At 42.5% G+C, this 144,179-nt stretch overlaps 2 protein-coding genes across 7 annotated transcripts; both read right to left on the bottom strand.

Annotated features, from left to right (window-relative positions):
- Window positions 1–38,164: 38,164 nt before the first annotated feature.
- LOC135542362 (chromodomain-helicase-DNA-binding protein 6-like) lies at window positions 38,165–97,447 on the bottom strand. Of its 6 annotated transcripts, none has more exons than XM_064969281.1 (33): window positions 95,820–97,447; window positions 95,659–95,717; window positions 94,650–94,767; window positions 94,241–94,342; window positions 93,951–94,085; window positions 93,544–93,665; window positions 89,794–90,037; window positions 80,284–80,460; window positions 79,909–80,052; window positions 78,871–79,126; window positions 77,631–77,841; window positions 76,845–77,040; window positions 76,178–76,342; window positions 62,867–63,046; window positions 62,091–62,201; window positions 59,667–59,869; window positions 56,535–56,734; window positions 55,911–56,070; window positions 55,499–55,588; window positions 55,142–55,245; window positions 54,667–54,796; window positions 54,307–54,385; window positions 54,146–54,200; window positions 53,578–53,887; window positions 52,945–53,153; window positions 49,863–51,872; window positions 47,656–47,807; window positions 46,139–46,357; window positions 45,448–45,996; window positions 44,211–44,399; window positions 43,797–43,940; window positions 41,313–41,417; window positions 38,165–41,114 (listed from the first exon to the last, which is right to left on the bottom strand). In XM_064969281.1, exons 1-33 carry the CDS (start codon window positions 95,907–95,909, stop codon window positions 40,059–40,061), a joined length of 8,274 nt encoding a protein of 2,757 aa, XP_064825353.1. In that variant the 5' UTR covers window positions 95,910–97,447; the 3' UTR covers window positions 38,165–40,058. The 6 variants fall into 6 exon arrangements, with proteins under 6 accessions (XP_064825353.1, XP_064825355.1, XP_064825354.1 ...); XM_064969283.1 differs by having other exon boundaries at window positions 53,602–53,887; XM_064969282.1 differs by having other exon boundaries at window positions 94,256–94,342.
- An 8,895-nt stretch (window positions 97,448–106,342) lies between these two features.
- On the bottom strand, window positions 106,343–136,156 carry LOC135541643 (chromodomain-helicase-DNA-binding protein 6-like). The gene is made up of 6 exons (XM_064967957.1): window positions 135,893–136,156; window positions 134,716–134,765; window positions 118,612–119,141; window positions 108,967–109,126; window positions 106,755–106,904; window positions 106,343–106,501 (listed from the first exon to the last, which is right to left on the bottom strand). The coding sequence occupies exons 1-6, from the start codon at window positions 136,041–136,043 to the stop codon at window positions 106,343–106,345; spliced, it is 1,200 nt and encodes a 399-aa protein (XP_064824029.1). The 5' UTR covers window positions 136,044–136,156.
- Window positions 136,157–144,179: the final 8,023 nt, after the last annotated feature.

Genomic DNA, 144,179 nt, shown 5'->3' with positions numbered 1-144,179 from the left:
TTAGTGAGCATGTATCCTTTGTCAAGATAATCCATCCGCCTGACAGGTGTGGCATATCAAGAATCTGATTAAACAGCATGATCATTACACAGGTCCACCTTGTGCTGTGGACAATAAAAGGCCACTCTAAAATGTGCAGTTTTGTCACACAACACATAGAGGACCCACGTTTTGAGGGAGTGTGCAACTGGCATGCTGACTGCAGGAATATCCACCAGAGCTGTTGCCAAAGAATTGAATATTTGTTTCTCTACCAAAAGTCGCACCCAACGTCGTTTTAGATAATTTGTCAGTATGTCTAACCGGCTTCTGAGGGGGTGCTAAGGCATATTTATGTGAGCCAGCCCTTTTGTGAGGAAATGCTGATTGGCTGGGCCTGACTACGCAGTGGGTAGGCCTGGCTACCAAGTGGTTGGGCCTATGCCCTCCCAGGCCCACCCATGGCTGCACCCTTGTCCAGTCATGTGAAATCCACAGATTGGGCCTAATGAATTTATTTCAAATGACTTATTTCCTTATATGAACTGTAACTCTGTAAAATCTTTGAAATTGTTGCATCACCTTTTGTCCCTTCTGAGGTGTTTGCCAACACCTGATGGGCATGGCAGTGTAGATCCTGGATTTCCTGACATGCCGCCCCCAAGTGGTTAAGGTAGGAAAGAACGCCTCCACAATGACAAGACAGCCGACAGGGAGGAGGTGAGAACCATGGGAGTGTGGTGCCAGGAAAATAACCTCTCACCCAATGTCAACAAAACAAAGAAGCTGATCGTGGACTTCAGCAAATAGCAGAGGGCAACGGGACCGCAGTGGAGAAGTTCCTCGGCGAACACATCACTGACAAACTGAAATGGTCCACCCACACATACAGTGTTGTGAAGAAGGCACAACAGCGCCTCTTCACCTTCAGGAGACTGAATAAATTTGGCTTGGCATCTAAATCCCTCACAAACCTCTACAGAGGCACAATTGAGAGCATCCTGTCGGGCTGTATCACCACCTGGTATGGTTACTGCATTGCCCACAACCACAGGGCTCTCCAGAGGGTTGTCGTGTCTTTGGCATCATTAAAGTGAGGACTGTTATTTTATCAAATCAATTCTCTGTAATTATTATTACATGATTAAACACATCATGTAATTAATTAGGAAGTCGGGGCACCAAGGAAAATCTTCAGATTACAAAGTTATAATTTTCCTAGTCTTCTAATTAATGAATTATTCTTTACCTCATGTTAGACTCATTCCAAACGTAAATTGTTGCTTATCTGCACAAACCCAGCCTTTACTATGAATCATCCATACACCAATTGTCTTAATCATTTATTTACTAACTAACTAAATAATCACAGAAATGCATAAACAAACACAATAAGTAAATGATAGTGGTGGTTCCCTTGTGGGCTAAGCCGATTATATTAATTGAAATGCTAATCCTTTGCACATGAACTCTCACTCATTCGGGAATAATTGCAATCAATATATATTTATGCCCAGTGTGTCGTTGTGATCTCTGTTGGAATTGTCAGTCCTTCTGTTGGAGAGTTTGTCTGAGCTTCTCTCTCTCTGCTCCCTTTTGTGATTAGAATAGATACTTCAGAGTACCATTCAGAAAGGTTCTCATAGAAAAGATGATTCAGCGGTTGTCGGTCTTCGCATCCCAGGTTGACATATTTTCTAGCTGCAGACTAGTAATTAGTATCTAAGATGTGCTATTATTCTGTCGGGATTGATAGTCTCAGAGTTTAACGCAGGCTCTAATATCTAAAAGTTGTTTCCGTCTGAATGCCCACTTTTTGGAAGCAATCAACTCGATTTCGTCTCTACGTTATATCGGCATCTAACATGTCACCCTCCCTAGGAGAGGGAGTGACCTCAACAATGTATTGTTTAAATGCGAGGTTGCCTGTATCTTTAATTTAATGACCCTTGTTCCCTTCGGTCTCAAAGTAGACTTCTATCTGAAGCCATTGTGATTTTGCTATTCATTGTAAATGTTTCAAGGTCTATGTAGCCAAATTGTATCTATGATCATACGCTATCCTTGTTTTTTGTATGTTTTGTTTATATCTGAGTATTAACCAATGATATCAGGCCCCACCCGGCCATGATTACAGACACCTGTGTGTGTTCTTTGACACAATATAAACTAGTGAACTGCAGTGTTTGTCATTATACCCTGATGAAGACAGCTTGTCTGTTGAAACATTGGTTAATAAGTTATTAACTTACCAGCATTACGACCAGGAATACAACTTTCCCGATTAGGATCCTTTGTTCCCTTGGGCAATTGAACTTATTCCAGAGGCTGCTTCAAGACGCCATCGGTGGCAAAGAGATATTCACAGTGGACTTGTAGTCCAACTCAGGAGAAGTGCACATCATCCACCGAGTATATTCTCGCTAATGTTGAGTCTCTGGATAATAAAGTAGATGAGCTCAGGACGAGGATCTCCTTAGAGAGACATCAGGGACTGTAACATACTCTGTTTCACGGAATCATGGCTCTCTCCGAATATGTCTCCGTCCATACAGCCAGCTGGGTTCTCAGTACATCGCACAGACAGGAATAAAGACCTCCCCGGGAAGAAGAAAGGCGGTGGTGTATGTTTCATGATTAACTACTCATGGTGTGATAATGTACAGAAACTCAAGTCCTTTTGTTCACCCAACCTAGAATACCTCACAATTCAAAATTCAAAAGGCACTCACACATCTGCGCAATCTTTTTTGCAGGTGCATGGTAACAGTTGAACAAAATGAAGGAAAAAGGAAAACACACATGGCTCTTGGTAGTATCACTCATATTTAATAGGCTTACGTATAGGTCAACATAAGGTTGCTAAAAAAAATTTACTCACAAAATCTCTGACAAAGGTCATGAGAACAATAATTAAAATTACTAAAGATCAGTGAGCGGTTTCCTTTTTCCTAGAATATCTCACAATCAAATGCCGACCGTATTACCTCCCAAGATAATTTTCTTCGGTTATAGTCAAACTTGTGTATATTCCCCCTCAAGCCGATACCACGATGGCCCTCAAGGAACTACACTGGAATTTTGAGCAAACTAGAAACAACATATCCTGAGGCCACATTTATTGTAGCTGGGGGTTTTAACAAAGCAAATTTGTGACTCACAACCTGGATTTGGTCTTATGTAGCAAATATTATTTTTTTTTACATTGGTTAAAGTAGAGACTGAGAGCAACAAATTGGTATATCTTACACTGCATTTTTGAGGAACAATGGGAAAGTAATTATGCTTTGAAAGTTGTTTGTCATGTAAACTGACTTTTGAGAAAAGGGCCTTAGAATGTTTGGTACCTACTGTTGAGCTCTCCTTTGTCTACACCCATTCAGCATTGTTCACACCCTCTTAAGCCAGCCCCACCCAGCTCTTCAAGGATTCACATGTGAGGTCGTGTGCTAAACAGTGAGTAGTGTAGTAAGTGGTAATAGCCTACAATAAGGAAAAAATCCAGGGAAGTGTCTAGATAAAAATATTTTATAAATATTACTTGATGTTTACCCAGACACACTTGTCTAAATCGATGCGTCATGTGAAAGAAATGCTATAACCCCCAGCCAAATCCAGTGGTGGAAAAAGTACTAAATTGTCATACTTGAGTAAATATAAAGACACCTGAATAGAAAATGGCTGAAGTAAAAAGGCACCCAGTAATATATTTTTTTTAAATTATTGACAGATAGCCAGGTGGGACACTCCAACACTCACTACAGCACAGACATCATTTACAAACAAAGCATTTGTGTTTAACCTCTTGAAACTCAGCATCCCGGATCCGGGATTGTGACTAAGCCTCAGGCTCATTAGCATAACGCAACGTTAACGATTTCTGAAAATCGCAAATAAAATTAAAATAATGCGTTTGCTCTCAAGCTTAGCCTTTTCTTAACAACACTGTCATCTCAGATTTTCAAAATATGCTTTTGAACCATAGAAATTGACTAATTTGTGTAAGAGTATGCAAAGCTAGCATAGCATTTTGTGTAGCATGTAGCACGCAACATTTTCACAAAAGCCAGATAACCAAATAAATAAAATCATTTACCTTTGAAGAGCTTCTGATGTTTTCAATGAGGAGACTCCCAGCCACATACCAGATGCGCAGTGTTTCCTGAAAGCGTCTGTGTGTAGGAGAAATCGTTCCGTTTTCTACATTGCGCCTGGCTACCGAAACGAACCGAAAATGCAGTCACCTACAACGTGAAACTTTTTCCGGATTAACTACATAATATCGACCGAAACATGGCAAACGTTGTTTGGAATCAATCCTCAAGGTGTTTTTTCACATATCTCTTCATTGACATGCAGTTCGTGGAAGCTTGCTTTCTCTCTGTGCCCCATGGAAAAATACTGGCAGGTGACTTTTGCGCACCAATTTCGGCGCAGGACACCGGGCGGACACGTGGTAAATGTGGTCTCTTATGGTCAATCTTCCAATGATCTGCCTACAAATACGTCACAATGCTGCAGACACCTTGGGGAAACGACAGAAAGGGCAGACTCATTCCTCTTGCGTTCACAGCCATATAAGGAGATCATGAAAGACAGAGCCTCAAAAATCCTTGTCATTTCCTGGATGCCATGTCATCTTGGTTTTGCCTGAAGCTCACGTTAAAGGGCACGCACAGAGAAGATATTTGTATTTCTGGACACGTCAGAGTGTTTTCTTTCGAACAGTAGCAAGTATATGCATAGTCGAGCATCTTTTTGTGACAAAATATCTTGTTTAAAACGGGAACGTTTTTCTTCCAAAAATGAAATAGCGCCACCATAGGTGTAAGAGGTTAACCCAGCAGCAGGACCGCTACCTCCACCTTTTTGCAAGGAGGATCAAGATGAGCACTGCCAGAGTCCTGCAAAATGACCTCCAGCAGGCCACAAATGTGCATATGTCTGCTCAAACGGTCAGAAAGAGACTCCATGAGGGTGGTAATGAGGGCCCGACGTCCACAGGTGGGGGTTGGGCTAACAGCCCAACACCGTGCAGGACGTTTGAAAGCAGGTTCACACTGAGCACGTGACAGACGTGACAGAGTGTGGAGACGCCGTGGAGAACGTTCTGCTGCCTGCAACATCCTCCAGCATGACCGGTTTGGCGGTGGATCAGTCATGGTGTGGGGTGGCATTTCTTTGGGGGGCCGCACAGCCCTCCATGTGCTCGCCAGAGGTAGCCTGACTGCCATTAGGTACCAAGATGAGATCCTCAGACCCCTTGTGAGACCATATGCTGGTACGGTTGGCACTGGGTTCCTCCTAATGCAAGACAAATGCTAGACCTCATGTGGCTGGAGTGTGTCAGCAGTTCCTGCAATAGGAAGGCATTGATGGTATGGACTGGCCCGCCCGTTCCCCAGACCTGAATCCAATTGAGCACATCTGGGACATCGTGTCTCGCTCCATCCACCAACGCCACATTGCACCACAGACTGTCCAGGATTTGGCGAATGCTTTAGTCCAGGTCTGGGAGGAGATCCCTCAGGAGACCATCCGCCACCTCATCTTGAGCATGCCCAGGCGTTGTAGGGAGGTCACACAGGCACGTGGAGGCCACACACACTACTGAGCCTCATTTTGACTTGTTTTAAGGACATTACATCAAAGTTGGATCAGCCTGTAGTGTGGTTTTCCACTTTAATTTTGAGTGTGACTCCAAATCCAGACCTCCATGAGAGGTCCTTTTTATGGAATGGTATGCCTACCCACGTAAGAGACGCAAACTCGGTCTCAACCTTTAATTCTTTACTGAAGACTCATCTTGAGTGTAGTCTGGCCCAGGAATGGGAAGGTGAACAGAAAGGCTCTGGAGCAACGAACCGCCCTTGCTGTCTCTGCCTGTGACCGGTTCCCCTCTTTCCACTGGGATTCTCTGCCTCTCACCCTATTACAGGGGCTGAGTCACTGGCTTACTGGGGCTCTTTCATACCATCCCTAGGAGGGGTGCGTCACTTGAGTGGGTTGAGTCACTGATGTGATCTTTCTGTCTGGGTTGGCGCCCCCCCCCCCCTCTAGTGGTGTGGGGGCTGTGCTTTGGCAAAGTGGGTGGGGTTATATCCTTCCTGTTTGGCCCTGTCCGGGGGTGTCCTCGGATGGGGCCACAGTGTCTCCTGACCCCTCCTGTCTCAGCCTCCACTATTTATGCTGCAGTAGTTTATGTGTCGGGGGCTAGGGTCAGTTTGTTATATCTGGAGTACTTCTCCTGTCCTATTCGGTGTCCTGTGTGAATTTAAGTGTGCTCTCTCTAATTCTCTCTTTCTCTCTTTCTTTCTCTCTCTCAGAGGACCTGAGCCCTAGGACCATGCCTCAGGACTACCTGACATGATGACTCCTTGCTGTCCCCAGTCCACCTGGCCATGCTGCTGCTCCAGTTTCAACTGTTCTGCCTTATTATTATTGGACCATGCTGGTCACTTATAAGCATTTGAACATGTAAGCCATGTTCTGTTATAATCTCCACCCAGGACAACACGAAGAGGACTGGCCACCCCACATAGCCTGGTTCCGCTCTAGGTTTCTTCCTAGGTTTTGGCCTTTCTATGGAGTTTTTCCTAGCCACCGTGCTTCTACACCTGCATTGCTTGCTGTTTGGGGTTTTAGGCTGGGTTTCTGTACAGCACTTTGAGATATCAGCTGATGTACGAAGGGCTATATAAATACATTTGATTTGATTTTGATAAATTTAATTTCCATTGATAATTTTTGTGTGATTTTGTTGTCAGCACATACAACTATGTAAAAAAGTATTTAATAAGAATATTTCATTCATGTGGATGTGTTATTTTAGTGTTCCCTTTATTCTTTTGAGCAGTGTATATGGAGTAAAAAGGAAATTATTTTCTTTCGGAATGTAGTGAAGTAAAAGTTGCCAAAAATATATGGTTTAGGTTCTAATTTTTAGTAAATAACTCACGGACACTAGAGAAGCTTAACCATGTTTAATTATTCCCAAAGGGTCGATACAGCTGTAATTCAGACAAAAAAAACATTTCACACAAGCACTAATATTTAACCCTTTTCTCCTAGACGGAGTCTCCTCCTCCACAATTGAACAGTCAATGTACCTATATTGCTAGACAGAACCTTAATTATATATATTCTTCCTCACTTCATCTGACCTGACCTCTTCCCCAAAGTGCTTCCCCAAAGTGCTCACTCCTCCCCAACTGTAATGGTTATTGATATCAGACTGTGTCTCTTCTCATCACAGAGGATGGTTAACAATGACATATTCTGACATAATGCAAACATAAAACATTACCCTCTCTCCCTCAGTGACATTGTTAGTTTCTAAGATCTCCACCCGTCTCCCCTTATCAATGCCTGCCACATGTAATCGTTTACCTGCACTCAACACATTCCAAGCTTAGTTGCACACACTACATACCTTTCTCTTATAAACCTTAACTTCTAGTGTAGACCCTCTAAACCTTAGCATCTAAACCTTAGCAACCTTAGCATCATATTCTCAAAACCCAACAATAGTAATGAGCAGATACATTAATGTACTACTTAAGTATTTTTGTGGGGTATTTTTAATGAAGTGCTTTACTCCACTGCCCAAATGCCTTCACACCAGCACATTAGCATACTTCATATATTGGTACATACTCACTTATCAACTAGTATTCCATACATAAGTTGTTCTTGTTTTGGCCACTGCAGTTATCACAATTCAGATCCACACGTCTTTCCCCAACTCCGTAGTTGGTGAAGAAATGGTGCATGTAGTTGACTGCACTGTTGCCTTTGCTGGATGACGTACCTTCAATCAAGTAGTTGACTTGTGGTATTCCTTCACAGCAGACACCAAACAAGCCACACTTGCCTAGGAGTTAGAAAGTAGATGGGCCATGGCTACGAACAACAAAAGAACAGTAAGATAAATTACAATTAATTGTCTCACCCCTTTTTGGAGTGTATATATATATATATATATATATATATATATATATATATATATATATATATATATATATATATCCATTCATGTTCTTAATCAGTATAAAGGAGGAAATGTTGCTGACTTGCTGAGAAAAATCAAAGCTGTAATGCATCCTGATGTTTTTGCTTGTTGGTTCAATAGGGGCCCCCAGAGACAACTGCAGATGTTGACAGGTGGTCTCAGCAACCATATTCTGGTAGACAGACCGCTCACTCTGAACAAGCAGGAGATGCTGCTCTCGCTTCTTAAGCTTGGCTGACTTAACAGCTTCTGGAAAATACAGAAACAATGAGATCAGTAAAAGTAGTGCCAACCATGTTGGAGGTCAATTAAATAATCAAAATGTGTTTATTCTTGACATACCAAGTGTTGTCATCGATTCCTTGTAGAGATGCCACACATCGGATGGCAGCAGCTTTCCACCAAAGTGTTTGTGTCCTGGTTTGAGTCCTGGTAATACTATTGCATTATCCTCTGTGTAGTTGTTGATGAAGTTCACCACTCGCTGCAAGTTCTCATGCTTCAGGTGTAACCTGTGCTTGCTTGGGCCAGCTCTCTTTTTGATGGGAGGCATTAGACCATTCTCCTTGTATGACTGTTGGAGGAGAGACAGGCATGTTCTACTGATGCTGAAAGACAAATTCCAGATACAAATATTTCAGCATTATTATACAATAGATGTGAAATGGCATTCTGAGAACATCACTAGACACAGTTCATACACAATGTTAGCAAGCAAGCCAGCTTTAACTTGGGATCTTTTGTTTAGACATGTAGCTAGCTAGCTAGCCAGCTAAACAATTAACCATAATCCCAAACCATAGAGTACTAGCAATACAAACCGATTGTCATAGCTAGCTAAAGTTAAGCAAATAGGCTCAATGTTAGCTAGCAAGCCAGCAATTGAACTTCAGCTGACAACAAGCTTTAACTTGCAATGAAATTAACTTTGACAAAATGAGAAACATATAATATCAAACTGGAACGGAACTCCTACTGGTTTACATGGATGAAAGCTTCACGACAGACTGCAACCCCTTTCATTAAATAAGATGTTTTGTGTGTACAGCTTGCTTGGCCCATTTTTGTTGTGATGGTTCACACTGACCGTGTGCAATGCCATACGAAAAATCTTAAGCTTTAGCCCCCAAACAAACTCTGACCATTGTACTTGCTCCAACAGAGCTGGTTAGGTTGTTTTCATATTATCCAGAGCGTTGATGCTACGCTCCTAACTACGCTCCTGGCAACAATTACGCTTTTTTGCAGACATTCAACTTCTTGGTGACAGGGGGAGAGTATTGAGTAGCTTGGATGAATAAGGTGCCCAGAGTAAACTGCCTGCTACTCTGTCCCAGATGTTAATATATGCATAGCATTATTAGTATTTGATAGAAAACACTCTGATGTTTCTAAAACTGTTTGAATGATGTCTGCGAGTATAACAGAACGCATATGGCAGGCAAAAACCTGAGACAAATCCAACCAGGAAGTGGGAAATCTGAGGTTTGTAGTTTCATTTAGGTGATTGCCTATCCAATATGATGTGTCTATGGTGCTAGATTGCACTTCCCAAGGCTTCCAACAGATGTCAACATTCTTTAGAAAGTTGTTTGAGGCTTCTATTGTGGAAGGGGGTCGAATAAGAGCTGTTTCAACAAGTGGACTAGGCTGAGGCCAATCAGTTGTTTCCCTTGCGGTCACGCGAGGGCGCCATTCCTTATTTTTCCTCTGCAATGAATACGCTATTGTCCGGTTGGAATATTATTGAAGCTTTATTATAAAAAGACCCTAAGGATTGATTGTAAACATCGTTTGACAGGTTTCTACAAACTGTGATAGAACTCTTGACTTTTCGTCTGGATTTTGCGCTCGCGCATTGTGCCTTTGGAATACTGAACTAAACGTGCGAACAAAATGGAAGTATTTGTACATAAATATGGACATAATCAAACAAAACAAACATTTCTTGTGGAAGTGGGAGTCCTGGGAGTGCATTTCGACAAAGATCAGCAAAGGTAAGATACGATTTATACTGCTATGTATGACTTTTGTTGACTCCACAATTTGGCGGGTAACTATATGGCTTGCTTTTGTGGCTGAACGCTGTTCTCAGATTATTCAATATTGTGCTTTTGCTGTAAAGCATTTTTGAAATCTGACACAGTGGTTGCATTAAGAACAAGTTTATCTTTAATTCCATGTAAAACATGTATCTTTCATCAAAGTTTATGATGAGTATTTCTGTTATTTGATGTGGCTCTCTGCAATTTCTCCGGATGTTTTGGAGGCATTTCTGAAAATGGCGCCAATGTAAACTGAGGTTTTTAGATATAAATGTGAACTTGATCAAACAAAACATGCATGAATTGTGTAACATTGAGTCCTGGGAGTGTCATCTGATGAAGATCGTCAAAGGTTAGTGATTAATTTTATCTATATTTCTGCTTTTTGTGACACCTCTTTTTGGTTGGAAAATGGCTGAATGATTTCTGTGACTAGTTGCTGACCTAACATAATGATATGCTCTGCTTTCGCCAGAAAGCTTTTTTGAAATCGGACACTGTGGTTGGATTAACGAGAAGTGTATCTTTAAAATGGTGTAAAATACTTGTATGGTTGAGGAATTTTTATTATGAGATTTCTGTTGTTTTGAATTTGGCGCCCTGCGATTTCACTGGCTGTTGGTGAGGTGGGACGCTAGTGTCCCGAATGATCCCAGAGAGGTTAATGACACCGGCCATATTCAACCGGAGTTGAATAAAATCATCAACCGGAGTTTGTAAATTCATCAGATATTCTGCCCTCAGTACACTCAGAAGAGAGTGATTTGAAACAGTTGTTGTAGTGATGTTCTATTGAAATGGATACTTGCATAGTGGAGTCTTTTGTTAAGTATTAATACACAATAAACTGTTACTCCCCCTTCCGGGATGACTAAAAGGCCCTCCCGCACCCACCCTTCAGCAAATCAGATCGCTTTTCCATTCTGCTCCCCCCTTCCTATAGGCAGAAACTCAAACAGGGAAGAAGCCATGCTATGGTCTATTTAAAGCTGTTCTGACCAATCGGAATCCATGCTTCAAGATTGTTTTGATCACGCGGAATGGGAAATGTTCCGGGTTGCCTCTGATAATAACATTGATGTATATACAGACATAGTGACTGAGTTTGACAGGAAGTTTATAGTGGATGTTGTTCCCACTGTGACTATTAGAACCTACCCAAACCAGAAACTGTGGATAGATGGCAACCTTCACGCAAAACTGAAAGCGTGTCACAGAAGCAGACTGCTCCTAAGGACTGTGGGCTCTCGTTCTTATGTAAGATAGAGCCGGAGAAGAAGGCAGACGTTTCATGTGCCCCCAGCCGATTGTGTTTTTTCGTTTGTTTATTTACATTGTTTGTAACATATTTTTTAACTTATTTTGTACATAATGTTGCCGCTACCGTCTCTTATGCCTGAAAATAATTTCTAGACATCAGTACAAAAGATGTACTGTTCCTCAGGAACAGGCCCCAATCCCCATGATCTGCCTGAAGAGGAGGAGTTGAAAGAGGGGCCGAAGGGCGGGCAGCCATTGAGAATTTGTAGGCGATCGAATAAACCCCCAATTCTCTCCATTCTTATTGAAATTCTCAATTTATAGTGGATTTATGGTGACAGTGTTTCCTATCCTCAGTGCAGTGGGCAGCTGGGAGGTGGTTCTCTTATTCTCCATGGACTTTACAGTGTCCCAGAACTTTATTGAGTTTGTGTTGCAGGAAGCAAATTTCTGCTTGAAAAAGCTACCCTTGGCTTTTCTAACTGCCTGTGTATATTGGTTTCTAACTTCCCTCACGGGGGCTGTTCGATGCTAATCCAGAATGCCACAGGATGTTTTTGTGCTGGTTAAGGGCAGTCAGGTCTGGAGAGAACCCAGGGATATATCTGTTCCTGGTTCTAAATTTCGTGAATGGGGCATGCTTTTTTAAGATGGTGAGGAAGGCATTTTTAAAGAATAACCAGGCATCCTCTACTGATGGGATGAGGTCAAAATCCTTCCAGGATACCCAGGCCAGGTCGATTAGAAAGGCCTGTCCCAGTTTAGGTCACCTAGCAGCATGATCTCTGAAGATAGATGGGGGGCAATCAGTTCACATATGGTGTCCAGAGCACATCTGGCGGCAGTGGGTGGTCTATAGCAAGCGGCAACGGTGAGAGACTTGTTTTTAGAGAGGTGGATTTTTAAAAGTAGAAGTTAAAATTGTTTGGGTACAGACCCGGATAGTAGGACAGAACTTTGCATGTTATCTCTGCAGTAGATTGCAACACCGCCACCTTTGGCCGTTCTCTCTTGTCTGAAAATGTTGTAGTTAGGGATGGAGTTTCAGAGTTTTAGGTGGTCTTCCTAAGCCAGGATGCAGACACGGCTAGGACATCCAGGTTGGCAGGGTGTGCTAAAGCAGTGAATAAAACAAACTTAGGGAGGAGGCTTATAATGTTAACATGCATGAAACCAAGGCTTTTACGGTCACAAAAGTCATCAAAAGAGAGCACCTGGGAAATAGGAGTGGAGCTAGGCACTGCAGAGCCTGGATTAACCTCTAGAGAGAGAGTAAAAGGAGCAGGTTTCTGGGGGCGATAAAATAGATTCAAGGTATAATGTACAGACAAAGGTATGGTAGGGTGGGATTACAGTGGAGGTAAACCTAGGCATTGAGTGATGATGAGAGATATATTGTCTCTAGAAACATAATTGAAACCAGGTGATGTCATCGCATATGTGGGTGGTGGAACTGAAGGGCTGGATAAGGTATATTGAGCAGAGCTAGAGGCTCTAGAGTGAAATAAGCCAATAAATACTAACCAGAACAGCAATCGACAAGGCATATTAACATTAAGGAGAGGCATGCTTAGCCGAGTGATCATAAGGGTCCAGTGAGTAGTGAGGTTGGTTGGGGTCACGGCGATTCAGACAGGTAGCCGGGCCAGGGGTAGCAGGCTAGCTGAAGACAGAGGTCTGTTTTTAGCCACCTCGCTCATTTCCGTCGGTACATTAGTGGGGTTCCGTGTGGTAGAGGGCACCAATCCAATTGGCAAAATAGTTATAGTGGCCCAAAATTGTCTGATAGACCTATTCAGCTAGCAGCCGATATGCTCAAGAGAGCTAACGAATAATGGGCCGCAGTTAGCAGATGGGTGTTCAGGATACGTCGTGAAGCTGGGGCCAGTTGAATAACTCCCTCGGACAGATAACGTTGGTAGTCCAGTCGTGAAGGCCCGGTGCGGCTCTGCATTGGCAGTAAAACGGGTCCAGCTAGGTGATTGTAGTCCAGGAGTGGCTGATGGAACTCTTCAGCTGGCTATCTCTGGGATAATTGGTGTGTGCTCCGTGACGGACGTTAGCCAATAGTCACTCGGAATAGCAGCTAGCTAGCTGCAAGATCCAGGTGAAAATGTCCAGAGCTTGTGGACAATGTATCTGATGAGCAGTATAAAGCATTACAATCTGCTCCAAAGACTACCGTTGGGTGTGAGAGGGAATTTAAAAAATGTTTTATAAATAAATAAGATTAAATACTAGGGCAAGAATAATAGCATGGTCATGTTTAACCTCTAGCGTCGAGCAATCCCGTATCCGGGAGCGTAATCATAGCAACAAGCTCATTAGCATAACGCAATGTTAACTATTCATGAAAATCACAAATGAAATGAAAGAAATATATTCACTCACAAGCTTAGCCTTTTGTTAACAACACTGTCATCTCAGATGTTCAAAATATGCTTTTCAACCATCGCTACACAAGCATTTGTGTAAGAGGTATTGATAGCTAGCATAGCATTAGCCTAGCATTCAGCAGGCAACATTTTCACGAAAACAAGAAAAGCATTCAAATAAAATAATTTATCTTTGAAGAACTTCGGAGGTTTTCAATGAGGAGACTCTCAGATAGCAAATGTTCAGTTTTTCCAAGAAGATTATTTGTGTAGGAGAAATCACTCCGTTTTGTTCATCACGTTTGGCTAAGAAAAAAAAAACGAAAATTCAGTCATTACGACGCCAAACTTTTTTCCAAATTAACTCCATAATATCGACAGAAACATGGCAAACGTTCTTTAGAATCAATCCTCAAGGTGGTTTTCACATATCTATTCGATGATAAATAATTCGTGGCAGTTGCCTTTCTCCTCTGAACCAAATGGAAAAATGCACTCAGCTGGAGATTGCGCAATAATTTTGACGGAGGACACCAAGCGGACACCTGGTAAATGTAGTCTCTTATGGTCAATCTTCCAATGATATGCCTACAAATACGTCACAATGCTGCAGACACCTTGGGGAAACGACAGAAAGTGTAGGCTCATTCCTGGCGCATTCACAGCCATATAAGGAGACATTGGAACACAGAGCATTCAAAATCTGGGGCACTTCCTGTATGAAATTTCATCTTGGTTTCGCCTGTAGCATTAGTTCTGTGGCACTCACAGACAATATCTTTGCAGTTTTGGAAACGTCAGAGTGTTTCCTTTCCAAAGCTGTCAATTATATGCATAGTCGAGCATCTTTTCACGACAAAATATCTTGTTTAAAACGGGAACGTTTTTTTATCCAAAAATTTAAAGAGCGCCCCCTATATCGAAGAAGTTAAACAGAATAAGCATCGGGAATGGTTGGCTGGTTTAGGTCCTGAGAGGAACATTGAGGTCCTTGCAAGATCTAGGGCATTTATTGTGAGCATATATGATAAAAATAAGAGACCACAGGTACTTAACTTCTTGAAACTCCCCATCCCGGATCCGGGATCGTGACTAAAGCCTCAGGCTCATTAGCATAACGCAACGTTAACGATTTCTGAAAATCGCAAATAAAAATAAAATAATGTGTTTGCTCTCAAGCTTAGCCTTTTCTTAACAACACTGTCATCTCAGATTTTCAAAATATGCTTTTGAACCATAGAAATTGACTAATTTGTGTAAGAGTATACAAAGCTAGCATAGCATTTTGTGTAGCATGTAGCACGCAACATTTTCACAAAAGCCAGATAACCAAATAAATAAAATCATTAACTTTGAAGAGCTTCGGATGTTTTCAATGAGGAGACTCAGTTACATAGCAAATGTGCAGTTTTCAAAAAAATATTATTTGTGTAGGACAAATCGCTCCGTTTTGTTCACGTTTGGCTATGAAAAAACCCTGTATACAGTTATAGCCTGAAGCTCATTAGCATAATGTAACGTTAACGATTTCTGAAAATCGCAAATAAAATGAAAATAATGCATCTGCTCTCAAGCTTAGCCTTTTCTTAACAACACTGTCATCTCAGATTTTCAAAATATGCTTTTGAACCATAGAAATTGACTAATTTGTGTAAGAGTATGCAAAGCTAGCAATGCATTTTGAATAACATGTAGCACGCAACATTTTCACAAAAACCAGATAACCAAATAAATAAAATCATTTACCTTTGAAGAGCTTCTGATGTTTTCAATGAGGAGACTCTCAGTTACACACCAAATGCGCAGTGTTTCCTGAAAGCGTCTGTGTGTAGGAGAAATCGTTCCGTTTTCTACATTGCGCATGGCTACTGAAACGAACCGAAAATGCAGTCACCTACAACGTAAAACTTTTTCCGGATTAACTACATAATATCGACCGAAACATGGCAAACGTTGTTTGGAATCAGTCCTCAAGGTGTTTTTTCACATATCTCTTCATTGACATGCAGTTCGTGGAAGCTTGCTTTACTCTCTGTATTGTTTGGAAAAATACTGGCAGGTGACTTTTGCGCACCAATTTCGGCGCAGGACACCGGGCGGACACGTGGTAAATGTGGTCTCTTATGGTCAATCTTCCAATGATCTGCCTACAAATACGTCACAATGCTGCAGACACCTTGGGGAAACGACAGAAAGGGCAGACTCATTCCTCTTGCGTTCACAGCCATATAAGGAGATCATGACAAACAGAGCCTCAAAAATCCTTGTCATTTCCTGGATGCCATCTCATCTTGGTTTTGCCTGAAGCTCACGTTAAAGGGCACGCACAGAGAAGATCTTTGTATTTCTGGACACGTCAGAGTGTTTTCTTTCGAACAGTAGCAATTATATGCATAGTCGAGCATCTTTTTGTTACAAAATATCTTGTTTAAAACGGGAACGTTTTTCATCCAAAAATGAAATTGCGCCCCTAGAGTTCCAACAGGTTAAAGAGAGACAAGATAGACAAAAGCATAAAACATTCAGGGAGTCAGTAAAAAAAATGACTGTAAACATGGGCAAAAATGGTGGGTTCTGGGCCAGTGTGGGGGAAGTGGACAAGCAGATAGCTGATTAAAGTGACGTGGGAAAAACACACAAATACAAAAGTATATGGACTTCAAATAAGTGGGTACGGCCATTTCAGCAACACCCGTTACTGACAGGAGTATAAAATTGAGCACAGCCATGCAATCTCAACAGACAAACTTTGGCAGTAGAATGGACTTACTGAAGAGCTCATTGACTTTCAATGTGGCCAACTGTAAGTCAATGAGGTCAACTGTAAGCGCTGTTACTTCACAATAAGAGCTGTTATTGTGAAGTGGAAACGTCTAGGAGCCAAAATGGTTTAGCCGCAAAGTGGTAGGCCACACAAACTCACAGAATTGTGATCCTTGCTGAGGGCCCTGACCTTAATGATCTCATCCAAGCATGTCTGTTTGACTCCAAGTACCTTGCTGCTGCTGTGATAATCCTTCTCAGCATGTTTTTTGGCTGACCGTGGCATTGCGAAAACAACAAACAATACAAAAAGTAAGAATACTCTCAATGAAAGATTTGTAAACAGAGTCAATAGTACAGTCAACATTAAAATATCCCTGTTTTTTTTAGAAAGTATAGTCTTTGTTGATTATTTTTGTAGATCAGGTCTGTACATTTATACCACTGAAGCTCATTGTCTAAGAGGACACCCAGAGATTTGCATTCCTCTACAATCTCTATGCTCTGACCTCTGTTTTAAGCTAAAGTTGTACTGTTAGCTAGCTAACCAACATTGGGTTAAATGCGTAAGACACATTTCAGCTGAATGCATTCAGTTGTACAACTGACTAGGTATCCCCTTTCCCGCTAGCTGGCTGGTTCCCTAGCTAACGTTAAGTGTATGATATTATTCGTATACCAGAACCGTTTGCTTTGCTAGTTAGTTCTCCATATTAGCTAGCGAACATTGAACCTAATTGTTTAGCTCCCAGCATATCATGCAGGGTAGTAACGACATGATTGGCACTATGTTCATTGTTGTTTAACAACCTAACGTTAGCTAACGTTACGTGACGTGTGATATTACACATTGTTTACCTAGCTAGCTAGCTACATGTCTTAAGCTAAAGTGTACTGTTAGCTAGCTAGCTGGCTGGCTCCCTATCTGACTTTATTCGTATCCCAAAGCCGTTTGCTTTGCTAGTTAGAACCTAATGTAAGCCAGCAGTGCTGGTAAGGCTGTTTTCATGTTATCCAGATGTAAACAAATCTTTGGCCAGAACGTCACGTGTGCCCTATGAACACTCTGAGAGCAAAATGAGATGGGTGGGGCTAAAGCTTAAGAGGGTGTGAACGAATGGGTGTAGACAAAGAGCTCTTTACTGCAGTAGATACCAAAACATTCAAAGGACATTTTCTCAATAGTGAGTTTACAACTTTCAATGCAGAATTACTTTCCCATTGTTCCTCAAAAATGCAGTGAATGATATACCATTTTGTAACTCTATAATTTTGTAGTTGTCTCTACTTTTATCCAATGTTAAAAACACCATTTCAAATGTTGCTACATAAAACCGAATCCAGGTGGTGAGTCATAAATGTTGCTGAGGTAGGTGTTGTTTGCTTCCTGAAGTCTATGCACATCTCTTTGGTCTGGTGAGTATTGAGGACCAAGTGTGAATCATCACACAACTCTACATAGTAATTTAGGACCAGGCCATGGTGTTCCTCGTCATCATGCAACAGGCTGATCAAGGTATTGTCATCAGCGAACTTATCTAGGTGTCTGTCAGGGTGGGAACTTCACAGTCCCTGCTGTTTCATAAGGTGTATTTTTACCTGATTTTTAAATCGGATTCTACTGCTTGCATCAGTTACCTGTGGAATAGAGTTTCATGTAATCATGGCTCTATGTAGTACTGTGCCCCTCCCATAATCTGTTCTGGACATTTTTTTATTTCACCTTTATGTAACCAGGTAGGCTAGTTGAGAACAAGTTCTCATTTACAACTGCGACCTGGCCAAGATAAAGCATAGCAGTGTGAACAGACAACAACACAGAGTTACACATGGAGTAAACAATAAACAAGTCAATAACACAGTAGGAAAAAAAGAGTCTATATACATTGTGTGCAAAAGGCATGAGGAGGTAAGCGAATAATTACAATTTAGCAGATTAACACTGGAGTGATAAATGATCAGATGAACATGTGCAAGTAGAGATACTGGTATGCAAAAGAGCAGAAAAGTAAATAAATAAAAACAGTATGGGGATGAGGTAGGTAAATTGGGTGAGCTATTTACAGATCGACTATGTACACCTGCAGCATTCGGTTAGCTGCTCAGATAGCAGATGTTTAAAGTTGGTGAGGGAAATAAAAGTCTTCAGTTTTTGCAATTCATTCCAATCACAGGCAGCTGAGAACTGGAAGGAAAGGTGGCCAAATGAGGTGTTGGCTTTAGGGATGATCAGTGAGATACACCTGCTGGAGCGTGTGCTACGGGTGGGTGTTGCCATCGTGACCAGTGAACTGAGATAAGGCGGAGCTTTACCTAGCATGAACTTGTAGATGACCTGGAGCCAGTGGGTCTGGCGACGAATATGTAGCGAGGGCCAGCTGACTAGAGCATACAGGTCACAGTGGTGGGTGGTATAAGGTGCTTTAGTAACAAAACGGATGGCACTGTGATAAACTGCATCTAGTTTGCTGAGTAGAGTATCGGAAGCTATTTTGTAGATGATATTGCCGAAGTCGAGGATCGGTAGGATAGTCAGTTTTACTAGGGTACGTTTGGCGGCGTGAGTGAAGAAGGCTTTGTTGCGAAGTAGAAAGCCAACTCTAGATTTGATTTTGGATTGGAGATGTTTGATATAAGTCTGGAAGGAGAGTTTACAGTCTAGCCAGACACCTAGGTACTTATAGATGTCCACATATTCTAGGTCAGAACCATCCAGCGTGGTGATGCTAGTCGGGGGTGCAGGTGCAGGCAGTGAACGGTTGAAAAGCATGCATTTGGTTTTACTAGCGTTTAAGAGCAGTTAGAGGCCACGGAAGGAGTGTTGTATGGCATTGAAGCTCGTTTGGAGGTTAGATAGCACAGTGGGGACTGTGAAGAGACCTCTGGTGGCATGTCTTGTGGGGTATGCATGGGTGTCCGAGCTGTGTGCTAGTATCTTAAAACAGACAGCTTGGTACCTTCAGCTTGTCAACACCACTTACGAAAACAAGTAGCCGGAGGACAGCTAGTTTCCCTCCACCTCTGGGTACATTGACTTCAATACAAAACCTAGGAGGCTTGTGGTTTTTACCCCCTTCCACAGACTTAGACAGTAATTATGACAACTTCCAGAGGAAACAACAGACTATGAATACATTGACAAAACTCAAATGTTATGAAATAAACAAAAATTGGTTTCTCACAAGTGTAGCATACACTACATGACAAAAAGTTTGTGGACACCTGCTCGTTGAACATCTCATTCCAAAGTTATATGCATTAATATAGAGTTGGTTCCCAATTTTCTGCTAAAACAGTTCCTCCATTCTTCTGGGAAGGCTTTCCACTAGATCAGGGGTTCCCAAACTTTTTATAATCCTATACCCCTTCAAACATTCAACCTCCAGCTGCGTACCCCCTATAGCACCAGTGTCAGCGCACTCTCAAATGTTTTTTGCCGTTATTGTAAGCCTGCCTCACACACATATTTAACATAAAAATGAGTGCGAGTTTGTCACAACTTGGCTCGTGGGAAGTGACAAAAAGCTCTTATAGGACCAGGGCACAAATAATAATAATCACTGATTTTGCTCAATATTTAGCCATATTACATATAAAACCTTATTCGTTCATCAAAAATGGTGAATAACTCACCACAGCTTAAAACCTCTCTAGGGTAGGAGGCAGCATTCAGAATTTTGGATGAAAAGCATGCCCAAATTCAACGGCCTGCTACTCGGGCCCAGAAGATATGATATGCATATATTGGATAGAAAACACTCTAAAGTTTCCAAAACTGTTAAAATGGTGTCTGTGAGTATAACAGAACTCATTTAAGCATGCGAAAACCTGAGAAAAATCCATTCAGGTTGGAGTTATTTTTTTGGTTTTGTAGTTTCCTATTTAATGCCATTACAGTATCCATTGACTTAGGACTCCATTTGCAGTTCCTATGCCGTCAACTAGATATCAACAGTCTTTAGAAATCGTTTCAGGCTTATATTCTTATAAATGAGGGAGTAAGACCAGTCTGAATGAGTGGACCCTAATGTGTCGCAGAGCTTTTTCAGGCGCATGTGCATTTCTTGTTTACCTTTTATATTGACAACGTTATTGTCCAGTTGAAATATTATAGATCATTTAAGCTAAAAAAACAACCTGAGTATTGAATATAAACATCGTTGACATGTTTCTATGAACTTTACGGACACAATTTGGATTTGTTTGTTTGAGCCTGTGGATCACTGAAGAAAACGCGCTAACAAAACTGAGGTTTTTGGATATAAAGAGACTTCATCAAACAAAAGGAACATTTATTGAGTAAATTAATGTCTTCTGATTGCCACCATATGAAGATCATCAAAGGTAAGGGATTAATCTTCTCCATTTCTGAGTTTTGTAACGCTTCTGCTTGGCTGGTTACTGTTTCTAATAATTTGTCGACTGGGCTATGTTCTGGACTAGGTATGTTCTGGGCTAGGTATGCTTTCGCTGAAAAGCTTTTTATAAATATGACACTGTGGTTGGTTTAACAAGAAGTTAATCTTTAAACCTATGTAATATATATTTAGTTTTCAGAATTTTTATAATGAGCATTTCTGTAATTGAATTTGGCGCACTGCAACCTCACTGGATGTTGGCCAGATGGGACGCTAGCGTCCCACGTACCCTAGAGAGGTTAATGAGAAGGGTGTACTTGAAAGGATGCACATAAATCTGCAATGTTGTATTGGAGAGTCTCAGTCTAAAAATCACACACAGTCTGTGCCTGTATTTAGTTTTCATGCTAGTGAGGGCCAAGAATCCACTCTCACATAGGTATGTGGCTGCAAAGGGCTTCAGTTTCTCAACAGCGCAATTTGCCAAGGCTAGAAACTGAGCACAGCTCGATCCAGAAATCTGGCAGTGGCTTCTGATGAAATTAAAATTTCACAGAACCGCTTATTGAAATTTGGATGAGGCTCTCTTGTTCAGATATCCATAACGGTAAGTGGACTGGAGGCAGGGCATGAAAGGGGTAACAAATCCAGTTGTTTGTGTCGTCCGTTTCGGGAAAGTACCTGCGTAATTGCGCACCCAGCTCACACAGGTGCTTCGCTATAACACATTTGACTTTGTCCGTATGCTTGAGTTCCATTGCCCCCCCAAAAAATACAATGATGGAAAGACCTGTGTGTTGTCCTAGTTAATGCAGACAGAAAAGAGCTCCAACTCCTAAATCATAGGCTCAATTTTTTCCCGCACATTGAATATAGTTGCGGAGAGTCCCTGTAATCCTAGATTCAGATCATTCAGGCGAGAAAAAACATCACCCAGATAGGCCAGTCATGTGAGAAACTTGTCATCATGCAAGCAGTCAAACAAGTGATAATTATGGTGAGTAAAGAACTTTAAGCTTGTCTCTCGTTTAAAAAATACACATCAATACTTTGCCCCTTGATAACCAGCACACCTCTGTATGTTGTAAAAGCGTTACATGATTGCTGCCCATATCATTGCATAATACACAATAGTTCAGGGGCCTTGCTTTAACAAAGTTAACCATTTTCACTGTAGTGTCCAAAACCTCTTTCAAGCTGTCAGGCATTCCCTTGGCAGTAAGAGCCTCTCTGTGATTGCAACAGTGTACCCAAGTGGCGTCAGGAGCAACTGCTTGCACACACGTTACCAATCCACTATGTCTCGCTGTCATGTTTTTGTGCCATCAGTACAGATACCAACATATCTTGATCACCAAAGTCAATGTGATGTCACAAAGCTTTCCAGTACTTTAAAAATATCCTCTCATGTTGTCCTGGTTTCCAGATCTTCCTTATTTGACCCCCCCCCCTTGTAACACACTATTCACTGGCTTGTATGCAAAGCAGTAATTGTTTCAAAACATCTCCTGCCATGTCACTGATGCATCGTGAAACAGTGTTGTTTGATGAAGGCATTGTCTGTCTAGTTTTTTTGGGTCTTTTCCCCCAGCATTGTCCCAGCTATATCCGCAGCAGCAGGAAGAATTAAGTCCTCCACAATAGTATGGGGCTTGCCTGTCCTAGCCACTTGGTAGCTCACTATATAAGACAATTCTAGCCCCTTATTAATGGTATCTGTTACTTTTATACATGTCTTACTATTTAAAAGTTATTCTCGCTCAAAAAAACTGTGGTGGCTTATTTTTCAAATTGTAATGTTTAGTTTCTAAATGTCTGTGCAAGAGTGCAGGTTTCAAACGAGAGGGTAACGGCTAATGTGATTGGATGTTAATTATTTTACTAGGCTACCTGTATTTGACATTGTGTTGTTATTTCGCAGATCACTAGAGGGTTTCGTTTTATTTTTGGCAGTGAAACGAGGCTACTCAGGCAAGAAAAAAACCTCACCCAAATGTATAGCCCCGTTGGAAAATATAAAATGTACTGTTTGAAAATGTGAATCACATTTTTATTTGGCGTACACCTGACGGCATTGTGCATACCCCTGGGGTAGACTTTCCACTAGATGTTGGAGCATTGTTGCAGGGACTTGCTTCCATTCAGCCATGAGCATTAGTAAGGTTGGGCACTTATGTTGGGCGATTAGGATTGGCTCGCAGTCTGCATTTCCATTCATCTCAAAGGTGTTCAATAGGGTTGAGGTCAGGGCTCTGTGCAGGCTAAACAAGTTCTTCCACACCGATAGCGACAAACCATTTCTGTATGGACCTTGCTTTGTGCACTGTGGCATTGTTATGCTGAAAAGGGAAAGGGCTTTAGCAAACTGTTGCCACAAATTTGGAAGCACAGAATTGTCTAGAATGTCATTGTATGCTGTAGCGTACATTTTCCCCTTCACTGGAACGAAGGGGCCTAGCCGGACTATGGAAAAACAACCCCAGACCATTATTCCTCCTCCACCAAACTTTACAGTTACCACTATGCATTGGGGCAGGTAACGTTCTCCTGGCATCCACCAAACCCAAATTCTTCCATCGGACTACCAGATGGTTTAGCGTGATTCATCAGTCCAGAGAACGTGTTTCCACTGCTCCACAGTCCAACGGCAGTGAGCTTTACACTCCACCGACGCTTGGCATTGCGCATGGTGAACTTATGCTTGTGTGCTCTGCCATGGAAACCCAATTCATGAAGCTCCCAATGAACAGTTCTTGTGCTGATGTTTCCAAAGGCAGTTTGGAACTCGGCAGTGAGTGTTGCAACAAAGGACAGACAATTTTTACGTGCTACACGCTTCAGTGATCCCGTTCTGTGAGCTTGTGTGGCCTACCACTTCGCGGCTGAGTGGCTGTTGCTCCTAGGCGTTCCACTTCACAATAATAGCACTTACAGTTGGCAGCTCTAGCAGGGCAGAAATTTGACAAACTGAATTGTTGGAAAGGTGGCATCCTATGACGGTGCCACGTTGAAAGTCAATAAGCGTTTGAGTATGGACCATTCTACTGCCAATGTTTGTCTATGAAGATTGCATGGCTGTGCTCGATGTTATACACCTGTCAGCAATGGGTGTGGCTGAAATAGCCAAATCCACTCATTTGAAGGGTGTACACATTTTTTGTCATGTACTGGAGTGTAGGTTGTGAGTTCTACAAAACACATGTCCACTCCAACAATGAGAACGAACAGTAAACGCCAAATAATAATAATAATAATAATATATTGAATGCATTAATTAACATAAATTACAGTGCCTTGCGAAAGTATTCAAACTTTTTTAACAAATCAAAAACTGAAAAATTGGGCGTGCAAAATTATTCAGCCCCCTTAAGTTAATACTTTTTAGCGCCACCTTTTGCTGCGATTACAGCTGTAAGTCGCTTGGGGTATGTCTCTATCAAGAGACTGAATTTTTTTCCCATTCCTCCTTGCAAAATAGCTCGAGCTCAGTGAGGTTGGATGGAGAGCATTTGTGAACAGCAGTTTTCAGTTCTTTCCACAGATTCTCAATTGGATTCAGGTCTGGACTTTGACTTGGCCATTCTAACACCTGCATATGTTTATTTTTGAACCATTCCATTTTAGATTTTGCTTTATGTTTTGGATCATTGTCTTGTTGGAAGACAAATCTCCGTCCCAATCTCAGGTCTTTTGCAGACTCCATCAGGTTTTCTTCCAGAATGGTCCTGTTTTTGGCTCCATCCATCTTCCCATCAATTTTAACCATCTTCCCTGTCCCTGCTGAAGAAAAGCAGGCCCAAACCATGATGCTGCCACCACCATGTTTGACAGTGGGTATGGTGTGTTCAGGATGATGAGCTGTGTTGCTTTTACGCCAAACATAACGTTTTGCATTCTTGCCAAAAAGTTCAATTTTGGTTTCATCTGACCAGAGCACCTTCTTCCACATGTTTGGTGTGTCTCCCAGGTGGCTTGTGGCAAACTTTAAACAACACTTTTTATGGATATCTTTAAGAAATGGCTTTCTTCATTCCACTCTTCCATAAAGGCCTGATTTGTGCAATATACGACTGATTGTTGTACTAGAGTCTCCCACCTCAGCTGTAGATCTCTGCAGTTCATCCAGAGTGATCATGGGCCTCTTGGCTGCATCTCTGATCAGTCTTCTCCTTGTATGAGCTGAAAGTTTAGAGGGATGGCCAGGTCTTGGTAGATTTGCAATGGTCTGATACTCCTTCCATTTCAATATTATTGCTTGCACAGTGCTCCTTGGGATGTTTAAAGCTTGGGAAATCTTTTTGTATCCAAATCCGGCTTTAAACTTCTTCACAACAGTATCTCGGACCTTCCTTGTTCTTCATGATGCTCTCTGCGCTTTTAACGGACCTCTGAGACTATCACAGTGCAGGTGCATTTATACGGAGACTTGATTACACACAGGTGGATTGTATTTATCATCATTAGTCATTTAGGTCAACATTGGATCATTCAGAGATCCTCACTGAACTTCTGGAGAGAGTTTGCTGCACTGAAAGTAAAGGGGCTGAATAATTTTGCACGCCCAATTTTTCAGTTTTTCATTTGTTAAAAAAGTTTGAAATATCCAATAAATGTCGTTCCACTTCATGATTGTGTCCCACTTGTTGTTGATTCTTCACAAAAAAATACAGTTTTATATCTTTATGTTTGAAGCCTGAAATGTGGCAAAAGGTCACAAAGTTCAAGGGGGCCGAATACTTTCGCAAGGCACTGTACCATAACCAAACAAACATTGCAGATTAGAAATTCTGGGAATTAACGGTTAATGTAGGCTTCTACTGTATGAGGCGGACGTATGTTTGTTGTTGTTGAACGCTGTCAAACACCGAAACCTGAACTAAAGACCTCGGTTTAAAAGCTGCCAGTGTTTTTATATACTTTTATTTTGAATCCTGCGGCTGTTGGGCTAAATTGCTGTGAGCGCTGCTATCTGTCCTGGGATCCTGTCAGATTCCGTATCAAATCAAAATCAAATCAAATTTTATTTGTCACATACACATGGTTAGCAGATGTTAATGCGAGTGTAGCGAAATGCTTGTGCTTCCAGTTCCGACAATGCAGTAATAACCAACAAGTAATCTAACTAACAATTCCAAGACTAATATCTTATACACAGTGTAAGGGGATAAAGAATATGTACATAAAGATATGAATGAGTGATGGTGCAGAGCAGCATAGGCAAGATACAGTAGATGGTATCGAGTACAGTATATACATATGAGATGAGTATGTAAACAAAGTGGCATAGTTAGTGGCTAGTGATACATGTATTACATAAGGATGCAGTAGATGATAGAGTACAGTATATACGTTTATAGTGGCTAGTGATATATTTTACATCCTTTCCCATCAATTCCCATTATTGAAGTGGCTGGAGTTGAGTCAGTGTGTTGGCAGCAGCCACTCAATGTTAGTGGTTGCTGTTTAACAGTCTGATGGCCTTGAGAAGCTGTTTTTCAGTCTCTCGGTCCCAGCTTTGATGCACCTGTACTGACCTCGCCTTCTGGATGATAGCGGGGTGAACAGGCAGTGGCTCGGGTGGGTGTTGTCCTTGATGATCTTTATGGCCTTCCTGTAACATCGGGTGGTGTAGGTGTCCTGGAGGGCTGGTAGTTTGCCCCCGGTGATACGTTGTGCAGACCTCACTACCCTCTGGAGAGCCTTACGGTTGTGGGCGGAGCAGTTGCCGTACCAGGCGGTGATACAGCCCGCCAGGATGCTCTCGATTGTGCATCTGTAGAAGTTTGTGAGTGCTTTTGGTGACAAGCCTCCTGAGGTTCTGTCTGTCACGATTCTGTCTGTGTGAGTGGACCAATTCAGTTTGTCTGTGATGTGTATGCCGAGGAACTTAAAACTTACTACCCTCTCCACTACTGTTCCAACGATGTGGATAGGGGGTGTTCCCTCTGCTGTTTCCTGAAGTCCACAATCATCTCTTTAGTTTTGTTGACGTTGAGTGTGAGGTTATTGTCCTGACACCACACTCCGAGGGCCCTCACCTCCTCCCTGTAGGCCACCTCGTCATTGTTGGTAATCAAGCCTACCACTGTAATGTCGTTTGCAAACTTGATGATTGAGTTGCAGGCGTACATGGCCACGCAGTCATGGGTGAACAGGGAGTACAGGGCAGGGCAGAGAACGCACCCTTGTGGGGCCCCAGTGTTGAGGATCAGCGGGGTGGAGATGTTGTTTCCTACCCTCACCACCTGGGGGCGTTGTTAAAATGTCCAGGACCCAGTTGCACAGGGCGGGGTCAAGACCCAGGGTCTCGAGTTTAATGAAGAGTTGAGGGTACTATGGCGTTAAATGCTGAGCTGTAGTCGATGAACAGCATTCTCACATAGGCATTCCTCTTGTCCAGATGGGTTAGGGCAGTGTGCAGTGTGATTGCGTCGTCTGTGGACCTATTGGCGCGGTAAGCAAATTGGAGTGGGTCTAGGGTGTCAGGTAGGGTGGAGGTGATATAATTCCTGTCTAGTTTCGCAAAGCACTTCATGATGATGGAAGTGAGTGCATCGGGGCGATAGTCGTTTAGCTCAGTTACCTTAGCTTTCTTGGAAACAGGAACAATGGTGGCCCTCTTGAAGCATGTGGGAACAGCAGACTGGGATTGGGATTGATTGAATATGTCCGTAAACACACCAGCCAGCTGGTCTGCACATGCTCTGAGAACACAGCTAGGAATGCCGTCTGGGCCAGCAGCCTTGCGAGGGTTAACATGTTTAAATGTTTTACTCACATTGGCTGCGGTGAAGGAGAGTCCACAGGTTTTGGTAGCGGGCTGTGTGGGTGGCACTGTATTGTCCTCAAAGCGAGCAAATAAGTTGTTTTAGTTTGTCTGGGAGCAAGACATCGGGGGCTGCGACTGGGCTGGTTATCTTTTTGTAGTCCGTGATTGACTGTAGACACTGCCACATAGCTGACCAATCAGGCTGTTACCAACTCTTAGTAAACTTCTGGAAAAAATATTGTTTGACCAGATACAATGCTTACTCACAGTTTTTTTAAAAATACAGATTTCAGCATGCTTATAGTGAAAGACACTCAACAAGCACAGCACTTACACAAATGACTGATGATTGGCTGAGGGAAATTGATGATAAAATAATTGTGGGTGTTGTCTTGTTAGATTTCAGTGCAGCTTTCGACAATATCGATCATAGTCTGCTGCTGGAAAAACTTGCGTTATGACACCGCTGCTATAATGTGGATAAAGAGTTACTTGTCTAACAGAACACAGAGGGTGTTCTTTAATGGAAGCCTCTCAAATATAATTTCCCAGGGTAGCTGTTTAGGCCCCCTGCTTTTTTTCAATTTTTACTAACGACATGCCACTGACTTTGAGTAAAGCCAGAGTTTCTATGTATGCGGATGGCTCAACACTATTACACGTCAGCTACTACAGCGACACTCAACAAAAAGCTGCAGCTAGTTTCAGAGTGGGTGGCAAGGAATAAGTTAGCCCTAAATATTTATAAAACTAAAATAATTGTATTTGGAACAAAACACTAACTAAACCCTAAACCTCAACTAAATATTGTAATAAATAATGTGGAAATTGAGCAAGTTGAGATGATTAAACTGCTTGAAGTAACCCTAGATTGTAAACTTTCATGGTCAAAACATATTGATGCAGTAGTAGCTAAGATGGGGTCTGTCTATAATAAAGCGATACTCTGCCTTCTTAACAACACTATCAACGAGGCAGGTCCTTCAGGCCCTAGTTTTATCGCACCTTGACTACTGTTCAGTTGTGTGGTCAGTACGGCTGGCCCTTGGATGTACACAGAGAGCTAATATTAATAATATGCATTGTAATCTCTCCTGGCTGAAAGTGGAAGAGAGATCTACTTCATCACTACTTTTTTTATGAGAGTTATTGAAATGTTGAATGCACCCAGCCGTCTGTCTAAACTATTGGCACACAGCTCGGACCCTACAAGACATGCCACAAGAGGTCTCTTCACAGTCTCCAAGTCCAGAACAGACTACGGGAGGCACACAGTACTACATAGAGCCATGACTACATGGAACTGTATTCCATATCAAGTAACTGACGCAGGCAGTAAAATTAGATTTAAAATACAGAAGAAAAGAAAACCTAATGGAACAGCGGGGACTGTGAAGCAACAAACATTGGCAGAGATACATGCACGCACGCACGCACGCACGCACACACACAGTACTGTAGATATGTGGTAGTGGTGGAGTAGGGGCCTGAGGGCACACAGTGTGTTGTGAAATCTGTGAATGTAGTGTAATGTTTTTTTTATGTATAAACTGCCTTAATTTTGCTGGACCCCAGGAAGAGTAGTTGCTGCTTTGGATCCATAATAAATACATATACTGGTGATGTACTGTACCAGTAAAAAGTTTGGAAACACCTACTCATTCAAGGGTAAATATTTATTTTGACTATTTTCTACATTGTAGAATAATAATGAAATAACATATTGAATCACACAGTAACCAAAAACAAGTGTGAAACAAATCAAAATATATTTTTTAGATTCTTCCTAGTAGCCACTCTTTGCTTTTGACAGCTTTGCATACTCTTGGCATTACCTCAACCAGTTTCACCTGGAGTTCCCACATGTGCCGAGCACTTGTTGGCTGCTTTGCCTTCACTCGCAGTCCAACTCATCCCAAACCATCTCAGTTGGGTTGAGGCCAGGTCATCTGATGCAGCACTCCATCACCCTCGTCCTTGGTCAAATAGCCCTTACACCACCTGGAGGTGAGTTGGGTCATTGTCCTGTTGAAAGACAAATGATAGTCCCACTAATCACAAGCCAGATGGGATGGCGTACCGCTGCAGAATGCAAGTGTGTCTTGAATTCTAAATAAATCACTGTGTCACCAGTCTCACCAGCACGCAACCCCACGCCATCACATCTCCTCTTCCTGCTTCACGGTGGGAACCACACATGCGGAGATCATCCGCTTACCTACTCTGCGTCTGAAAAGGACATGGCGGTTGGAAGCAAAAATCTCAAATTTTGACTATAGGACGGACTTCCACAAAAATCTCAAATTTTGACTATAGGACGGACTTCCACCGGTCTAATGTCGATTGCTCGTGTTTCTTGGCCCAAGCAAATCTTCTTGTTATTGGTGTCCTTTAGTAGTGGTTTCTTTGCAGCATGAAGGCCTGATTCACGCAGTCTCCTCTGAACAGATGATGTTGAGATGTGTCTATTACTTGAACTCCATGAAGCATTTATTTGGGCTGCAATTTCTGAGACTGGTCACTCTAATGAACTTAGCCTCTTTAGCAGTGGTAACTCTGGGTCTTCCTGTGGTGATCCTCATGAGAGCCAGTTTCATCATAGTGCTTGATGGTTTTTGCGACTGCACTTGAAGAAACTTTCAAAGTTCTTGACATTTTCCACATTGACTGACCTTCATGTCTTTTACCAAATAGGGCTATCTTCTGTATACCGTTGGGCCAGGAACTGAAAGGTAGATCGAATCCCCGAGCTGACAAGGTAAAAATCTATCGTTCCGCCCCTGCACAAGGCAGTTAACCCACTGTTCCTAGGCTGTCATTGTAAATAAGAAATTGTTCTTAACCTCTCTGCGCATGGAACCCAGTAGCGGGATGATATTCGACAATTTACGGTGATCGCTACATAAATACATAACAGATTTAAAAAAGGATTTACTGCGAAATAATACAATGCGATTATCTGAGGATAGAGCCGTATAAAAAACAACTATTTCAACCAGCACAGGCGTAACAAAATCACAAACTGCAATAAAATAAATAATTTACCTTTGACGATCTTCCTCTGTTTGCAATCCCAATGCTTATTGTTACACAATTAATGTTTTTTTGTATGATAAAATCCATTTTTATAGCCTAACACAAAACATTTTGTGAACCGCTTGTGTAGTGAATTCCGTCTCATTCCATTTTCGACGACACATTTGAGGTAAATACACACACAAAATGTGACTTTTCCAGTCATGTTTGGTTTCATTGCAATCAACTGGTTTGTTTGTAACACAACCAAACCTGATGGGTCATTTCGCGGGACGTATTGACTGAAAGAAACTGATTTGAAGACAACAAGAAATGACATCATTGTGCACCAATGATTTGCCTGCTGTTTCGTTGCTTGACTGTATTTTAACCCAATGACCACTGATCGTCTTGAAATCTAGCTGGGTAGATTGCCAATAAGCTGAGGTAAATGGCAATATGCCATGTTTATGTGTTGGAAGACCATTCCATTGACGATTCATACCGGAAGGAGCAACGCACGTTGAGCACAGCATTGTTTTGGTAAAGCGCATATTCAGCTGTTTATATATCAATCAGTATGGCGACTAAGTCAGGAAAAGCTAAATCTAAGTCTAGATATACAGATGTACACACAATTTTAGAAGAAATTGATCGAGGACGATTCATTTAGCGATTACCAAATGGAGGAATATTTTTTGAATGGAGAGGACATCGTTTTGGACTGGTGAGTTCTTCTCATGCTAATGCCATTGTTTGAAATGAATAATATAAAATATTATTTGTGAAATGAAATAGCCTATTTGAGGCTGTTGAGGGGAGGGCAGGCCCACAACAATGGTCAAAGTGAAATGGAGACAGTAGATACAGCTGGTTTGTTGTAATATAATAAAGACAGTAGATCTAGCTGGTCTGTCATAATATAATAGAGACGGTATATCTAGATAAATTGTCATAATATAAATGAGACAGTAGATCTAGCCGGTCTATAATAATATATTCAACCTTATGTTCCCTGTACTCTATATATATCTGTTTATTATACCTGTTGATTACAGGGCTCATATGTGAAACTATTCTAACTGAACATTTTCTTTCACAGTGCCACTGACTCCAAATGGGAGCACCCAGTGCCAAGGTGTCCATCACCCACTGAAGCTGGTTCATCCAGCTCCTGCCACAAGTGGTGTTCATCTTCCCAAATGTATTTCTGCAGGCATGGATGTGCTATGGCACCTGGCATCAGCAGCATAATATTGGGTAGAGGACTGAGGGTCATCCAAATATTGAAAGTGTTATTTTGTACATGTGTATGTTTTTTTCATGTTTTTTCTCAATTTTTCTGGGGGGGGGGTGTTCGAATACCATTTTGGAATTTTGTATATAGTTATTCCATTCAAAATGTATAACGTCACCAATTTGGCCACTTGGGTACATTTGGGCTACTTGTGTGGGACACCTGGGTGACTTTATGATAAATGTCATGTAACACACTCATTTTGGAAGTTATCATTCTGAAACTTTGCACAAGTACTGTTGCCCTCTTATGTTTTTCACAGAAATTTTCCCCATCATCCTATCTGAATGTTTGTTTTATCTTGTTCATTTTAAAGATGATTCAACAATAAAAATAAAAAACATATGTTTTTTTCATTGTATTATCTAAACCCGATCTATTGTGTTATATTCTCCTACAGCCAATTCACATTTACACAAACTTCAGAGTGTTTTCTTTCAAATGGTACCAAGAATATGCATATCCTTGGTTCTGTGCCTGAGCTCCCGGCAGTTAGATTTGGGTATGTCTTCAGGCGGAAATTGAAAAAAGTAGGGAGGTAGCTGTAAGAGGTTTTAACTGACTTCCCTCGTTAAATAAAATATACCACCCCTAACTTGTCACACCACAACTGATTGGCTCAAATGCATTAAGGAAGGAAGGAAATTCCAAACTAACAAGGCATACTTAATTGAAATGCATTCCAGGTGACTACCTTATGAAGCTGGTAGAGAGAATACCAAGTGCGTAAAGCTGTCATCAAGGCAACGGGTGGCAACTTTGAAAAATCTAAACTATATTTTTGTTTCTTTAACACCATTTCTTTCATCATATTCCCAGTGGGTCAGAAGTTTACATACACTCAATTAGTATTTGGTAGCATTGCCTTTAAATTGTTTAACTTGGGTCACACGTGTTGGGAAGCCTTCCACAAGCTTCCCAAAATAAGTTGGGTGAATTTTGGCCCTTTCCTCCTGACAGAGCTGGTGTAACTGAGCCAGGTTTGTAGGCCTTCTTGCTCGCACACGCTTTTTCAGTTCAATTTCTTTAGGATTGAGATCAGGGCTTTGTGATGGCCACTCCAATACCTTGACTTTGTTGTCCTTAGGCCATTTTGCCACAACTTTGGAAATATGTGTTGTGTCTTTGGCTATGCTGGATTAAGTGATATGATTTTAGAGAATGTCATTTCTCTGTAATTAATATTACCTGATTAAGCTAATCATGTAACTGTATTTAACTAGGAAGTCGGGGCACCACAAAATAATATTTATAGAGCTGTTATCTTCCGAGTAAATCTTCCGAATAAACTCTTAAAGACCTAGTAATATCTTACATCAATATCAGTCAATATTAATCGTCCTTATTTCAGTCTCATCTGAAAGTTGTAAATTCTTGTATCTTCATGAACCTTGGCTAACAAGTTGAATCAGCAATACAAACTTTGGTTTAATTATTTATTTACTAAATACCTAAATAATCACACAGAATTACATATACACAGAATGCAAATTATGTCATACAGAAAACGTTCCTGTTGGACGGAGCCGACATGACGGCTGGTTCCACAAAGGAAAGGGGGTTGCGTTTGAGTGAAAGAGAGGGAAGACTGGGGAACAAAGGGAGAAGCTATGCTATCGTAAATATAGTATCTTATGCATTCTAAATTACAGCCCATTTGGAAAAGGAAAATGCAATATTTACGCTTCGGTAGGTTGATCGTAGATGCTGGCCGTGCTGCCCAACAGAGATCTTCCTGTCCTCGGAAGAATGTCTCTGGTAGTAAACTGAATACGTTGCAGTATCATCGTTGTGTGTTAGACTGGACCCGTCATCCGTCCTTTCCTAGCCCACGTTTAGAGCAGCCGCTGCTAACTCAACGGCTAGGAGGTATCACTTCTGTAGTGAATAAGAGTTCAAAGTTCATACCATTCGCAACCAAAGTTCACACTGGAGTTGGCTTACCTCTGTAGTTGACATGTTAGTACTTTTAAACGTGGGACCGTCGTCCTCAGAACAGGTTATTATCTGAATTCTTCTGACATCGGACCGTCGCTCTAATGTACCCGGAACAAAAAGTTATATTTTCGTAAAGGGATTATATAGTGGAGGGAAAGAAGGGTGTGTTTCAGAGTTTAGGGGCGGGCCACTGATTGAGCAGAGCTTTAACCTTATGAAAACCCAATTATTTCATTGGGAAGCTAAAATTACATTTAATCTTTTCACAAATAGTTTCATATTTAAACATTTAAATTGCACAACAATTCCATGTGAATCTGATAACTATAATGTGTAGACTTTCCAGGATACAGTTTGTCATCCTATCACTAATAAGAATGTCTCAGATGACAACCGAACTGACATCATATTCATTAAGTACCAACGCATATTTTCAACTGGTTGTATTACCGAAATATGGTTCCTTTCCCCCACCTTTTGATGTTCCCCGGCTCGCTATGTTTAACAAAGGCTTTTCAAGAGGCCTTCAGTAGAGTCAAGAGAGGAAAGGGAGAAAGGTCCTGTGTGGCTCAGTCGGTAGAGCATGGCGCTTGCAACGCCAAGCGTCGTGGGTTCGCTTCCCACTGGGGTCACCCATATGCAAAAGTAGTGGCCCCAGCCGACTTGTAAGTCGCTTTGGACAAAAGCGTCTGCTAAATGGGATATATTATTATTATTATTATTATGGGGGGTTGGTCATAAACCTTGCCCACAGGCCAACATCATGACATATGCTTGGGGTCATTGTCCATTTGGAAGACACATTTGCGACCAAGCTTTCACTTCCTGATTGATGTCACTTCAATATATCCACATAATTTTCCACCCTCATGATGCCATCTATTTTGTGAAGTGCACCAGTCCCTCCTGCAGCAAAGCACCCCCAAGCTTCATGGCTGGGATGGTGTTCTTCGGCTTGCAAGCATCCCCATTTATCCTCCAAACATAACGATGGTCAATATGGCCAAACAGTTCTATTTTTGTTTCATCAGACCAGAGGACATTTCTCCAAAAAGTATGATATTTGTCCCCATGTGCAGTTGCAAACCATAGTCTGGCTTTTTATGGCGGTTTTGGAGCAGTGGCTTCTTCCTTGTTGAGCGGCCTTTCAGGTTATGTCGATATAGGACTCGTTTTACTGTGGATATAGATCTTTTTGTACCGTTTCCTCCAGCATCTTCACAAGGTCCTTTGATGCTGTTCTGGGATAGATTTGCACTTTTCGCACCAAAGTACGTTCATCTCTAGGAGACAGAACGCGTCTCCTTCCTGAGCGATATGACGGCTGCGTGGTCCCATGGTGTTTATACTTACGTACTATTGTTTGTACAGATGAACCTTCAGGCATTTGGAAATTCCTCCCAAGGATGAACCAGATGTCTTGGCTGATTTCTTTTGATTTCCCATGATGTCAAGCAAAGAGGAACTGAGTTTGAAGGTAGGCCTGAAATACATCCACAGGTACACCTCCAATTGACTCAAATTATTTCAATTAGCCTATCAGAAGCTTCTAAAACCATGACATAATTTTCTGGAATTTTCCAAGCTGTTTAAAGGCACAGTCAATTTAGTGTATCTCGGCCCTCACAGCTAAAGTCCATGTGTAGAGCATAAGCTCGGAAGTTTAAGTTCTTCAGTCAGTTTCCGTTTGATTGCTAGCAATAGCATAAATTAGTTTAACAGTTATCTGACAAAAGTTATTGATTATGTGAGTTTCTGTGCCTCTGCCTCCCCACACACTGTTTTCACCACATCAATTACAGCTGGTAATATTGATCTCTGCTATAGTGTGGTTTCATAGCGTAGTGGGCCTAGCCATTCACCGTGGGAATGATTCCAGTGCATTGGTCAAGTGACTCCTTTTCCCGTGATCTAAGGGAATGTCTGGTTGAAATTCATCTTTCAGATTTGAATAACTATCATTTAGATTATTAAGGTTAACCACATAACGACTGAGATAAAGCTAATATTATATTTTTTGTATACATTTATTTGAGGATTTTGGAAATTCTCCTGCGACTCACATATTGCCGCGATCCCTAGCTCGAGAACAGGTTCGCTAATTTCTCCAGGTACAGACTGTCAGTTACGTGTCCTCGGAACAATGTTTTACCATTTCCTGTTCACTTGTAGCAGACAAAGGAAAAGTATCTCTGTCTGTCGTCCGTGAGAATTTTTTGTGAAGTGTCCGAGTGTTGGGTTACGGTTGCTAAGCTTTGATTGGACAATCACTGTTCAGGAGCGGAGATTAGCAAAGGGTAAATTAAGTAGTTTACTGTGATTGTTTTCAATTAAATGCAGTGCATTCGTAACCTAACCATTATGAAACTTCCATTTGATAAAATAAGCCATTACATTTTTTTATGAGCAAATTCAACACCGACCTCCATAGAAAAATTCCTCACGGCAATCTAATTTCGTGGACAGATTTTGGACTGAGTAAAACCTCTTGCATCACCTTTTCCTCTCTGGTTTAACTAGTAGCTAGCAGATGGTTGATCATATGGGCAATGCCTACTCCCGATCTTCTCGCTTAAACTAGCAGTATGTTGAGAAATTAATACCCCTTCACTTGATGAAAGTTGAAAGTAATCTTTTATTGTACAATAAAAGATCACATACCATGTTCTGAGTTAAGTGATTGGTCCACAAGGGAATATTGGAGCTAGTTCAACAATATTTTTTTTATCCACAACTCTGTTAATGTTGCTTACATCAGCCAGTACTTTTCTTTTGAAGCATGACGTTCCCACCCACGGTGCACTTTGTTCAATGTAGCTTTACAGTAAACCCATTTAGTGAACACTGGCTTTGACTGTATGAGCTGAAAACGAAGGTCCTAATCTGTCAATGGTCCTTATGCAAGCAGCTGTTGAACAGAAACTTGAAGCATGCATGCAGACACACACAGAGTGGTCTGCCATCTCTGCAACTTGGATTGTGGCAATTTTCAGGGCCTATATAACCAGCATGTCCAGGCATGCAATCACAACACACATGGCATGGCATTGGAAAGCCAGAGCCTGCATCTTTCCTCTGACATGCAAATACATAACAGAATTGATGAATAGGGCCTGGCGCCTAGTGTCTGACCTGACTGCAGAAATAGGTTATAATACAATTCAGTCCAAATTTCAAAGAAACAATTGACCCCATCCCAATGACCCACAATCTATGGCACATGTTAAGTGCATTATACCCTTTCAGGAAAAGTTATAACTTTTATGTATTTTAAACTATTCTTGCCACAGGTGATGGCAAAAAAGATACAACAAACATTCTAAAATGTGAAAAGGGCCAGCAAGCCTTAGAAGCGTGACTGTCGTCCCTCTGAACCATTTAACGTTACACACCAGGCATAAACATGAAAATGCTTAGACAAGACTTGTACAATAAATACATATGAGATACATGACTTGAAATCAATCTGAACGTTCCATAAATTACCAAAGACTAAATGAAAAGAAAACACAGTAAAATGATTTCATGAAATGAAGACTGAATAAATATTAATTGACCTTCAACTGTAGTCACATACTGCACCAATTAGTTATTTTTCAAGTTTTCACATACAAGCAAAGTAATAGAAAATTGGTGTGGGCTGGTGTTTTGAGATCTAATAATCTACTTTATATTACTCAGCCAATGGTAGTGGAATATTGGATCCAACATGCAGAATAGGTCTACAATTGGATGAGCATTGGTTTTAACATCACATCCACTTCAGTTGTATACATACCGTGCACCATTGATGTGTGTACGAAAACCGAAAGCCTGTTAAGTGAATATAAGCATGTGAAAAGCTTGTTGTTTGAGTGAAACAAGGGGACCCTCAGACATGACCAATCAGGAATTGCATGGCACCCTTCACATTGATTACATTAGATATGATTGGAATAGGTTCAGGGATGTTTCTGCACTAGTACTTCAGCCTAGATGTAATAAATTATGTAAATCAGTGGAAAAATATCAAACCAAATCTCAGAGGCACTGATGAGAAAACAGTAATAATTCATTGTTCTCCATTGTGCTTTGGAAGATTGTTTGAGTCACTTCATGGAGTAAGTGAATTGGACCATAAAGATAACTTTGAAGAAAATATTTAAATCACTGCAGTGACTGATACCAGCAAATGTCCAAATGCTGGTTTTGCACATTACCAAAGTATGTACGCATACAACTGAAGGGGCATTTAAAACAAACTAAACAACATTCTTTTGATATATAACTTCCAATATGGAGATGTAACAAAACATCTATATATATATATATATATATATATATATATATATATATATATATATAGAAAACACTAGCTAAATAAGGCATTTTACTTTTAATATAATCAACTAAGTTTAAAGAAAAATGTCATATTTGGTGAAAGTTTGGCAAAACAAATGAATTTTATAGTCACAAGTTGTGACAAGGCAACAATAACATGTCTTCCAACAAAGAAAGATGACGCTAGAGCAAGAGATAGAAATACAGCTCTAGAACAGAACGTCACCCATGGGACAGGTTGTGCAAGTGTGCGCATGCATGTACACATACACAAATAAAAGCTTAATAGACAGAATACAGGTAAACATTCACCAAAAGGACACTTTTCTAATATGATTTTTTTTTTTCACAAACAAAAAGAGAAGTCAAGTTGTTACACTTAGAAGCCAAGTCTAAAACATATACCCCAAAAAACAGACCCTGTTGTAAAATGGAGAATAAAATCAGCTTTTGCATCCATTTAGTGTAGTACATTATGTTAAATACAATAAACACTGGTACTGATTTTGCCATTTCCCCCCAATGTCAAGGGACATAATGGAGAAAACTAAAAATGTGGTGTGCATGTAAATAAAAGGAACAGCAACATACAGCTAAATAGATTGACATTTTTTTACATTCTGAGTATGACCTAGTCTACAGGAGTTTTAAATGCTTATAAGGGAAGAAAAGGAGACCACGAAGCCTTTAAAACAACGAGGCACTCTGCCACTGCTTTACATACAGTATCTGTGATCAAACAACTAACTTTTCCCTAACACTGGAAAGGCGGATGGGAATGGACATATTATATTTATATTTTTCACATCCCCCACCTCCCCTTTCTCTTAATGAAGTACCCTCTGTGTGCTTGTCCTTCACCAGTGAGGCACTGGCGCTCTCAACAGAGCCCTCTGTGACAGACTGTCTATGGTACCTCTTCACTGCTCCCACACTGACACAGATGATCACATCCCAAAGTGACTTTGTGAGATTACATATTTTAAAGCATTATCAAAACTCGGGATTAGTCTTTGCCTTTTTTTTTTTGAGTGGCTGTCGTACTGAATATATGTTCTCTCGATTGGTTATACTAGCATCATTGTTTCTCTAAATCTGTTATACGCAGTGTTGTTTGTCTATTTTCCCTTTAAAAATGTTTTACATAGCAGTAACAAGACAAACAAAATAGGGATGGACAAAAGCTGTCATATTCAGAACTTCTTAGCAGCAGTTATGCTACTAATACAACTTGGGACTGCAAGTTACCTAGCATGAATTGATATAACAAGTACTATATTCAACACATTTTAAAGGACCTTCAAATAAAATTGCTATTAGTTTTAGGCTTTCGGGACATTAAACAACTTTAATGGGATATTCACATTCCTTAATTAACACCATCAAGGAAACTGAGGGGACAGTAATCACTAAACGGCTACATCGTTCTTGGTTGTGATCATTAGGCACCAAATGGATAAAAAAACGGACTGAAAAAGGGTGGGACTACTTGATAAGAAACACATTTTCATTTTCCATTGAAACCGTTTGACAATGTTCTCCATTGCATGCCCTAATGAACACAACCCATAATCTTTATCCTCTTCAGTCAAACAGGCTCCCGGCTTTACCTTTTTGCAACCAGGACATACCAGGCTTCTAAATGATGTAGCAGACCGTCAAGGATGCTTGAATTGTTATAACCATGTAACAACATTGAGTAATTCCTCCCTTCTCAAGTGTGTGTTTGCATCTCTTTCATGAAGTTCTTGAATGGAGCATGTGTGGGCATATATAGTATAAGATAATCACAAATTTGCTACAGGGCAGATCCATAAAAATAAGTGGATAATAAAAGTATTTACATCCAAATGAAGGTACTTACACACCACAAACTTAAAACTGTTGCACAGTAAGAAAGCGGTGGGAGAATAAGTATTTTGTGAAGTCTACTCTGCCCCCCTTGACACGCTCTCCTCCTCAGGTAGTTTTTCCTCCTCCATCAAGCTAATCTCCATCGTTCCTCTCTCCTCTTCAACGCTCTTCTTGGGGTTTACCTCGGGAGGATCATGGGAGTCATGTCCCGTGCCCTCCTCCTGAATGCTGTCCTCCGTCTGCTCCCTGTCCTTAAGCCCAGCCTGGTCAGCCGTGCTCTCCCCAGTCTGGCCATCACTGTGTTTTTTCGGAGGCCCACTGTCCGTCTGTAAGTGGCTGTGGCTGCCTGCCTCCACCACCACCACCACAACCCCTTCCTCCCTTGTTCTTTTCTTCTTCATCTTTGGGCTGCTGGAGGAGTCTGCAGGCGGCATGCCTGGCAGCGCCATGACGCCCCCGTGCGGTAGGAACATGTGAGGGTACAGCAGTCCATGGGACATCCCCGGAATGAGGAAAGGGTTGAAGGCCTGGTGGCTGCCACTGCTGGTCGCTGTGGTGGTGGTGATGGCTGCAATGCTGTGGCTGCCCATCGCGCCTTGCTGCTTTTCCTCCCTCTTTCTCTCTGTGCCAGACTGAATGCCGGAGCCCTCGGCCCCTGTGCTCGAAGATGCCTGGCCGGGGCCTCGAGAGGGGCTACTGGCCGCTGAGGAGGAGGCCGCAGTGGTGGTAACTGCAGCCGTGGAGGAGGAGGTGGAAGCGGAGCAGGTGGGCGGCAAACCCATCAGCCCCTGAACGCTGAACATGTGGGGGGCACCATGTACGCCGTGGAGCATCATAGGCAGCATGCTCAGACCATTCTTTGCGTCTTCACCGGCGGACACAGCAAAGCCATGGGGGAATCCCATCAAGCCTGTGAGTGGGATGCCCTGGACATTGCGGAGGTCCTGGAGGCCGACCAGGTCCATGCTGCCGATCAGGCCGCCGTTCATACAGAGCGGGCCCATGGGAGACTCGGAGAGGAGGGGCTTGGGCATCTCGCTGCGGGGACGACGGCCCCGGCGGCGGGGCCCTTGGTCGCGGCACACAGGCTCAGTGAGGATGCGGGTGAACTTGCCCTCAGGAAGAAAACCCTGGAAAAACAAGGCATTAGCTTAAGGAAAATGCAGGGATGGTTTTGAAGGACATCTGTAATCTGTGAGGCAGTAGGTTCTGACAACTGCACTATTCAAGATGAGTAAATGTCTAATTAAAAATGGAAACATTCTAATGAAACTATTTGATGGGGCATTTATGTGGATATGAGAGAGTGAAAATGCCATGCTACTCACAGAGTGTTTCACTACATCTGCCCAGTCAGGTGCCACGCAGTACTCAGTATTTGCATCCAGCCATCGTGAAAGCTCCTTGATTGCTGGAGCCATAGCACCCCCAAGCTACAGCACAGAAGAATACAGCCCTCAATGAGTTCTTGTACACACACACATAGCATAAATATAAATTATGCATTTGTGTATAATTCAGGCAAACATTACATGTAATGCAAATTTTGTTAGGCTATGTCTTAAAGAAGTGTATTCAATCAACGTGAAGGAGCACAGTTGGGTGGGGAGAAGCATCTTCATTCACCTGTTAACCACGGGCAAAGAAATGCCAGTAGCTAGGTTTTAAAACATTTAGCGAAATAATTAAGCGAATATTGTAATTGTAAGTACAAATAAAAAGCACTTTGTCGTATAATAACTTTCCATTTACCCAATAAAAAAAATGTTTAATAATGCAGAAAGAATGTTGCTTCCAATGTAATTGTCTGCATCATTTCCAATACCCCATATTTTTGGGGTAAATATATATATCCATACACGCACGCACGCACGCACGTACGTACGTACGTGCGTGCGTGCGTGGATATATATATTTACCCCAAAAATATGGGGTATTGGAAATGATGCAGACAATTACATTGGAAGCAACATTCTTTCTGCAATATTAAACAATTACTGGGTATTGTTTAATATATGTATATATAAATATATGTATATGTATATATACACACATATATATACATACACATACCTATATAGACATACATACTTTTTTAAGAATATACCTTTATTATTATTCCCCGCAAACCCTACCGCCGATCCCCCAATTGAAGTAAACAAATAAACACTTCTGCTTCTACCTTCAATCCATACATCTTATACACATGCTACAGACACAGTCTACTTTACAATAGTTCTCTCTTGTTTGTTCTTAGTCCTTCCTCTATTTCTGATGTCCATCCAGTTTGATTTCTATTTGTAACTATGCTATTTCACAAAAGTTCCAAACCTATATATATTCTACAGATCCCGTATGGTTAACATTGTTTATCTTGTTATTAGTCCCACCCTTCAGCTCCATTCAACACCTCTCATCTGTCTCTCAACATCATCCATTTCGGATTTCTACTTGCCATATATTTTTCAACTGTGCTGTGATGCTTCACAAAATAATTGAACCTTCCTATTCTCATTGCTTCTACAGATTGTACATTTTTTTTTTTACTAAAATAATGATTAAATTATTTATTGATTGACTATGGCTTTTCAAATCACCCAGTATTGCTATCTGTAGTGTTAGTTCCATCCCATTTTTACCTCTGTCGATGCTTTTGTCACAAAAATGATTGGGTTAAACAGCAAATACCCACTCGGGCATGGTGTAGCCAACAACTCACAGACAGCGTACAGTAGGTGAGATTATTGATAAGAACAAGATTTATTTGTCAACTGGTATTCATGGTCAAATTGCTGCAAAGAAACCACTACTAAAATACACCAATAATAAGAAGAGACTTGCTTGGGCCAAGAAACACGAGCAATGTACATCGGTGGAAATGTTATTTGGTCTGATGAGTCCAAATTTGAGATTTTTGGTTCCAACCGCAGTGTCTTTCTGACGTAGAGTAGGTGAACTCCGCATGTGTGGTTCCCACCGTGAAGCATGGAGGAGGTGGTGTGATGTTGTGGGGGTGCTTTGCTGGTAACACCATCAGTGATTAGTTTAGAATTCAAGGCACAGTTAACCAGCATGGCTACCACAGCATTCTGCAGCAATACACCATCTCATCTAGTTTGCGCTTAGTGGGACTATCATTTGTTTTTCAACAGGACAATGTCCCTACACACCTCCAGGCTGTGTAAGGGCTATTTGACCAAGGAGGAGAGTGATGGAGTGCTGCATCAGATGACCTGTCATGCACAATCACCCGACCTCAACCCAATTGAGATGGATTGGGATGAGGTGGACCGCAGAGTGAAGGAAAAGCAGCCAAGTGCTCAGCATATGTGGGAACTCCTTCAAGACTGTTGGAAAAGCATTCCAAGTGAAGATGGTTGAGAGAAATACCAAAAGTGTGTAAAGGTGTCATCAATGCAAAGGGTGGCTACTTTGAAGAATCTCAAATATATTTTGATTTGTTTAACAGTTTTTTGGTTACTACATGATTCCATATGTGTTATTTCATAGTTTGGATGTCTTCACTATTATTCTACAATGTATAAAATAGTAAAAATAAAGAAAAAACCCATGAATGAGTAGGCGTGTCCAAACTTGACTGGTACTGTATCTATTTCACCGACCCCAAAAATTATCCACCAATCAATCATATTTTGCTTACAAAAAATATAAATGTTTCCCCACAATTTGCTGTTTCCATCAGGTACAGTACTCTCATAAAAATGGTGGGATGGAAACATGGTTAATGGCAGTGATGTTATGTGTGCTTGTGCATCAGTGTTCGGTGTGTGCGTTTGAGTCAAAATAGTTACCCTGCGGCCAGTGCTCCTGTGGACCACTGGCACCCTCTCCTCCCCTGTTAGGGAGTTGACATCCAACTTGGTGGGGTCTTTACAGCGATGCCGCCTCTGCTTGGGCCGCTCCACAAAGCTGTGCAGAATCGCTGAGCTAGGAGACTGAAACCCCAGATTTGGCAAGAAAAGCACACTACTCCAAATGATATTCACTTACTTTAAAACGTACTATAAAACCAAACTATAAAACCAGCTGGTGAGTTGAACCATTCGTAACAGAAACGTTCTCAAAGTTCTCACAAGTTTTTCAGAAATCCCAGTTTCATCCTGCTTATTCCCTTTTGAATCCAGGAATCATCCAACTGGGATTTCACTAAAGTAAAGGGAATTTGAAGAATGGATAAGATGAATGTGCATGGAGGATCAACTCACCGGTGCGAAAGTGGGCACCTCCATGCTACAGTTGGGATTCTGTCGCAGCCATTCCATCAAGCCATTGTTGGCAGCCTCTCTGTCGATGGCCACCACCTCTGACAGGGTGGGGGTGGAGGTTCCCGGGGGGCACTCAGGTGGGGAGGAGGTAGACGACACTGCAGAATGGCTGGTGACTTCTACCCTGCACTGTAGAGGAAAAAAACACAGGGAAACAAATAGATGTATTTGATTCCCAACTCAACACTAGTATGAAGTGCTTGTGATTAGTGTTGCACAGTAGAACGAAACTCGATACTAGAACGATACTAGAACATGAAAAACTGCTTGTTACTTTCAGTACTTCTGTCAAATGTGTCTCACGTCGTGTACTGATTGAGAGGACCAAGTCTGTCTATCATTGCAGCTGATACCGTACCTCATGCCTGCACCACTTACTCATTGCTAGAGCAGAGTGTCTAGGCAGCACCATGTTAGCTCTCCACTCAAGCTGCACAGAAGTTAACACACTTGAATCATTTTGAAACTAAAGATACCGGTAGCTTCCAGCTTTGTAGAATAACTTTCTATGCAAGTCACAGCTGAACTGACAACCATTCACAATCCTAATACTATGTGATATAAAAAATATAAAAACACAAAATATGCTGATTTCAAAACTTGTCAACAAAAACGTAATGAACTCACAACAATCTCTCACTCACGTCCAAAGATACTGTAGCAACCCTGACTTATAAGCTGTGCTTTTGTAGCACAGTCGATTTCCGCAGGGCTAACGGCAAGAAGGTTGAGGGTTCTTGCCGGATTCCCTGCCTGTTTCATTACATTGGTGTCAGAAGTGAAACTTCGAAACTCAAAAGATGCCCAACTATTGAACAGAGCAATCGCTGAGGTTATCTGTCTGGATTAAATGCCATTCTGTGACTATGACTAATATGCCTTTTCTGCCATGGTATCGTTTTGGTATCAAGTATTGTGATGGTATTGAGTTTCGTGATACTAAAACTGGTATCGTGACAACACTACTAGTGATACGCTATAGTACACCCTTTATTGCAAATTAATTGCCTCCAAGCACCAAACCACAAGAGTCAACTGTATTGTCCTCCCCCCTGAACTTGGTAGGGGGACAGGTCGACAGTAATTATCATAAAAACCAGGTGGTGCAGAAAACTAGTACCATTAAGCTGGCTCTTTTTCTGTTCACAAAACCAAAATAAGTTTTGACTTGACAAACCTGTTTTTCCTGCACATGCATTCCTCTGCTCTTGACAAACCCGATGTCAACCGCCTCCACGTTTCTCCGTCTGCCTCTCCTCCGGCGCATGATTGTGTCGTCACACCTCAGGTTGCCATTGACAATTTGGCCGGTGACGGGGTGGATGAGACCTGCCTGCAGGATCCCGGCCATGTCCTTCCCCACTGAACCCTGCATGGCGCTCATGGCGGGCAGTTTTCGGGCAATGGGGTGGACTTGGTGACTCATGTGGCCTACAGTGGCTGCCGCGTCGCCACCAATGCCCTGATCCCCGGTCTTGGAGAGGTCCATGGCCGCCTCCTGCCAGCCGTTGAGCAGCAGTGCCCCACCACTGTTCGACACAGTTACAGGCATATTCTCCCCTGTGTGGCACTGCTTACTGAGCACCTCTGCCTTGCATTCAAACGCACGCCTACCCCGCTTTAGTTCAGGCAAATAGGGTGGTGCCACCAGCCTCTCCTGCAAGAGAGGCAAGGATGTCAACCTCCAGCCTCCCTGGCTGCATTCCCCGTCATCTCTTGACTTGTACTGAACAGGATGGAAATGGAAGAGTGGAAAAATATTAATGAATACCGACAATAGACTGGCGAATATCCACAAAAACGTCACAAAAGAAGGATTTCAACACCGATGGTTATGAAGGGACAGAAGATGAACATGGGCTAGTCACCTTGGGAAGGCGGGTTACAGGAGGGGCTGGGATGTTGAAGTTAAGGCTCTGGGATGGCTGTACCCTGGCTGAAATGAAGCCAGCCCTCTGGTGCACAATGTTAGGCACACAGGTGTTTGCCAGTGAGCTAGGGGAGTCATACTGCTGGCTGGAGGAGGGCCACTTCCCCTTCAAGATGGCGTGACAGATGCTGTCCAGGCGGTTGATGATCACCCGATCCTGCAACGCAAAGGAGCACAAAAAGTACCACGCATCATTCCCCTGGATCCCAGTATATGGCTTAGCTGCAAAGTCAAAATTGGCTATATCGTGAAAATGTACACTACATTATCATAGGTATGTGGACACGTGCTTGTTGAACGTCTCATTCCAAAAACCTGGGCATTAACATGGAGGTGGTCCCCACTTTGCTGCTAGAACATCCTCCATTCTTCTGGGAAGGCTTTCTGGGAAGGCTCGTGGCTGAATGGAAGCATTAGTTAGGTCGGGAACTGATTTTGGGCGATTAGGCCTGGCTCAGTCGGCATTCCAATTCATCCCAAAGGTGTTCGATGGGGTTGAGGTCAGGGCTCTGTACAGGCCAGTCAAGTTATTCCACACCGATCTCGACAAACCATTTATGTATGGACCTTGGTTTGGGCACGGGGGCATTGTCATGCTGAAACAGGAAAGGGCCTTCCCTAAACTGTTGCCACAAAGCTGGATGCACAGAATTGTCTAGAATGTCATTGCATGCTGTAGCGTTAACACTTCCCTTCACTGGAACGAAGGGCCTAGCCCAAACCATGAATAACAGCCCCAGACCATGATTCTTCATCCACCAAACTTTACAGTTGGCACTATACATTTGGGCAGGTTGCGTTCTCCAGGCATCCCACAAACCTAGATTCGTCCATCAAACTGCCAGATGGTGAAGTAAGAGACATCACTCCAGAGAATGCTTTCCACTGCTCCAGCCGACGCATGGAATTGCGCTCGGCCATGGAAACCCATTTCATGAAGCACCCGACGAACAGTTCTTGTGCTGATGTTGCTTCTAGAGGCCGTTAGGAACTCGGTAGTGAGTGTTGCAACCCAGGACAGACCATTTTTACACGCTACGCGCTGCAGCACTCGGCGGTCCGGTTCTGTGAGCTTGTGTGGCTCTAGCAGGGAAGACATTTGACAAACTGACTTGTTGGAAAGGTGGCTTCCGATGACTGTGCCATTCTTCTGTAAAAGGCCATTCTACTGCCAATGTTTGTCAATGGAGATTGCATGGCTGTGTGCTCGATTTTATACACTTGTCAGCAACGGTGTGGCCGAAATAGCCAAATCTACGAATTTGAAGGGGTGTCAGCTTTTGGTCTTAATTAAACATAAGGTTATGGAAATATGTCTAAGGATTAGTTTGAAAATCTGATTTTGGGAGAGAAATTGTTATACCCTAATCAGATAGTGTCAACCAATTCCCCTGGGCTAACATGAAATGGAAACTTTTCAAGGCAGTTGGCAGGTCAACTCGCCATGTACCATACCTTTGGCCACTCGGAGAAGGAGTAGAGGGCTTTTTCCTGCAGCAGCTGGGCGATGGTGGGCTCCCGCGCGTCCTGCAGACTATCAGGCATCTCACACATGGACATGGGGACGGCAAACTGTGCCACCTCCACATAGCTGTCCACTACAGAGACTGTGGAGAGAGACAGTGACACAGTGCAGAACACAAAATCTCAACTACAGGGCATCTGGAGAAGGTGGTAGAAAGGTAATTTTCAATGCTACATGTTTGAAGCCTGCTAAAACCAAAAGCCACAGCAATTTTTTTCCATATTTTTTTTCTGTTATATGAGTCCATATTAACAGCTGTCTACTTGTAGGCTACCTAGAGTTTTTTCCATATACATACAGTACCCATCAAAAGTCTGGACACACCTACTCATTCAAAGGGTTCTCTTTATTTTTGCTATTTTCTACATTGCAGACATCAACTATGAAATAACACATATGGAATCATGTAGTAACCAAAAAAGTTAAACAAATAAAAATACATTTGAGATTCTTCAAAGCAGCCACCCTTTGCCTTGATGAATACTCTTGGCATTCTCTCAACCAGCTTCATGAGGTAGTCATCTGGAATGCATTTCAATTAACAGGTGTGCCTTGTTAAAAGTTAATTTGTGGAATTTCTTTCCTTCTTAATGTGTTTGAGCGTCATTTGTGTTGTGACAAGTTAGGGGTGGTATACAGAAGATAACCCTATTTGGTTAAAGACTAAGTCCATATTTTGGCAAGAACAGCTCAAATAACCAAAGAGAAACAGTCCATCATTACTTTAAGACATGAAGGTCAGTCAATGCGCAAAAATTTCAAGAATTTTAAAAGTTTCTTCAAGTGCAGTCCCAAAAACCAAAAAGCGCTATGATGAAACTGGCTCTCATGAAGACCACCACAGGACAGGATATGTTCATTAGAATAACAGCACCTCAGATTGCAGCCCAATTAGGCCTCCATGGTCGATTTGCTGCAAAGAAATCACTACTAAACAACACCAATAAAAAGAGACTTGCGGCCAAGATACACGAGCAAAGGACATTAGACAAGTGGAAATCGGTCCTTTGGTATGATGAGTCCAAATTTGATATTTTTTGTTCCAACCGCTGTGTCTTTGTGAAACGCACATGGGGTTCCCACCGTGAAGGTGTGATGGTGCTTTGCTGGTGAATGTCAGTGATTTGTTTAGAATTCAAGGCACACTTAACCAGCATGGCTACCACAGCATTCTGCAGTGGTACGCCATCCCATCTGGTTTGGGCTTAGTGGGTCTATCATTTGTTTTCAGGACAATGACCCGACACACCTCCGGGCTGTGTAAGGGCTATTTGACCAAGAAGGAGAGTGATGAACTGCTGCAGCAGATGACCTGGCCTCCACAATCACCCGACCTCAAACCAATTGAGATGGTTTGGGATGAGTTGGACCACAGAGTGAAGGAAAAGCAGCCAACAAGTACACAGCATATGTGGGAACTCCTTCAAGACTGTTGGAAAAGCATTCCAGGTGAAGCTGGTTGAGAGAATGCCAAGAGTGTGCAAAGCTGTCATCAAGGCGAAGGGTAGCTACTTTGAGGAATCTAAAATACATTTGATTTGTTTAACACTTTTTTGGTTACTACATGATTCCATGTGTTATTTCATAGTTTTGATGTCTTCAACACTATTCTACAATGTAGAAAATAGTTTTAAAAAATAAAGAAAACCCCTTGAATGAGAAGGTGTGTCCAAACCTTTGATTGGTACTGCAGACAGACACGACAGATTGGTATGACAGACAGACACGACAGATTGGTACGACAGACAGACACGACAGATTGGTACGACAGACAGACACGACAGATTGGTACGACAGACAGACACGACAGATTGGAACGACAGACAGACACGACAGACTGGTACGACAGACTGGTACGACAGACAGACAGACTGGTACGACAGACAGACAGACTGGTACGACAGACAGACAGACTGGTACGACAGACAGACAGACTGGTACGACAGACAGACAGACTGGTACGACAGACAGACAGACTGGTACGACAGACAGACAGACTGGTACGACAGACAGACAGACTGGTACGACAGACAGACTGGTACGACAGACAGACTGGTACGACAGACAGACAGACAGAACCTTATTTTTGTCCAGTTCATATCACTATTTTGGATGCATGTAAAACTACCTTCATTACCTGGAGTTTGGGGCCTCTCCTCCTTGATCTTGTCCTTTACCTCCAGCAGCACCTCTGTCTGCTCTAGTTTGGGCGTGAGGACAGTGCTGTTAGGCTCCAGTATGTCTGACTTGCTCTCAGAGCTCTCTGGGTCCAGAGGGAACTCAAGTTTGATCTGTGACACTCCAGCCACACGTGGGGACAGTGGTGGCTCAGGCTGGGGCCTGGGGACTGAGGAGGATGGGGGCAGAGTATATGTAGCGTCAACAGTGGGGAGTTTGTGTTCGATTAAAGTGTTCTCTGCTTCGGCAGGCCCCTCGAAGGCCGCTTCTGGATCTACGTCGTACTGCTCCAACGGCCCTGTGAATGGTCCTTCTAGTGCTTTGTCTTTACCGAAGTATTCCAGAGGACCATCCACTGGGTCCTTCTCCTGGGAATCCATGGGCGATATCTCCAAGGGTTCTTCAGCCTGTCCCTCTAGAAGCGTCTCCGCCACTTGCCCTAAGGGCGTGTTCCTTTCTAAAGTCTCTTCTCCTGGCCTCTCTAGAGCCACCTGACATGACTCCACTGGAGAGCCCATTCCCATCCCATAGCAGGGCTCCTCTTGGAGAGTGTCCTCGCATGGTATACATGAGGTTTCCAGGCCCTGCTCCAGCCCCACCAGACTAGGACAGTCCACAGACATCTCCTCTTTGTCAAACTCAAAGGACGCATCCCTCTCTGCCTCCCTCTCGTCGGGGCTGGGCGCGTGGGCGACAGTGTCAGAGTCACTCAACTTCTCCTCTGGCTGCTCGACATCACCCTGGTTGTGGTGGTGGGGGTGCAAGGTCATATGGGACAGCGACAGGTGCAGAGGGGGGGTGTACGAAGGAAGGGGGCTGGCGGAGAGGTTTGTGTGCTCTGCAGCAGGCTCCTCCTCGCTCACGTCAATGTTCTTGAACAGCATGAAACTGGAGGGCAGCGGCTCCCCTGGGTCGCTCCGGGATGAGGGTATACCTAGGCAGTCGTCAAGCACTCCCACTGCTCCGTCCTCCCTTCCCCCGTCTCCTGGCTGCTCCTCTGTGTCCAGGAACTCTGTATCAAGGGCTGGTGCCCCCAGGATGGGGTCGGCCTCGTTGAACATGCCCACGACATCTGCTGTGCCTGTGTGGTCAGTGCTCTCCCAGGGCACCTGTAGCTCCTGTTCCAGCTCCAGCAAGGGGGCCATAAGGCCATTCTCTTCCGAGGAGCCCACCAGCACGTCGCTGCGCAGCTTGCCTGAGATGATCGGGTCCATGTCGGCCGACTGCTCGCTGGTCAGCTCCCCCTGCACACCATACGAGTTGAGCATGCTCTGGCCGCCCTGCGCTGAGTTGAAGGGGAACCCGTTGAAGGCCTCCTTGGTAGACTTGCCATGGAGGGAATCTGAGGCCAGGCCCTCATGCTGCAGTGATGCCAGTTCCAATGACTCATCCAGAGGGGGGCAAACCAGGAAGCCCTCCCTTGGCCCAGACACCATACCTAGGCTGCCACCGAGGCCCGTGCCCACTATCTCTGGCAGGTGACTGTGGACGTTCGGGTGAGAATGGAAGTGGATCGAAGAGGAGGGGATGGCTTGGTGACCGTACTCCGGCGGCTGGGGAGAGTGGCATTGGCCGAGGCCTGTCTCATAGATGCAGCAGGGGTGGTGGTGGTGCGGTGAGGGGGCCATGCCTGCGTGGTGCACACTGGGTTGGTAGCCCTGGTGATTCTCCTTCTGGACGTAGTTGCGGTGGGCCTCCAGGAAAGATAGCTGCGGGTCGTTAAGGATGTAGTAGTCAGTGCGGCTGAGGCCGTGGCGGGCCGCTCCAATCAGGAGGTCGCGGTCGTGCTTGCCACACTCCCACCACACGGGCAGGTAGAGGCTGGGCCGACACAGCTGCAGCCGCGGGCCCAGCAGTGGGTGGCGCAGCACCTGCTCCCTGACCTTGCGCAGCAGCTCGATGCGGTATAGGGTACGTGCTGCTCGCTCCTCTGTGATGGGCTCCACAAACAGGTTGTGGTCCAGAGGCCCTGACAGACAGATGGACGGCTTACTTTCATATAAACAGTATAATTAAAATCACACCATTGCAATGTCACTACAGTATAAATAATACTAATCATGTCAAATCTACCACCATGCTTTTCAAAGCACAGCTAAAATAAGCTAAATAGTGAACTATCCCTTTAAGACACATTCCTTTGGCAGAGACGATTGTTAAAGGCCGAGTAAGTCGTTTCAGAAGGTTGCAGGACATAGCATAGCACTACAAATCCAATGACTTCATGCTAGATTTGGGACGAACAATTAGCGTGAAAATTGGTCCCTTTCAGCCCGAGTGGTGCAGTGGTCTAAGGCATTGCATCTCAGTGCTAGAGGGGTCACTACAGACCCTGGTTCAATTCCAGGCTGTATCACTACCGGCCATGATTGGGAGTCCCATAGGGCGGTGCACAATTAGCCCTGCGTCTTCCGGTTTGGGTTTGGCCAGGATAGGCAGTCATTGTAAAATAAATATTTGTTCTTAATTAACTGGCTTGCCTAGTTAAATAAAAGGTTTAAAAAAGTCAATTTCCAGGTTGCTTAATTCTTTGTGCAGTGTGAACCCAACTGAGACCAGGTACACTTGTCATTATCCCCACACCACTAGACTACTGCAACAACATAAACCCTCACATTGATGCCACAAAAGAGAGAATGTGTGTAGTTTCTGGATATTGATTAGCGATGGTCAAGGACGCACAGAAATTCCAAAGTGTGGAGTTTTTAGTTCAGATTATTTGTTTATAATATATGTGATCATACACTTGGGAGGCAGGCCCACCCACTGGGGAACCAGTCCCAGCCAACCAGAATTGAGATTTTACCCACAAAAGACCTTTATTACAAACAGAAATACTCCTCAGCACTTTACATGTTGCATTTATATTTTTGTTCAGTGTACATTATGGCATTCCCTAGGGTGACAAATTCTGGTAACTTTCCAAAAATTCTGAGGTTATCCAGAAATCCTGATTGGCGGATTCCTAATTTCCGGTTATTCCCTTCTTATTGCACTTTTAAGGGCAAGCTCTCTTGCTTTGCCTCCTGTTGCGTCGTTACCTTCGTCCTTCCTGGGGGGCAATCTGCAGGCGGTGCGGCACATGGACACAAAGCTACTGAAGTATCTCTCCAGGCTCTCGTCGGTCTTCCTCTCCAACCGGGCAAAGGAACGGAAAGGACTCCAGTCGAATGCTTTCTTCTCCGGGTCGTACACCACACCGAACGACGACACGGTGCGGTAGAAATCTGCTTGCTCACGCCGTGTCCACCTGCTCACAAAACCACAGGCCTACCATTAACCTTTGATCAGGGGGGCATGCACTGACATGTGACTGCAGTAGATGGAAGCCACAAGTCAGTTGTGGGTATCATACACAAAAGCAGTCTGGTTCCAGTAAATCATTTCCCCATTGAAGTCAAATATCTTAATCCAAATAATGTTACATTAGGTCTTTGACATGCACCATATTTTAGGGGCATAGACAATGAACCAGTCCAATTCCTCCTCTAGCCTCTTGAAGGATATGTTTTGTGAAAGGTAAATAGTGATAGTTCCACCTAGCTTATTGGAGAGCTAGCAGAAGACATCCTCGTATTGATATAACCATGCCTTACATATCGGTGAACATAGAGGGGGGGAAGGAGCTCGGAACCGAGCAGCTCATAACGTAGGGGATCAATGGCATCACCCACCTTTGCTCTGACATCATCACCCACCTTCTCTGCCACTCCAGGAAGAGAGGGTCAGGTTCGGCGGCGGCCACCGTGTAACGCCTAATCTCCTCCCCCAGCTGCCAGGACATCGTCCCCAGGCCTGCCCCCAGCCCTTCAGGTAGCAGGAAGTCGTGGCGCAGCGGCTCGCGCCGCATGAAGCGCTGGTAGGCCGTGATGAGGCGACGTAGCCTGGCCGTAAGGGCAGGGCCGACCGGCCACAGAGGGCGACCCTTTAGCTCCATGCCCTCCTGGCCAAAGGTCTCCTGGACCATCTCCACTGAGAGTGTGTCTGCAAAGTAACAGCATCAGATCTATGCTTGTTAATCATATGCTTTTTATGACAAATTCTTACAATTAGGTGAAAAATATATTTTTGACAAAATTACATTACCTTCCTCGTAGAATAACCCACAGGAACACTTGCAGAAAATGAACTAGTTGGAACTTGGAGTTGGCAAAACCACTATAATCTTATGCACTCACAGATTCTCCAGTTTGTAAGGTGTTTTATGCAAAAATGCAAGCTGAAAGGTAGATGAACACTCACCTTGACCAACACTGTCATGCTTGTCCATTGCATCATTACTGGAGCTGGTTTCATCCTTTTGGAGAAAAAATAGACAATACAACATCACAACTCACCCTTTTTAGATATTAAATAATTGAATCCTTCATTTTCATTTAGCCGAGTCACTCGAGAGTCCATACCTTATTATCAACCTTTTCCACTCCTCCCTCCTCCTGATTGCATTCAGGATCATCTTTCACATCATCACTTTTGCAAGCACTAAACATTAACAATCAAGATAAAGACCACAAATTTAAATCACTTTCTCCATCACCAGACTCAGCATGACCACTCAGGATTTATTAATATATTTAGGGGAACTAGATCTAGGTATTGCTGATACATTCAATTTTGGGGCTTAAAGCCATTGGTTGACATTCACAATTGTACACAGCACCTGAGATTTGGTACTGTGGATATTACTGTATGCTGTTTTTTTTTTGGTCACTCCTTTAAAATGAGACTTGTGCCCTACGGTAAGGCGGGGGGTGGTTTCTTGCCTGTCAGTGAGGTCAGCCACCACCTCTCCTCCATTCTGCTCGGCTGAGAGCGCCGTGACGTCAGGCATGCCCACCCGCTCTAAGAAGCATAGCTCTGAGTCGGCCCGCATGGCATTGTATCGCTCATACCCTGAGGACACACACCAGGAGCCAGGGTTACTGAGCGCAGATGGTGATGATGGAAGTGGCTTTAGACTAAAATGTATGATCAATTAATCAATGACCAATAACTGATATATGGTAGGCCATTAATTACCAATCCTGATCCAAGATTTACAGAGCGAGCTACAGGCGTAAAACCTGACTAGGCTAATCGACTGATAAGCAGGACTTGGGTTAGTTGATTCAGGTGTTTTAGTGCTGGAACCAAACTTGCACACCCTGAAATTCTCTAGGACCAAGGTTGATGTAAGATCCTTTGGAATTGATCAAATGAGGGCCTAGATAAGCAGGAGACCCCAGACTAAAGGATTACCGTGTTTGTGCACTCCTAAGAGGAGAGACTTATCCGCCTCTGCATCCCACCAGCCTGCTGGGATCTCGATGTAGTCAATATCAGGGAGTGCCACCTCCAGTTTACTACACAGATTACACACACACAAACAAATCAGCCATTTACTTTGGGCTGGTTTCCCGCACAATATTCTCCTACTTCTGGATTAAAAAGCATGCTCAATGGAGAATCTGCAATGAAAGTGCTTTTGAGTACAGGAATAGGCATCATCTGGGTTCAAGGGGTTCAAGGAACTAGCCCTTCATATATCAACAAGTTCATCAGTGTATATAGGAAGTGGCATGATTAATGGGTGCCCTCATGGAGCCCACTCTGTACCTGGCATGGATGCCCTCCAGGGACTGAGCAGCAGTTTCTCCCAGGACCTCCGCCTTGAGGTAGTACAGCATCCTCACCCTCAGAAGTACCCTTGGCACAACACAACACATGGACCACTCGTCGTTCTGTTATTGGACACAGCAACTGTTTTACCAGGTGCAAAGTTTGCACCAGTCTTTTCAGGAAGCTAAAACACAAAACTTTTAAAAAAGAGCAAATGCAAAGTAAATCTAGCATAAAACTCCCTGGCTTCAGCACTTCAAATCATCATTTCAAACTATCTAGATTTTGTACGTTTCTTTTCAAGCTCGACTTTGTAGATTTTAACAACCTTAGGAATCCTATTAGTCAGAGGAGAACATGACGAGGTTCACCAACAGCTGAAGGTGAATTGTGAGTAATGGGGACTCACTTGTTGCAGTGCTGCTTGAGGTGTTTCTTGTAGCTGTCGTCCTGTAGCACTACCTCTGGGTTGCAGTTGACAAGCCAGTCTGCATGCTTCATCTCGGGCACGCTCAGATGGTTCTTTAGCTTCTTACCCTTGCGTCCCCTGGGCACTGGGGCGGACAGGCCTGCTTGTGGAAAGATATTGTTTTAGCAATACCAAGCAATCATCGAACATCAAGCAATCATCAGTAGCACACCAGTCCACATTAAAGCACATATTTGGGGATCAGCGTTGGAGCTATGGCTACAGTTATTTGGAGTCATCAAAGCACTCAAATTAACAAAAGGTGAGGATTGCTTTTTTAAATTTTATTACTTCATTGTTAAGGGATAGATAGAGTCGATACAAGATGTAGTACGAGTAGTACAAGATGCTGAGCAAGGGTTTAAGCCCCTAGGGGCCATTCGGTCATGAATCTGCTTTATAGACCACAATGAGAAACTCTGGCACTACGAGTTGCTTTTTAGACCTTGATTATTAATTTGAGTGTTGTCAACATAACTAGCCATTTTGCCAGTCCTCTTTCCTCCACATGGCCATATGAGTGAATGGCAGCTTGTTTGGAGGGGATGTAAGTGAATCTCTCACCAGAATGGTTCTGCAGGTCTTGTTTATGGCCATCCTTGGCAGGTGTGATGAGGTCCCAGATAAAGCTCTTGATCTTGTCATCGCCCATGTAGTGACGCACACAGTAGACCAGCAGTGCCCGACAAAGCACCTCCATGTCATGCTCAGCCAGTTGCCACTTGAAGCGCCCGTGGGTTAGGATGTCCTTCCAGCGACCCCAGCTGTGTGGACACACGCAGAGAGATGGAGCGGGTGGCATGAGCACAGATACACCACAGAAAAGTGTCAAGATCACTGGGATACAATAAATAAATCTGTACTCTAATGTAGCCTACTGCAGTAGGCTCTCATCGAGTCCCCACCTCTCCTTGAATACCCCCAGCCAGTGCCACATACAGTTGCAGCCAAACATATTGGCACCCTTGCACTTTTCTTAAAGAATTCCATATTTCTTCTAAAAAAAAATTCAAAGAATTGCTTACAATTTTACTTTTGAAAATGAAGACAAATGGACAAAATTACTGGCACCCCGGAGCTAGTACCTGGCTGCAGAGCCTGCATTTCTGGCCCACTTTTAAGCAGCAAACTTCTCTAATTCATCAATGTTTGAGAGGTGCCCTCCACCAACTGCTGTTTTCAGCTCTTGCCATAGGTTATGGATGTGATTCAGATCTGGACTCTTTGCTAGTCACTCAAGAACAGTCCAGTACTTCTTCTTGAACCATTCAAGTGTGCTTCTGATGTGTGTTTAGTTTGTTTTGTCCTGCTAGAAGACCAACCTTCAACAGAGACCTAGTTTTTGGACACTGGGCTGAACATTGCACTCCAAAAAACATTTATAATCTGCAGATATCTCGAGGCCTTGTAGACTTTCAAGGCCCCCAGTACGAGAGGCAGCAAAGCAACCCCACAGCATTATCGAACTTCCCCATGTTTGATTGTAGGGAGGGTGTTAATTTCTTTGAAAGCTAAAATTTGGTTGTTGGTTATAGGAAGAACCCACAAATGAAGGAGAAGATATATCCTGATTGAACTTCTCAAAACCCACCTACACAAGCCTAAATCCTGGGAAAAAATGTATGTGGACCAATGAAACATAATTAGAGCTCTTTGGCAATACAGATCAGCTGTCGATGACCAAATGAAGCATTCAATGAAAATAACACCCTCCCTACAAACAAATATGGGGAAATTTGATAATGCTGGTGAGTGGTGAGGAGTTGACTCAAAAGAGAGAAAGACAATAGTTGAACAGTTTTGAACAAATTCATTTCTTAAAAAATGAAGCAAGAGGGCGGCAGCTATATTTCGTTGTATTTCTTATTTTACTTTCACTTCGCTAGCAAAAGCATCTAGTTTAGTCTACTCAAGCACCCGGCTCAAACATAGAGGGATGTTAGCTAGCTGGCTATCCAACACAGGAACTCTTCCAAGGTAAGCTTAGGGGCCTGCAGGTGTAACTGCTAAACTGCTTGCTGACTGTACTGCAAGATTGTAGTGGGTTTACTAACGCGTTAGTTCTAGTAGCTATGTAGACTATGATGTTAACTAATAATGGTGACAACTATGTAGGCTGTGTGTAGTGGTTAGCGGTTATGATATGAAGGTTTGGCTTGGAAAGCTATTTTTGCCTGGTCACAGACCGTTGGTGTGCACTGAAGTCCGCAAGTGAAGGGAAAAGGTGAGCGGAGAGCTCATAGACGCGAGAAGGAATTATAGCTACAACGATCAAAGTGATCATGCTGTTTGTATGACTGCTATGAAAGTTTGCGAGTGATCCGAGGTTTATTCATTCCACCGAATCTGTTTAAGAATGTTTCTTAAAACAGAAGCAAACGGAACAAAGCGGGGATAAACATACCTGAATTTATCCAATAGAAACTTGTTTGAACTAGCTGCAATCAGCTGTATGCAGGCAAGAGTGTGCAAGGCGTTATTGAATGTGTCACTTTCTGTCAACTTAATTTCACACATTTCGACATTTGCACCTATGTTCTAAACTTTCATTCATAGGCTAGGTTGTAGCAACCTCATAATGGGTATAAGGAAAATTTGAGTATCATGTAGTAGCCTAAACCTGTTGATGTTACATTGAGCTTGGTGAATGGAATATGAATGACAGTCATCCAATATGCTGTAATAGAAATAAGGCCATTCTCATTAAAAATAATAATCGTCTTCCCTCATCTAAAACGGCACCGACCACCAATGCTATGGACAAATCTGAAAACAGCAGTTGGTGGAGGGAACCCCTCAAACATTAAATCATTACAGCAGTTTGCTGCTGAAGAGTGGGCCAAATTGCAGCACAATCAGTGATGGCTACAATAAGTGTTTGTCTGTAAATATCTTGGGCAAAGGCTGTGTACTAGCTTCAGGGTGCCAATAATTTTTCCCAACTTAAGGTAAGATTAAATATAATTGTTTCTGCAATGTTTAAAATCCCCTAACAAGGTGTGGAGACCAAACAGGTTTTTTTCAACTTATTTTAGAAGAAATAGGAGATTCTTTAAAAAATGTCCAATGTAGCCATTTTGATCTCCATATCAAATCATTTCGGGGTAACAATTAAGTACTGAGCAGGGAGGGGAAAACTGAAAACGACCCGTTATTGGCAGTGGTTTGGAACCCTATTTTCTATGGGTCAAAACTCCATCCCACCAAAACAGGCTGAAATTCCAGGTGTTCTTTTCTAACAGCTCTTACAATAAAAGAGCTGGACAAAACAGATAAAACACAAAAAAAATCAAGTTTTGGACTGCACTGGGCCTTTAAAAATAAGTGCAGGGGTGCCAATATATTTAGGAAGGAACTGTATTTGATGTATTCCACAATTAGCACACCTGATTCAACAAATGAGGGGCTTGGTGATTAGTTGACCAATTGAATCAGTTGTGCTAGTCCCGGAATATGTCAAATAAATGGTACTGACTGGGGGTTACTCAACACTGGCCCACTAACTCCGCGGTAGCCAGTAAGAGTGCTGACTAAGGTACAATTTGAGGGTACTTAAGCCAGTGAGAGAGCACTTACATTTCACAATAATAATAATTATTATTATTATTAATAATAATAATAATAATTATTATTATTATTATTACAGTATGGCACAATGAAAGTGTGACTGGGGAATGTTAGATGTGATAAAATAACCCAAATATGAGCAGGTTCTTCTCGACGCGGAAGCATTCGGCGCGGAGGTAGCGTCTGTTCCTCTCGCTGAAGCGGCGGGTGCGACAGGGCCTCTCTTCTGAGTCGCTGTCCAGCTCAGAGAACTCCATCAGCTCGTCGTCTTCGAACGAGTTGTAGTGACGAGTCTGCTTCCTCACACGAGGTGTATCAATCACCAGGCTCTCCTGTGAGGGAGGGGGTGGTAGTTCATATTCAGGTTTTACTGCAGGTTTTATGGACACACAGTTCATCTAGCCATACAGACATTATATGAACCCATGCACAGCACAGTACACACACCCCAAACACATGCCATACTGTGTACGGATGCCAAACAAATCCATGCGCAGAAAAGTCAAGATGTAGGCCTATACATAAGTGTACACAAACTGCTATAACCACATAGTCAGGCCCCAAAAAACGTACATTACTAACATACAGTTGAAGTCGGAAGATTACATACACTTAGGTTGGAGTCATTAAAACTCGTTTTTCAACCACTCCATAAATTTCTTGTTAAAAAAACTATAGTTTTGGCAAGTTGGTTAAGACATCGGCTTTGTGGATGACAAGTCATTTTTCCAACAATTGTTTACAGACAGATTATTTCACTTATCATTCACTCTATCACAATTTCAGTGGGTCAGAATTTTACATACACTAAGCTAACTGTGCATTTATACAGCTTTGAATTTTCCGGAAAATTTTGTCATGGCTTTAGAAGCTTCTGATTGACTCAAATGATGTCAATTAGCCTATTGGAGGTGTACCTGTGGACGTGTTTCAAGGCCTACCTTCAAACTCAGTGCCTCCTTGCTTGACATCATGGGGAAATCAAAAGAAATCAGCCAAGACCTCATAAAAAAAATTGTAGACCTCCACAAGTCTGGTTCATCCTTGGGAGCAAATTCCAAACACCTGAAGGTACCAAGTTCATCTGTACAAACAATAGTGAGCACGTATAAACACCATGGGACCACACAGCCGTCATAACGCTCTGGAAGGAGACGTATTCTGTCTCCTAGAGATGAACATACTTTGGTGCAAAAAGTGCAAATCAATCCCAGAACAACAGCAAAGGACCTTGTGAAGATGCTGGAGGAAACAGGTACAAAAGTATCTATATCCACAGTAAAAACAATCCTATATTGACATAACCTGAAAGGCGGCTCAGCAAGGAAGAAGCAACTGTTCCAAACTAACATAAAAAAGCCAGACTATGGTTTGCAACTGCACATGGGGACAAAGATCGTACTTTTTGGAGAAATGTCCTCTGGTCTGATGAAACAAAAATAGAACTGTTTGGCCATAATGACCATCTGGAAGAAAATGGAAAAAGGAGGTAAAAGGGAGATGCTTGAAAGCCGAAGAATGGGGGTGGCAGCATCATATTGTGGGGGTGCTTTGCTGCAGGAGGGACTGGTGCACTTCACAAAATAGAAAATTATGTGGATATAATTGAAGCAACATCTCAAGACATCAGTCAGGAAGTTAAAACTTGGTCGCAAATGGGTCTTCCAAATGGACTATGACCCCAAGCATACTTCCAAAGTTGTGGTAAAATGGCTTAAGGACAACAAACTCAAGGTATGGAGCGACCATCACAAAGCCCTGACCTCAATCATATAGAACATTTTTGGGCAGAATTGAAAAAGCGGATGCGAGCAAGGCGGCCTACAAACCTGACTCAGTTACACCAGCTCTGTCAGGAGGAATGGGCCAACTTATTGTGGGAAGCTTGTGGAAGGATACCCAAAACATTTGACGCAAGTTAAACAATTTATAGGAAATGCTACCAAATACTAATTGAGTGTATCTAAACTTCTGACACACTGGGAATGTGATGAAAGAAAAAATAAATAATAATAATTCTCTATTATTATTCTGACATTTCACATTCTTATAATTAAGTGGTGATCCTAACTGACCTAAAACAGGGAATTTTTACTAGGATTAAATATCAGGAATTGTGAAAAACATTTTAAATGTATTTGGCTAAGGTGTACGTAAACTTCCGACGTCAACTGTACACACACACACCCCTCTCTGGGGCACAAAATACATACGCAGCACACTAACACACACACACACACAGCAAGCTGTAATACACACCACACAGAATTAATTAAACTGCAGCCTCTCCTCCTCCCTCGGCTTCGCATGCTGCTTTTTCCTCACTCATTAATGCAACACATCTCTTCGACAGAGTGACGAGTGCCAGATATTTAAACTGTTTCGCAAGGCCTCTTCCCCCTTCTTTTCTAGCCCGCATTCGAAGTTATCTGCAGGGACATGCGGGACCAGATATTTCTGGAGTCCCTCCAACACCATGGAACTGGTATCCCTGGTCAGGGATAACCGGTAGCCCCATAGAGCCCTTCCCTAGTTCCCCTCCCTTCCCCTTACCTTCTCTGCTTTGGAGTCAATCTCCAGCTCGGTTATTTTGGCCCATTTCTGCCAGAAGTTGGGATCGTCCAGGGAAATGTCAGTTCTGTTTCCAGAAGACACAAAGCTGGCCTGGAAATGACAAGGAAAACAAAAGCGTGCACACACATCAACCTGGCTGGATCTATGCGAGTAACATAGACAGATGTGCTGAGAAAGCTGTTAAGGCGTGAAATCAGACGTTGGTGACAGTTGTATCTCCCTTTCACCACCCACTCAGGGGAAACTGAAACTTGTGGTGACTGGCTAACATGTCATTCTTCCGTTAGTTACAGACTACCTGGATTGTGATAGTTTTAGGATTAAGGTTTAATCTATAAGGGAGGGGTAGAGTTTACCTTGGCAAAGGTAAAACCCTTGACACTCAAACTTAAATTTCCTCATTGTAGTTGAGCACAATGTAATCAAATCTCAAACCATGACCATCCAGCAAAGTAAAAGACTAAGGTTGAAGGGTAAGGTTTATAATTGCGTTACCCTTGTCAAATGTGGAGCTCTGTCAGGATGGTGATGGTCAAGATATGGGTCAGGGGTTAATGGTCTGAGGTATAAGGGTTTACCTTGGCGAAGATGGAGCCCTAGTCCTCTGTCTGGATGGTGATGTTCTGGGTATTAGTCAGGGGTTAGAGGTCAGAAGTATAAAGGTTGGGGTTGGGGTTGCCTACCGTCTTGATATTGACAGTCTGGATATTAGGGTCAGGGGTTAAGAGGTCAGGGATATAAGGATCAGTGTTAACCTTGGCGAAGGTGGAGCCCTTGCCCTCTGTCTCGATGGTGATAGTTTGGGTGCGGCGCTGCAAGATCTGGTCGATGTCCTCCTCGCAAAACTTGGAGCCCTCGTCCTCCTCATCCATCAGTGCGCCATACGCCCCCTTCCTCAGCAGGTCCTCCACCTCAATCTTGGTCATCTGCTGCGCCTTTAGGACACCATGGCCCCCCCCCCCCCCGTTAGTTGGCAGCCATAGCAACAGCTCTCAGCTTGACCCAATTACAGATCAGGTTTGGGGTCAATTCCATTTCAATTCAGTCATTTAACTGAGCTAAACTCAAATACTCCTTAATGCTTTTCAATTACAAAAAGTGGAATAGGAACTGGTACTTTCAGTTTAGTCCCTGAATAGAATACTTAATTTATTTCCTGAATTAGATGGTTAAAAGCTTTATAAAAAAAAGTGTGTAGGTGTACAAAACCAGGATAGTCCAAAGGGACATGTTTAGCATGACCATTGACAACTGTTTGTGTTGTACTGCTAAACCGGCAACAAAAGCATTGAGAGGGAGTGTGGATGGCCATAGAAATCTCAAAGATTTTCTGTGAAGGTGATACACAAGTGAGCTACACATTTTTATTTATAAATTATAATATAATCTCTATACACTTCTACATGAATGTGGATGCTACCATGATTACACATAATCCTGAATACATCGTGAATAATGATGAGTGAAAAAGTTAGGCCCACAAAAATCACCCCCCTGAAAAAAAAAAGTCTTATTGTAATAGTGAGAGGTTAACATGTCTTGGGGGTATGATATTTGTGCATCTAACTTTCTCACTCATCATTATTCACGATTCAGTCAGGATTATCCGTAATCATGTTAGCATCCACATGAATGTAGAAGTGTTTAGAAACATTGTAATTTTATTGACAATAAAAGTGACTCCAAAATTACAAATTATTTACCATTACTCTATATTGGGCACAAAATAACCTGAAACAAAACAAAAAGCTAACTTTCTACTACTTTAATACCAGTGGTTGAAAAAGTACCCAATTGTCATACTTGAGTAAAGGTAAAAAAATAACTTAATAGAAAAGCAAAAGTCGCCCAGAAAAATACTACTTGAGAAAAAGTTTTAAAGTATTTGGTTAAAAATATTAATAATTTCACATTCCTTATGTTAAACAAACCAGACAGCACGATTTTCTTGTTTTTTAAATTTACGGATAGCCAGGGGCACACTCCAACACTCAGACATAATTTACAAACTAAGCATTTGTGCCAGATAAGAGGCAGTAGGGATGACCACGGGATGTTTTCGATGTGTGTGAATTGGACCATTTTCCTGGCCCGCAAAGCATTCGAAATGTATCGAGTACTTTTGGGTGTCAGGGAAACATATGGAGTAAGAGTACACTAAATTTAGGAATGTAGTGAAATAAAAGTAGTCAAAAATATAAATAGTAAAGTACAGATACTAACTATTTCCACATTTTGTTCAGGGATGCAAACTGGTGAGGGCGCAAAAAAGTTGATACTGCACTGAAATATGCAAAAAATAAGCAAAAAATCTCTGTTAGGGGGAAATGCAGGTTAACTAATTAAACAACAAAAAATAGGATCTACAGTCGTGGCCAAACGTTTTGAGACTGACACAAATATTAATTTTCAGTCTGCTGCCTCAGTTTGTATGGTGGGATTTGCATATACTCCAGAATGTTATGAAGAGTGATCAGATGAATTGTAATTAATTGAAAAGTCCCTTTTTGCTATGTAAATGAACTGAATCCCCCCCAAAACATTGCCACTGCATTTCAGCCCTGCCACAAAAGAACCAGCTGACATGTCAGTGATTCTCTCGTTAACACAGGTGTGAGTGTTGACGAGGACAAGATCAGTCTGTCATGCTGATTGAGTTTGAATAACAGACTTGAAGCTTCAAAAGGAGGGTGGTGCTTGGAATCATTGTTCTTCCTCTGTAAATCATGGTTACCTGCAAGGAAACACATGCCGTCATCATTGCTATGCACAAAAAGGGCTTCACAGGCGAGGATATTGTTGCCAGTAAGATTGCACCTAAACCATTTATTGAATCATCAAGATCTTCAAGGAGAGCAGTTCAATTGTTGTGAAGAAGGCTTCAGGGCACCCAAGAAAGTCCAGCAAGCGTCAGAACCATCTCCTAAAGTTGATTCAGCCGTGGGATGGGGCACCACCAGTACAGAGCTTGCTCAGAAATGGCAGCAGGCAGATGTGAGTACATCTTCACACACAGTGAGGTGAAGAATTTTGGAGGATGCCCTGGTGTCAAGAGGGGCAGCAAAGAAGCCACTTCTCTCCAGGAAAAACATCAGGGACAGACTGATATTCTGCAAAAGGTACAGGGATCGGACTGCTGAGGAATGGGGTAAAGTCATTTTCTCTGATGAATCCCCCTTCCGATTGTTTGGGGCATCCGGAAAAAACTTGTCCAGAGAAGACAAGAAGACGCTACCATCAGTCCTGTGTCATGCCAACAGTAAAGCATCCTGAGACCATTCATGTGTGGGGTTGCTTCTCAGCCAAGGAAGTGGGCTAACTCACAATTTTACCTAAGCACACAGCCATGAATAAAGAATGGTACCAACACATCCTCTGAGAGCAACTTATCCTAACCATCCAGGAACAGTTTGGTGACGAACAATGCATTTTCCAGCGACTTGCCATAAGGCAAAAGTTATAACTAAGTGGCTTAGGGAACAAAACATCGATATTTTGTTCCATGGCCAGGAAACTCCCCAAATCTTAATCCCATTGAGAACTTGTGGTCAATCCTCAAGAGGCGGGTGGCCAAACAAAAACCCACAAATTCTGACAAACACCAAGCATTGATTATGCAAGAATGGGCTGCCTTCAAACAGGATGTGGCCCAGAATTAATTGACAGCATGCCAGGGTGGATTGCAGAGGTCTTGAAAAAGAAGAGTCAACACAGCAAATATTGACTCTTTACATCAACTTCATGTAATTGTCAATAAAAGACTTTGATACTTTGAAATGCTTGTAATTATACTTCAGTATTCCATAGTAACATCTGACATAAATATCGAAAGAAACTGAAGCAGCAAACTTTGTGAAAATTTATATTTGTGTCATTCTCAAAACTTTTGGCCACGACTGTACATGGTCAGTCTCTGTGTGTAAAATAAAGTGGTTAATGTGATCCTAACACACAGCTAAAAAACGTAAAGAAAGTGATCCAATGTTATTTGTTGCCAGACTTTACTGCAAATGACACTGAAGTCGTGAGAAAAAAAACAATACAGTAATATTTCAGTTAGCCATAACAGCCTTTATAATAGAACGCGTGACCACACACACACATCTAAAAATTGCACTTAGGGAAATAAACCCTCTTAAGTAGAAATAGAATGAAACAAACAAGTATCCTATTTTTGCTCCATTATAGTGGTCACTATAGTAGACATCGATCAAGTGCACAAGGCTACATGTGTGCAAAAATAAAGTTCACTGAGTAAAGAAATGTACTAACCCCCCCTCAATCACACAAGTGTTACTGTCAAGTTCAACACAACAAAAGCATTATCTTTGAGCTACACTGCACATTTTCTGCCTGTGGACATCTGTTCAAAGTGCCAGCAGACCATGATACCCTTTGTTGGCATAATTGATCTCTTTCGGGCAGAGTACACCTGGCATACCCCTTTTTATCCACTGTATTGAAAAAGCAAAAAGGGGGGAAGTGTGTGGTGTTTCTTTTGGCATCCAGCTTAAGCCAGTCCCGGCTCCAGCGACATTTAAATATTTAATAAGCAATGCCTCATTTTTACCTAATTCTCTCATTCTGAAAATTAACCACATACTGTAGAGGGAAAACATTAGTTCACAGATAACCAGCTGACGAACTAACTTCTAACTAGTTAACATTTCAAACAGATTGCCAGGGTACAGTAAGCAACTAATGTGTTATAACTTGAGGAACTAACTTGTTAGCTAACGTTAGTGGTCTGACTATATTAGCCAGCTAATCTTCACACCATAAACACAATTATTTGATCAGTAAAGTTGGCTAATGTTGATCAACAACGGATAATTCCTTCCAGCTAGCAAGATACTTAACAATGCTAACAATGAGGGATGCACAATATCGGTGAACATATCGGAATCGGACGATATTAGCTAAAAAATGCCAACATCGGCCCAATAGTTTAACGACGATGTGCAAAACCGGTGTCAAAGCTGACGTGCATACCTATATAATGTTGATACATGACGTAATGAAGCCACATAAAATTTTGAGCAACACGTGAAACACAGCATTCCTAACCTAGCCCACAATGTCTGCTGTGTGGATTGAGCAGTCATTTGAAAGAGTAAGAACATTTCAGCGAGACAACTCAAAGGCGAAATCCATTAACGCCAAGATAATGGAATTCATTGCCCTTGACAATCAACCGTTCTCTGTTGTGGGTGATGTTGGCTTTCACCGACTGGTCAAGCACCGGTAAACAATACCAAGTGCTTTATTTTTCAGACGTTGCCCTACCGGAGTTACACAGTAATAGCGTCACTGCTATTAGCTTCACGACTGACATTTGGACCAGCGATATCAGCCCCATGAGCATGCTGAGTCTGACAGCACAGTAGGTTGTTGAGGATTTCATACTGAAGAAAGTCATATTGCAGGCTCATGAATGTGCAGCTACTGCCATTTCAATGGCATTTGAGAACATGTTTGAAACTTGGAAACATGAACACACTAGCTAGCTCCATTCAAACAACTGACTTGAGAAATAAGCTCATCAACTGCGCCTGCAGCAGACGTGATACCCTCGGTCATGGCATTGAAACGCCTGCTGAACAAAACTGCCGACACAGGCTGTGAACAAGCAAATCGGTGGCATTCTCTCTTTACTGTGTCGCCTCGATGCTATGTACAAGGACCGCTACTTCGATGCAGACAAGAAACAGAGTTCACGTGAAATATAACATACACAGCTGGACAAGATGGAAACGGACACAGTGATAGTGAGCACCGAGGAAGAGAGGCCACGGACACACAGAGCTGAAACTTCACTGTTTGACATGTATGATGAAATCCTGGTTGAGAATGAAACTGAACAAATGAACAATGAAACAGCACAGCAATTAAGTGAAAGAAATAGGTTTTGATTATGTTTTACTGGTAATGGGGACATACGTAAATGCCAACAAAATAACTTTTTGGTTAGTGTGGTGTGTGTGTAACCTTTATTTAACTAGGCAAGTCAGTTTTTATTTACAATGACGGCCCGGACAACGCAGGGCCAAATGTGTGCCGCCCTATAGAACTCTCACATCTGGCTGTGATTGGTACAGCCTGGATTCGAACCAGGGAATGTAGTGACGCATCTTACACTGAGATGCAGTGCCTTAGACCGTTGCGTCCATGTTTGTGTTAAAACCTCTTGAAGCTATGGGGGGGCTATTTCATTATTGGATAAAAAAAAACGTGCCCGTTTTAAGCGCAATATTTTGTCACAAAAAGATGCTCGACTATGCATAGAATTGACAGCTTTGGAAAGAAAACACTCTGACGTTTCCAAAACGGTAAAGATATTATCTGTGAGTGCCACAGAACTGATGCTACAGGCGAAACCAAGATGAAACTTCAAACAGGAAATGAGAAGCAGGAAATCAATCCTCAAGGTGTTTTTTTACATATCTCTTCATTGATATATCGTTCGTGGAAGCCTGCTTTCTTCTCTGAATTCCATGGAAAAATACTTGCAGCTGACTTTTGCGCACCAATTTCGGCGCAGGACACCGGGCGGACACCTGGTAAATGTGGTCTCTTATGGTCAATCTTCCAATGATATGCCTACAAATACGTCACAATGCTGCAGACACCTTGGGGAAACGACAGAAAGGGCAGACTCATTCCTCTCGCATTCACAGCCATATAAGGAGACAATGGAAAACGGAGCCTCAAAAATCCTGCTCATTTCCTGGATGCCGTTTCATCTTGGTTTTGCCTGTAGCTCACGTTCTAGGGCACGCACAGAAAATATCTTTGCAGTTCTGGAAACGTCAGAGTGTTTTCTTTCCAAAGCTACCAATTATATGCATAGTCGAGCATCTTTTTGTGACAAAATATTGCGCTTAAAACGGGAACGTCTTTTTATCCAAAAATGATATAGCGCCCCTAGAGTTTCAAGAGGTTAACAAAAGTCTAAGCTTGAGAGCAAATATATTTATTTCATTTCATTTGCGATTTTCATTAATAGTTAACGTTGCGTTATGCTAATTAGCTTGAGGCTATAAATAGGATCCCGGATCCGGGATTGCTCGTCGCATGAAGTTAAATAGTTAACTGTACTGTAGAATGCTTAAAAAGGCCGCTAAAATTGTAAATATCGAATTTGTTCTTTTTCCGCAGTTCATATGTGCTATTCGGGAACCTTGGGATGTCCATACCTCAAGTATAAATGTAAAATGGTTACGTTTAGTGTCAGTTTAGGGTAAGGACATCCCAAGGATTCTGGATCGCAGTGACCGTTCATGGAGTGAGAGAGTAGCACGGTATTTGAGAGCTCGGCGGAGACACAGACATTAATTTTATATTTATTTTTTTACCAGCTGCAGAAGCGATTTTCGCATGTCTGCCCAGATAGTTTCCTTAGAGGCGATTAAAATAATTACCAACATGTCCTTGATCCAATTGAGGAGTAAGTAGGCTATATTTAAGTTGTGATATGGTAAGGAAATATTTAGGCCTACCTGTTAGAGATCGGGCTACTTTTTTCAACATTAAAAATCGCGCAACATTTCAACATCCTGATACTCATGCCAGGAATATAGTATATGCATATGCATATATATATATGCATATGCATATTAGTATGTGTGCATAGAAAACACTCTGAAGTTTCTAAAACTGGTTCAATGATGTCTGTGACTATAACAGAACGTGTTCCGTGGTCAAAATCGCAAGGAAACCTGATCACAAAATCGACTGAGAAAAAATCAATCCGCCAGTCTCTGTATTGTCTATCGGAAGGAATAATAGTTAAGGATGGGATTACAGTTCCTACAGCTTCCACACGATGTCGCCAGTGTAGTGATTTCGATGCAACTAAATCCTTGGTCAGATGAGTAATAGGCACATCCGGTCTTCAGGTACACAGCTGGAAAAAATTGAAGCGGAAAAGTGGACTACGTTTTCCAAACTTGTTGCTATTGAATACAGATCACTCCGTGATCAATTTGATCGTTTATTAACGTTTACTAATACCTAAAGTTGGATTACAGAAGTAGTTTGAAGTGTTTTGTAAAAGTTTATAGGCAACTTTTTTAATTTTAAAAAATAATGTTGCGTTTAAAAACAGTGTTTTTCCTGGATCTGACGGTCTTCATAAATGGACATTTTGGGTATACAAGGACCAATTTAATCGAAAAAAAGACCCAATTGTGATGTTTATGGGACATATAGGAGTGCCAACAAAGAAGCTCGTCAAAGGTAATGAATGTTTTATATTTTATTTCTGCGTTTTGTGTAGCGCCGGCTACGCTAATTCTTTTGTTTACGTCCCCTTCTGGTATTTCGGGGTGTTGCATGCTATCAGATAATAGCTTCTCATGCTTTCGTCAAAAAGCATTTTAAAAATCTGACTTGTTGGCTAGATTCACAACGAGTGTAGCTTGAATTGAGTACCCTGCATGTGAGTTTTAATGAACGTTTGAGTTTTAACGAGTGCTATTAGCATTTGGCATAGCGCATTTGCATTTATTGTTGGCAAGGTGGGACGCTTGCGTGACGGGTTGCCCAGAGAGGTTAAGGCACATTTGGTTTATTTGGAAATATATTTTTTTCATAATGAGTTGATAACGTATTGTCGAAAGTACGTAGGCAATATTATTTACTGTGTAGATAGCGGAGTAGGCAAGTGTACAATAACGTAATTTAAAGTGCTCGTATTATTTACTTAATGGATGAATTTAATTGTAAATGAGAATACACACGTGGTGCTATAGGATATAAATATTTTACATTGTAATACATTACCCCTACATGCCATTGGGTGATGGAGCTATGGGTTTATTTTCCACTGTCACTAGGCCGATACATTCACACTCAAACTGAGTCGGGGATTGTGAGGTTCTGTGTTATGCACTATAGTCCGTTACCATATCATATGTGATTGAATATTATTTTCTGTTGGCTTGTGTTATGCAACATAGCTGACTTGAGACATTGTTAACAGTTTCAGGGCCACGGGCCTTTCTTTCTAGTGATGGAAAAATACAGAATAACATAAAAACGGACACATACAGAACATAGTGTAGCAAACCACAGAATGTTTTTTGTTAGAACTCAAACTTAACAATAACAGAAACCAGATATGTGATAATGGTATCTAGGGAATGAGCTCATAGATACTCTACACAGCAACAGATACATCTATCAACTGGATAGCCCGGGGGCTGGTACCAGCTCGTACACCAACAATTAACGATAGGCTGGGTGAGTCTAAACCACGCCCAGTCTCTACTCTGTGACAGGCCGGCTCGGAAGCAGGAATTACCTCTGTTCAAATAACAACAGAATGCAGCAAGTGACTGAAGAAAGAAAATATTAAGTTTGCATCCATGTTTGTTACATTAAAGCCTTATTCTAAATAAAAATTTTGTCAGCAATCTACACACAATACCCCACCTCGAAATTGAGCTCAGACGCATCCTGTTTTCATTGACCATCCTTGAGATGTTTCTACAACTTGGAGTCCAACTAGTAAATTCAATTGATTGGACATGATTTGGAAAGGCACACACCTGTCTATACAAGGTCCCACAGTTGACTATGCATATCAGAGCAAATATCAAGCCATGAGGTTGAAGGAATTGTCCATTGAGCTCCGAGACAGGATTGTGTCAAGGCACAGATCTGGGGAAGGGTACCAAAACATTTCTGCAGCATTGACGGTCCCCAAGAACACAGTGGCCATCATTTTCAAAATGGAAGAAGTTTGGAACCACCAAGACTCTTCCTAGAGCTGGCCACCCGGCCAAACTGAGCAATCGGGTGAGAAGGGCCTTGGTCAGGGATGTGACCAAGAACCCGATGGTCACTCTGGCAGAGCTCCAGAGTTTCTCTGTGGAGATGGGAGAACCTTCCAGGAGGACAACAATCTTTGCAGAACGCCGCCAATCAGGCCTTTATGGTGGAGTGGCCAGGCGGAAGCCACTCCTCAGTAAAAGGCACATGACAGTCCGCAAGAGTTTGCCAAAAGGCACCTAAAGAGACACAGACCATGACAAACATGATTCTCTGGTCTGTTGAAACCAAGGTTCAACTCTTTGGCCTGAATGCGAAGCTTCACATCTGGAGGAAACCTGTCACCATCTCTATGGTGAAGGATGGTGATTGCAACATCATGAGTTGGGGATGTTTTTCAGTGGCAGGGACTGGGAGACTAGTCAGGATCAAGGAAAAGATGAACAGAGCAAAGTACAGAGAGTTCCTTGATGAAAACCAACTCCAGAGCGCTCAGGACCTCAGACTGGGGCGAAGGTTCACCTTCCAACAGGACAACGACCCCAAGCACACAGCCAAGACAACGCAGGAGTGGCTTCGGGACAAGTCTCGGAACGGTCTTGAGTGGCCCAGCCAGATCCCAGACTTGAACCAGATAGAACATCTCTGGAGACTTGAAAATAGCTGTGCGGCGACGCCCCCCATCCAACCTGACAGACCATTGGAGGGTCTGTAGAAAAGAATGGGAGAAACTCCCCAAATACAGGTATGCCAAACTTGTAGAGTCATATCCAAGAAGACTCAAGGCTGTAATCACTGTCAGGTGCTTGAACAAAGTACAGAGTCCTTATGTAAATGTGATATTTCGGTGACATTTTTAATACAGTGCTCAAAAAAATAAAGGGAACACTTAAACAACACAATGTAACTCCAAGTCAATCACACTTCTGTGAAATCAAACTGCCCACTTAGGAAGCAACACTGATTGACAATACATTTCACATGCTGTTGTGCAAATGGAATAGACAACAGGTGGAAATTATAGGCAATTAGCAAGACACCCCCAATAAAGGAGTGGTTCTGCAGGTGATAACCACAGACCACTTCTCAGTTCCTATGCTTCCTGGCTGATGTTTTGGTCACTTTTGAATGCTGGCGGTGCTTTCACTCTAGTGGTAGCATGAGACGGAGTCTACAACCTACACAAGTGGCTCAGGTAGTGCAGCTCATCCAGGATGGCACATCAATGCGAGCTGTGGCAAGAAGGTTTGCTGTGTCTGTCAGCGTCGTGTCCAGAGCATGGAGGCACTACCAGGAGACAGGCCAGTACATCAGGAGACGTGGAGGAGGCCGTAGGAGGAAAACAACCCAGCAGCAGGAACGTTACCTCCGCCTTTGTGCAAGGACGAGCAGGAGGAGCACTGCCAGAGCCCTGCAAAATGACCTCCAGCAGGCCACAAATGTGCATGTGTCTGCTCAAATGGTCAGAAACAGACTCCATGAGGGTGGTATGAGGGCCCGACGTCCACAGGTGGGGGTTGTGCTTACAGCCCAACACCGTAAAGGACGTTTGGCATTTGCCAGAGAACAACAAGATTGGCAAATTCGCCACTGGCACCCTGTGCTCTTCACAGATGAAAGCAGGTTCACACTGAGCACATGTGACAGTCTGGAGACGCCGTGGAGAACGTTCTGCTGCCTGCAACATCCTCCAGCATGACCGGTTTGGCGGTGGGTCAGTCATGATGTGGGGTGGCATTTCTATGGGGAGCCGCACAGCCCTCCATGTGCTCGCCAGAGGTAGCCTGACTGCCATTAGGTACCGAGATGAGATCCTCAGACCCCTTGTGAGACCATATGCTGGTGCGGTTGGCCCTGGGTTCCTCCTAATGCAAGACAATGCTAGACCTCATGTGGCTGGAGTGTGTCAGCAGTTCCTGCAAGAGGAAGGCATTGATGCTATGGACTGGCCCACCCGTTCCCCAGACCTGAATCCAATTGAGCACATTTGGGACATCATGTCTCTCTCCATCCACCAACGCCACGTTGCACCACAGACTGTCCAGGAGTTGGCGGATGCTTTAGTCCAGGTCTGGGAGGACCATCTGCCACCTCATCAGGAGCATGCCCAGGCGTTGTAGGGAGGCCATACAGGCACAAGGAGGCCACACACACTACTGAGCCTCATTTTGACTTGTTTTAAGTACATAACATCAAAGTTGGATCAGGCTGTAGTGTGGTTTTCCACTTTCATTTTTGAGTGTGACTCCAAATCCAGACCTCCATGGGTTGATGAATTTGATCTCCATTGATAATTTTTGTGTGATTTTGTTGTCAGCACATTCAACTATGTAAAGAAAAAAGTATTTAATAAGAATATTTAATTTATTCAGATCCAGGATGTGTTATTTTAGTGTTCCCTTTATTTTTTTGAGCAGTGTACATTTGCAGGAATTTCTAAAAACCTATTTTTGCTTTGTCATGTAGATTAATGAGGGGGGAATTTTCTTAATCAATTTTAGAACAAGGCTGTAACGTAACAATGTGGAAAAAGTAAATGCAATGTACGTGAATTTGTTGCAATACTTTTGGTCCCCTAATTTGGGTAGACTATGTACAAAAAGTTCTGTAATTTCTCAACGGTTCACCCTCAAATTAAAAAATGAATCATTTCGAATCCGATGAGCCAAAGCAACAACAAAAAATATGTCGCTGTCCCAATAACTTTGGAGCTCATTGTATACAAAGACAATCCAGAAATCATCATTCATAGTATAAATCCTGTTAAGGCTCGGGACAATACTGCCCCCTTTGGATGAATTGCGTGCCCATAGTAAACTGAAACAAAATCTGTCCAAAATTGCTAATATATGCATATAATAATAATTATTGGATATAAAACATTCTAAAGCTTCTAAAACCGTTTGAATTATGTCTGTAAGTATAGCAGAACTCACAGGGCAGGCAATCTACCAAACTAGTTTTGGCATCCAGAAAGTTGGGGCAACTGTGACGTCATCGCCCCCACCCTTCCCAACCAGCTATGGATCTGGAAACACTTTCTATGTCTTCCACGAGATGTCCTCTATCAGTAGAGCGTTTAATTGTGCAAATCCCGCGAGCTTTGACCCTTTGGCAGGCAAAAGAGTGGGTGTCGCGAGAAAATACATGCGCGTTCGAGCGCGAATTGTACACAGTTATCCCTCCGTTCCAGATTATCTGAGAAGAATTGCTTTTGTCCGGTTGAATCGCCAATTGTTTTGTACGTTTATAACATCCTAAAGCTTGATTCTGCACTTAGTTTGACCAGTTTATTCAACATATAATATGTAATTTTGAAGTTTTAATGCGCAACTGTTTGGGATCAGAAGTCATTTTGGATACATTTCAGCTGAAACGGGTAGCATATGCTACTATAACTACACACGAACTGAAACAAAACAATGTATTGGGTAAGTATGACTCCTTCCACTACATTCTGATCGAAGACCATCAAAGGTAAGGGAATATTTATGTTGTAATTTTGTATTTCTGTTGACTCCAACATAGCGGAGAAATATCGCTTACGTCTGAGCGCCGCCTCAGATTATTGAATAGTGAACGAATTCTGTAATGTTAAAAAGAAATGTGACAAAGCGGTTGCATTAAGAAGCAGTGTATCTTTCTAACTATATGTTGAACATGTATATTTAGTCAAAGTTCCTGATGTGTATTGCTGTTATCTGGCGTTATCTGGCGGAGCTGTCTATAATTTCTCCGGACATTTTTGAGGATTTTCTGAACATGGCGTCAATGTAAACGGAGATTTATGGATATAAATTGCATATTATTGAAAAAAAACAAATGTACTGTGTAACATGTCCTATTACTGTCATCTGATGAAGATTTTCAAAAGGTTAGTGAATTATTTTTCTTTTAATCCTGCGTTTGTGATTGCATCTTTTGTTCGACAAAATGGCTACATATCGTCTGTGTCTTTGTGGTGGTTTGACATACATATGTGCTATGTTTTCGCCGTAAAACATTTTAGAAATCTGACTCGCTGGGTAGATGAACAAGGTGTTTATCTTTCATTTGAGCTATTGGACTTGTTAATGTGTGGAGGTTAAATATTTCTAAGAATATTTTTGCATTCTGTGCGCCACCTTTTGAGTTGAGTGGGGGGAGGTGTGGTGCCCTTGGGGAACGTGTAGCGTGAACACGATAACCTTGTCCTAGATCTGTTTGTGCTGGCATGACGATGGGACAATGACAATAGGAGTTGGCAAGACAGCACAAACATATGGGACCAGGCGATCATAGCAGTCACTCACCCCATTGAGGCTGCCCTTTCGATTAATGTCCTGCAGCACAGCCTTGTCTAGACCCAGCTTCAGACTGGCTTTATCAAACATCTCCCTCTCATAGGAGTTCCTGGTGATCAGCCTGTACACTTTCACTGCTTTACTCTGGCCGATGCGGTGGCAGCGAGCTTGGGCCTGGCAGGACACAAACAGAGCAGTTTCACACACACGGCTTGAAACAGTTATTTTACACTGGCATTCAAAGTTTAAAGTACACCGAAATGCCTTTCTTGCAAGCACTAAATACATCAACGCAGTAATCAATATCAATGTAGTACAAAAAAAAACGTAGAATAAAAATATGAACATTGTGTGAGTAATCTTTTTCCTTTATACCATTTCATACTGCATGCCCACATGAAATAGCTATTATACCATTTCATACCGTATGAAATTGTATCCAAAGCGACTTAACAGTAGTGAGTGCATACACATACAGTGGTGTACCCAGAGGGAATCAAACCAACAATCCTGACATTGCAAGCGCCATTCACTATCAACTGAGCCACACAGGACAACATGAAAGCATGAAATCAGGAAATGAGCATAACACTTTTTAGTCCAGTACTAGGTTTTTAGTCCAGGACTAGGTTTAGTCAAGGTCCGGAAAGTGGTGCTGAACTTTGTGTTGTCTAACCTGTAGGTCGTTCTGGGGGTTCCAGTCTGAGTCGAAGATGATGCAGGTGTCTGCAGCGGTCAGGTTGATGCCCAGGCCCCCAGCACGGGTACACAACAGGAACACAAAGCGGTCCGAGTCCACCTTACAGAATCTGTCGATCGCTGCCTGGCGCAGGTTACCCCGCACTCTGCCATCGATGCGCTCATAGGTGTACCTAGAACCACACATATAACTTATGAAAATACTGTAGCAACCTCAACCGAACGACCTCGTCAAGAGGTTCGGATCTCTTGGCGTAACGGTGAAGGTGTTGAGCTGACAGTCGCTGGAACCAGGTTTGAGTACTGGTCGGGCTACCCCCGAATTCGCTACAATACATACAGTACATATTATGTATTCACACATATTCATTTGTTGTTGCAATATTCACATTGTATCTCCAATTAAAATGCTTGGTTACCTCTTACACTGTATATTCCAGTTAAAATCTCCTACGGATCATAGATATCCTGTAAAAATGTGTGTCTAACACAGATTTATCATTATGTTATAAAATCACAGCCATTAATATTGATATACACATGTGCCTTTCCTGTTGTTCTTGGAACTGTCCAGCAATATCATATATTTTTCCCAACTTGATAAACTCAACACAATTGCAGTCTTGGTCCGACTCTTTTAGACTAGAGCTGAGGGTGAGGGGGATTGTGATGTGCGCACACAGAGCAGAGCTTGAGCCCAGTCCAGCAACCCCAGACCCATCCCCAGCCACGCTCTCAACTCTATCCTCAGCCCCAACCTAACCTCCTCTGGATGAGGTAGTCCTCCAGGATGTCCAGGCAGCGCACCATCTGGGAGAAGACCAGCACCTTGTGGCCGCCAGCAATCAGCTTCGGCAGCAGCTTGTCAATAAGCACCAGCTTCCCCGCTGCCTGAATCATGGCCTGGAGCTGGAAGTCCCAAGCATCAGGGCTGTGCGTTTTTCTGAAGCTATCCAGGATCTTCTCCTCCGCACCTAGACATGTCCAGAGAAGATAAGGGAGAAAAAAGGTCTACTTAAAATGCATTGTAGAGAACCTTGTGAAGGTCAGAGAAAATCAGTATGAAGCCATTTCCATAAAGTCAGGGTGGAATTAAACTGAGTGCATATATAAAGGACTCTACAGGACTATGGATGCTTAGAAGGAATACAGGTCAGGTCACGAGCCGTCAACTCGTTTTATAATTAACCTGTTTGTGGTAGGGGGCAACATTTCTACCCAAACTGAACTGCCTCCTACTCTGTCACAGATCCTAATATATGCATATTATTATTAGTATTGGATAGAAAACACTGAAGTTTCTAAAACTGTTTGAATCATGTCTGTGAGTATAACAGAATTTATTTAGCAGGCGAAAACCCTAGGACAAACCATTCAGATTTTTTTTTTTTTAAGTCACTGTCTTTTCAATATGTTTTAATGGGGAATCCAGAATTCTAATCGACTTTCCTGCTGTTCCTACCGCTTCCACTGGATGTTACCAGTTTGTAGAAATTGGTTGAGGTTTTTCCTTTGTGTAATATGGATATATATCGACGAAATTAATCGAACAAAAGGACCATTTGTGATGTTCATGGGACATATAGGAGTGCCAACAAAATAAGTTTGTCAAAGGTAAGGCATGATTTATAATTTATTTCTGCGTTTTGTGTCACGCCTGCAGAGTTGAAATATGCTACTCTCATTGTTTACGGTTGTGCTATCGTCAGATAATAGCATCTTATGCTTTCCCCCGAAAAGCCTTTTTGAAATCTGACATGTTGGCTGGATTCACATCGAGTGTAGCTTTAATTTACTATCTTGCATGTGTAATTTAATGAAAGTTTGATTTTTATAGAAATGTATTTGAATTTGGCGCTCTGCATTTTCCCATGTGGGAGACGCAAGCTTCCCGCCTACCCCAGAGAGGTTAACATTTTATTATGAACTATGAACTACGAACATTTGTAGAGCGTGTGTGTGTACGTGTGATGCGTGCTTTCATTTGTGTGTCCACACGTCACCTTTGATCAGGTAGGGGTGGTTGCAGCACTTGCGCAGCTCCATCATGGTGTTGATGAGGTTGGGCATGTTGTGCTGGTTGGCCCCCTTGGCCAGGAAGGTGAAGTTCTTTTCCAGGATGGCCCGGTAGTACTTCTTCTGCATGTTGGTGAGCTCCACCTCGATGATGGTCTCCTCCTTGGGCGCCAGGTTCTTCTCCACGTCATCCTTCAGCCGCCGCAGCATCATGGGCTTTAGGATGGCCTGAAGCTTCTTCACCTGGAGGAAGAGGAGATCACGGTTGGTGTAAATTCCATTTCCAATTCAGTCAATTCTGGATGTACATAAATTGACTGAATTAAATTAAAATTGACCCCGACCCTGGGGGAAGAGGACAGATGTGGTCAGGATCTGATGGTCTGCAGTAATGATACCTAGCAATATATTAAGTTTAGACTCAGACAAAACAATTGTTTGTTTAGTCTGGGCTGGACAACCAAGAGGCAAGCGGCCTAGCAGTTAAGAGCGTTGGGCCAGTAACCGAAAGGTTGCTGGTTCGAATTCCAGAGCCAACTATGTGAAAAATCTGTCAATATGCCGTTGAGCAAGGCACTTAATCTTAAATGCTCCTGTAAGTCCCTTTGGATAAGGCAGTCTGCTAAATTATTAGAATGAATGTATAAAATTGCCATAGACACAACAATAACTTACAGTGGCGCAACTCATAACAATATGTTTAAATTATCTGCAGAAGAAACAATTTGATAATATGGATTCAACAACTGCTTGATGATGTAAAGTGCAGACTTTGTTTTGTTCAGTAGCATTAGTAGTAGTAGTAGTAGTAGTAGTAGTAGTAGTAGTAGTAGTAGTCATTAAGTGTATGATACAACATTTAAAAGGAAATTGCTGAAGGGTATCTACGAGTAAGATTCAACATTCCCATGGATTCCTGTATATTCCCATTGCAAGTTTCCTATATATTCCTGGAAATTCCCAAGGAAAGTTACCCACTTTTCCCCAATTTTTCCACCCTAAAAGGGTACCCCTGAGAAAATCACCTGTTCCTCAGTCTTCAGATCTCCAAACTCCTCCAAGAAGAGGCTCTCTGAGGGGAACTGTAGGGGCTCCAGGAAGTTGAGCAGACTAAAGAGCTCCTCCACTGAGTTCTGCAGGGGGGTGCCTGTCAGGAGGACCTTGTGTTCCTACAGGAGTTAGGGTTTATAGTTTTTGTTCATGACACTCAAAGACAACTTGGTATGCATCATCCGACTCAGAGATCCTACTCTGGCTGATTACAAGTTTTATTTTTCTGCTGTACTTCCCTCTTGACCAAGGGGGGGCATCCATGCTACTATCAGCCTTGGCTGGTGCTGAACTGATTTGACTACAAAGAACAATGCAGATGGTCAAGAGTTAGCTAGCTACCCCCTCACCAGGTTCATGAGCTTGAGGCCCTCCAGGAGTTTACAGTTGCGGTTCTTAAGGCGGTGGGCCTCATCGATGACCACGCAGCGCCAGTGGATCTTCTTCAGCTCCGGACAGTCGGCCATGATCATCTCAAAGGTGGTGATCACTCCGTGGAACTTGTACCCGCCCAACACTACATTTCCCTATACACAGAGAAAGACAAACGAGGAAGAAAAGGAAAGATTGGGGGGGGAATAAAACATTTGATCAATTATTTACACTGCATTAAAACCGATGAATGCCGTGAATTTTCCCTACAGGAAGGCAGAAGCAAAAACAGTTCTGGCCGTAAATAAGTGTAATCCTACCATGGTAAAATCAAGACAATTTCAGTGGCAACACATTGCGGTCCTCCCTGATCAAATAAACAAATGCATAGTATTCGTCATTTTGATGTGCATTCCATAATGCCAGGCGTTCTCTGTGAAGTTGTTCCATCTTGGAACGCTAGAAGACAATAATCAAACCTGCAATTGTGTTTGCTGCCACACGGCACTCTGTGTCCCCGTCACCACAGCAATCATTCATCATCAAGATTTCTTCGGGCCTGAGCTGGAAGTGGGTCACGGACATTGCTCATCCATTAAAGCTCTCCTCCATTACTTCAAACACCTTACCTGGAGACTACTTCCTTAACATGAGTTCGTTAAAACCACTCGAGAAGCATGGAGTGCAGAAATTGTCAGTACCATGGAAATACATTTACCGAGATACTAGTAGCAAGGTTCTGCTACGTTCTCTAATGAGGGTGGAAAATTCACTTTTCGGTCCTCCGGCCACTGTGGCAGGTCGATTTAAAAAAAATCTACCAGCCATTCAGATGTCTTTACCAGCCCAAATATTTTTGTGACATAATTACACCTTCCAAAAAACAAATACGGATGAGCATGCTTTGTTTTTCTAAAACAAGAAGTAATTGCTTCATTTCATTTCATTTTTGTGACCTGAGTCTTTTAACCAATGTATGTTAAAATAAATCATTTAGATACAGTAGTAAAAACAGAAACAGTTCTACAACTGAACATCAAGAATCAACAAAATGCCTACCCTGCCACAAAAGGCTGAGTGATATGGCTTATTTATTATAGTTCAGGGCTCTACACTGATATTTTTTTCTACGAGGATTACAAGTAGAAATGAAGCACACATACAGAGAAGAACTGAAGTATGAGTGTTTAAATGATAAGAAATTACTAAAGGTTAATGAGTATACGTTTTTAGGAGTGATCCATGCTCAAATCAAGCACAATCATTAGGTGAGAATATTTCGGTTGCCCCTTTAAGGGATGGGCCATTAGCGTGGTAAATTGGGCACTCGCTGGTTCATGATGAAGAAAATCTCCAACTGTGATGTTTTCCAAGCAGCAGACGAACATTGAAAAACATTATATACAGTGCCTTGCGAAAGTATTTGGCCCCCTTGAACTTTGCGACCTTTTGCCACATTTCAGGCTTCAAACATGAAGATATAAAACTGTATTTTTTTGTGAAGAATCAACAACAAGTGGGACACAATCATGAAGTGGAACGACATTTATTGGATATTACAAACCTTTTTAACAAATCAAAAACTGAAAAATTGGGCGTGCAAAATTATTCAGCCCCTTTACTTACAGTGCAGCAAACTCTCTCCAGAAGTTCAGTGAGGATCTCTGAATGATCCAATGTTGACCTAAATGACTAATGATGATAAATACAATCCACCTGTGTGTAATCAAGTCTCCGTATAAATGCACCTGCACTGTGATTGTCTCAGAGGTCCGTTAAAAGCGCAGAGAGCATCATGAAGAACAAGGAACACACCAGGCAGGTCCGAGATACTGTTGTGAAGAAGTTTAAAGCCGGATTTGGATACAAAAATATTTCCCAAGCTTTAAACATCCCAAGGAGCACTGTGCAAGCGATAATATTGAAATGGAAGGAGTATCAGACCACTGCAAATCTACCAAGACCTGGCCGTCCCTCTAAACTTTCAGCTCATACAAGGAGAAGACTGATCAGAGATGCAGCCAAGAGGCCCATGATCACTCTGGATGAACTGCAGAGATCTACAGCTGAGGTGGGAGACTGTCCATAGGACAACAATCAGTCGTATATTGCACAAATCTGGCATTTATGGAAGTGGCAAGAAGAAAGCCATTTCTTAAAGATATCCATAAAAAGTGTTGTTTAAAGTTTGCCACAAGCCACCTGGGAGACACACCAAACATGTGGAAGAAGGTGCTCTGGTCAGATGAAACCAAAATTGAACTTTTTGGCAACAATGCAAAACGTTATGTTTGGCGTAAAAGCAACACAGCTTATCACAATGAACACACCATCCCCACTGTCAAACATGGTGGTGGCAGCATCATGGTTTGGGACATGCTTTTCTTCAGCAGGGACAGGGAAGATGGTTAAAATTGATGGGAAGATGGATGGAGCCAAATACAGGACCATTCTGGAAGAAAACCTGATGGAGTCTGCAAAAGACCTGAGATTGGGACGGAGATTTGTCTTCCAACAAGACAATGATCCAAAACATAAAGCAAAATCTACAATGGAATGGTTCAAAAATAAACATATCCAGGTGTTAGAATGGCCAAGTCAAAGTCCAGACCTGAATCCAATCGAGAATCTGTGGAAAGAACTGAAAACTGCTGTTCACAAATGCTCTCCATCCAACCTCAGTGAGCTCGAGCTGTTTTGCAAGGAGGAATGGGAAAAAATGTCAGTCTCTCGATGTGCAAAACTGATAGAGACATACCCCAAGCGACTTACAGCTGTAATCGCAGCAAAAGGTGGCGCTACAAAGTATTAACTTAAGGGGGATGAATAATTTTGCACACCCAATCTTTCAGTTTTTGATTTGTTAAAAAAGTTTGAAATATCCAATAAATGTCGTTCCACTTCATGATTGTGTCCCACTTGTTGTTGATTCTTCACAAAAAAATACAGTTTTATATCTTTATGTTTGAAGCCTGAAATATGGCAAAAGGTCGCAAAGTTCAAGGGGGCTGAATACTTTCGCAAGGCACTGTACTTATATGTACATATTCTCATTCACCCCTTTAGATTTATGTGCATTAGGTAGTTGTTGGGAATTGTTAGATTACTTGTTAGATATTACTGCACTGTTGGAACGAGAATCACAAGCATTTCGCTACACTCGCATTAACATCTGCTAACCATGTGTATGTGACCAATAAAACTTGATTTGAACCTTTTTTTGTGGGATACACAAGGCAGTTATAGGTCTTGTGGCATATTTTGGTTAAACTAGCCCTAATTCAATGGAATTGCAACCCTCTGCATGCACAGTGCATTCCATCACATGTACAGCTAACTAATGAGATGCTATTGAGCCTACACTACAACACTGTCTGAGCCAAGGACTACATGCTTTCTGGTAAGTTTTGATTACAATACTGGGTGGGGTAAATATATTTTATATGACATACATGAGTTTTGCTAACTAGTAAATAGTAGCCTACAGCAAAGTGTGTTTAAATCATTTGTAATTTGTTAACAATTTATGCTAGTTAGTTTTTGCTACCATGTGGGTTTTAGTTTGATTGAGCCTGCTAACTGTGGAGTGGTAATTCACCTGTTTCCATACATGTTTCATTTTAAAACATTTATATTACAAAGGAGTTGCTTAATCTAACTACTTAACTCTACATGGAACTGTATTTGTTTTTGTTTTTTAAATAAACATTCTAATCTCTACAGGAAAATGCCACGGTCACTATCTGATGTCTGGAAACATTTCACAGCAGCTAATGTAGAAGGAAAAGCTGTGTACATTTGAGGATACTGTGCCAAATCAATTGTGAAGAATACAACAAAGATGCAGAATAATCTGGCCAAGTGCACAAAGTTCCCTCGGCGCTCACAACAAGAAACCTCTCACAAAAGTTCCTCTACTTCTATTCGAGGTGAAAATGATGAATCAGACACCTTATTGATAGCAACAGCTCATGGCCCTCCTGGAATCAGAAGTTTTTTTAACTTATTGGAAATATGTAGTCAGAGAAATGCTGATGAATGTCTTGCTCGAGCTGTGTATGCAACTGTTTCACCTCTGATGCTCACAGACATTGTGTATTGGAAGAGATTTCTGATTGTTCTTCGCCCAGCATACACCCCTCCAACTAGACATGCTTTAGTGTTCAACAAAGTTAAAGTGAAGGTCAAGTAAATCATAGAGAAAGCAGACCATTGCAATCATCTCTGATGGGTGGTCGAATGTTCATGGGCAAGGAAAGATTAACTACATCATCTCCAACCCTCAACCAGTATTCTACAAGAGCACAGACATGGGACAGACACACCAGTCTCTACATTGATGACTGCCTTCAGCTCATCTGCAATGACCTTGGACCACAGAAGGTATTTGCACTGGTGACAGACAATGCTGCGAACATGAGGGCTGCTTGGTCTAAAGTGGAGGACTCCTACCCTCACATCACACCCATTGGCTGTGCTGCTCATGCATTGAACCTGCTCCTCCAGGACATCATGGCACTGAAAACAATGGATAAAATCTACAAGAGAGCCAAGGAAATGGTTAGGTATGCGAAAGGTAATGAAGGTATAGCAGCAAAGTGAGAAGAATAAGAGCACCACATTGAATCTGCCCAGCAACACCCGTTGGGGTGGTGTTGTCATCATGTTTGACAGTCTCCTGGAGGGAAAGGAGTCTCTCCAAGAAATGGCCATATTTTGGGAGAGAGTGGTAAGCAGCCTGAAACCTATAGCAGTAGCCATTGCCTGGATTGAGGGAGACAATGCAATCCTGTCTGATTTTCAGACTCTGCTTGCAGATGTAAGAGAACTAAAAACACAAGCATTTCGCTACACTCGCATTAACATCTGCTAACCATGTGTATGTGACCAATAAAATTTGATTTGAAATCCGTACTGCCCTGCCTACTTCACTGTTGCTCCAAGCAGGGAAACAGCAGTTCTGAAATATATCAAAAAGCGTGAAGACTTCTGCCTGAAGCCCATACTGGCAAGAGCAACCTGTATGGTGTCATCAATACCGTGTCTCGCCACCTTTGCCTGGATGAGGGCAAGGTTCTCGGCAGTCTGGCGAAGTACACTTCCAAGCAAGGGCTTTGGGATGGAGATGCAATATGGCAGTCGTGCCAACATATCTCATCAGCCACCTGGTGGAAGGGACTTTGTGGATCTGAGGCTCTTTCCCCGGTTGCCTCCATCATCCTCCAAATCCCACCAACATCAGCCACCTCGGAGCGCAACTGGTCCTTGTTTGGGAACACACACGCACACACCAAAGCACGCAACAGGCTGACCAATACAAGGGTTGAAAAATTGGTGGCCATCCGGGCAAATTTGAGCCTGACAATGAGCCATCCTCAACGAGGTCGGAAAGTGACAGTGAAGATGAGGCCTCAGAGGCTGATGTTCAAGAGGTGGACATTGAGGAAGTTCAGGGAGAAGACATGGAAGCCTGTAGAGAAAGACAACCTAAGCCTTAGTTTCTAGACTATCGTTTTAAAAATGTATGTTGAAAATGTTTTTGGGAGATGTGATGGATCATTGGGGATCATTTAATATACCCTTTTGTTGTTCAGTGAAATCATCCCATGTGAAGACTCAACTCATTTAAAGTTCAATTCGTAACTAAATATTGGAAGGATTTAATAATTTGCAATTATGTCTACTTATGTTAAGGTAAAAGGTTTATGTCTCAATATGATATGGTAAATATATCCAATGCAAAAAACATCTACATTTAAATGGTATTAATATTAATTACATATACAGTGGGGCAAAAAAGTATTTAGTCAGCCACCAATTGTGCATGTTCTCCCACTTAAAAAGATGAGAGAGGCCTGTAATTTTCATCATAGGTACACTTCAACTATGACAGACAAAATGAGAAAGAAAATCCAGAAAATCACATTGTAGGATTTTTTTATGAATTTATTTGCAAATGATGGTGGAAAATAAGTATTTGGTCAATAACAAAAGTTTCTCAATACTTTGTTATATACCCTTTGATTGCAATGACAGAGGTCAAACGTTTTCTGTAAGTCTTCACAAGGTTTTCACACACTGTTGCTGGTATTTTGGCCCATTCCTCCATGCAGATCTCCTCTAGAGCAGTGATGTTTTGCGGCTGTTGCTGGGCAACACGGACTTTCAACTCCCAAAGATTTTCTATGGGGTTGAGATCTGGAGACTGGCTCGGCCATTCCAGGACCTTGAAATGCTTCTTACGAAGCCACTCCTTCGTTGCCCGGGTGGTGTGTTTGGGATCCTTGTCATGCTGAAAGACCCAGCCACGTTTCATCTTCAATGCCCTTGCTGATGGAAGGAGGTTTTCACTCAAAATCTCACGATACATGGCCCCATTCATTCTTTTCTTTACACGGATCAGTCGTCCTGGTCCCTTTGCAGAAAAACAGCCCCAAAGCATGATGCTTCCACCCTCATGCTTCACAGTAGGTATGGTGTTCTTTGGATGCAACTCAGCATTCTTTGTCCTCCAAACACGACGAGTTGAGTTTTTAACGAAAAGTTCTATTTTGACCATATGACCATCTGACATTCTCCCAATCTTCTTCTGGATCATCCAAATGGCTCTCTAGCAAACTTCAGATGGGCCTGGACATGTACTGGCTTAAGCAGGGGGACACGTCTGGCACTGCAGGATTTGAGTCCCTGGCGGCGTAGTGTGTTACTGATGGTAGGCTTTGTTACTTTGGTCCCAGCTCTCTGCAGGTCATTCACTAGGTCCCCCCGTGTAGTTCTGGGATTTTTGCTCACCGTTCATGTGATCATTTTGACCCCACGGGTACTTATTTTCCACCATAATTTGCAAATAAATTTATAAAAAATCCTACAATGTGATATTCTGGATTTTTTTTCTAATTTTGTCTGTCATAGTTGAAGTGTACCTATGATGAAAATTACAGGCCTCTCTCATCTTTTGAAGTGGGAGAACATGCACAACTGGTGGCTGACTAAATACTTTTTTGCCCCACTGTATGCCCGTTAATTCCCATATATTCCCACAGAAAGTGTCCACCTCTGAATAATCCCCAAAATGTGCAACCCTACAATTCATGTCGACAGTCTACTAGAAAATCATTTTCAATCCTTGTCATATGAAGGGAAATTATAGATCAAACAAACGTGTTCTTCGGTCATTGGAAATGAACATTACACAACAAGATGAATGAGTGGTATGGAAGGAATCAATTACTAAGTGCGAGAGTTGCAAAGCAATCAATATTTAACTTCCCCTGACTACTGTATTCGGTAGAGTGTGTGTGGTCCAAGTCTTGGTTTAAACCCCTAGTCGATTTCCGCAGGCCCAGCGCATTCGATTCGGAAAGTATTCAGACACCTCAACTTTTCCCACATTTTGTTTAGAGCGTTAGAGCGGTGGACGAATAACGAAAGGTTGCAAGATCGAATCCCCGAGCTGACAAAGTAAAAATCTGTCATTCTTCCCCTGAACAAGGAAGTTAACCCACTGTTCCTAGGCTGTCATTGAAAATAAGGATTTGTTCTTAACTGACTTGCCTAGTTAAATAAAGGTAAAATAAAAATTACATTCTAAAATGGATAAAATCAATTTTTCCCCCCGCAATCTACACAAAATACCCCATAACGACAAAGCGAAAACAGGTTTTATTGCATAAATATTCAGACCCTTTGCTATGAGACTCAAAACTGAGCTCAGGTGCCTCCTGTTTCCATTGATCATCGTTGAGATATTTCTACAACTTGATTGGAGTCCACTTGTGGTAAATTCAATTGATTGAACAAGGTCCCACAGCTTGACAGTGCATGTCAGAGCAAAAACCAAGCCATGACGTCGAAGGAATCGTCCGTAGAACACAGAGACAGGATTGTGTCGAGGCACAGATCTGGGGAAGGGTACTAAAAAAAATATATGCAGCATTCTAGGTCCCCAAGAACACAGTTCTAGCCAAACTGAGCAATTAGGGGAGGGCATTGGTCAGGGAGTTGACGAAGAACCCTATGGTCACTGACAGAGCTCCAGAGTTCCTCTGTGGAGATGGGAGATCCTTCCAGAACGACAACCATCTCTGCAGCATTCCAGCTATCAGGCCTTTAGAATGGCCAGACTGAAGCCACTCCTCAGTAAAAAGGTACATGACGGCCCGCTTGGAGTTTGCCGAAAGGCACCTAAAGGACTCTCAGACCATGAGAAACAAGGCTCTTTGGCCTGATGCCAAGCGTCATGTCTGGATTAAACCTGGCATCATCCCTACGGTGAAGCATGGTAGTGGCAGCATCATGCTGTGGGGAAGTCTTTCGGCGGCGGGGACTGGGAAACTAATCAGGATCGAGGGAAAGAGCAATGGAGCAAAATACAGAGATCCTTGATGAAAATCTGCTCCAGAGTGCCAAGGACCTCAGACTGGGGTGAAGGTTCACCTTCCAACAGGACTACGACCCTAGCTTCTGGACAAATCTCTGAATGTCCTTGAGTGGCCCAATCGAACATCTCCAGAGAGACCTGAAAATAGCTGTGCAGAGACGCTCCCCATCCAACCTGACAGAGCTTGAGAGAATCTGCAGAGAAGAATGGGATAAACTCCCCAAATACAGGTGTGCCAAGCTTGTAGCGTCATACCCAAGACGAGGCTGTAATCGCAGCCAAAGTACTGAGTAAAGGGTCTAATTACTTATGTAAATGTGATATTTATGTTTATTTGTAATACATTTGCATGTTTTATTTTTACAAAATGTTTTTGCTTTGTCATTGTGGGGTATTGTGTGTAGAACTGGTGAGGAAAAAATATATATTTAAAAAAATGGTCCATTCTAGAATAAGGCTGTAACGTAACAATATTTGCAAAAAGTCAAGGGGTATGAATACTTTCCAAAGGCACTGTACATCCAGCAGACAAGCAAAGGCTCACCCTTTTGTCTTCTGAAGATTCATACATATACACAGCTTCTGTTCGACCCATAGGGAAAAAACACATTACATCTGCATATCTTGTGTAGATTCAAACACACGTACACAGTGGTGCAATTTCATACAAACACATTCAATGGCTCACCTCAGGAACCTTTGCATTTTAGTATGCATGCACACTGCATCTGCCCAGCATAGTCTCACATCCACACATACCCTCACACATGCACACACCATTGTCTCACCTGCTGGGCCTGCTAGGTACATCTCGCAGCTGCCTACTGTCTCACACACACAGACCATGTTAGCTCACCTGCTGGGCCTGCTGAGTACATCTCGAGCTGCCTACTGTCTCACACACACAGACCATGTTATCTCACCTGCTGGTCCTTGTGATACATCTCGCAGCTGCCTACTGTCTCACACACACAGACCATGTTAGCTCACCTGCTGGGTACATCTCGCAGCTGCCTACTGTCTCACACACACAGACCATGTTAGCTCACCTGCTGGGTACATCTCGCAGCTGCCTACTGTCTCACACACACAGACCATGTAAGCTCACCTGCTGGTCCTTGTGGTACATCTCATACTGGTGGATCATCTGGCGGCTGATCTGGCTGCCGTGGTAGACAATGACGTTGATCTCAGTCCAGGTGCGGAACTCCCTCTCCCAGTTGGTGATGGTGGAAAGGGGGGCGATGATGAGGAAGGGTCCCCGCAGGCCCATGGAGAACATCTCAAAGAGGAAGGTGATGGACTGGATGGTCTTCCCAAGGCCCATCTCGTCAGCAAGGATGCAGTTCTTCCTGTATAGGAAGAGTCGGGAAAACATGGTGATGTCAAACACACAAAAATATTTTCATCAAAGAAAACTAAAAGGGGTGAGGGGTGACAATCAGTGGCCTGCTGAGGGAGAGTAGAGCTAATCTCCGAACCTAGAACCAAATCTCATGAGTGCCTGCCTGCCAACTCGGTTTGATTTTGGGGGGGATGAGGTTTTCAAATCTGTACTGAATGGAAGTAACAGATAAGTACCAACTGTCATGAAGCCTCTGCCAAAGCCAGTCCCCAGCACCTTCCCAAGAAGCCCACCTGTTTACAATCCAGGCAGCACAGAATGACAACATGTCATGGAGGCATCTGATGTTTTGGATGCAAATATTTCACAGGTTAATAGTGCAAAGTTAATCCACCACCGCACCAGAAGATATCATCCCCATCTCAAACTTGACAGATTAAATGTTAATAGTCTGTCACAAGAGTTAATTTTAACACCGGATCTCCCCCTTTTGATCATGCCTGGTTTCAATGAGTTAGTAGTCTATCTAGGATGCTAACTGTCCAAAAATGTATGAAGGGGGCATGGCGTTTTATGACAGAGGAATTTCACCACGTGCTTTTGCAGCATGTGCTATTCACCATGTGTTAACATATGTTTTGGGTCTTTGATTTGAGTGAGTGAGTGAGTGAGTGAGTGAGTGAGTGAGTGAGTGAGTGAGACAATTACAGAGGCATTTGTGTGAACAGTAACCTGTTCGGTAGTATTATAATGTAAGAGTTTGGTAGTATTATAATGTAAGAGTTCTAAACTTCAACATTCAAAAAAGTATTTTACACACATCATGTGTCCATTACAAACTATGCAAGAATTGGAATGCATAATCTGTCACCAGTACTTGAAAATGTGTAAATAAAACAGTAAATGCATTATGCTCCATACATACAGTATGCTTACAACAGAAACGACAACACAATATAGAGAAAATAAGGCACTTACTTTCATTGGAACTCACATGTCCAATGTTATTATTTGTAAGGAAAAAAAGCAATCAAGGCAATGTGAGCACCAACCAGAAAATGTGCCAGGGGGCAGTACTGCTAGAGCAGTACTGCCAGACCTGGGCCTTGGCAGTAAAATATTGATTTTCCAGAGAAGATCCAGATCTCCAGGTACAACTACATAAAGAATTGCACAGACTACAATTACTTTGGTTTAAAAATAAACTCAACTGGACACCTAAATGAGGTGAATGAACACAGGGTATTCTACACCATTAAAAATTAATTAAAATTGAAATACCAATTAAAATTTGGACAAAACAAATTGAATGTGTCAATGAACCAATTGCACTTTATGGCAGCGAGTTGTGGGGTACACTTGCAAAACAAGATTTCAGATTTCACCCCACTTTAACCCTGCATGCAGAGTTCTATAAGATTCTCCTACATGTCCAGAGGAAATTTAGGCCAATAGCCACGAGTAAAAAATAAATGAAAAAAAAAATAAATACAGTGATCCACTCTCATAGCATTACCAAGCCCTGCAATGCAAGATCTGAGCAAAGACAAGAGTCCACTTATCCAGCTGGTCCTGGTGTTGAGTTCACAAACCTGTTCAACGAGCACACTGAAGCCTCAGGACCAGAACAGCCAATCAATCAGAATAAACCAAATTACAACAAAGTCAAAACAAAACTACATTACCTATTGGGAAACAAGCACAAAGCAAATTGCAGTGCTATCTGGCCCCAAATTGACAGTACGCCATGGCAAACTATTTGACCATGGTGACTGATCAAAACCTTAGAAATACGTATTTCCTCACACATCAAATCAAATTTTATTAGCCACACGCGACAAAAACAACAGGTGAAGACCTTACAGTGAAATGCTTACTTACGAGCCCCTAAACAACAATGCAGTTAAAAAATATATATGGATAAGAATAAGAGATAAAAGTAAGATGTAATTAAAGAGCAGCAGTAAAATAACAATAGCGAGACTATATACTGGGGGGTACTGATAGAGTCGATGTACGGCGGCACCGGTTGGTTGAGGTAGTATGTACATGTAGGTAGAGTTATTAAAAAGACTATGCATAGATTGCAACAGAGTAGCAGTGGTGTAAAGAGGGGGAGCAATGCAAATAGTCTGGGCAGCCATTTGACTAGATGTTCAGGAGTCTTTTGGCTTGGGGGTAGAAGCTGTTTAGAAGCCTCTTGGACCTAGACTTGGTGCACCGGTACAGCATGCCATGCGGTAGTAGAGAGAACAGTCTATGACTAGGGTGGCTGGAGTCTTTGACAATTTTTAGGGCCTTCCTCTGACACCGCCTGGTATAGAGGTCCTGGATGGAAGGAAGCTTGGCCCCAATGATGTACTGGGCCGTTCGCACTATCCTCTGTGGTGCCTTGTGGTCGGAGGCCGAGCAGTTGCCATTCCAGGCAGTGATGCAACCAGTCAGGGTGCCCTCGATGGTGCAGCTGTAGAACCTTTTGAGGATCTGAGGACCCATGGCAAATCCTGAGGGGGTTTGGTTGTGCCCTCTTCACAACTGTATTCGGGTGCTTGGACCATGTTAGTTTGTTGGTGATGTGGACACCAAGGAACTTGAAGCTCTCAACCTGCTCCACTGGAGCCCCGTCGATGACAATGGGGGCGGGCTCGGTCCACTTTTTCCTGTAGTCCACAATCATTTCCTTTGTCTTGATCACGTTGAAGGAGAGGTTGTTGTCCTGGCATGAGTGAACAGGGAGTACAGGAGGGAGTACAGGAGGGAACTGTGGGGGGCCACTGACAGGCCACTGTGTTGAGGATCAGCGTGGCGGATGTGTTGTTACCTACCCTTACCACCTGGGAGTGGCCCGTCAGGAAGTCAGTCAGTTGCAGAGGGAGGTGTTTAGTCCCAGGGTTCTTAGCTTATTGATGAGCTTTGAGGGCACTATGGTGTTGAACGCTGGATAGGCTACAGTCAATTAATAGCATTCCAACGTGTTCCTTTTGTCCAGGTGAGAAAGGGCAGTGTGGAGTGCAATAGAGATTGCATCTGTGGATCTGTTGGGGACGCTATGCAAATTGGAGTGGGTCTAGGGTTTCTGGGAAAATGGTGTTGTGAGCCATGACCAACCTTTCAAAGCACTTCATGGCTAGATGTGAGTGCTACGGGTCGGTAGTCATTTAAGCAGATTACCTTAGTGTTCTTGGGCACAGGCACTATGGTGTTCTGCGTAAAACATGTTGGTATTACAGACTCAGACAGGGAGAGGTTGAAAATGTCACTTGCCAGTTGGTCAGCGCATGCTCGCAGTACACATCCTGGGAATCCGTCTGTTGACCTGTTTAAAGGTCTTAATCACATCGGCTGCGGAGAGCGTGATCACAGTCTTCCAGAACAGCTGGTGCGCTCATGCATGTTTCAGATTGTTTATCTACGAGAAGTTTTTAGTGGTGGATTACTACCTGAGCAGTAAGTCTACTATTCATAGGGGGACTATGTATATATTTGGGGGAGGAGGAGTTGCAGTTTTCTTACCTGTTGTACCAGTTGAAGAGCAGCCAATTCATTCCCTCCAGCTGGTACTCTCTCAGCTGGTTCCCGTTTCGATAGTCTTTGGATTTGTCCAGCTTCTGCCACTTGTCTGGCTGAGGCCTTTCCTACTCAGAGTGCACACGTGCGCACACACACACACACGGATTGGCAATCTCAAATAACAGCATCACACACACATTGAGGTGGACTGGACAGGTACACGTACTGCGCACGCCCACAAATGCACAGAATACCTGACCAACTCTCATAGTCACACACAGACACATCAAAAGCTACTCTTCAAAAACAGAACATCCAATTCAGACACATTGCTGATTGTTAATTTAATTTTTAAACAAAGGAACAAATGTTGTAAATTACAGGGGAAGGAGTTACTCTTTCCCACTCACCACAAATTTGAATTCAGGGATTCTCTTGATCTCCTCAAACTCCCGAATCTTCACCGGGTCCACATCTTCCTGAAGCTCCCATGTAGCCTCCTCATAGGACAGGGAGCACCACTTCACCAGGTAGTGTGTCACCTCCTGTAAACACACACATGCATGCAGCGAGACAGTGACAGTCAATGAGTCAGACACACAGACACACAATTAGCTAGTGAGTCAGTCAGATACACTGACTGAAGCACATGTGTCCGAACACACAAACACCCCTCACTTGTGGTGAGCAACTGGCTCACCTCTCCCTGGCTCACCTCTCCTGTCTCTGTGTCTGTAGTGATGGCCACCTCCAAAACTCTATCCACTTCTATGTAGTCAGGGTTAAAGAGGTCTTCATTCGGCTACAAGGAGGAGTAGACAATCAATATCATCCTTTTCATGTGATTCCTTACATAGTTATGCGTTTATTTTTTTATGTCATATGAAAATGTATTGAATGGCTACGATGGGACAGTTTTTTTGTATTGGTGTACATTTGTACTTCGCGGAAAACAAAATATATGTTTGATGCTAAATACAGATACCACTACAAATAAAATCCACTGTTGCAGCTTAGCCATACAGTACATTTTCATATGACGTAAAAAAAAAGTTTTTATATACATAAAATCATGAAATTATGTCAGAAGAACATAAGAGTAGCCTCACCTCAACAAATATGTGCTTCATTTGGGCATGCTTAGTCCTGAAGCGCTTGATTTTTTGCTGGATGCGAGGGTCCTTCTCCAACTCCTCCAATGTCGCCCATTTACAATGCAGGTAGGAGCTATGAGCAAAAGTGGTAGGATGGTTCAATTAAAATATTCAAGGGGGCAAGGGGTACATTGACCTTCAACTTTATTGAAATGAGAGTAATTAGGCAAAAGGGTGCAAAAGCAGTTTGCACACCTACTCATTCAAGGGTTTTTCTTTATATTTAATATTTTCTACATTGTAGATTAATGTGTTAAACAAGATTTTTCAAAAGTAGCCACACTTTGCCTTGATGACAGCTTTGCACACTCTTGGCATTCTCTCAACCAGCTTCATGAGGTAGTCACCTGGAATGCATTTCAATTAACAGGTGTGCCTTGTTAAAAGTTAATTTGTGGAATTTCTTTCCGTATACATTTCCTGAGCTTTCTTATATCTCTCAGATATACAGTATGACAGACACTTCAAAACATACTTCCTTTTGAATTTTTTTTTACTATCCGTTTTCCCAGGTATGAATGTAATCTTCAATGTGTTTAATGGGCTAATTGCAGTAAGGCCAAATTCAACGTTTCATCAAATAATTTGTAGGTCTTTTTTTATACCTACATGGGTCCTACATTTCAAAATCAAATAGAAAATGATCCATGGAATGACTATCTTAAAACAATCCATATGTTAGCTTAGTAGACCCCCCTGTCCACAGTGTAGACTCTTAGAGGTTCAAAAGCAATCCCACAGTATAAAAACATCAAGTGGCGGATTTAAGAACATAGAAGTACATTGAACACAGCTAAACATGAGAAAAAGCTCACTTTGAAAGGTGCAGCTATGAAAACCTTGAGCGCTTGAACATGTGTCATACACCAAAAAAACAGACCGTCTGTTGACAGACCGACCATCTGTTATCAAAGAGACCAATGGTATTGGGGTCTTCCACCTAGCTACTGTTAAGCACACTTACAAATTTCTGTACTTGACATAAAACTCCTCCGACTCCTCAGTTGTATCCTCAGGGGACGCCTCAAAAGAAGAGGAAAAAAACCATCAAATAATCTTATCCACGCACACCTTGTTGCTAGTGTCTGTGTGTGTGTGCTTGTTAATGTCAGGCGGCAGGCATACCTCTTTCTTCACAGTTCGAACCGACAGGATTTTCTCAATAATGTTTGCCTCATCTTCAGGGGCTCCTGTGACAGGGGGGAGAGGGGGCATTACTCACACAAGGTGCTTGGGCTTACTGAGGGGGTCACTGAAACAGCAAGCAAAGACATCAGGATGCATTGCAGCTTTGATTTTGCTCAACAAGTCAGCAACATCTCCTCCTTTATACTGATGGACATAGACAGATGGACAGATATAAACTCAGCAAAAAAAGAAACATCCTCTCGACTGGGTTGATTTTCAGCAAACTTAACATGTGTAAATATTTGTATGAACATAAGAAGATCCAACAACTGAGACAAACTGAACAAGTTCCACAGACATGTGACCAACAGAAATGGAATAATGTGTCCCTGAACAAAGGGGGGGCTCAAAATCAAAAGTAACAGTCAGTATCTGGTGTGGCCACCAGCTGCATTAAGTACTTCAGTGCATCTCCTCCTCATAGACTGCACCAGATTTGCCAGTTTTTGCTGTGAGATGTTACTCCACTCTTCCACCAAGGCACCTGCAAGTTCCACCCTCCGATCCAACAGGTCCCAGATGTGCTCAATGGGATTGAGATCCGGGCTCTTCGCTGGCCATGGCAGAACACTGACATTCCTGTCTTGCAGGAAATCAAGCACAGAACGAGCAGTGTGGCTGGTGTCATTGTCATGCTGGAGGGTTATGTCAGGATGAGCCTGCAGGAAGGGTACCACATGAGGGAGGAGGATGTCTTCCCTGTAACGCACAGCATTGAGATTGCCTGCAATGACAACAAGCGGAGTCCGATGATGCTATGACAAACCGCTCCAGACCATGACGCTCCAGAGTACAGGCCTCGGTGTAGCGCTCATTCCTTCGACTATAAATGCGAATCCGACCATCACCTCTGGTGAGACGAAACCACGACTCGTTAGTGAAGAGCACTTTTTGCCAGTCCTGTCTGGTACAGGGATTGTGGGTTTGTGCCCACAGGCGACGTTGTTGCCGGTGATGTCTGGTGTGGACCTGCCTTACAACAGGCCTACAAGCCTTCAGTCCAGCCTCTCTCAGCCTATTGCAAACAGTCTGAGCACTGATGGAGGGATTGTGTGTTCCTGGTGCATCTCAGGCAGTTGTTTCCATCATGTACCTGTCCCGCAGGTGTGATGTTCAGATGTATCGATCCTGTGCAGGTGTTACACGTGGTCTGCCACTGTGAGGACGATCAACTGTCTTAGGGGCTGTCTTAGGCATCTCACAGTACGTACATTGCAATTTATTGCTCTGGCCACATCTGCAGTCCTCCTATCTCCTTGCAGCATGCCTAAGGCACATTCATGCAGATGAGCAGGGATCTGGGTATCTTCTTTTGGTATTTTTCAGAGTCAGTAGAAAGGCCTCTTTAGTGTCTTAAGTTTTCATAACTGTGACCTTAATTGCCTATCGTCTGTAAGCTGTTAGTGTCTTAACGACTGTTCCACGGGTGCATGTTCATGAATTGTTTATGGTTAATTTAACAAGCATGGGTAACAGTGTTTAAACCCTTCACAATGAAGATCTGTGAAGTTACATGGATTTTTACGAATGATCTTTGAAAGACAGGGTCCTGAAAAAAGTTTATATACACACACAAAAATATATATATATATAGATATATATTTTATATATATATATATATATATATATATATATATAAAAAAAATATATAGATATATATATTTATATATATATATATATATATATATATATATATTTTTTTTTTTTTTTTTTTTTTTTTTGTGTGTGTGTGTATATAAACCTTTTTCAGGACCCTGTCTTTCAAAGATCATATATATAGAGAAATAATATACGGGAGGCAGGCAAATACTTTTCACTGATCAGTGTAAAGGCAGATTGACAAGGGTGAGACAATTCATTGTAATTTATCTTAATGTTCTTTTGTTGTTTGCAGATGCACTATCCTTCTGACCCTATGCAGCCAGGTCCCATCTACTTTTTAACTTCTCACAAGTTTGGCTTATTTGGTATCTGCTGTGAAGGAATACAACAAGTCAACTACTTGATTGATTGTCTGTCATCCAGCAAAGGCAGCAGCGCAGTCATCAACTACATGCACCATTTCCTCAGCAACTATGGAGTTGGGGAAACACGTGTGGACCTGAATTGTGATAACGGCAGTGGCCACTGGTGCTTCTGCCTCATCAAGTAGTACCAGCACTTCAGGTGAATATCATTTTTCATTGCATTGTATGAGGTTATTCTTCTTATCTAAACCTGGGAGGTGAATTGATGTTGTGCAAGGTTGTAATGTCTTCAATTATTATTATTTTTTTCCTGTTTTACAGCTTCAATGTTCTGGAGCTTGATGTTGTCGCCAAGGAGCGTTCAGACTCAGTCTGGACCAGGATTCAGCTGCTGCGTAACACTGACATCCTTCCTCCCATAGATGGGTCTGCCTGTACAAACACCACCTGGACTGGACACAGCTAGACAAACTCATCTTTTTGAGAAGATCAGAGAGTTTTGCGCCAAAGTGGCTATGGACTTCACATGCCCTGCACCAAAATCATGGGCAGGACAGAAACAGGCTCTCCGAACACATATTCCCTTGTTCATGCGTGGTTCGGACTGACCAGTCATCAGCACTACATGCACTGCCTCTATTCAAATTACTCTCTCTTAAGAAACACTCACACACACCATACGTTGTTATTTATCCTGCTGCTCAGCCACTTCACCCCTGATTGCTTTTATTTATTTTTTTTACCTTTATTTAAATTCTTATGGGCAGGTGGGACGGTAGTATCCCACCTGGCCAACATCCAGGGAAATTGCAGAGCACGAAATACAAACTACAGTATTATAAATATTTAACTTTCATAAAATCACAAGGGTAATACATCAAAATAAAGATGAACTTCTTGTTAATCCAGCCGCTGTGTCAGATTTCAAAAAGGCTTTACGGCGAAAGCAAACCATGCGATTATCTGGGGACAGCGCCCTGCATACAAACACATGAAAAACATATTTCAACCAGGCAGGTGCGACACAAAAGTCAGAAATAGCGATATAAAAAAACGCCTTAACTTTGATGATCTTCTTGTGTGGGCACTCCAAAAGGTCCCAGTTACATCACAAATGGTCCTTTTGTTCGATAATGTCCTTCTTTTATATCCATAAAAACTCAGTTTAGCTGGCATGCTTCAGTCAATAATCCACCCAGTTTCCCTCCATCAAAATGCATACAAAATGAATCCCAAACGTTACCAATAAACTTTTCCAAACAAGTCAAATAACGTTAATAATCAAACCTTACGTACCCTAATAATTGCATAAACGATACAATTTAAGACAGAGAATCGTTATTGTCTTTACCGCAGAAAAATACCAAAGAAGGCACTCTCTTCCACATGCTTGGAAACACTACAGCCAAAATGGAAGCCACCTAGAAAAACTACCATTTCTGGCTCATTTTTCCAAAAACCAGCCTGAAACTCTTTCTAAGGATTGTTGACATCTAGTGGAAGCCCTAGGAACTGCAATCTGGGAGGACTTTGCATTATAATAAAAGTGATAGGCATTGAAAATAGTGGTAGGATGAAATTCTTGTTTTCGGGATGGTTTGTCCTCGGAGTTTCGCCTGCCAAATCAGTTCTGTTATACTCACAGACCACAGTTTTAGAAAATTTAGAGTGTTTTCTATCCAAATCTACCAATTATATGCATATCCTAGCTTTTACTTTTAGCTCGCTTTTTGGACTTCAAAATACTGCCCCCTACCCAAGAGAGGTTTACCAGGTAGGCTAGTTGAGAACAAGTTCTCATTTACAACTGCAACCTGGCCAAGATAAAGCAAAGCAGTTAGACACATACAACAACACAGAGTGACACATCTATAAGTACCTAGGTGTCTGGCTAGACTGTAAACTCTCCTTCCAGACTCATATCAAACATCTCCAATCTAAAATCAAATCTAGAGTTGGCTTTCTATTCCGTAACAAAGCCTCCTTCACTCACGCCGCCAAACTCACCCTAGTAAAACTGACTATCCTACCGATCCTCGACGATGTCATCTACAAATTAGCTTCCAATACTCTACTCAGCAAACTGGATGCAGTTTATCACAGTGCCATCCGTTTTGTTACCTTATACCACCCACCACTGCGACCTGTATGCTCTTGTCGGCTGGCCCTCGCTACATATTCGTCACCAGACCCACTGGCTCCAGGTCATCTACAAGTCCATGCTAGGTAAAGCTCCGCCTTATCTCAGTTCACTGGTCACAATGGCAACACCCACTCGTAGCACGCACGCTCCAGGAGGTGTATCTCACTGATCATCCCTAAAGCCAACACCTCATTTGGCCACCTTTTGTTCACGTTCTCTGCTGCCTGTGACTGGAACGAATTGCAAAAATCGCTGAAGTTGGAGACTTATCTCTCTCACCAACTTCAAACATCTGTTATCTGAGCAGCTAACTGATCGCTGCAGCTGTACATAGTCTATCGGTAAATAGCCCACCCAATTTTACCTACCTCATCCACATACTGTTTATATTTATTTACTTTTCTGCTCTTTTGCACACCAATATCTCTACCTCTACATGACCATCTGATCATTTATCACTCCAGTGTTAATCTGCAAAATTGTAATTATTCGCCTACCTCCACATGCCTTTTGCACACAATGTATATAGACTCTTTTTTTTCTACTGTGTTATTGACTTGTTAATTGTTTACTCCATGTGTAACTCTGTGTTGTCTGTTCACACTGCTATGCTCTTTTGGCCAGGTCTCAGTTGCAAATGAGAACTTGTTCTCAACTAGCCTACCTGGTTAAATAAAGGTGAAATAAAATTAAAATAAAACACATGGAATAAACAAACATACAATATATACTGTATTATTGTCTGTATGTATACAACTACGACGTCTTTCAATATCGTTATTGATAGTGTACATACTGTATATTTTATTTATATTGACACCACATCTGATATTGCTACTATGCAAGTAACCATTTGGCTGTCCTGTTTACACCTTCTGTAGAGACCCAATCACTTAGCAAGACTTAACAAAATATTGATACAGTTGAAGTCGGGAAGATTACATACACTTAGGTTGGAGTCATTAAACTTGTTTTTCAACCACTCCATGCATTTCTTGTTAACAAACTATAGGTTTTGGTAAGTCGGTTAGGATATCTACTTTGTGCATGACAAGTAACATTTCCACCAATTGTTTACAGATTATTTCACTTAAAATGCACTGTATCACAATTCCAGTGGGTCAGAAGTTTACATACACTAAGTTGCCTGTACCTTTAAACAGCTTGGAAAATTCCAGAAAATGATGTCATAGCTTTAGAAGCTACTGATAGGCTAATTGACATAATTTGAGTCAATTGGAGGTGTACCTGTGAATGTATTTCAAGGCCTATCTTCAAACTCGGTGCCTCTTTGCTTGACATCATGGGAAAATCAAAAGAAATCAGCCAAAACTTCAGAAAATAAAATTGTAGACCTCCACAAGTCTGGTTCATCCTCGGGAGCAATTTCCAAACGCCTGAAGGTACCATGTTCATCTGTACAAACAATAGTACGCAAGTACAAACATTATGGGACCAAGCAGTCATCATACTGCTCAGGAAGGAGATGTGTTGTCTTCTAGAGATGAACATACTTTGGTGCGAAAAGCGTAAATCAATCCCAGAAAAGCAGCAAAGGACCTTGTAAAGATGCTGGAGGAAACAGGTACAAAAGTATCTCTATACACAGTAAAACGAGTCCTACATCGACATAACCTGAAAGGCCGCTCAACAAGAAGCCACTGCTCCAAAACTGCCATAAAAAAAGCCAGACTACGGTTTGCAGCTGCACATGGGGACAAAGATTGTACTTTTTGGAGAAATGTCCTCTGGTCTGATAAAACAAAAATAGAACTGTTTGGCAATAATGACCATCGTTATGTTTGGAGGAAAAAGGGGGCGCTTGCAAGCCAAAGAACACCATCCCAACCGTGAAGCTCGGGGAAGCAGCATCATGTTGTGAGGAAGCTTTGCTGCAGGACGGACTGGTGCACTTCACAAAATAGATGGCATCATGAGGACAATTATGTGGATATATTGAAGCAACATCTCAAGACATCAGTCAGGAAGTTAAAGCTTGGTCGCAAATTGGTCTTCCAAATGGACAAGCATACTTCCAAAGTTATGGCAAAATGACTTAAGGACAACAAAGTCAAGGTATTGGAATGGCCATCACAAAGCCCTGAACTCAATCCTATAAAATATTTGTGGGTAAAACTGAAAAAGCATCTGTGAGCAAGGAGGCCGACAAACCTGAGGAATGGGCCAAAATTCACCCAACTTGTTGTAGCAAGCTTGTGGAAGGCTACCCAAAATGTTTGACCTAAGTTAAAGAAATTTAAAGGCAATGCTACCAAATACTAATTGAGCGCATGTAAACTTCTGACCCACTGGGAATGTGATGAAAGAAATAAAAGCTGAAATAAATCATTCTCTGCTATTATTCTGATATTTTACATTCTTAAAATAAAGTGGTGATCCTCACTGACCTAAGACAGGGAATTTTTACTGGGATTAAATGTCCGGAATTGTGAAAAAATGAAAACTTCCGACTTCAACTGTTTATAAAATTAATATTGATCTGTGAGGTTGTAACATACCAGACTCACTAATCACAAATGCTTCGTTTGTAAATTATTTCTGAGTGTGAGTGTGTCCCTGGCTATCCATCAAAAAAAATATAAAAAAATGGGTCCATCTGGTTTGAGGAATTTGAAATGATTTATACTTTGATACTCAAGTACATTTTAGCAATTCCATTTACTTAAGTATTTTTAAAACCAAATACTTTTACTCAATTAGTATTATACTGGGTGACTTTTACCTTAATAGAAAATTACTGAAGTATCAAGCAGAATTACTTTCCCATTGTTCTTCAAAAATGCAGTGTATGATATACCATTTTGTAGCTGAGTACTTTTTGCCAATGTAAAAAAAACAATTTCAAATGTTGCTACATAAAACCGAATCCAGGTGGTGAGTCACATCTAAATTTGTTTTATTACAAATGTATTATATTGTTGAGATTATTACCATTATTATCAGTTATCAGCTATATAATTAATATTGATGTTAATATGATTAGAATGAATCATGTTATATACAGTACCGTGAAAAAGTATTTGCTGATTCTCAATTTTTGCATATTTTTTATACTGTATGTTACAGATCTTCAACCAAATCCTTATATTAGTTAAAGAACCGGGATTTACAAATAAAAAAAGGATACTTATTTGATTAATTAACAAAAGGTTACACAACACCCAATTCCCCTTTGTGAAAAAGTAATTGCCCCCTTACACTCTATAACTCTTGCCACCTTGAGCTGCAATGACTGCAACCAAACGCTTCCTGTAGTTGTTTATCAGTCTCTCACATCACCATTGAGGATTTTTGCCTCCCTCTTGCATGCAGAAATGCTTCAACTCAGCAAAATGTGTGTTTTCAAGTACAAACCGCTCGTTTCCATTCCATTCCAAAACTTCAATTGTATTTATTTTTAACCACTTTCATGTAGACTCAGTGTTGTGTTTTGGATAATTTTCCTGCTGAATGACCCAGCTGCGCTTCAGCTCACTGATGGTTGGCCAGTCATTCGCCTGTAGAATTCAAATATTTGTTTCCTTCAATCCCTGATTTGGTTCTGCAGTACATACCTACACGTACGCTATGGTCACAAGACGCAGGCCTCTTAATTGTCCCTAGAATTTCTAAGCAAACAGCTGGAGGCAGGGCTTTCTCCTATAGAGCTCCATTTTTATGGAATGGTCTGCCTACCCATGTGAGAGACGCAAACTCTGTCTCAACCTCTTTACTGAAGACTCATCTCTTCAGTTTGTCTAATGATCGAGTGTAGTCTGCCCAGGAGTGTGAAGGTGAACTGAAAGGCTCTGGAGCAACGAACCGCCCTTGCTGTCTCTGCCTGGCCGGTTCCCCTCTTTCCACTGGGATTCTGTGCCACTAACCCTATTACAGGGGCTGAGTCACTGGTTTACTAGGGCTCTTTCATACCGTCCCTAGGAGGGGTGCGTCACTTGAGTGGGTTGAGTCACTGATATGATTTTCCTGTCTGTTTGTTATATCTGGAGTACTTCTCCTGTCCTATCCGTTGTCCTGTGTGAATTTAAGTATGCTCTCTCTAATTCTCTCTTTCTCTCTCTCGGAGGACCTGAGCCCTAGGACCATGCCTCGGAACTACCTGACATGATGACTCCTTGCTGTCCCCAGTCCACCTCCAGTTTCAACTGTTCTACCTGTGATTATTATTATTTGACCATGCTGGTAATTTATGAACATTTGAACCTCTTGGCCATGTTCTGTTATAATCTCCACCCGGCACAGCCAGAAGAGGACTGGCCAACCTACATAGCCTGGTTCCTCTCTAGGTTTCTTCCTAGGTTTTGGCCTTTCTAGGGAGTTTTTCCTAGCCACCGTGCTTCTACACCTGCATTGCTTGCTGTTTGGGGTTTTAGGCTGGGTTTCTGTATAGCACTTTGAGATATCAGCTGATGTATGAAGGGCTATATAAATAAATGTTATTTATTTGATATTTGAATCTACACGCAATACTCCATAATGACAAAGTTTTTAGATATTGCAAATGTAGAAAAAAAAACTAAAACACATACGTATTCAGATGCTTTACACAGTACATTGTTGAAGAACCTTTGGCAGGGATTACAGCATCGAGTCTTCTTGGGTATGACGCTACAAGCATGGCACACCTGTATTTGGGGAGTTTCTCCCATTCTTCTCTGCAGATCCTCTCAAGCTCTGTCAGGTTGGATGGGGAGCGTTGCTGCACAGTTGTTTTCAGGTCTTTTGGCAAACTCCAAGCGGGCTGTCCTGCCTTTTACTGAGGACTGACTTCCGTCTAGCCACTCTACCATAAAGGACTGATTGGTGGAGTGCTGCAGAGATGGTAGTCCTTTTGGACGGTTCTCCCATCTCCACAGAGGAACTCTGAAGCTCAGTCAGAGTGACCATTGGGTTCTTGGTCTCCTCCCTGATCAAGGCCCTTCTCCCCGAATGCTCTGTTTGGCCGGGTGGCCAGCTCTAGGAAGAGTCTTGGTGGTTCCAAACTTCTTCCATTTAAGAATGATGGAGGTCAATGTGTTTTTGGGGACCTTCAACGCTACAGAAATGTTTTGGTACCTTTCCCCAGATCTGTGCCTCGACAATCTTGTCGTCTCGGAGCTTTGTACAATTCCTTCGACCTCATGGCCTGATTTTTTTTCTCTGACATGCACCATCAACTGTGGGACCTTATAGACAGGTGTGTGCCTTTTCCAACTCATGTCCAGTCAATTGAATTTACCACAGGTGGACTCCAATCAAGTTGAAGAAACATCAAAAATGATCAATGGAAACAGGATGCATCTGAGCTCAATTTCGAGTCTCATAGCAAAGGGTCTGAATACTTATGTAAATAAGGTATTTATTTTTTCTATTTTTAAATACATTTGCAAAAACATCTAAACCTGTTTGCTTTGATATTATGGGGCATTATGTGTAGACCGATGAGGAAAATGTTTTATTTAATCCATTTTTAGATTAAGGCTGTAACGTAACAAAATGTGGAAAAAGCCAAGGGGTCTGAATACTTTCCGAATGCACTGTAGGAAGAGGAATATTAGAATGTGTAGAGAATCAACATGGTAGCGCAATCAATTAAAAAAATACGTTGAAGTGATCACCTATTCGAATGTAAGAATTACTTGATGTTTAATGTCCTCTAATGTAATCTTATTTGAAAGAACGGCCTTAAAAAAGCTTCCAGAGTGGCGCAGCGGTCTAAGGCACTGCATCTCAGTGTTGCAGTGTCACTACAGCCTGGGGTTCGATCCCAGTCCCATAGGGTGCCGCACAATTCTCCCAGCGTCGTCCAGATAAAGGGAGGGTTTACTCGGCTCCACGCGCTCTAACAACTCCTTGTGGCGGGCCGGGCGCATGCAAGCTCACTTCGGTTGTCAGTTGAACGGTACTTCTTCTGACACAGTGCAGCTGGCTTCCGGGTTAAGCGAGCAGGTGTTAAGAAGCACGGTTTGGCGGGACATGGGGGTAGAAATCTTTAAAAAATAATAACAGCTGACTGATTTAGTCATTATATAAACATTCTTGATAGTAGTGGAAATGAACAATCGTCGACCTTGGCTTAGCCGTCAGCCTATTAGCCGTCAGCCTAACTTCTTGCCCCAGGACCTCTGAAACTTTCAGACATGAATTTAACGACATTAGATCTGTCTTCAATATTTATGAACTGTAATGTGAACAGTGAGACTTGTCTATGGTGTCGGTGAGAAACTTGTTTTTGTTCTCCAGCAACGTGTACCTTTCCTCCAGGGCAACAATTCTGTCATTGTAGCCCGACAGACGCTGTTCGCCATTCATGATCCGTTGGCCATGGCCATCGATGGTCTTGCGAACGCCACCTAGAGTAGAGCTGATATCAGGACCCAAACAGTGTCTATTGTCCCTTTGAGTTCTGAGACCATCATGATGTGTACTTTGCCCAAGTCGGCAGGTAGGCCTGGTGCAGGGTTGTCAGACATCTTAGTCATCTCCGCCATAGGTGGCGCAATCTTAGTCATCTCCAGCAGAGAGTTTTCGTTCAGACGGTCTTTGTGAGTTGTGAGCCATTTGAGTAAGAAGTTGCGTTCGACGTTAGAAATAGTAAATCCTACTAGTAGTGAAAAGTACAGGAGCTACCTCACGTTACTCCCACATATTAAACCGGAAGCCAATACATAATACCCGGAAGCCTCCAAATAAAACATTCTACTATCGCATACCTATTAGTATGAATATTCGGACATGGCCAAAGATAAAGAACGAGATGGTTACCTCAGCCTGCCAAGTGAGAGTGGCAGCGTTGAGGGCAGGGATACGGCCCGTCCCCAGCACGGCAATAGTCTCCCCATCGTCATCCACCACCTTGAAGTCCAGGTCCTCATTGTACTTCCTGCGCTTCACCTGTCGCCCCGAGCGACGCTTCTATGAGAGAGAGTTTACACTAAGTGCCTTCATGTCAAGCATTAGCTACTGCACATAGAGTACCAGGTCAAAAGTTGACACCTACTCATTCAAGGGTTTTTCTTTATTTTCTACATTGTAGAATAACAGTGAAGAAATAAAAACTATGAAATAACACATATGGAACCATGTAGTAACCAAAAAAAAACAGTTTTCCTTTCCTGTGGTGGTCTTCATGAGAGCCAGTTTCATCATAGCGCTCAATGGTTTTTGCGATTGCACTTGAAGGGTTTTTTCTTTGAGCCAATCAGAATATAGCCCTATTTGGTAAAATACCAAGTCCATATTATGGCAAGAACAGCTCAAGTGAGCGAAGAGAAATGACAGTCCATCATTGCTTTAAGGCATGAAGGTCAGTCAATGTGGAAAATTTCAAGAACTTTGAAAGTTTCTTTAAGTGCAGTCGCAAAAAAAACATCAAGCGCTATGGTTAAACTGGCTTTCATGAGAACAACCACAGGAAAGGAAGACCCAGCGTTACCTCTGCTGCAGAAGATAAGTTCATTAGAGTTCCCAGCCTCAGAAATTGCAGCCCAAATAAATGCTACAGACATCTCAACATCAACTGTTCAGAGGAAACTGCGTGAAATTGTTGTAAAGAAACCTCTACTAATGGACACCAATAAGAAGAAGAGACTTACATGGGCCAAGAAACACAAGCAACGGACATTAAACTGGTAGAAATTGTATTTTGGTCTGATGAGTCCAAATGTGAGATTTTTGGTTCCAACCGCCATGTCTTTGTGAGACGCAGAGTAGGTGAACGGATGGTCTCCGCATGTGTGGTGCTTACCCAGCATGGCTACCACAGCATTCTGCAGCGATATGCCATCCAATCTGGTTTGCGCTTAGTGGGACTATCACTTGTTTTTCCACAGGACAATGACCCACCTCACCTCCAGGCAGTGTAAGAGCTATTTGACCAGGAAGGAGAGTGATGAGTGCTGCATCAAATGACCTGGCCTCCACAATCACCTGACCTCAACGCAATTGAGATGGTTTTGGATGAGTTGGACCGCAGAGTGAAGGAAAAGCAGCCAACAAATGTTCAGCATATGTGGGAACTCCTTCAAGACTTATGGAAAAGCATTCCATGTGAAGCTGGTTGAGAGAATGCCATGAGTGTACAAAAGCTGTCATCAAGGCAAAGGGTGGCTACTTTGAAGAAAACATATTGATGTTTAAGACTGTGTGTTAGTTCATAGTTGATGTCTTCACTATTATTCTACAATGTAGAAAATAGTAAAAATAAAGAAAAACCTTTGAATGAGCAGGTGTCCAAACTTTTGACTGGTACTGCGCACACAAACATGCATTTTTGTTAACCAAATTGGCAGAACTGGAGTAATAATGAACGGCAGCAAATAGGGTTTCACCAGCGTCACCGCTGAACCCCTGATTAGTGGGGTCAAAATCTTGATTTCCTGTTTTGTAATGGTGTTTCCACATTAGGAGCTCGAACCAACACTGGAATTGTGAAATTATAAACATTGCTTTTTTTTTGTTCTTTGCCTGGAACTCATCCTTTTCAGGTTTTGGCCCAGAGCATGACATCATAATCTGATTATTCTGACCAAATAACCAGTAATTTTTCTTGCATGTGTATCCATTTTATTTTTAAACCTTTATTTAACTAGGCATGTCAGTTAAGAACAAATTCTTATTTTCAAAATACACTAAACAAAAATAGGCAAAAAATATGTATTTGTCAACAAACCATGGGCTGGGACGGCTAATACTTTGATTTGCTAGAGTCTAGACAATCCTATCTGCCAATCAGGGCTGTGTATGGAAATATATTTCAAATTTGTATCAACACGCCCACAAGATTAGACTGAGCGTTTCAATGGCAAAAAGAAGATCAGGGAAATAAGTGAGAAAAATACTGAGTTAGTTTCATGAAATAAACAGTGATTTATTAGACACAGTGATAAAAAATGTAATCAAAAGACTGCAAGGAGGCTTTAGAGAAGCAAGTGTCACTCAGTCTGCTCTTGCCCCAACCTGTCAGTCTGTTTCTCACCGTGTTGTCGAGGGGATCAATGCTCTCCTCTCCCCTGATGGCCAGCGTGGACAGGAAGGCCACATCATCTCTCTCCCCAGCCTCCTGGACAACTGCCTCGCTTTTCCGCTTGCCCTTTTTCTTCTTCTCCGCTGGGACCGGCCCTTGGAAGACTTGCTCTCTGTAGAGACACAGCAGGAGTGGCACCATAGAAACAGAAGTCCACCAGGGAGTGTTCGTAATCTGCACTCAACTGACCAGAGGGGTCACATGGCGGCATTGTGCGTTTATCACCTTGCCACCTCACATCTCAGCAGGTATACTAGCAGAGAATACAAAAGCTAGATACAGTGCATTCGGAAAGTATTCAGACACCTTGACTTTCTCCACATTGTTACGTTACAGCCTTATATATATATATATAAATAAAATGTATTAGTCCCCCCCCCCCAGCTACACACAATACCCTATAATGACAAAGCAAAAACTGGTTGAAATTTTTGCAAATGTATTCAAAATAAACTTAGCACATTTACATAAGTATTCTGACTAAGTATCCGGGCTGGGCCACTCAAAGACATTCAGAGACTTGACCCGAAGCCACTCCTGCGTTGTTGTGGCTGTGTGCTTAGGGTTGCCCTGTTGGAAGGTGAACCTTTGCCCCAGTCTGAGGTTCAGAGCGCTCTGGGGCAGGTTATCACTGATCTCTCTGTACTTTGCTTAGTTCATCTTTCCCCGATCCTGACTGGTCTCCCAGTCCCTGAAGAACATCCCCACAGCATGATGCTGCCACCATCATGCTTCACCATAAGGATGGTGCCAGGTTTCCTCCGGAAGTGACACGGCATTCAGGCCAAAGCGTTCAAGCTTGGTTTCATCAGACCAGATAATCTTATTTCTCATGGTCTGGGAGTCCTTTAGGTGCCTTTTGAAAAACTCCAAGTGGACGGTCATGTGCCTTTTACTGAAGAGTGGCTTCCTTCTGGCCACTACCATCAAGGCCTGATTGGTGGGAGAAACTTCCAGAAGGACAACCATCTCCACAGAGGAACTCTGGAGCTCTGTCAGAGTGACCATTGGGCAGCCAGCTCTAGGAAGAGTCTTGGTGGTTCCAAACTTCTTCTTAAGAATGATGGAGGCCACTGTTTTAGGGGACAGTCAATACCACAGAAATGTTTTTGTAAACGTCCCCAGATCTGTGCCGCAAAACAATCCGGTCTTGGAGGACTACGGAAAATTCCTTCGATCTCTTGGCTTGGTTTTTGCTCTGACATGCATGGGCCCTTATATAGACAGGTGTGTACCTTTCTAAATCTTGTCCAATCAATTGAATTTACCAGAGGTGAACTTCAATCAAGTTGTAGAAACCAAGGATGATCAATGGAAACAGGATGCACCTGATCGCAATTTTGAGTCTCAAAGCAAAGGGTCTGAATACTTTTGTAAATAAGGTTTATTTTATAGATTTGCAAAAGTGGTGCTTTGTGTAGATTGAGGAAAACAATTATTTAACCCATTTTAGAATAAGGCTGTAACATAACAAAATGTGGGAAAAGTCAAGGTCTGAATACTTTCTGAATAAGTGGGCAATGTTTTTTTTCATGGCAATGTTTATTTTCTAACGTCCTTTTTTGGGGAACGCAGAGGTTTAAAAAGGTTCCCCAGTTTTCATCTCAAATCCACCCGTTCTGCAGAGCGATGAAGAAAATGCCTCCTACTCCGTTACTGAAATGCCAAATAGCAAAATTCTGTGGTCTAGATATTAGCACCGAACGAATATCTCCCTAGATCCCATAACAAAGGTTCAATGACATGGTGCAACTTGGGAAATCTCACCTTTGGGGAAAAAAATCTAAACATCTCTAACTAAAGCCATACAAAGTTGATTTACTTGTTCAACATATTTCAATTTTTGAAAAGTGAGGCAAGTGAGCAATTTATTTATTCATTTATTTTTTTAAACCCAACCTTAACAAGGTTCTGTACTGACTTTACCAATACATTTTAGAATGACAGTCACAGGGACCACAGTATAAGTCCTGGTCAGGGTCATTAGTTGGCTAGCACCTTTGAAAGCCTGTCCCAACTGACTTTTAGGCACAGTTCATTAAATCAGAGACATAGATCTGCCATTTTTTCTAATTGATTGTAGTCTACATATAGTAGTATATATATATATATTCTATTTAGCTTGAATTCTACATTTAACTTTCTCACATGAGTTTCAATTATGTAACCCAGCAAGAGTTTTTTTTTTTTTTTTTTTTTTTTTTTTTTTATCTGTGCAACTGTTAGGACAGTTAACCAGCGCTGCCCTCAAACCAAGGAACGCTACTTGCTAATTATCTACACTGAACAAAAATGCAACATGTAGAATGTTGATCCTATGTTTCATGAGCTGAAATAAAAAGACCCAGAAAATATTTGGCACAAAAAGGTTCAAGTTGTGCACAAATCAAATTTTATTAGTCACATACACGTGTTCAGCAGATGTTATTGCTGGTGTAGCAAAATGCTTGTGCTTCTAGTTCCGACAGTGCAGCAATATCTAAATTTCACATACACCCAATAAAACACAAATCTAAGTAAGAAATGGAATTAATAATATATAAATATATAGACGAGCAATGTCAGAGCGACATAGACTAAGATACAGTAGAATAGTATATACACATGAGCTGAGTAATGAAAGACATGTCAACATTAAAGTGGCCAATGTTTTCAAGTCTGTATATAGGCAACAGCCTCTCGTGCTAGTGATGGCTATTTAACAGTGATGGCCTTGAGACTGAAACCTCTGTCTTTTTCCCAGCTTTGATGCACCTGTACCAGGTCTTGAAATCAAATTTTATTGGTCACATACACATGGTTAGCAGAGGTTATTGCTAGTGTAGCGAAATGCTTATGCTTCTAGATTCAACAGTGGAGCAGTATTAACAATTCAACAATACGTAATACACACACAATCTAGTAAAGGAATGCGATAAGAATATATAAATACATGGATGAGCAGTGACAGAGCGGCAAAGATGCAATAGATAGGATACAGTATATACATGAGAAGTCATGCGAGACATGTAAACATTAAAGTGACTAGTGTTCCATTTATTAAAGTGGTCAATGATATCAAGTCTGTAGGTAGGCAGCCGCCTCTGTGCTAGTGATGGCTGTTGATCAAATCTGATGGCCTTGAGATAGAAGCTGTTTTTCAGTCTCTCGACCCCAGCTTTGATGCACCTGTACTGACCTCGCCTTCTGGATGATAGTGGGGTGAACAGGCAATGGCTCGGTTGGTTGTTGTCCTTGATGATCTTTTTGGCCTTCCTGTGACATCGGGTGGTGTAGGTGTCCTGAAGGGCAGGTAGTTTGCCCCCGGTGATGCGTTGTGCAGACCGCACCACCAACTGGAGAGCCCTGCGGTTGTAGGCAGTGCAGTTGCCGTACCAGGCGGTGATATAGCCCGATAGGATGCGCTTGATTGTATACCTGTAAAAGTTAGTGAGGGTTTTCAGTGATGAGCCATATTTTTTCAGCCTCCTGAGGTTGAAGAGGCGCTGTTGTGCCTTCAGCACTCCGTCTATGTAGGTGGACCATTTGAGTTTGTCATTGATGTGTACGTCGAGGAACTTTTTTTCTTTTTTATTTATTATAAAAACTTCACCTTCTCCACTTCTGTCCCGTTGATGTGGATTGGGGGGGTGCTACCTTTGCGGTTCCTGAAGTCCACGATCATCTCTGTTTTGCTGACATTGAGTGGGAGGTTATTTTCCTGACACCACATTCGAGGGCCCTCAACTCCTCCTGTAGGCCGTTTCATCGTTGTTGATAATCAAGCCTACCACTGTTGTGTCGTCTGCAAACTGATTGAGTTGGAGGAATGCATGGCCATGCAGTCGTGGGTGAACAGGGAGTAGAGGAGGGGGCTGACAACGCACCCTTGTGGGGCCCCAGTGCTGAGGATCAGCGGAGTGGAGATGTTTCCTACCTTCACCACCTGGGGGCGGCCCGTCAGGAAGTCCAGGGTCAAAACCCAGGGACTCAAGCTTAATGATGAGTTGAGGGTACAATGGTGTCGAATGCTGAGCTGTAGTCAATTATCAGCATTCTTACATAGGGCAGTGTGCAGTGTGATGGCGACTGCATCGTCTGTGGAGCTATTGGAGCGGTAAGCAAATTGAAGTGGATCTAGGATGACCGGTAAGGTGACGGTGATATGATCCTTGACTAGTCTCAAAGCACTTCATGATGACAGAGATGAGTGCTACAAGGCAACAGTCATTTAGTTCCGTTACCTTTGCATTCTTGGTTACAGTAACAATGGGGGCGATCTTGAAGCATTTTTGGGACAGCAGACTGGGATAGGCAGCGATTGAATGTCTGTAAACACAACAGCCAGCTGGTCTGTACATGTTCTGAGGACGCAGCTAGGGATGACATCTGGGTTGGCAGCCTTATGAGCGTTAACACATTTAACCTCGAAGCTAGGGGGCACTATTTTTATGTTTGGAAGAATAACGTTCCCAAAGTAAACGGCCTATTTCTCATGACCAGATGCTAGAATATGCATATAATTGACAGATTAGGATAGAAAACACTCAAGTTTACAAAACTGTAAAAATATTGTCTGTGGGTATAACAGAACTGATATTGCAGGCGAAAGCCTGAGGATAATCCAATCAGGAAGAGCCTCTTATTTTGAAACCTCTGTGTTCCAATGCGTGCCTGTCCTCCATTTAAAGGGATCTCAACCAGATTCCTTTTTCTGTGGCTTCCCTAAGGTGTCAGTCTTTATACATAGTTCCAGGCTTTTATTTTAAAAAATGAGCATGAAGGATCACATTGCGTAAGTGGAGAGGTGGGGCTCTCAGAGTGAGTTGGTGTGCAATTGAGTAAACCGGCCATCGCTCATCCCACTGTTATGTAGAAAGCTACACAAACGGTTGATATATTATCGAATATATATTTTAAAAACTACCTGAGGAATGATTACAAAAAACGTTTGATATGTTTCTGTGGACATTATGAAGACCATTTGGAATTTCCGTCTGCGTTGTCGTGACCGCTCTTTCCTGTGGATTTCTGAACATAACGCGACAAACAAACATCGGTATTTTGGGTATAAAAATAATCTTTATGGAACAAAAGGAACATTTGCTGTGTAACTGGGAGTCTCGTGAGTGAATACATCCGAAGATCAAAGGTAAACGGTTAATGTGATTGCTTTTCTGATTTTCGTAACCAAGCTTCCTGATGCTAAGTGTACATAATGCTAATGCTTGGATTGCTTTCGGTGTAAAGCATAATTTCATAATCTGAGACGATAGGGTGATTAACAAAAGACTAAGCTGTGTTTCAAAATATTGCACTTGTGATTTCATGATTTTGAATATTTTCTAGTAATATTATTTGACTGTTGCGCTATGCTATTCAGCGGTTGCAGACGAAAATTATCCCGCTACAGGGATTGGTAGCGTCAAGAAGTTAAATGTCTAACTCACGTCGGCCACAAAGAAGGAGAGCCCACAGTCCTTGGTACAAGCTGCGTCGGTTACAATGTTATCCTCAAAGCGGGCAAAGAACGTGTTAAGCTTATCCGGAAGCAAGAAGTCAGTGTCCAGCGACACGGCTGGTTTTCCTTTAGTAGTCAGTGATCGTGTGTAGAGCCTGCCACATACGTCCCGTGTCTGAGCCATTGAATTGCGACTCTAATGTCTCTATACTGACATTTTTGCCTGTTTGATTGCCTTGGAGGGAATTTCTACTCTGTATTCTTCCATATTCCCAAGTCACCTTACCATTTTTAAATGCAGTGTTTGAATTTGATTGAGATTGAATACTCTATTGTTCAGCTATTAGCCCCCCTCCCCAACTTGCAACAAATTGATGTATTTTTGTAGAGACTAAAACTTTATTTTCAAACAAAAATAATTGTTCAGAAAGCAAAAAGGCTTAAGTAAAAAATAATGTTGCAATCAAATCAATTGTAAAAGAGCACAAAACTTTATGCATTTTAATACCGCAAAAATTGAGAAAAAAAATGTATTTGAAAACAAAACTCCAATTTAATTTCGCTATTAACCACCCTCCATTTTGGCAATTTTTTGAGTGTCAGTTTGGCTACAAACAATACTGTTCGGCCTTTCTTTCCGACACAAAGGAAGTCATAGCATACACTTACAAAGGACTGCGTGATGATGGCATCTCAGGTAAGCAGCACTGGACATTCTTCCATCCAACTTCTACATAGCTAGTAGTTGGCTCCTAGATTTGGCATGGGTCCCCAGATCATCAAAAAGTGCTACAGCTGCACCAGAGAGCATCACCGCCTGGTATGGCAACTGCTCGTCATCTGGCCGTAAGGCGCTTTAGGAGATAGTGGTTAGCTCCTACGATTCAGTGTCGGTTCATAACATTCTACTATATTACACATACATACCGTAGAATGATAAATCATGCAATTATTATTCTCAAGCTAACCAAAAACATTTAGCTACGAACGCCTGTGCTCGCCATTTTCAGTTGAATTCATCTAAACTTTCACAGCAACTCATAAACAGGCCATGTCCTATTTGTTTCAAAGTTGATATTTTCTAACAGAAGGATGAGAGAATACAATATGTCTGCCAGAGAATGCTATTCTGATGTGTCAGATGAAGAGTTAGACCAGAAAGTCAGGGCCATTAAGGCAAGGAAGTCCCATCCGGGCTTTAGAATGGTCAAAGGAAGTCTCCAAGCAATGGGCCATCGTGTACAATGGCGAAGTGTTAGGGAGTCTTTGCTGCATATATATGGTGCAGGTATCATTGCCAGAATGATCCAGCTTTGTTGCATTGCTCGGCAAAAATACTCTGTACCTGCTCCCACTATTTTATTTTGTATGCATATTGCATATTTCCCATCACACAATGAACAACCACAATACCAGTCTGCTGTTAAACTTTCTGTGCTGTATTGACATATGCTGAAAATGACATCTGCTGCTTTAGATTGAACAGTCATTTTAGGTGCGGTCATCCCACACTATGTAGGATATTGTTTTAGCCTCAGAGCCACTGTTGATAATGGCAAACACTTGTATTTTTTGAAGGAGAGTGAAAGGATAGATAGCAGGCCCAGCTGATCATTTGCTTCCCCCGTAAGGTTTTGTCAGCCATCTTTGCTGAAGAACGTCATGGGAACCACTCAATCTGATTGGTAATATAACAATCTTGGGACCAAAATGCATAATGAGTACTCCAATCCAACTCCACCCCTTGTGGTGGTCTGGAGCAATGAAGCTGGGTATTTATTTTTATTTTATTTTACCTTTATTTAACTAGGCAAGTCAGTTAAGAACAAATTCTTATTTTCAATGATGGCCTGTTCAGGGGCAGAATGACAGATTTTTACCTTGTCAGCTCAGGGATTTGATCTTGCAACCTTTCGGTTACAAGCCCAACACTCTAACCACTCGGCTACCTGCCACCCCACCTCTAAGTCCTGTGGTGTAAGCTCGCAACTTTTAAAGGAGGAACCACTGTACAATTTTCTGGGCTAACAATGTAAGAAACACATACAAAAACGAAATACTGCAAAGTTTCCTAAGAACTAGATGCGAGGCAGCCCTCTGTCGGCGCCATCTACACATTCTTCACATCCCGGTTAGTGAGTATTTCTCCTTTGCCAAGATAATCCAATCACCTGACAGGTGAGGCATATCAAGAAGCTGATTAAACAGCATGATCATTAGAGGTGCACCTTGTGCTGGGGGCCCTAAAAAGGCCACTCTTAAATGTGCAGTTGTCACAACACAATGCCACATTTCTCAAGTTGAAGGAGCGTGCAATTGGCATGCTGACTGTATAAATATCCACCAGAGCTGTTGCGAGAACATTGTGTTCATAAGCAGCCACAAGTCATTTTAGAGAATTTGGCAGTTCGTCCAACCGGTCTCAGAACCGGAGACCCAGTGTAACCACTCCAGCCCAGGACATCCACACCTGGCTTCTTCACCTGCTGGATCATCTGAGACCAGCCACTGGTGCAGCTGATGAAACTGAGGAGTATTTGTCTGTAATGAAGCCCTTCTGTGGGGAAAGAAAATAATTCTGTCTGGCTGGGCCTGGCTCCCCATGGCTGTGCCCCTGCCCAGTCATGTGAAATCCATGGATTAGGGCCTAATGAATTTTTATTGACTGATTTCCTTATATGAAAATTGTTGAAGTAGTTGCATGTTGCATTTATATTTTAGTTTCCTATAGTAATTGCTATTATCCAATTCATATTATGGTTTCTGTCAGGACTAACGTAGCCTACAGTTTCCGATTTGGATTTAGAATGGCATTATACTGCTGCTACTTCGGTGAAAGTCTTAACATCTGCATCCAAAAATAAACTGCGTACAACTGACTGTTGCGTCGATCATAACTAGACATTCTAATCAGACCGGTTTGAGCATACGCAGTAGGGACCACTGTAAAATCATCACACCTGTGTACTCGTACATGTCAAAGGGTTAACATCTCCCACTACTATAGATGGGTTAGCTGACAACATCACGGAAACGATATGCACGTGTCACTGGGGCAGAAGTACATGAGTTTCGATTCTGGATAGCCCGATAGTTGCCAACAATGACAAGAAACTGCCAACAATGACAAGAAACTGCCATGTGAGGAATCGTAAATGACTCATTTAAGCTAGTTTCATCTTGTTCTTGATACCATGTCTTGTTTTGTGTTTTGGCAGATTTCATGTCAATGCTAATATGGCTCAAATTCGCTAGCTAGTTAACCAACAATGTATTTGAGAGACAACAAGTGCTCATTGTATAAAATGTATGTTTTTAATATACATTGTTGACATGTAAACTCTGTTTTGCCCCATAGTTGCGCACGCATCTGTTTTGTTGGTAAAGTGGCACAGTGGTCTAAGACACTGCATCTCAGTGCAAGAGGCGTCACTGCAGTACCTGGTACGAATCCAGACTGCATCACATCCGGCCGTGATTGGGAGTCCCATAGGGCGGCGCACAATTGGCCCAGCGTCGTCCGGGTTTGGCCGCCATTGTAAATAAGAATTTGTTCTTAACTGACTTGCCTAATTAAATAAAAATATTTTTTGACAGATTAAGCAAGCATACACATTTTCTTCAGGAAATAGTTTTAGTCATATGGAGTTGCAATGTCCCACAAATTCAATACCCAAATCAAAATGAAATATCTACAAAACAAATTTTGCAGCTACATAATACAAAAAGGTACAGAAAAAAATCTAACTTAAATTTGAGATTTACAAATGATTTTTGAGCCACATGATTCTATTCATCATGATTGAACCAAATTCCAACTACTACAATGAATCGGCAATTTTGTCAAAAATAGTTTCATATGAATCATCGATTATGTCTTTTTTATTAGAAATGCTGGGGAGAAATGTGAAGCGGGGAGCCATTAAACAGTAAAATCAAATTTGTTAGGAGTTAGGAGTTAAAGCAGAGTAACAGCAGGGGTTCTGACTTCTTGTAACCCACCTAAATTATTTTAATGGGATTATTCCGCACTAGACAAACACAACCATGTCTCTAAATACAACCAAGATTTTACCAGCTAACCACCCAAGAGAACCTGGTTGCGACACACCATTGGAAAAACACAGTGAATGCACTAGTGATCAAAAGCCCCTCACCTGGGTTTGCGGCCCCTCTGTCTGGGAGGAGAGGGGGCGCTCTTGCATTCTGAAGGATGGGGCAGGGCCTGCACCTTGGGTTTTCTCCCTCTCTTCCCCTCTTTTGGTGCCTTCACCTTCCTGGGCTCCTTGAAATTGCGCAGCAGCTCCTTCCCTTCTTTCTGCTCCCTCTTTTTATTTGGTTTCATGTCTCTCTCCAAGCCCTTGTGCTGCCAGGCACTGCCAGGCTCGCCCCACTTGTCTTTTTTCTTTTGTTTCTTCTTCTTCGCCCACCGCCCGCCCCCTCCATCATCCTCCTCGCTGTTGAGGGGTGACGAGGGGGCGCAGGGGCTGACCGAGCTAGTGCTCGCCTCGCCCATCCTGGGGTGCTTGGAATTGGCCATGCAGTGATTGGTCTGACCACCACCAAGGTCCCTGATCTGGTCCTTAGAGCCCAGGGTACCCCTGGGAAATGGAGTTTGTGCATTTTGGGCAGTTGCATTAGAGGCTGCTGTAGCTGGAGTGTACTTTTGTAAGTGGGTGGTGGACATCTGGAAAAGAACAATAATGGTGCAATGAAGATACAGAAAGATAAAGGGCTCGGAATAAAATGCAGGTCATGCCTCTATCTTGCAGTCATAATGAGAGTGAATGGTCATCACAGGGCGTACATCTGCAAATGTAAACAATGTTTGCCAGTGTTCAGAATCACATTACACAATGGCAACAAAAATCAACAAAACTTCCACATATTCAGAGTCCCTAATATAGTGACAAATCTTTCCGTGTTAAATTAGAGGGTAAACCCAAAGTCTGCAAATCCCCCGATATTTAACGGCATGCTCAGAATTCCATTAAGGGTCTCTATGTTCCTCGATCCCTTCCTCAAAATGCACATCTGGGCTGTCATAATGCAGTTCAATTCTATGGATAAACAAACTCCACAAGAAAACTTCCCCATGACGCATTATGACTACTCCTTGAAATGCAAGCAGTCAGAGGGCATGTGCTGGTTTACCCATACAGCAAAGTTGCGCACAATACTAATAAGCCAACGCAGACTCATAGGACCCCAGAACCTTTGGACAAGTGTACTCTCTCTACACCTGATGAGAGCAGTGCAATAGGTATAGACCTCTCCCAACAGTGACCACAAAATTATAGATTTAGGTGAGGATGCATCATTTGAACGGAAAGTCTCCATCGGACATATTTTGTCATCAAGTGAGTGCAGTTTGGTTAAAAAAAAGACGCAGTTAGGTGGAGGATGAAAGTTTGTGAAACCAATTTTATTAGCATGGCATTGCAAACTGGGTATGAATGAAGATTAGAGTGAAGAAATATGAAATAAAAGGCCCCCGTACAGCTGTTTTGAAATCCATAAATCATTTCTGGGTAACGATAAATAAAAATAAATAGAGCCAAATGGTAAAAACAAAGTACCCCAAAAAAATTTGCCCGCCCCTCCAATTTCTCAAGCAAGCATTTTGCCAGGACTATCTGGGAGTGGCCTAAGATGCAGAGCGGGGGAGGGGACCAGCCCAATAGTTACAATGGAATAGTAATTCCCGATCCACACTGTGGAGCATGTTGCATCAAATCAGTGCAAAATGAGAGCTCTCTAAGCTGAAAACAAGTTGGCAGAGACATTTGAAAGTGTCTTATTGGTCTACTACATTATTCTTTCATGTGATCACTTGAGGAACAAGACTCCAACAATGCAAAATAAACTGGAAAAAGGCCATGTAGCTGTTCCAATAGACTTGCTAGCTGTTCCCATAGACTTCCAGTCATTGCGCTAACGGCAGTAAGCAATTGCACTTCAAACTGCATGCAGACGTAAAAATGGTATCCATAAGTAAAGTAGAAAGAGGGCTGGGGGTTCTACTAAGCTAACATATGGTTAAGAGTCATACAAAGGATCATTTAGCTTTTTGATTTAGAATTTTAAGACCCCTTTTAGGTAAAAAAAAAAATATATATATATATATTTTGATGAAACATTGAATTTGTCCTTACTGCTATTAGCCCATAGAAATGCATTGAATAAACTGATTCATTCATGGAAAAAGAGTTTAAAAAAAGAAAAGATGTATCATAAGGAAGTCTCAGTCCTATATCTGAGCAATATGAAAGTTCAGGACATTTTCTATACTTTTTACCCATATTAAATCAATGCATCTAGGATTACAGGGACTCTCCGCAGCTACATTCAATGTGCAGGACAACATTGATTAAGTTGGAGCTCTTCTCTGTCTGCATTAACAAGGACAACACACAGGTCTTTCCATCATTGTATGATTTTTTTTGTTTGCAAATTAACTCTAGCTTACGGACAATGTCAAATGTGATAAAGCGAAGCACCTGAGTGAGTCGTGGTGGTGAATTACGCAGTTACTTTCCAAAACGGATGACACAAACAACTGGAATCGTTATTCTTTTCATGCCCTGCCTCCAATCCACTTATCGATATGTGAACAAGAGAGCCTCATCGAAATTGCAATAAGCGGTTCTGGGAAAATTGCATTTATATATCAGAAGACACTGCAAGATTTCTGGACTGGGCTGCGCTCAGTTTCTTGCCTTGGCAAATCGCGCTGTTAGGACACTGATGCCCTTTGCAACCACGTACCTATGTGAGAGTGGATTCTCAGCCCTCACTAGCATGAAAACTAAATACAGGCACAGACTGTGGGAAATGATTTAAATCCAAGACTCTCTCCAATACAACATTGCAGAGTTATGTGCATCCTTTCAAGCACACCCTTCTTTGTGGTGAGTTATTCACAATTTTCAATGAACAAATAAAGTTTTATATTTAAGATGGCTCAATAAAGAGTAAGATTTGTGATTATTATTTGCGCCCTGGTCTTATTTGTGCCCTGTTGTGACAAACTCACACAATTCTTATGTTTAAGAAATTTATTGTATAGTGTGTGTGGCAGGTTTACAATAGCAAAAAAAACTTTGAGTGTGCGCTGACCCTGGTGCTAGAGGTGGTACGCAGCTGGAGGTTAAATGTTTGAAGGGGTATGGGACTATAAAAAGTTTGGGAACCACTGGACTATAGACTTGATATTGAGGGAATGCTGGCTAAACTCAATTGGCAACTATACTGTAATGAGTTGTGTCGGCTAATCATTTGAATGTCTGGATTATCAAATTGACCGGCATGAATTAATGTGTAGTAGTAGAACTTGTGCTCACAGATACTTATAGTCCGTGACAAGGACCAGGTTTGTTGAAAACTGTCAAGGTATGTATTGTGGTAAAGGTTTGGGGTACCCGATGTCTCCAGTTTTGGGGGGGGGGGCCAAGATTAATATTTTAATTCTGATGGGTGGAACATTATTTGAGCCATGACATTTTTACACAAGTATAAACAAGAGTGAAATCGAGCCATTAGTGAAGGTCATACACAGAAAAGCTCGGCATTCATCACCAGGATGTCTTAGTCTGACCCAATCTGTTCCTCTATGCTTTTGTGTTCATATTGTGCTACAAAATGATAAGCACGTCATGTAACCATAATCAAGAGTAATGCTAAGTTGTTACTGTGTAGCTGTAAGTGTACAAATACAAAATTAGTCCCTGAAAGCATTATTTTTTTATATATTTTTTTTTAAACACCTACTGTTCGAGAAAATCATTGATTTAATATAGCAACACTAATTGTATTCATGAGAATTAGCAGTATATCACATCCCAGTAGAGAAGTTTGTGTAAAAGCAGACATGGCACACTTCATGTGATAAGGGCTATATTGGTGCAGTCCCATTTTGAGCAACAAGTTATTTATAAACCAAGGTTGAGGACATGTGGAGGGGCATATGTGACAACTCATGCACAGGAGGATAATAATGTCAATGAATCAGACTCCCAGTGCCAGGAATCAGGGCCGTCGCCCTGGAAACAGGCTCTGTATCAAGCAGCAACGTAAACACGCCGTCTCTATGGTAACCCTTTTGTTGCCAGCTGACAGGACCATTTGACATTTCATCCATTTTGCACTGAGACAGATGCTACCTATAGCCTGTCCCCCTGCTTTGGTTAACAGCTGCTTTCCCCAGTCTTCAGGCTGAACAATCAAAAGGGAGAAAGTCAACCACAAAATATGATAGTCAGTCTCTCAGAAATAGAGCTCTTAATGAGTTTTGTGACATTGAAAACAAGTTCAGCATTCATCTTGCCAATAGAAAGAATTCTTTTTTTCTTTTTTTACATGAATAGAACATAAAAACAGACCATGATGTAAATGACACCTCTCCAAATGAACCAACCTAACACTCATACAACGTTCACCAGCTTGCAAACAATGGACAGGACAAGGCTACAAACAAGACAAACTGGTAGCGCAAAGATAGAATAGACAGAAAAGCCATGGACATGTCTTACTCCAAAATCACAGGAACATTCCTTCTCACAGGAACATTCCTTCTCACCTTGCTCCATACCGCCTCCTTTCATGCCTTCTGTCTGTCACGATCCCTGTCAAATCCTAGTGTAGTAGTCCACAGTGTAACCCTCATCCAGGTTCCCATCTCCAGAACCACAGAGCTGCTGGCACATTGTCCTGAGGCTTCATGGCTCTACATTTCCCATGCACGTTCATTTGCGACTGCACGCACAGCGCCCAGTGACGTGCTGCAGTGTACACGCTTGCCAGCCAACCACAAACAAGCTGCCTGCAATCAAATTCCCTATGAATCAATACAGTCTTCCGAGCTGCTGAACACCACAGATGCAGTCAAGTCAATGCTTCCCTGTGCCTTCTCCCTAAAAACACTGACACCTATCCAGCAGAAATGGTAAGGCTGCTGCCACAGGACGCTTGAGGACTGTGCATCATTCAAATATAACCTCTCAGGAGAAGCATGGGGCTGCAGGGTGGTTTAGGTAGGGAAATCCAGAGAGGAGTGCCAGAAGGAATGCAAGCTCATGGGAGAGCAACATCTTTCTTCCCATGCGAAAGGGGAGGGCATAAAGTTGTGGGCATGGGTTGAGGCAGTTTCTGAGCAAGAAATAAATGAGAAACAAAAGAGACTAAGTGAGATGGACAAGTGAAACAGTTGAAACTGCAGTTGTTCCATGTACACAAAGCTTGAGTGTTGCCTGTATGGTTCATACACAGGCTAACAATACCAATGCATCTGATACACTTCAGAGGGAGGTAATTTGTCCATTTAGGGGACCGTTTTTGGCCCCCTGAGGTAAAGGTTATGTGTCTTAAAAAAGAGATACAACTAGACATGATTATTGCACTTAAACTTGGCTGTAGTCGCTTACTGAAAGTTTTTGGATATGTTTCCCTTCAGGTAGTGAAGCACCAATGGCATTTTTGGCCGATAACGATATTTTTCTTGCAAAAAATAAAAACGATACCGACATTTAAAGCATTTTAGTACAGTTAAATAGTTACACACACACACTCACGGATCTAAGGAACTGCATCTCAGTACAAGAGGCGTAACTACAGTCCATGGTTCAAATCCAGGTTGTATCACGTCAGTCCCATAGGGCGGCGCACAACTGGCCCAGTGTCATGCGTGTCGGCGGTTAACGTGAATAAGAATTTGTTCTTAATTGACTTGCTAAATTAAGGTTACACACACACCAACAAAATAACTTTTTGGTTTGTATCTACGCATGTCCCCATTACCAGTAAAACAGTCAAAACCTATTTCTTTCACTTATTGTAATGTTTCGTTGTTCAGTCGTTTCATTCTCAACTAGGAATTCTATGGAGACGTGTCAAATAAGCTTGTTGACCAATCAGGACCTGAATATGAATGCACGTCACAATTTTACATGTTCAATAATTTACATAGTTATTACACATTGATTAGACTGTCACTCGTATTTCATATGTCACAATGATTTTAGCAATACATATGCTATGATGCTGGTAAAGTTGTCTCATGCACCAACAGTGCTAGCTCATGGATGCAAACAATGTTCTTCCCCAAAATCTTTGCAAAACGACCATTAGCTAGCTAACTATACAGCTAGGTGTCATCTAAAATAACCCTACATTTTAAGAGAGTTCTTCTTTGATTCATGGTGGAGCAAGCAACAAGGATTTGCCACATTAGCAGACTTTGCAGTTAGCCTTCAAAATAAAAAGTATGTCATTGACAGTGAAGCAAATGAATAGAAATAATCTAATAGATCATGCTAAACGAGGTTGGAACGTTATGTTTACGGACATATTCAATCAAGCCTTATCCCAGTCTGCTGTTCCCACATGCTTCAAGAGGGCCACCATTGTTCCTGTTCCCAAGAAAGCTAAGGTAACTGAGCTAAATGACTAACGCCCCATAGCACTCACTTCCATCATCATGAGGTGCTTTGAGAGACTAGTCAAGGGCCATATACCCTCCACCCTACCTGACACCCTAGACCCACTCCAATTTGCTTACCGCCCCAATAGGTCCACAGACGACGCAATCACACTGCCCTAACCCATCTGGACAAGAGGAAAACCTATGTAAGAATGCTGTTCATCGACTACAGATCAGCATTTAACACCATAGTACCCTCAAACCTCGTCATTAAGCTCCAGACCCTGGGTCTCGGCCCCGCCCTGTGCAACTGGGTCCAAGACTTTGACGGGCCGCCCCCAGGTGTTGAAGGGACCTTCTCCCTTACCTCACCTCGCTCATCAACTCATCCCTGACCGCTGGCTACGTCCCTTCCGTCTTCAAGAGAGCGAGAGTTGCACCCCTTCTGAAAAAACCTACACTCGATCCCTCCGATGTCAACAACTACAGACCAGTATCCCTTCTTTCTTTTCTCTCCAAAACTCTTGAACGTGCCGTCCTTGGCCAGCTCTCCCGCTATCTCTCTCAGAATGACCTTCTTGATCCAAATCAGTCAGGTTTCAAGACTAGTCATTCAACTGAGACTGCTCTTCTCTGTATCACGGAGGCGCTCCGCACTGCTAAAGCTAACTCTCTCTCCTCTGCTCTCATCCTTCTAGACCTATCGGCTGCCTTCGATACTGTGAACCATCAGATCCTCCTCTCCACCCTCTCCGAGTTGGGCATCTCCGGCGCGGCCCACGCTTGGATTGCGTCCTACCTGACAGGTCGCTCCTACCAGGTGGCGTGGCGAGAATCTGTCTCCTCGCCACGCGCTCTCACCACTGGTGTCCCCCAGGGCTCTGTTCTAGGCCCTCTCCTATTCTCGCTATACACCAAGTCACTTGGCTCTGTCATAACCTCACATGGTCTCTCCTATCATTGCTATGCAGACGACACACAATTAATCTTCTCCTTTCCCCCTTCTGATGACCAGGTGGCGAATCGCATCTCTGCATGTCTGGCAGACATATCAGTGTGGATGACGGATCACCACCTCAAGCTGAACCTCGGCAAGACGGAGCTGCTCTTCCTCCCGGGGAAGGACTGCCCGTTCCATGATCTCGCCATCACGGTTGACAACTCCATTGTGTCCTCCTCCCAGAGCGCTAAGAACCTTGGCGTGATCCTGGACAACACCCTGTCGTTCTCAACCAACATCATGGCGGTGGCCCGTTCCTGTAGGTTCATGCTCTACAACATCCGCAGAGTACGACCCTGCCTCACACAGGAAGCGGCGCAGGTCCTAATCCAGGCACTTGTCATCTCCCGTCTGGATTACTGCAACTCGCTGTTGGCTGGGCTCCCTGCCTGTGCCATTAAACCCCTACAACTCATCCAGAACGCCGCAGCCCGTCTGGTGTTCAACCTTCCCAAGTTCTCTCACGTCACCCCGCTCCTCCGCTCTCTCCACTGGCTTCCAGTTGAAGCTCGCATCCGCTACAAGACCATGGTGCTTGCCTACGGAGCTGTGAGGGGAACGGCACCGCAGTACCTCCAGGCTCTGATCAGGCCCTACACCCAAGCAAGGGCACTGCGTTCATCCACCTCTGGCCTGCTCGCCTCCCTACCATTGAGGAAGTACAGTTCCCGCTCAGCCCAGTCAAAACTGTTCGCTGCTCTGGCCCCCCAATGGTGGAACAAACTCCCTCACGACGCCAGGACAGCGGAGTCAATCACCACCTTCCGGAGACACCTGAAACCCCACCTCTTCAAGGAATACCTAGGATAGGATAAGTAATCCTTCTCACCACCCCCCCCTTAATGATTTAGATGCACTATTGTAAAGTGGCTGTTCCACTGGATGTCAGAAGGTGAATTCACCAATTTGTAAGTCGCTCTGGATAAGAGCGTCTGCTAAATTACTTAAATGTAAATGTAATGTAATGAAACAACATCTCCACCCCGCTGATCCTCAACACTGGTGCCCCACAAGGGTGCATTCTCAGCTCTCTCCTGTACTCACTGTTCACCCATGACTGCGTGGCCATGCACACCTCCAACTCAATCATCAAGTTTGCAGATGAGACTACAGTGGTAGGCTTGATTACCAACAACAACGAGACGGCCTACAGGGAGGTGGTGAGGGCCCTCGGAGTGTGGTGTCAGGAAAATAACCTAACACTCAATGTCAACAAAACATAAGAGATGCTCGTGGACTTCACGAAACAGCAGAGAGAGCAGCCCCCTATCCACGGGACAGTAGTGGAGAGGGTGGAAAGTTCCTCTGCATAAACATCAGAGACAAACTGAAATGGTCCACCCACACAGACAGCGTGGTGAAGGAGCAGCAGTGCCTCTTCAACCTCCGGAGGCTGAAGAAATTCGGCTTGTAACCAAAAACAAACTTTTACAGGTGCACAATGGAGAGCATCCTGTCGGGTTGTATCACCGCCTGGTACGGCAACTGCTCCGCCCACAAACATAAGGCTCTCCAGAAGGTAGTGAGGTCTGCACAACGCATCACAGGGGGAAAACTACCTGCCCTCCAGGACACCTACACCACCCAATGACACAGGAAGGACAAAAAGATTAAAAGACAACAACCACCCGAGCCACTGACTGTTCACCCCGCTATCATTCAGAAGGCGAGGTCAGTACAGGTGCATCAAAGTTGGGACCGAGAGACTGAAAAACAGCGTCTATCTCAAGGCCATCAGACTGTTAAACAGCAATCACTAACACCGAGGCTGCTGCCAACATACTGACTCACTCTAGCCACTTTAATAATAGAAAAATTGATGTAATAAATGTATCACTAGTCACATTAAAACAATGCCATTTTATATAATGTTTACATACCCTACATTACTCATCTCATATGTACAGTGGTGAGAACAGGTATTTGAATCTAACGATTTTCCTACTTACAAAGCATGTAGAGGTCTGTAATTTTCATCATAGGTACACTTCAACTGTGAGAGACGGAATCTAAAACAAAAATCCAGAAAATCACATTGTATGACTTTTAAGTAATGAATTTGCATTTTATTGCATGACATAAGTATGATACATCAGAAAAGCAGAACTTAATATTTGGTACAGAAACCTTTGTTTGCAATTACAGATCATACGTTTCCTGTAGTTCTTGGTCAGGTTTGCACACACTGCAGCAGGGATTTTGGCCCACTCCTGCATACAGAACTTCTCCAGATCCTTCAGTTTTCGGGGCTGTCGCTGGGCAATACGGACTTTCAGCTCCCTCCAAAGATGTTCTATTGGGTTCAGGTCTGGAGACTGGCTAGGCCACTCCAGGACCTTGAGATGCTTCTTACGGAGCCACTCAGTTGTCCTGGCTGTGTGTTTCGGGTCGTTGTCATGCTGGAAGACCCAACCACGACCAATCTTCAATGCTCTTACTGAGGGAAGGAGGTTGTTGGCCAAGATCTCGCGATACATGGCCCCATCCATCCTCCCCTCAATACGGTGCAGTCATCCTCTCCCCTTTGCAGAAAAGCATCCCCAAAGAATTATGTTTCCACCTCCATGCTTCACGGTTGGGATGGTGTTCTTGGGGTTGTACTCATCCTTCTTCTTCCTCCAAACACAGCGAGTGGAGTTTAGACTAAAAAGCTCTATTTTTGTCTCATCAGACCACATGACCTTCTCCCATTCCTAGTCTGGATCATCCAGATGGTCATTGGCAAACTTCAGACGGCCCTGGACATGCATTGGCTTGAGCAGGGGGACCTTACGTGCTCTGCAGGATTTTAATCCATGACGGTGTAGTCAGCTCTCTTAAGGTCATTGACCAGGTCCTGCCACGTAGTTCTGGGCTGATCCCTCACCTTCCTCATGATCATTGATGCCCCACGAGGTGAGATCTTGCATGGAGCCCCAGACCGAAGGTGATTGACCGTCATCTTGAACTTCTTCCATTTTCTAATAATTGTGCCAACAGTTGTTGCCTTCGCACCAAGCTGCTTGCCTACTGTCCTGTAACCCATCCCAGCCTTGTGCAGGTCTACAATTTTATCCCTGATGTCCTTACACAGTTCTCTGGTCTTGGCCATTGTGGATAGGTTGGAGTCTGTTTGATTGAGTCTGTGGACAGGTGTTTTTTATACAGGTAACGAGATCAAACAGGTGCAGTTAATACAGGTAATGAGTGGAGAACAGGAGGGCTTCTTAAAGAAAAACTAACAGGTCTGGGAGAGCCGGAATTCTTACTGGTTGGTTGGTGATCAAATACTTATGTCATGCAATAAAATGCAAATTAATTACTTAAAAATCATGCAGTGATTTTCTGGATTTTTGTTTTCATTTCCATCTCTCACAGTTGAAGTGTACCTTTGACAAAAATTACAGGCCTCTACATGCTTTGTAAGTAGGAAAACCTGCAAAATCTGCAGTGTATCAAATACTTGTTCTCCCCACTGTATATACTGTACTCTATACCATCTACTACATCTTGCCCATGCCGTTCGGCCATCACTCATTCATATATTTTTATGTACATATTCTTATTCATTCCTTTTCACTTGTGTGTATAAGGTAGTTGTGAAATTGTTAGGTTAGATTACTTGTTAGATATTACTGCATGGGCGGAACTAGAAGCACAAGCATTTCACTACACTCACATTGTTAGCAGATGTTAATGCATGTGACAAATAAAATTAGATTTAAAAAAAATCAATCAACAAAAGACATTGTTAATTTGACAAAAATCTGTTTAAATCATACTGGATGTATTATACTTTAGAATTGCATTGGGTGCATACTTATTTCACTGTACAGCCTTACCTATGGCTTGTGGATCAATGACATGGGGCATCAGTCTACTCAGTGACACCCAGAGAACATTAGCATCGTAGCTCGTATTGCAGGACTCAAACAACTGAATTAAACACTATCCCATAGGAAAAAAAATACTCTGTGGATGTTTTGGAGTCTGATAAGTCTGAGGACGTTGGGAAAAAAAATACTGGTATTGAGTAGACCGTTGCCCCATTTCATTGATCCCCAATCCTTAGGTAAAGCTGTACAGTGCAATATGAATGTCAATACGCTGACTGGGGAGGTGATTTCACAGTCAGTCCCGCGATAAGAGCTACAACGCTAATATTAGCGTAAACTCTTCACTGTTCTGTGGGTGTCACCGAGTAGACTGATGCCCCATTTCATTGCTTCACATTCCAACATTATCTAGTCTAAATATGGCATGATTCCACCAATTGTAACCTTCTGCATCACTTTCAAAGTGGTACTTTTATTTTGAAGGAAAACTGCAAATTCCACTATTGTGCCTAATACTTATTGTGGTTAGCTACACAACACATAACCCGGTCAGGTTGAGCCTCACAAGCCAGATGAAGCTTGCTGGCTGCTTATAAACATTAGCTTTGGGCAACAGGATTAAGTAGCTGGCTAGCTATTTATTTTCATGAACTGAAGTTCAATTTCAATAGGCGAACAACAAGTGACTAACTAACTAATACTTACTCACAAGGATTCCTAAATCATTACTAATAGTGAAGATGACTGCAGTTTCTACTGGTCGTATTGGTGATATCTTGGTACCAAGCTAAAGCTAGCTAGCTACCCCAGAAGATGCGGTTGAACAAAATGCTTTATTACCAACGCGGAATTGTAAACGCATTGTTCGTGGCTGGTGTTTACAGATTTTTTTGTACAGCTTTGACAGTGCTACTGATAGTAGGTGGAGCTTGGCTTGCACGTGCAAATTCAGAACACACAACATTCTATAATAAAACCATGTTATTTGATGTGTCAAAATAAAAGCTTATTTAACGTGTCAAATAGTGTTATTTGACGTGTATCTTTGACACGCAAAGACCCAAAAGGCATTCCATAGTATGTCGTGAAGCTATTACTGTGCAACATCTGAATAGTGCACTTGGTTACGTTAGTGTGTGCTGGTGCACGACCAGTCGCAAAAGCCAACATCACCCACGACAGAGAACAGTTGATTGTCAAGGACAATGAATTCCGTTATCTTGCCATTAATGGATTTTGCCTTTTGAGTTGTCCCGCTGAAATGTTCTTACGCTTTCAAATGACTGCTCAATCCACACAGCAGACATTGTGGGCTAGGTTAGGAATGCTGTGTTGATCATATAGCGCAAAATTTTACGTGGCGTCATATTAGGTATGCACTTCAGCTATGACATCGGTTTTTCACATCTGTGTTAAACTAGACATTGGGCCGATACCGATGTTGCCGTTTTTAGCTAATATCGTCTGATTCCGATATATCATGCACCCTTAGCTTTTGGTATTTATAATGTTGTCATACACATTTTCTGTATGAATGAGGCCCTAAAACACACCTTGGAGGGTTTGGGGTATCTAAGGATGAGTCCCAATTCTCCACACTTCACTAAAAGTGTGTACTTGCAGACTTCTGCCCAATCCCAAATTGAGCTCTAAGCAAGGGTTACCCAAACTGATCCTCGGGACCACAAGGGGTGCACATTTTTGTTTTTGTCCTAACACTACATGGCTGAGTCAAGTTTTCAAAGCGCAACAATTAGTTGATTATTTGAATCAGCTGTGCAGTGCTAGGGCAAAAACCAAAACATGCACCCCTTGGGGTCCCAAGGACAGAGTTTAGGAAACCCTGCACTTGCACATGTGGAGATCTGAGAGGATTTGACAGGTATAAGCAATATGGAGAAACTTCCACCTAGCCTGAGTGGGCTGGGTGGCACTATTACCATTACCACTATTGCTTACACCTGTCAAATCCTCTCAGATCTCCACAAGCGCATATGGCGTATGGTTTACAAGCCCATTTGGGATTGGGTCTTTCTGGCAAGGATTTCACAATAGTGGAAATACACTCCAGCCAATAGCCAATATATTCAGCTAATATTACAAAAAGTATACTACACATACAGCACGTACTAAAATTGACACCCTTGAAAGAGATTAGCAAAAATGTATAATTAAAATACTGAGCTATACTGCATGCTCAAATGTTGGGAAATTATATTGTATGCTACACTGAACAAAAATATTTAAAAAAGGAAACATGCAACAAATTCAAAGACTTTACACACACAGTCACAGATACCTTAAGAAAATAAAAATGACATCCAGAAAACCAGTCAGTATCTGGAAACCACAATCTGCCTCATACAGTGCGACATCGCATTTAATATTTCCTTGATCAGGCTGTTGATTGGGGCCTGTGGAATGTTGTCCCACTCTTCAATGGCTGTGCGAAGTTTCTGGATATTGGCGGGAACTGGAACACGCTGTTGTACACGGCGATCTAGATCATCCCAAACATGCTCAATGGGTAACATGTCTGGTGAGTATGCAGGCCATGCAATTGTGTACAGATCCTTGTGCCGTGCATTATCATGCTGAAACATGATGTGGAAGTGTATGAATGCCACAACAATGGGCCTCAGGATCTCATCACGGTATTGCTGTGCACTCAAATTGCCAATGATAAAATGCATTTATGTTTGTTGTCCATACCATAACCCCACGGTTCAGTCTTCACAACAGCAAACCACTCGCCCACACACACTGTCTGCAATCTTCCCAGTACTGTTGAAACCGGGATTAATCTGTGAAGAGCACACTTCTCCAGTGTTTCTGACAGTTTGTGCATAAGGTCTTTGGTTGTGCAAACACAAGTTTCAGCTGTCCAGGTGGCTGGTATCAGATGATCCCACAGGGGAAGAAGCCGGATATGGAGGTCCTGGGCTGGCGTGGTTACACGTGGTCTGCAGTGGCGAGGCCAGTTGACATAAAACAACATTTCCTGAAAATTGAATGTTAATTTCTCCACCAACAGCTCTGGTGGACATTCCTGATGTTGGCACGCCAATTGCACACCTCTTCAAAAGTTGACATTTGTGACAAAACTGCACATTTTAGAGAGGCCTTCATTGTCCCCAACACAAGGTGCACCCATGTAATGATCATCCAGTTTAAATCTGCTTCATGATAATCCAGCCACCTAACAGGTGTGGCATATTTTGGCAAAGGAAAAATGCTCATTAAGCAATGTAAACAATTTGTGCACAAAAATAGAGAATTAAACTTGTGTATGTTTTTAATCTACACCAAAACCACCACTGGTGTGTGTGTGGCCAAAGAGCTCTAAAGCCTTCTCTAACCTGATTGCACTCCATTGCTTGTTTTTTTGTCATTTGAGTCTAAACAAACATTGAATAACTTTCCTTTAAGCATAAATTAAAGCTATTCAAAGTTGGTTTAGAAAGGCTCGAATGACCAAAAAAAAGGAGCGCAATCAGGTTTGTAACTGAATGCAACATTTTTGGGTAAGAGTAAGAGTTAAGAAACTGTGTGTATATCATTAATTACAATGACCATTGAACAGTAAATCCTGCAAACAATTGCTTTTAAACAAATGATTTTAGTCATTACAGAATGAGCCTTCAAAATGAAGCCTATCAGTGGTTTAGAATGAAATACTGCCATTAACAAGAATCTCACGAACCAGCACTCCAAGAGGACTCCAAGACTAACGAACAGAGTCATGTGTATGGCCTGCGTTCAAAATCAACTCAACAAAAGATGAGCAGAGAGACTGTGCTCTTATTGTATGGGTAACGTGTGATGAGTCAGAATCGTAGGTCTGACTCATCATTCAATTTCATTTGCGATGGAACTTAGGATCATAAATAACAAGCCACTTTGGCAACTCAAGGCTGAGTAACAGTGTTACTCTTGATTTACATATCTACTTTTATATTTCAAGGTTGCTGAAGACATTTGTCAACAATGTATTATGTTCTAATATGTATGTATGTATGCAATCGTTCAAAAGTTTGGGGTCACTTAAATTCCCTTGTTTTTTGTCCATTAAAATAAATTGGTCAGAAATATAGTGTAGACATTGTTAATGTTGTAAATGACTATTGTAGCTGGAAACGGCTGATTTATGGAATATCTACATAGGCGTAGAGGCTCATTATCAGCAAACATCACTCCTGTGTTCCAATGGCACATTCTGTTAGCTAATCAAAGTTGATCATTATAAAAGACTAATTGATCATTAGAAAACCCTTTTGCAAATGTTAGCACAGCTGAAAACTGTTTGATTAAAGAAGCAATGAAACTGACCTGGAAGGCCAGCATCCCGGAGTCACCTCTTCACTGTTGACGTTGAGACTGGTGTTTTGCAGGTACTATTTAATGAAACTGCCAGTTGATAACTTGTGAGGCGTCTGTTTCTCAAACTAGACACTAATGTACTTGTTCTCTTGCTCAGTTGCGCACTGGGGCCTGCCACTCCTCTTTCTATTTTGGTTAGGGCCAGTTTGCACTGTTCTGTGAAGGGAGTAGTACACAGCGTTGTATGAGAACTTCAGTTTCTTGGCAATTTCTCACAGCCTCTAATCGAACCCACAAATGCTGATGCTGCAGATACTCAACTAGTCGAAAGAATGCCAGTTTTATTGCTTCTTTAAATCAGCACTAATCAACCGTTTTCATCTGTGCTAACATAATTGCAAAAGGGTTTTCTAATGACCAATTAGCCTTTTAAAATGGTTAACTTGGATTAGCTAACACATGATGGTTGTTGATAATGGGCCTCTGTACGCCTATGTAGATATTCGTTTTTTTTTTTTTAAAGCTGTTTCCAGCTACAAGTCATTACAACATTAACAATGGCTTCACTGTATTTCTGATCAATTTGATGTAATTTTAAATGTACAAAAAAAGTTTCTTTCAAAAGCAAGGACATTTCTAAGTGACCCCAAACTTTTAAACAGTAGTGCATGTACACGTAGACAAGCATGCAAGTCAAAAAGATACAAACCTGTTTGTTCTTCTTTTGTATTTTCATATTTCTCTTCACCTTCACTGCATCTATGACACAGAAATAAATATATCTTTATTGAAGTAAGAATATTTTTTTTTAAATACACTAACCTCAGCGGGACCTAGTCAAATTATTTGCAAGGGCGGAAAGAGTTCATAGTTAAAAAATAAAAAACAGGAGAAAATTGGTTAGTCACCTTTCTCCTTTGATAGAATTGTTACAATAAACCAAGGCTCTTTTAGGACACATTCCATCTAGGCCTACATGATTAGGCACCATTAGCAATTCCAATGTAGCTATGGCACTTATGATTGTCAGGTGACAACTAGTCTCAGCTATATGTGAAATAAATAAAAATGTGCCACTAAAAGTTAGACATTTGCAAGTTACCTTGAAAGTGATGAGCCAAACTAGCCTACTCCTTCCTGTGTCTACTGGATACAGACTAAACTCACCCCGGAATGCACCATTGTTTAGCCAACAAAATCAGACACAAAGGTGTTCTTTCATAGCAAACGTCATTTGGGACACATTGTTTGTTTACAAACGAACCTCAAGTGGTTTTGGATTTGTATAATGTGTGGCATGTAATTGTTTATGCTTATTTTGTAGTGTATCATTTGTGCTTTTATTTTTGCGGACCCCAGGAAGAATAGCTGTGACTTATGCAACAGCTAATATGGATCCAAATAAACTGCAAGTGGCTAGGGGAGCTGCTTACTTTACCTGTGCGACCAGGGGCTTTGTTTTCTGTTAGACCTGGTGTAGTTGTGCGGCATATTGGCTCCACCAAAATTCCACAGGAATAATCGACCTACCTGCGGGAACGTGTCTTAGTTTCATGGCAAAGACTTGAGCCGGCTATCATGAAGTAGCTAGTAGACTGTAGAACTTAACTGCTACAAGTTGCCTGGCAAATTGAAGTTCTTAGCTAACTTATATGATTAAGAAAGCGTTATCAAGTCATCTACCAAAAACAACACTAATCGTTACGTCGGCGGCGCCGTGTCCTATTTATATTAGCAAGGTATCGAGCTAGCCAGCCTGCTAACTAATGTCACTGCAATGATGTTATATATTCCAGTCCTTACACGTGTGAACACCCCCTTAAAATCCTCGCAGAGACATCGCCGCTACCCCTCAATATGACTTCACCTACCTGGGCAACACTCACCGGTCAGAGCATCAGTTGCCGAACACTGGGCTTTCTCTCTGCATTTATTTCCAAGGACACAAAAACGCCATGACAGTTTAGAAAAATGCATTAAAAAAATTAGACGGTGTGAGATGGGGAGGGGGCCTCCGTGCAATTTCTTAATCCTCATAAAGCACACGAGCAGATGAGTTCATTCATGAGGGATGCACAAGTTTGAGACTCACCAACCACCGCACCACAACACAGGACCCTGCAATACAACACAGATTAAAAACAGTTAAAATACCTACTTACCTAAAATGGCTACTGCAGCAGCCAAAATACAAACAGCTATTATTTGGTGAAGTTTAGCGCTGGCCGCCTGCTACAACAGCCAAAATAATTGGGCCCGTAACATTCTATTTTTCATTGGCTGCACCATAGTGCAGCTGGGTCGATGGATATTTCCATTGGTCCTCCAGCTGTCAAACAAGGAGTGCCGTTCTATGTTTGTCTGAGAGCTACATTTGCAAACACCATTGGGCACATTCAGTTACCGTTGATGTGAACCTTCTTGTGATTGGTTGTATTCTACTACTTTGCTTACCATAAAACCGCACGAAAACCTCATTTTTTGGTCATGAGAGTCCCTCGGTTTTACTCTTTGGCCGTGTAGTTTAACACGCATTTGTTTTATTCCTGGTCTCAATTATGTAAAGATCTAGTGGTTTTATATTTCTTCTTCCTTGTGTAACAGTATAGCTTCCAGCCCTCTCCTCTTTTCCCCTACCTGTGCTCGAACCAGGGACACTTTGCACACATAGACATCGTTACACATCGCGCCACAAAAGTCGCAAGGAACAACTACTTCAAGGTCTCAGAGCGAGTGACGTCACATATTGAAACGCTATCAGCGCGCACCCTGCTAATTAGCTAGCCATTTCACATCGGTTACACTTGCATCTTCCAATCATGATGGCTTTTATATGGAAGCCCATTCCTGCCACACAATAAATAAATTAAAATCAGTACTATCTAAAAATGTTGAGATATGTTGGTCACAATTTCAAGATAGTATCTTGACATTTTTTAGATAGTGTCTCAAATTGTACACATACTATCTTGACTATTGTATCTCTACATTTTTTAGATAGTATGTCAAAAATGTGAGATACTAATCTAAAAAAAATTGAGATACGTTAGTCAGAATTTCAACATATCTTATCAATTTTGACTAACGTATTTCGAAATGTTTAGATAGTATATCAAATTATTTACATACTATTACTACATTTAGAGATACAGTGGTTCCTCAATTCAAAATGTTAATGTTATGCCAAGGCACTGGTAGAGCAGTGGCGATTTTAAAATGTAAAACTCCCAACACAAAACAACACTAAACAATTCATTAACTTGGGGAGGCAGGGTAGCCTAATGGTTAGAGTTCAAACCCCCAAGCTGACAAGGTACAAATCTGTCGTTCTGCCCCTGAACAGGCAGTTGTTCCTAGGCCGTCATTGAAAATAAGAATTTGTTCTTAACTGACTTGCCTGGTTAAATAAAGTTAAAATAAAAATTGCACTAGTGCCCACAAACTGTTAGGGCTGACATAAAGCTGTCCCAACATCAGAGCCTTGCCTTCTTTTCAACATGGAGTGAATTCTTACCACTGCTACACCTGGCTATCAAATCAAATCAAATTTATTTATATAGCCCTTCGTACATCAGCTGATATCTCAAAGTGCTGTACAGAAACCCAGCCTAAAACCCCAAACAGCAAGCAATGCAGGTGTAGAAGCACGGTGGCTAGGAAAAACTCCCTAGAAAGGCCAAAACCAAGTAAGAAACCTAGAGAGGAACCAGGCTATGTGGGGTGGCCAGTCCTCTTCTGGCTGTGCCGGGTGGAGATTATAACAGAACATGGCCAAAATGTTCAAATGTTCATAAATGACTAGCATGGTCAATAATAATAAGGCAGACCAGTTCAAACTGGAGCAGCAGCACGGCCAGGTGGACTGGGGACAGCAAGGAGTCATCATGTCAGGTAGTCCTGGGGCATGGTCCTAGGGCTCAGGTCCTCAGAGAGAGAGAAAGAAAGAGAGAATTAGAGAGAGCACATGTGGGGTGGCCAATCCTCTTCTGGCTGTGCCGGGTGGAGATTATAACAGAACATGGCCAAGATGTTCAAATGTTCATAAATGACGAGCATGGTCAAATAATAATAAGGCAGAACAGTTGAAACTGGAGCAGCAGCACGGCCAGGTGGACTGGGGACAGCAAGGAGTCATCTTGCCAGGTAGTCCTGAGGCATGGTCCTAGGGCTCAGGTCCTCCGAGAGAGGGAAAGAAAGAGAGAAGGAGAATATTAGAGAACGCACACTTAGATTCACACAGGACACCGAATAGGACAGGAGAAGTACTCCAGATATAACAAACTGACCCTAGCCCCCCGACACATAAACTACTGCAGCATAAATACTGGAGGCTGAGACAGGAGGGGTGAGGAGACACTGTGGACCCATCCAAGGACACCCCCGGACAGGGCCAAACAAGAAGGATATAACCCCACCCACTTTGCCAAAGCACAGCCCCCACACCACTAGAGGGATATCTTCAACCACCAACTTACCATCCTGAGACAAGGCCGAGTATAGCCCACAAAGATCTCCGCCATGGCACAACCCAAGGGGGGGCGCCAACCCAGACAGGATGACCACATCAGTGAATCAACCCACTCAGGTGACGCACCCCTTCCAGGGACGGCATGAGAGAGCCCCAGTAAGCCAGTGACTCAGCCCCTGTAATAGGGTTAGAAGCAGAGAATCCCAGTGGAAAGAGGGGAACCGGCCAGGCAGAGACAGCAAGGGCGGTTCGTTGCTCCAGAGCCTTTCCGTTCACCTTCCCACTCCTGGGCCACACTACACTCAATCATATGACCCACTGAAGAGATGAGTCTTCACTAAAGACTTAAAGGTTGAGACCGAGTTTGTGGCTCTGACATGGGTAGGCAGACCGTTCCATAAAAATGGAGCTCTATAGGAGAAAGCCCTGCCTCCAGCTGTTTGCTTAGAAATTCTAGGGACAATTCGGAGGCCTGCGTCTTGTGACCGTAATGTACGTGTAGGTATGTACGGCAGGACCAAATCAGAGAGATAGGTAGGAGTGGAGGCACTGGAGTAATATTATAAAAAATGTTGGTTCTAGTCAGGATTCTAGCAGCCGTATTTAGCACTAACTGAAGTTTATTTAGTGCTTTATCCGGGTAGCCAGAAAGTAGAGCATTGCAGTAGTCTAACCTCGAAGTGACAAAAGCATGTATTAATTTTTCTGCATCATTTTTGGACAGAAAGTTTCTGATTTTTGCAATGTTACGTAGATGGAAAAAGCGGAGCCTTGTCTTGCAGCAAAACAGTTAATTCAGCCTCAATTTCTGCCTTTAAAAAAAACATTGCTGATACGGCTGACTTGCTTAAACAAATGTAGTTTCTACTGACAATTGAGATATACAAACTATGGCATAATTGGACGATGAGAGGATGGATAAGAGGCCATCCAAAAATCTGATTGAAACATTAATGAGGGAGCGAGGACGGAAGTAGTCAATATAGCTATTTGTTCAGCACTTTTGAAATGGACAGCAACAGAATTCAGACCATGGGCCATTTTTACAGTATTCTCCCTGTACACCAAGTCATAACTGTAGGATAAATAAAGGGAGCATATAGGCAGACAATGAAAGCTCTTACAATATTCAATGATTACATTTCTCTAAAACAGGCTATAGGCAACATGTGCACCACTAACTGCTAACAGCTTACTACACAATGTACACTTAGTATTACTTTCTTAGGGACAGTATACAGTGCATTTGAAAGTAGTCAGACCCCTTGGCTTTTCCCACATTTTGTTACATTAGAGCCTAATTCTAAAATGGAATAAATGATTTTTTTTCCTCATCAATCTACACACAATATCCCATAATGACAAAGTGAAAACAGGTTTTTAGACATTTCTGCAAATCTATTAAACATAAAAAACAGAAATACCTTATTAAATAAGTATTCAAACCCTTTGCTATGATACTCGAAATTGAGATCAGGTGTATCCTGCATCCATTGATAATCCTTGAGATGTTTCTACAACTTGATTGGAGTCCGCCTGTGGTAAATTCAATTGATTGGACATGATTCGGAAATGCACACACCTGTCTATATAAGGTCCCACAGTTGGCAGTGCATGTCAGAGCAAAAACCAAGCCATGAGGTCGAAGGAATTGTCCATACAGTTCAGAGACAGGATTGTGTCGAGTCACAGATCTGGGGAAGGCTACCAAAACATTTCTGCAGCATTAATTGACACCAAGTACACAGTGGCCTCCATCATTTTTAAAGGAAGAAGTTTGGAACCACCAAGACTCTTCCTAGAGCTGGCATCCAGGCCAAACTTAGCATTTGGGGAAGAAGGGACTTGTTCAGGGAGGTGACCAATATCCCAATGGTCACTCTGACAGAGCTCCAGTTCCTCTGTTGAGATGGGAACCATCTCTGCAACACACCACCAATCAGGCCTTTATGGTGGAGTGACCAGACAGAAGCCATTCCTCAGTTAAAGGCACATGACAGCCAGTTTGGAGTTTGCCAAAAGCCATCTAAAGGACTCTCAGACCATGAGAAACAAGATTCTCTGGTCTGATGAAACTAAATCAAATTTGATTTGTCACATGCGCTGAATACAACAGGTGTAGACCTTACAGTGAAATGCTTACTTACAAGCCGTTAACAATGCAGTTTTAAGAAAATACCTAAATAAAATGTTAAAAACTAAGAGAAAAGAATGACAAATAATTAAAGAGCAGCAGTAAATAACAATAGCGGGGCTATATACAGGGGGTACCAGTACAGAGTCAATGTGAGGGGGAACCGGTGTCGAGGTAATTGAGGTCCTTGGGGGTGGGGGGGATGCAAGTAGTCCAGGTTGCAATTTGATTTGCTGTTCAGGAGTCTTATGGCTTGGGGGTAGAAGCTGTTTAGAAGCCTCTAGGACCTAGACTTGGCACTCTGGTACCACTTGCCATGCGGTAGCAGGGTGAACAGTCTTTGACTAGTGCGGCTGGAGTCTGACAATTTTTAGGGCCTTCCTTTGACACTGCTTGGTATAGAGGTCCTGGATGGCAGGAAGCTTGACCCCAGGGATGTACTGAGCTGTACGCACTACCCTCTGTAGTGCCTTGCGGTCGGAGGTCAAGTAGTTGCCATACCAGGCAGTGATGCAACCTGTCAAGATGCTCTCGATGGTGCATCTGTAAAACCTTTTGAGGATCTGAGGACCCATGTAAAATCTTTCCAGTCTCCTGAGGGGGAATATGGTTTGTCGTGCCCTCTTTATGACTGTCTTGGTGTGCTTGGACTATGTTAGTTTGTTTGTGAGGTGGACGCCAAGGACCTTTAAGCTCTCAACCTGCTCCACTACAGCCCAGTTGATGAGAAAGGTGCTCGTTCCTCCATTTCCTGTAGTCCCCGATCATCTCCTTTGTCTTAATCACATTGACGGAAAGGTTCTTGTCCTTGCACCACATGGTCAGGTCCCTGACCTCCTCCCTATAGGCGTTCTCGTCGTTTTCAGTGATCAAATACTCTACCACTGTTGTGTCATCAGCAAACTTAATGATGGTGTTGGAGACGTGCCTGGCCGTGCAGTCATGAGTGAACAGAGAGTACAGGAGGGGACTGAGCACGCACTACTGAGGGGCCCCCGTGTTGAGGATCAGCGTAGCAGATGTGTTGTTACCCTACCCTGGGGGTGGCCAGTCAGGAAGTCCAGTGTCCAGTTGCAGAGGGAGGTGTTTAGTCCCAGGGTCCTTAACTTGTTTGGGATAGGGGACAGTATTTTCACGTTCGGCTGAGAAGCGTGCCCAAGTAAACTGCCTGTTACTCAGTCAGGCCCAGAAGCTAGGATATGCATATAATTGGTATATTTGGATAGAAAACACTCTAAAGTTTCTAAAACTGTTACAATTATGTCTGTGAGTATAACAGAGGGGTGATACGGGGCAAGACCCCAAGGAAAAACCATACAAAAAAATAAACAATTCAGCTTATCACTATTTTTAATGGCTATCACTTTTATTATAAGGCGAAGTCCTCCCAGATTGCAATTCCTAGGGCTTCCACTAGATGTCAACAGACTTTAGAAAGAGTTTCAGGCTGGTTTTTGGAAAAAATGAGCCATGGTTTGCTTTCGCCGTAAAGCCTTTTTGAAATCTGACACAGTGGCTTGATTAACAAGAAGTTAAGCTTTATTTTGATGTATTACACTTGTGATTTTATGAAAGTTAAATATTTCTAATACTGTTTGAATTTCGCGCACTACAATTTCCCCAGATGTTGTCGAGGTGTCCCGCTAGCGGCACGCCTTTCCCAAAACTTAATGATGAGTTTTGAGGGCACTATGGTGTTGAATGTTAAGCTGTAGTCAATGAATAGCATTGACATAGGTGTTTCTTTTTTCCAGGTGTGAAAGGGCTGTGTGGAGTGCAACAGCGATTGCTATATCTGTGGATCTGTTGGTACGGAATGCAAATTGGAGTGGGTCCAGGGTTTTTGGGATAATGGTTCTGATGTGAGTCATGACCAGCCTTTCAAATCGTTTCATGGCTACAGACGTGAGTGCTACGAGTCGGTAGCCATTTAGGCAGGTGACCTTAGACTATGGTGGTCTGCTTGAAACATGTTGGTTTTACAGACTCAGACAGGGAAAGGTTGAAAATGTCAGTGAAGACACTTACCAGTTGGTCATCGCATGCTCTGAGTACACGTCCTGGTAATCCATCTGGCCCTGCGGCCTTGTGAATGTTGACCTGTTTAAAGGTCTTACTCACATCGGCTGCGGAGAGCGTGATCACACAGTCATCCGGAAGAGCTGATGCTCTCATACGTTTCAGTGTTACTTGCCTCGAAGCGAGCATAGAAGTTATTTAGCTCGTCTGGTAGGCTTGTGTCACTGGTCAGCTCTCGGCTGTACTTCCCTTTGTAGTCTGTAATAGTTTGCAAGTCCTGCCACGTCTGACGAGCGTTGGAGATGGTGTAGTATGATTCGATCTTAGTCTTGTATTGATGCTTTGCCTGATTGATGGTTCGTCGGAGGGCATTGCAGGATTTCTTATTAGCTTCCGGGTTAGAGTCCCGCTCCTTGAAAGCAGCAGCTCTACCTTTAGCTCAGTACGTATGTTGCCTGTAATTCATTGCTTCTGGTTGGAGTATGTACGTACGATCACTGTGGGGACGACGTCCTCGATGCACTTTTTAAAGCCAGTGACTGATGTGGTGTAGTCCTCAATGCCATCGAAAGAATCCCAGAACATATTCCAGTCTGTGCTAGCAAAACAGTCCTGTAGCTTAGCATCTGCTTCATCTAACCATTTTTTAAAGACAGTCACAGGTGCTTCCTGCTTTAAATTTGGCTTGTAAGCAGGAATCGGGGGGATAGAATTATGGTCAGATTTGCCAAATGGAGGGTGAGGGACAGCTTTGTACTCATCTCTGTTTGTGGATTAAAGGTGGTCTAGAATTTTTGCACATTTAACATGCTGATCGAAATTAGGTAAACCTGATTTGTGCCCCTGCATTAAGTTCCCCGGCCACTAGGAGTGCCGCCTCTGGATGAGCATTTTCCTGTTTGCTTATGGCGGTAAACAGCTCATTGAGTGCGGTTTTAGTGCCAGCATCGGTCTGTGGTGGTTTGTAAGACAGCAATGAAAAATACAGATGAAAACTCTCTTGGTAGATAGTGTGGTCTACAGCTTATCATGAGATACACTACCTCAGGCAAGCAAAACCTTGACACTTCCTTAGATATCATGCACCAGCTGTTGTTTACATATACAGTGAGGAGAACAAGTATTTGATACACTGGCAGATGTTGCAGGTTTTCCTACTTACTAAGCATGTAGAGGTCTGCAGCCTGGGAGCTTCCCATGGACCTCGACTCTCTCACAGCCTTGACCATATTGATCAATGGCCAGCTGTGAGAACGTAGAGTGGAGGTCTGATCTGGAGGTCTGATCCCGGTCACACTCGCTCGTCCACAGCTCCCACCTCACCTCCGGGGAATCCTGGAAGTCCCCGGTGTCTACAACACGGGGAGAATCCGATGTCACCCAAGTTCCCTCGGTAAGGGAAGACCCCCATGAAATGGACAAAAATGAATGGCAACTTATTGCTATTGGGCGAACCATATACACAATCGCAAATACCACTCAAATGGACGGCAGTTCATCCAAACCATATGGCAAGTGGAACATGGCAAATTCCAAGTGTCATACACCAAAA

The sequence above is a fragment of the Oncorhynchus masou genome, chromosome 6 (genome assembly GCF_036934945.1).
Source record: "Oncorhynchus masou masou isolate Uvic2021 chromosome 6, UVic_Omas_1.1, whole genome shotgun sequence".
Classification (NCBI taxonomy): domain Eukaryota; kingdom Metazoa; phylum Chordata; class Actinopteri; order Salmoniformes; family Salmonidae; genus Oncorhynchus; species Oncorhynchus masou.
Note: the sequence above shows the minus strand (reverse complement) of the source record. Positions and strands in the feature narration are given on the sequence as shown.

What these genes read in the sequence shown, in the direction of transcription:
- LOC135541643 (XM_064967957.1), bottom strand. Translation starts at nt 136,043, where the DNA reads ATGAGGATTAAGAAATTGCACGGAGGCCCCCTCCCCATCTCACACCGT. An exon ending in TACAAAAGAAGAACAAACAG is followed by an intron (nt 119,142 to 134,715) that starts GTTTGTATCTTT and finishes GTTCTTTTCCAG; the next exon opens with ATGTCCACCACCCACTTACA. An exon ending in CTCTCACTTGGCAGGCTGAG is followed by an intron (nt 106,502 to 106,754) that starts GTAACCATCTCG and finishes TCTCTGCTGGAG; the next exon opens with ATGACTAAGATTGCGCCACC.
- LOC135542362 (XM_064969281.1), bottom strand. Translation starts at nt 95,909, where the DNA reads ATGCCCCCTCTCCCCCCTGTCACAGGAGCCCCTGAAGATGAGGCAAAC. An exon ending in ATCTGAAGACTGAGGAACAG is followed by an intron (nt 79,127 to 79,908) that starts GTGATTTTCTCA and finishes CTCTTCCTCCAG; the next exon opens with GTGAAGAAGCTTCAGGCCAT. An exon ending in CAGATGTAGTGAAACACTCT is followed by an intron (nt 41,115 to 41,312) that starts GTGAGTAGCATG and finishes TTGTTTTTCCAG; the next exon opens with GGTTTTCTTCCTGAGGGCAA.